Raw genomic sequence first — 144,179 nt, 5'->3', positions numbered from 1 at the left:
CATGAGGGGGCCTGTGTCATATGGCAATGTTGGGCTGCCATGGGCACCCTGTTAGCCTTGGGCCCCCGGGCGGCCGCCCGAACCGCCCTTAGGATCCGCCACTGTTCAGCGCTCGTTACCAGGCAGAAAATCTGCCTGTGTAAAAGCTCCCTAAGACAGGGCCTAATAAGTTGCCTGTCAGTAAAGAACTGACTGTCTATAATACACTTCTATACATGAGTATTGCAGTGTACTACTAAAGCGATTAAATGATCGGACAGTAAATTCCCATAGTGGGGCAAATAAAAACAGTAAAGTGTATTAAGAATTTTTTTTATGATATGTAGAATAAAATTGAAATGCTATTTATACCGTACGATAACCGGTGTAAAAAAATAAAGCAAAAAAACAATTGAGGAATTTCTGCTCCCTTCCCACCAAAATAAAATGAATAAAAGTTTATCAATGAGGTATAGCTATCCAAAAATTGTACCATTGAAAAATATAACACCTCCCACAAAAAAAATCCAATAAGTGGCTACATCAATGGAAAAATTTATAATTTTTGGCTCTTGGAATGCTACAATGGAAAAACAAAAAAATTGCTATGTCCTGAAGGACAAAATAGGCCACGTCCCGGAAGATTAAAGGCGTTGTCCAGTCCTTAAACATCTAAGGCCTATCCTCAGGATAGGCCATCAATAGCTGATCGGTCAGGGTATAGGCTGTATGGTAAATAATTGTTTTATTATCCTTACTATTACTGGTTAAATAGCATTAATCATCCCTTCGGTCAGGGGTTGTTTTAGATAAAATAAAATTTTGGCCAGAAGTCATTGCTATTCTTTTTCTCAATGTGTAAATTATGCTGATGAAGTCACTGCAGTCTATGATGTCACTATTACAAATTGTCCTTCATAACCCAATGGTTATAGAAGCTGTAAGGGCCTGTTCATATCAGCGTTGGCTTTCCATTCCGGGGTTCCGTCTGAGGTTTCTGTCGGGTAAACTCCGCAACGGAAAGTCGACTGCGCTATTGATTCCGTCGGAAAAACGGAAACCTGCCGTAATGGTGATGAACGGAAACCATTAGCAATGTTTCTGTCACCATTGATATCAATGGTGACGGAAACGGAAGCTGTGGTTTCTGTTTGACTTTCCATTGCAGGGTTCACCCCATGGAAACCTCCGGTGGAACCCCGGAACGGAAAGCCAACGCTGATGTGAACAGGCCCTAACTGTTTTAAGACACATGACCTTAGTATAGATTCCCCTTCATCTTCCCTGTATATTCTGGTGGGAACTTCATTTGTATAAAGTTACTTAAAGGCCATGTGCACTTTTGCAACCTTCTTTTGACTGTGAGGCACCTAGAAAAAAAATTAAAAATCGAACTCTTATACATCACTCCATGGCTACAAATGACATACAAACTTGTGCGTAGTCTGATCCTACAGTCATCTGTCATTCCCTTCCATCTTCCCCTGTTCTACTATCTATAGGTTAGCAGGAAAAGGGAGCAGATGGTAGAAGAACAAGGTATACACAAGGTTTCTTGACTGTAACCATGAAGACACATAGGTTTACATAGAAGCTGTATACACAAAACGGAAGAATTTATCTAATCAAGACTATTTCCGAAGTTGGGTTCATTTTTATTTTAGATGCTTTGGAGCAAGTTGCAAAGTGTACATAGCCTTTAATATGTATCTATGATTTGAATAGCTTTCATTTGCTGTAATCAATGGGCAGAATATTCTAAATGAAGCCGTCTAATTTATGTTTCCACAAAAGGTTAACTTCCCATAGTGCTTAGAGACATAGATGTAACCCTTTGTTCTAATCATTCCCTATGTATTAAACTATGGTGTAACAATTAACCAAATGAGAGGAATTACTCACTAATGAGCAGGATCGACAACCAATTACAGTCGAAATAATCAGTTTGGACGTTCATCTCATTAGTTAATGCTTTTTAGCGAAAAGTGCTAATCCAGATTTAGTCCTTTAGAGTTCCAATTACCAATACTGCCTCTCCGTTTAATTGTCCACAAACTACTGTAGCGTGTCTCTGAGTGCTCGGCATTAATTAAATGTATGGAAGAAGCTTTTCCTGTGTCATTGGATGAACTTAGTTTTAACACGCAGAAAAGTACAGACATGCCAAATCACTTTACTTTATAAAATCTTATATATCACAGGGGTTTGCCATAATTATTTCCTTTTTTTGTGTGTGCAAATAGATAATTACTTTTAAATAAGGTTAAACTATGATTAACTGTCACTGCCAGGGGTTTCTGGACATTTTGTACACCTAGTCGGGGAAATACCCTGTCTATATCTACATGCCAAAGTCTTAGGGTATGTTCACATGTAGAGCGGTGCGGTGCATTTTTTTAATCATGTCAATTTGCTTTGCTGCAGAATCGCTGCTCTTCTCTTGCGGGTTTTCCCAATTTAATTCAATAAGGAGGTAAAACCAGCAACAAATAGGCAAATGTTGCGATTTTTTTTTAGGAAATGCTGCGGTTCTGCAGCAAAAATCACAAATCAGAAAGAAAAAAAATAAATTGTTAAGGTTCATACTTACCCCTGACCATTGTCATATCTCTGCTCTGTGTGCAGCCCGGCTTCCTTGGATGACGTTTCATCCCATGTGACTGCTGCAGCCAATCAAAGGATGCAGTGGTCACATGGACTACTGCGTCATCCCAAGAGGCCAGACTGTGTGCCTAAGGGTATATTCACACGATTAACAAAATACGTCTGAAAATACAGAGCTGTTTTCAAGGGAAAACAGCTCCTGATTTTCAGAAGTTTTTTGAGCAACTCGCGTTTTTTGGGGCGTTTTCCACAGCGTTTTTTGCAGCGTTTTTTTACGGACGTTTTTGGAGCTATTTTCAATAGAGTCTATGAGAAAACGGCTCCAAAAACGTCCCAAGAAGTGTCCTGCACTTCTTTTGACGAGCCGTAATTTTACGCGCCGTATTTTGACAGCGACGCGTAAAATGACAGCTCGTCTGCACAGAACAGCGTAAGACCCATTGCAAGCAATGGGCAGATGTTTGCCAACTTATTGAAGCCGTCTTTTCAGGCGTAATTCGAGGCGTAAAACCTCCATTACGCCTGAAAAGAGGTCGTGTGCACATACCCTAAGGCTGGGTTCACACAACCTATTTTCAGACGTAATGGAGGGGTTTTACGCCTCGAATTACGTCTGAAAAAACGTCTCCAATCCGTCGGCAAACATCTGCCCATTACTTTCAATGGGCTTTACGATGTACTGTGCCCACGACCTGTCATTTTACACTTCGCTGTCAAAATACGGCGCGCAGAATTACAACGTCGTCAAAAGAAGTGCAGGACACTTTTTGGGACGTAATTGGAGCCGTTTTTCATTGACTTCAATGAAGAACAGCTCCAAATTACGTCCGTAAAAGACGCCCCGCAAAACACGAGTACATGCAATTATGTCTGAAATTTAGGAGCAGTTTTCTCCTGAAAACAGCTCTGTAATTTCAGACGTAATTGCAGTTATCGTGTGCACATACCCTTACCCTAAACATAAAAATTTGGAAAAAGTAATTTTAAAATAGATTATATACCCCAAAAAGTTAATATAACCCCAAACTCTATGTATTTTCTTAAGCAGACAGCCTTAAGCAGACAATATTCTTTCCCAGCTATACTTAAAGAGGCTCTGTCACCAGATTATAAGTGCCCTATCTCCTACATAATATGAACGGCGCTGGAATGTAGATAACAGCAGTGGTTTTTATTTTGAAAAACGATCATTTTTGAGCAAGTTATGAGCAATTTTAGATTTAGTTTCTTAAAGACCAACTGGGCGTGTTTTTACTTTTGACCAAGTGGGTGTTGTAAAGAAGTGTATGACGCTGACCAATCAGTGACCAATCAGTTACATACACTTCTCATTGTTCCAGCCCAGCTTCTTTCACTGCACAATCACACTGTGCTGCGGATCATGCTGGGCTGGAACAATGAGAAGTCTATGACGCTGATTGGTCACGATTTGTCAGCGTCAGACACTTCTCTGTACAACGCCCAGTTGGTAAAAAGTAACAACACCCAGTTGGTCTTTAAGAAACTCATTAGCATAAATCTAAAATTGCTCATAACTTGCTCAAAAATGATTGTTTTTCAAAATAAAAACCACTGCTGTTATCTACATTCCAGCGCTGATCAGATTATGTAGGAGATAGGAAACTTATAAGGCCTCGTGCACACTTACGTCACCGTTTTCACTGCCGCTTTTGACGGGTCCGTGAACCCGTTTTAGCGGCCGTGTGGTGTCCGTGTGCACTCCCGTGTGCACTCCGTGTTTCAGTTTCCGTGTGCCGAGCATGGTACTGTCCAGGGTGACAGTACCATGCTCGGCGCGCGGAAAATACAATTTTAATGTAATAAAAAAAATAAGTTCATACTTACATTCCTCCTGTCCAGCCTCCAGCGATGACGTTCAATCCATGTCGCCGCTGCAGCCAATCACAGGCTGCCGCGTCACAAAAGAAGGTCGGACTGGAGGAAGAAGAGGGACTCGTCACCAAGACAACGACCGGGTACATATGAAATGCTTTTTATTTTATTTTTAATCAGCAGCCTCTTTTCTCTATCAGTTATTGATAGAGACAAGTGGCTGCCGATTAGTGTAATATTTTTCTAATGTTTTTCTGCCCGCCCGGCGGTTGCTAGGCAATGGCTCTGTCACACACGGACGGCACACGGATGCCTTCCGTGTGCCTTCAGTTTTTTTGACGGCCCCATTGACTTGCATGGGCCTCACGGTCACGGATTCTCGGACCAAAGTAGAAGATGCTCTACTTTGGAACGGAACGGAGCAACGGACCGTCAAAAAAACTGAAGTGTGCATGGCCCCATTGAAATTAATGGGTTCAGGGTGCTATCAGTGACAAAAACGGAAAGCACCCTGAAGGAAAAAACTGAAGTGTGCATGAGGCCTAATCTGGTGACAGAGCCTCTTTAAAAAGTTCATATATACCACCCTTGGCTACATCAACAAGAGTTTGTGCTCACAAAAATACTTAAACAGTGGGCATGCATAATCTGGCCTTCATCTGCAAAATTCGATCAAAATATATATATTGTACATCCCACACATCTACTGTACTACCAAAATCTATATTTTTTTAAAAATCACACAACACACCATCTAAAAAGAATACAACTACATATATATATATATTTATATATGTGAATTGAATGCAAATTTTACACTATAAGAAACCCTTAAAATGTACCTATACTTTCACAAAACTTCTGACATGTCATAGTGAAAAACACCTTGATATGTCAGAAGTTTTTTGAAAGTATAGGTACACTTTAACACATAAAACAGATCCTTAAAAAATAAGCACAACCTATACGGAATTTATAAATACCACACATACCTATGTCTGCATGTTTTGTCCTTGCAAATATGATGAAAATGTGATTTACAACTCAAAGCTATTATACAACTTGTAAAGGGAAGTGTCCATATATATATATATATATATATATATATATATATATATATATATATGGTATGTATGTATATGGTGTATGTGTATATATATATATACACATATATATAATATATATGTTTATGTATAGTACATATAATGTATCATGAGCCAGGGCTGTAACAGCCCTGGTCATGAATACGGTTGGAAGCAGAGCAGGACAATTAGCATGTCCCTGCTTTGTTAGGAAACCATGGAGACAAGGGATAGTTATCCCCTGTCTCCATTTCAAGTCTCCCGCGCGCACGGACTGTCTCGTGCAGGCTCTCATGAGTCGGCTGGTGATACATTATCACCATGCCGACCCATGCTAGCCTGGGGCAAGCGCCACACTCCCCGCTGCGAGCGTACCGACAGGGTTAAATAGCCCTGCTTCGGTACGCTCAGGAGCCGAGCTCAGGAGCCGAAGCTGAAGAAGATCAGCTGTGAGCTGCCTTCACAAACCACCGGACGGCTCACCTCTCTCTCTCTCCTCCAAAGACCTGGGTTCCTGCTGCTGCCTCTGCTGCTCCACAAAGTCAACACTAAGTATCAAGTGTAGCAGCAGCTACACTTAACCCTGTCTCTCCCTGTCTCCTCCTGCTGTAACCCTTGCTTCCCTGAGTTAACCCCTTGATCTCCCTGAGTACTGTCCCTGAGTTAATCCTTGCTTCCCTGAGTTAACCCCTTGCTCTTCCTGAATCTCTACTGTCCCAGAGTTAACCCCTTGCGCTCCCTGAGTCCCTACTGTCCCAGAGTTAACCCTTGCTTCCCTGAGTTAACCCTTGATCTCCCTGATTACTAGTCCCAGAGTTAACCCTTGCTGTCCCAGAGTCCCAGAGTTAACCCTTGCTGTCCCAGAGTCCCTGAGTTAACCCTTGCTGTCCCAGAGTCCCTGAGTTAACCCTTGCTGTCCCAGAGTCCCTGAGTTAACCCTTGCTGTCCCAGAGTCCCTGAGTTAACCCTTGCTGTCTGTTTTACACAGTAACCCATTCCCCTTGTTCCTCCTTATCCCGTATTAACCCTTAGTGTATAGGGAAAGTTATATTAGGAGGGAGTTGGATAGAGATAGAGAGCGTGTGAGAATCACAAGTAACTTATGTGTATTGTGTTGTAACGTAACTGTATTCTGTGTATGTTTATGTAAGTGGGTGGCGGTATAATATTGTGATACCGTGTTTATACTGTACGGTGATTAGTTACTGTATTATACATATGAGAGTGATTACTGTATGTTAATAAATATTACCTTTATTCACTATACGGTCTTATTCCCTTGAGTAGCCACTAAAGCAATTAGATTGACGTTAGTATAAGGAAAAGGTAGGGGAACTAGGCATAACCCTAGTGACCCTAATTATAAAGGCGGTAGTAATAGTGGGTGCCACTAACCAGTGAATCCCGTTATTACCCCACCCCCTTTAACATTGGCGAGCCAGCCAGGAGGCTATATGTGTATATATATGTATATGTATATATATATGTAACCGCCTTTAACATTGGCGAGCCAGCCCATACTGCTTTCAATTTATTTCTGTCTTTTGTACAATAAAATTGTGTTAAAACGTGAACTGCAGATAGGCGGCGAGGCGTGGACAGGTAACGTACATACACGGTGTAGTGTTGGGTTATACTGTGCGCCTAGACCTTTTTGAAGTTCAGATGAGTAACACAATTTTATTTAAGGCTTGATACAGGATATAATTGATCAGCGAACCTATTTTTTTTTTTTGTTTATTTTCTGAGGTATTAACGTCTTTTATTTTGCTTTGCGGCATGCTGCTCTACGGCGACGAATCGTCGGGCGAGCGAGCAACTTATACAAAGGTGTTTGCAGAAGTTTTAACGTCGGTGTTCTTCCGGTGAAGTCCAGCTGATCGGGAAAAGGCGTTCCGGAAGAAAAGGACCTTTTTCAAAACAGCGGGTGACAAGGAGGACAACGCAGACGGAGATGACTTCTGGAACAGTGAGTATGGACTTCTCCACACTTAAACACCTCGCCAAAAACAGTAAATTTAAACCAGTAACACCCACGACATACAAGTCAGCAGGAATGCTGTGGTCCACTCTGCTGGACGAGGCTTATGCACATGATAAGTTGTGTATTAGCAAGAGGAGTGTTCTTAACAAAACCTCCAAACGTCTCCACATGCTCGCTAAATTAATCTGTGTGTATGAGGAGACGTGGAAGCCTGATCACTCAGAAATGAAGAGTGATTCCCCAAATCTTCACTGCCATTGTTGTGCCAACAATGTGAAGCAGGTTTGTGATTTGCAGACACAACTGGCAGAGAATGTCCAATGTAGAGATCAGCAAATTTGCATGCTGGAATCGCAGGTGATAGATTTGAGAAATCATGGTGATGATATTGATGCACAGCTGACTGGGTCTTATGCTGTGATCAATGCGTTTAAGGATAAGGCGGCCTCTACGGATGCCATCATTGCCAAGTTGAATGATGAGCTTGCTGCTAGGTCACAATTGGTTGCCAGTATGCAAAACATCATAAAAGATTTCTCAAAAATGTTACCGGCCTTGTCTTTTTCAAGGCCTGATTCTGCTGTAAGTTTGCCCTCTACAGGGCAAAAAGGGGGGAGTAATAAGAGTGATGGATCAGATGTCACAAATCGTGATCCCATCCGGAATCCTGAAGGTAACATTGTTACGAAAGTGTTACGCAGATGTAAGCGTACGATATTTAGAAGTGCATCCCTGGCCATGCAGAACTTTAAGAGATCATGCACTGCTGACTGCCCTAAGTCCAGCAGAGCATGTACTGTTAAATGTTTTGCATGTGCCGGATCAGGCCACATTGCGAAGTACTGCGAGTCTTTGAGTACTAAGAAATGTGGACCTGTTAAATGCTTTAAATGTGGTCAGATGGGACATATTGCGAGGAACTGCCACGGCATAAGCAACCATGGAAAGCCCAGTGAAATTGCAATAGAAAATGGCCACGTCAGAACAAAACGTGGATTTAGACAAAATGGCTGCACAAGAGTCTCCTTACAGCCTTATGTGCTCCGCCACGTGCTCAAGGGTCTAAATGACCAACCACAACCAGGGAGGTGTTTAGGAAGTTGGCCATAAATTGCATGTTCAGTCTGGTGTTATGTCTGTAATGTGTGTTTATGGTCTGTTGTGTTTGTCCCCAGTTGTCCGTTTGTTTTCATTTGTGTTTTTATTTTGTGGTTCTTTCACATATTCCATTGTGGTATATTCCTGGTTATCAGTAATATGTATTTATACTATATTGGTGTTGCCTGTATTTATAATGCATAATTAGAAAACCACTCCAGGAAAACAACTGGAGAATCAACCATTGGATAGGGGTGTATTTGCGCCCAATGTTTTAATTGCTCTCTATTAGGATAACGTTGAATTTGTTATTATAATGTGAACTCAGGTTGGGCGGTGCGGACAGGTAACATAAGTTCACGGTGTAGTGTTTTATGTTATTCTGTGCACCTAGACCTGGGGGGGTTCAGACAGGTAACACAACTTCATCTGAGGCCTAATGCGAGTGCAATTAAATACAGCGAATAACAGTATGGCTGATTCTTTTGTGTTTAACTGGAGTTAGGAAACTTTGTACAGGGGGAGGTAACCCTGGCATTACACCCATATCTTGATTTTAAGATAATGGGTTTGGTAAGACAGGGATATAGTTCTACAAACCTGAGAATTGTGAGGAACCACAAAAACAGTGCTTCATCCACAGCTCCCCTCGGATATTCTGACCTACACCAGTGTTGGGATACCGAGGGGTCCTGTGATATGAAGGCTAATCCAATGCCCTCCTCAAGACATGGGTCAAGGATATTGGTGCTGGTATCTAATGCAGAATGCCACGCGACTAACTGCACCGAAAGAGGCATACTTCTCCCAGGAGCATACTGTACCCTTAATCCCGTATTAGGCGTTGATGTGGCGGATCAGAAGGGAAGAACTCCAGTGACACCTGAAAAAAGGCTCGACATCCGTCCAGACACCCCTGTGAGACTCCAGACGATTCCTCTTGGGTTTGGCATCGAACTCTCCTGCTAGACTTCAATGAGGAAAAGGATGTCGTGGAGAAACTGAAAGATTCCCAACACCAAGCCACTATTCAGTTGGATGGACGCGGAAGTGTCTTGGTGGGAGAGCTTGTTCGGATATAGTCCCAAGGCCACTTCCTTCTTCAAACTTGCTCATCCACCCAGTGATAACCCTTCTCACTCTTGTGGCGATTATGTACGATGGACTGTTCTGCGTGTACCGACGAATGAAAGGACTGGTTGATCAAATACAACGAGGTCAAGCAGAAAGCCACGAATACATTCGTAGACGGGGTCTAAGGACATAGTGATACAGTCCTGCGACCCAGAATTGTTTATTATTGTATGTGTATATATATATTTGTAAAGTGTAAATCTTAATCAATGGGTCGTACAAACTTTTCAAGGTGTACATATAGACATTCTAGGTGTTGATATATGTCCGCAACATAGGCATACTCAGTGAGGACGTGCCCGTCCCACAGCGAGTGAGTATGTACAAGGAGGCGGGCATATATTTACAGCCTGCTGTCACCCCATTTGCATGTGTACCTTGCACGTGTTTATGGAGGAGTAGTGTGAGATGCTGTTTGAGCATTAATCTCTATATGTACATATACCTATGGTTGGTGGGGGAATATTTTTGTATGTTTGGTTATTTTTCACTTTGTTTGTATGATTGGGTAGTGTGTAGGAACCCTTAGGGACAGGTAAGGTATTCACACACCCTTGTAGGTATTTGCCACCTCAACCTGAGAACTGGTATGGTCAATATGATGATGGATTGAATGTCAGAGGGGATCTAGGTCTAATAGTATACTTCCTTCCATCTCAGACCATTACAAGTAACCGGGGAGGTTGAGGGGGTAAATAGAACCCCACAAACACTTCCCCAAATTGCATTGTCGAGTCCCCGACAACAGGGGGATTGTAAAGGGAAGTGTCCATATATATATATATATATATATATATATATATATATATATATATATATATATATATATATATATGTATGTATATGTTATATATATGTGTATATATATATATATATATGGTATGTATGTATATGGTGTATGTGTGTATATATATATATATATATATATACACATATATATAATATATATGTTTATGTATAGTACATATAATGTATCATGAGCCAGGGCTGTAACTACCCTGGTCATGAATACGGTTGGAAGCAGAGCAGGACAATTAGCATGTCCCTGCTTTGTTAGGAAACCATGGAGACAAGGGATAGTTATCCCCTGTCTCCATTTCAAGTCTCCCGCGCGCACGGACTGTCTCGTGCGGGCTCTCATGAGTCGGCTGGTGATACATTATCACCATGCCGACCCATGCTAGCCTGGGGCAAGCGCCACACTCCCCGCTGCGAGCGTACCGACAGGGTTAAATAGCCCTGCTTCGGTACGCTCAGGAGCCGAAGCTGAAGAAGATCAGCTGTGAGCTGCCTTCACAAACCACTGATGGCTCACCTCTCTCTCTCTCCTCCAAAGACCTGGGTTCCTGCTGCTGCCTCTGCTGCTCCACAAAGCAGCAGCTACACTTAACCCTGTCTCTCCCTGTCTCCTCCTGCTGTAACCCTTGCTTCCCTGAGTTAACCCCTTGATCTCCCTGAGTACTGTCCCTGAGTTAATCCTTGCTTCCCTGAGTTAACCCCTTGCTCTTCCTGAATCTCTACTGTTCCAGAGTTAACCCCTTGCGCTCCCTGAGTCCCTACTGTCCCAGAGTTAACCCTTGCTTCCCTGAGTTAACCCTTGATCTCCCTGATTACTAGTCCCAGAGTTAACCCTTGCTGTCCCAGAGTCCCAGAGTTAACCCTTGCTGTCCCAGAGTTAACCCTTGCTGTCCCAGAGTCCCTGAGTTAACCCTTGCTGTCCCAGAGTCCCTGAGTTAACCCTTGCTGTCCCAGAGTCCCTGAGTTAACCCTTGCTGTCTGTTTTACACAGTAACCCATTCCCCTTGTTCCTCCTTATCCCGTATTAACCCTTAGTGTATAGGGAAAGTTATATTAGGAGGGAGTTGGATAGAGATAGAGAGCGTGTGAGAATCACAAGTAACTTATGTGTATTGTGTTGTAACGTAACTGTATTCTGTGTATGTTTATGTAAGTGGGTGGCGGTATAATATTGTGATACCGTGTTTATACTGTACGGTGATTAGTTACTGTATTATACATATGAGAGTGATTACTGTATGTTAATAAATATTACCTTTATTCACTATACGGTCTTATTCCCTTGAGTAGCCGCTAAAGCAATTAGATCGACGTTAGTATAAGGAAAAGGTAGGGGAACTAGGCATAACCCTAGTGACCCTAATTATAAAGGCGGTAGTAATAGTGGGTGCCACTAACCAGTGAATCCCGTTATTACCCCACCCCCTTTAACACAACTAAAACAAACATATTTTTAAAAACACACCTTATGAATACTGTAAAATTGTACCCAATAGTTAACACTTTGTGCAACTTTGCTCGTATAATGATTTCAGCAAATATTGCACCAAGAAATGCACTTCGTGACTAAATCGCTTACTTATGCAAACCCATTAGGCACAAATTTACATTTCTAGATACAAGCAGGTGCTATGATGTCATTTTGCTGGCCTTTATCTCCATGCAGATTGTGCAGTTCAGAAGCAGCCTGTGCCCTCAGAACACAAAGACAGAGCAAGTATAGGTAAGCTTCGTTTACATCTGTGTCAGGGCTCCGTTCCGACGTTCCATCGGAGCTTTCCATCGGAACGGAGCCCTGAGTAACACAAACTGAAACCGTAGGTTTCCGTTTCCATCACCATTGATTTCAATGGTGACGGATCCGGTGCCAATGGTTTCAGTTTGTCTACGTTGTGCAAGGGTTCTGTCGTTTTGACAGGATGAATACCGTAGTCGACGGAACCCTTGCACAACAGAGACAAACTGAAACCATTTGCACCGGATCAATGGTGATGGAAACCGAAACCTACTGTTTCAGTTTGTGTCAGTCAGGGCTCCATTCCGACGGAAAGCTCCGACAGGACATCAAAACGGAGCCCTGACGCAGATATGAAAATAGCCTAAGTTAAAAGTGGAGGGGGGGGGGCTTTATTGCACTTCTGGACCCTATCAGACACTAAGATGGTGCAATATACCACATATGGGAAGTGTAAGGCACTAAGATGCATTTCTGCGTGCTGTATCCACTAATGAGTGTGGCAGTAAAGTGGCATATATGGCACTGTTTATATGGGTACTGTATGGCACTGTTTATATGCACAATGTAATATACTATTTATTTGCTTACTGTAAGACACTACTTATTTGTAAGCTGTATAATCTATTTATCTAGACACTGTAGGGCACTATTTATGTGGGCACTTTGAGGCAGTAGCTAGGCACTACATAAACTATTATAGCACTGCTTATCAGGACATTAGGTAGTGCTACCTAGGCACTGTATGACATTATTTATCAGGGCACTACTCTTAATGTATGATTTTTTTTACATTGTTCGAAAAGGAACGATTTGAGAAGGCCATGTGTTTAATATTGATATCGACATTAAGGAGATACTCGCTGCCAACCCTTTGGTTGTCTTCCCATAGGCATGGTATGCTTGACTACAGCACATTTCTCAATTAATCCTAGAATAATAAGCACAAACACATATTTATCTTTATTAGTTTCATATCATTATAAACACACATATATATATATATATATATATATATATATATATATATAAAATTTGAAATGTGGACCAAATTATGAAAAACACACAAACCACTGAAGACCTAAACATGTAAGCGGGTATTCAAAATACGAATATCAGTGAAATACATTGCAATCTAAATAAAACTCCAATCCAAAAATGAGGCACCACTCCGATGGTATAAAAAAAATACAAAATGTATTCACCCAACATACTGGCAACGTTTTATCTTCCCATTGAAGGCATTTTCTTTTGGATTGGGGTTTAATTTCGTTTTGAGGTTTTTTGGATAGCACCCACCACATGCAACAGTGCAGCTCCTATATTTCGTTTGTTCCTTTCAATCTAAATATAAATGTGAAAAGCTGTCAAACATACAGTACAAACAACTACCACAAGTATACCCACACGAATGGCTCAGTTTGTTTAGAGCCTGCTCTTAGCCAGACATGTGTTTTGATTCCCTTTGTCAGGGTAAGAGAATCCAGGAATTACATCCCCCTCCAAATCCCTCTCGGCTAATCACCGTGCCGCTCTAATTACCCATTAGATTTACATCAGGTACCTGTTAATTGTATAGTGATGATCAATTCATACAAATACAGAAAAATACAGTGTCTCAGCAGGAGGATGTCAGACCCATACATAAAGTACAGTGGACTGTATACATCACTGAAAGGTTATTTGACGCAATATCAGCAGCAAAATATTGAGTGTGGTGAAATTATTATTGGCCAGGTCTAATGCTGGGGGAGAAATAGTTTGTCAGTATATTGGAAGGTGCCTTCTCTATTATTATGGGCGCGAATAACAGGCTGTAAGCCAGAATGGTGCACTATGTTACTGACACACTCATAAAAGCTACATCATTTGTGCAATGCTAATACTAATCAGCCACCCCCCTCTTGGATAATGGGCATGTGAATGGGTGTTCATCAGTATATTGCACCTGTGTGATCTCCCTCGATGCGGCATTGTGTTTTGTCTGCATCCTGCCAGGAGGTGTTATGCCTGCCCTCATGAGTAAGTATGGCCTATTCAGTGATTTGAAATTATTATTGGATGTATCTTGGACATTTCTGAGTTTTTCATGGGCACCTATCAGCAATAAATAGAGTTCCGGATATTGGAGAGTGTATACTTTCATGCATGTGCAGTACATATGGGGGGACATTGGAATCCCTTTCAAGTATGGTAAACTGCTCTTCACACGGAACCAACCATATCTCTCTACACGGAATCCGTATCAAGACTGTGATAACAATAAAATATTGAGACTTAAGGCCCTATTACATGGACCAATGGTCGGGTAAACGAGTGTCCATATGAACGTTCGTTCCCGATCATTGCCCTGTGTAATCAGGGCAATAATCAGCCAATGAACGAGCAAATGTTCATTCATCGGCTGATCTGCTCTTTTATGCAGAATTAAAAATCATCATTGTCGGCAGCATATCTCTCCGTGGAATTAGGGAGATGCGCTGCCGACATGATTAAAATGTATAGGGATGAGCGATTGTAGTTCTGACTGCTTGTCCTTATACATATCCAATCATTGCTCCGTGTGATAGGAGCAAAGGAGCGCCGATCAACGAGCTGACTCGTTGATCGACGCTCATTTACACGGCCCGTATCGGGCCGTGTAATAGTACTCTTACTCAATATATTCTTCTTTGCTGTGAAATCTCTCCTATCTAGTTATCCATAGTTCTATAGATACTGCCTCAGGTCTCTTCTGAACTCTTCAGGTATGTACTGGCCAATGAAGGAGAGTAGTTGATAGGAACCAGGCGAAAATAAAAAGGAAACAAAGATCTTTATTTCATAATATAATATACACAAGTTTAAAACTATCTAAAAATCTGTATATCAAAGAGGATCAGAAAAAGGGAACAGGGGGGGCGGAGCCTGACCGCTGAACGTGATGGAAGCATAAGACAGTGCTCCTCACAAGCCGGCTCAGATCCAGAACGAATAAGAGGCACATTTATACTAAAAATGGTGAAGACGGGAAAGGACAAACTCAGGGACACATTGAGCACCCCGGGAGCGCAAAAACAGCAAGCTGACCTGGATAAATTCCTGCAGAAACGGGATTTGCAAACGGCGGCTGGAGTTTCCAAAATGGCGCCGTATCCTGCATCTGAGGACTCAGATGCCGACAGCATGTGTGGAGCTGCTGCAGCGATCTCAGACACAGGAGGGATAACTAAATCGTTCCTGAAGAAAACCCTACAACAAGCCATAATGCCGGTTATGAAGGAGATCACAGAATTCAGGTCAGATTTTAAGCGTATGGGGCACAGATTAGAAGTGCTAGAATCGGCAATGTCAGACACAGTTAACCATGCGGACTCAGTGGGACACAAGCTGCAAGTTCAGGAGTCACAAATGAACAGGGCACTGACTATGATTGAGGACATGGAGAACAGAAGCCGTAGGAAAAATATCAGGCTGAAAGGCCTGGCTGAATCGTACGCAGCTGAGGCACTACCTGCAATTGCGCGGCAAATATTTGCAGTCTTGCTGGGAGAAGAGAGGGCGGAAAAGGTGGTGATAGAACGGATCCATAGGGCCCTTAGACCTAAGCCTAAGCCGACAGAAACACCACGAGATGTCATCTGTGGTCTGCTAAGTTACGTGGATACGGCAGCTATATTAACGGCTAACAGAGAACAGCAAAGGGTGACATTTGAAGGCTCTACATTACAGCTATATCAAGATATAGCGGCATCTACACTGGCAAAGAGACGCATCATGAGACCATTGCTGGCGAAACTCCGGGAAATTAATTTACCTTACACATGGCTTTTTCCCTTCGGGTTGGCGATCATCAAGGAGGGGAAGAGGATCCTGATCCATACTCCGAATGACCTGGAAGAAGCATGGGAAAGATTGGGTATACGCCCGATTCCGATACAGAACTGGTTACCAGCTCAGACCGACATCACGCTACCAGACCTGCCAAAGATGGAACCTTGGTCTGTGTACTCCAAACACAGAACGCCACGCGGAAAGAAGCAAAGGGCAGAAGTCATGGAGGAGGATGTACCTTGAACTGTCCGGTCTTGTTCGTGAGCTATGCTGTTTTTGTTTCAATTATTGATGTCTCTAACTGCTAATTTTAAAATTCTACTGTTTGGAATGTTTTATAGGGTACATTATTGTGACTAATAGCTAATATGACAGTTTGAGGTTTCTGGTTATGTGGATAGGGGCCTACGTGTTTTACGGTACTAGAGGATATAAATCACATGGGTGATGAGGATATGTAGACCCCTATATATATAATATGACAAGGAGCTACCCAGAATAACACCTTGAAGCGGCTAAGCCATCTGATACATATGATATGCAACTCCAGCTAGTGGAATATAGTTAGGTAGGTGGTTTAGTACTTATGTTCTGAGATAATACTACTTGGACAAAAGAGCCAAGTATGTTAATGGTTAATATATCATCTCAGAAGTAATGTGGGTAGTGACCGGCAGTTATTCACATAAGACAGACATTCTATGATCAGTGCCTGCAAGGGAAGGTTATTTCCTTCCAATGTTCTTGTTATAGATATTATGTTATTTTTTACTACTTGATTTCTCTTAACTTGAGAATAAACTATGGATCTGAGCCAGGCCTCGGCTCTGGAGTTTTTCCCTCCCCCTCCCCGTATGCAGCGATGCTATGGTGATAGAAGTAGGTGGGTAGTGGGATTTCTACTACACCTATTAGGTGGTGTTTTGTACACCATGCGGCCCAGTTGGCCATATATGAGCGGAAGTTACATAGTGCCTGGACACTTATTGCTTGTTCGTATGTTTGTTTTGTGGTATGTCTTCCTCCCCCTCTTTCCTTTTGTCCTGCTCCTACTCTGTCGATTGTTCTTAACTACCCAAATATATGCCAAACAATACCTTAGCAAATTGAATAGCTTAATATATACTATACAAAAATGGCGACAATAAAGCTAGCGACTTATAACACTAATGGGCTGAACTCGCCTCAGAAAAGGAACCAGATAATAACGCTGTTAAAAAAGGAGCAAGTATCTGTAGCCTTTATACAGGAAACACATTTTAAGGCTGAAAAAATACCTAAATTGCCTACTAACTATTTTTCTTCGTGGTTCCATAGCTGCAGTTCGGGCTCTGCAGTACGAGGAGTCTCTATAGCGCTACATAGAGATCTACCATTTGTATTCTTGGCGAGGCACGATGCGAAGGATGGCAGAGCTTTATTTATCAAAGGTAAATTGGGGGCACTCACATGCACCTTAGCGAATGTGTATGTTCCCAACAAATCTCAGGTTCCATGGTTACTTCACACTTTGGAAGAATTGAGAGCTTTTGCAGAAGGCCCTATTATTATTGGGGGAGATCTAAATTTAACTATTAATCCAGAGCTAGACTCTTCAACACAAAAGTCAACCATCCCACAGATTGGTAGACGGAAGCTTTTAAATAAGTTCCAAGAATTTAACTTACATGACTCATGGAGAATACTGCATACTACACAAAAAGATTATACTTTTTTTTCTCATCCTCACCATTCCCATCAGAGACTGGATTACCTGCTTATACATGCACATTTTATATCATCACTGGAGTCGGCCAGTATTGGACAGATTACGGTCTCAGATCATGCACCAATGTTTATTACGTTGAAGGTAGCTGAGCTATCTCCTAGAGAGTGGACATGGAGGCTAAATGAAGCCCTCTTGGATTTACCGGATTTGTCCAAGACATTGACCGAGTCATTACAAACCTATTTTGAAATTAATGCCACGGACGATGTGTCGGGAACTATAGTATGGGAAGCGCATAAGACATACATCAGGGGCATATTAATCTCACTAGGAACTAAGGTAAAGAGAGAGAGGGAGAAAGGAATATTAGTGTTGTTATCGCAAATTGCAGAGACGGAAAAGATACACAAAAATACCCCAACCAAAAAGTTACAATCGGAATTGCAGATTCTTCGGAATAATTTAAAAGATTCCTTGAACAAAAAGCTGGCAGCTAATATGGTGCACTATCACCAGAAGCTATACGCGCACGGAGATAAGGGGGGAAAGTTAATGACGGCACTGATCAAAAAGAAAAAAGAGAAGGCCTTTATTCATAAGATTAAAACATCAGCAGGAAATACATACACGAATACTGAGGATATTGCAGGAGTTTTTAGTGAATATTACTCGAGTTTATACAATATTCCGGCCCCTTCCTTGAACTCAGATATCTCCAGGTCCACGCAGATTGAAGATTTTTTGAGGCCATTAACACTACCTACAATCTCGGACGCAGATGCGGAGGAACTTATGACTCCGGTTACTTTGGCGGAGGTGTCAAAAGTGTTACATTCATTTCCCTCAGGGAAGAGCCCAGGGCCAGACGGACTAACTATCAAATACTATAAAAAATTTAAAGACATATTATTACCTCCTTTGGTCAAAGCTTATAATGAGCTGCTAAGAGGAAATAAATTAACGGCACAGTCACTGGAAGCGTACATCACGATACTGCCTAAGGAAGGAAAAGACCCCCTCTTATGTTCTAGCTATAGGCCTATATCTCTTTTAAACCTGGACCTTAAAATATGGGCTAAATTACTCTCCACGCAAGTGCAAAAGTTTCTAAATACTTTAGTGCATTTGGATCAGAAAGGTTTTGTGCCAGGTAGGGAGGGTAGACATAACTCCATTCGCCTGATGAATTGCATACAGAAAGCGCACGACTCAAAAACACCCCTGGTGCTCATAGGTACAGATGCAGAGAAAGCATTTGATAGAGTGGCATGGGACTTTATGACAGCTACACTAGCTAAATTTGGATTCCCAGAACCATTTATCAAAGCGATCTTTACGCTATATAGCAAGCCATCGGCGAAGATACGGGTGAATGGGGTTCTGTCTCCCTCCTTCTCAATTGGGAATGGTACAAGACAGGGATGCCCCCTCTCACCTTCTTTATTCATTCTGACCCTGGAGACTCTTTTGCAGGCCTTGAGGCAGGATACACGAATTGAGGGCTTAAATATAAACTCAAAAATGCACTTGGTTCACGCATTTGCTGATGATATGCTACTTACCATCACAAATCCAGAGAGCGCTATCCCAGGTATTTTGGAAATTTTTCACAGTTATGGACTGGTGTCTAATTTCAAGGTAAACTATACTAAGTCGGAAATTCTTAATGTAACACTACCGCAGAGACAGGTGAGGGGATTGGCTTCAGCTTCTGAATTCCAATGGCCTTCGGAATCGGTGAAATACTTAGGTATTCAACTACCCGCAGATCTAAATGCACTATACAAATTAAATTATCAACCGCTCCTTCGGAAGATAAAAGAACTTCTTTCTGCCTATAATATACCATACATATCGTGGATGGGCAGAAGGAATCTGCTACAGACCTATATCCTACCTGTGGTGCTTTACATTATGAATATGGTACCAATTCTCTTACCAAGAATTTTCTTCAGGACAGTACAACAAATGTTTTCAAAATATTTGTGGATATCATACCGCAATCTCACAAGGAGCAAACGTCAAGGAGGAATGGGACTTCCAGATATAGAGTGTTACTACAAAGCTATTCATCTACAGAGATGGTTAGATTTGGCAGCAGAGTCGGAGGAGCAGGGAGGGCTATCTAGGGACTCAGTAGGCGGAGTAGACAATCCAGTAGAAGTTCTTTGGGTGCCGAGCCAACAGGACATAGGATCTATGAGGAATCCTTTAATGAAAGGCACTTTAGCGGTCTGGGCTAAGGTGGGCTTGACAGAGAAGGTGTTGCCTCAACCGTCACCAATACTACCAGTAGCGGCATTACCTAAACTTCTTAAATTGGGGAACGGATATAGCTCAGACCTATGGAAATGTTTTGCAGGAATTCAGATTAGAGACTTTATGTTAGACAATAGAGTACCTACAGCAGAGGAGATCCAGTCTATGATGCATGGTGAGGTTATGAAGCTTAATTTTCTTCAGATCCATCATATACAAATGGTATGTACTAAATTTTTAAAAGATCACAAGATAACTAGAGAGCTCACATGGTTTGAGAAGCTTCTAGCTACTCATAGAGGGAATAAACATAAAATGTCTAAGATCTATTACCAACTTTCAGCAATTGAGGGGAGGGATTTGCCATCCTTCATAGCATCGTGGGAAACGGAGCTTGGATTGCGACTGTCGGATCAGGAGAGGAATATGGTAATGTGCAATTCACATGGATTCTCTAGGTGTGTAAAACTACAGGAGAATCACTATAAATTGCTCACCAGATGGTACAAAACTCTGCAAAATCTTTATCGTATGGGTTTTGCCCCAAATGCTCTATGTTGGAGATGTAAGTCACAGGAGGGATCTTTGTCACATATCTGGTGGACTTGCCTTCAAGTTAGGTCCTTTTGGTCACAAATAGAGAGAAACATTAACTTGATATGTAATACAGATGTGGCTTTGTCGTTAGAGAACATAGCGCTGGGGCTCCCTTCAAATTCTATGACTATGTCCAAAAAGTACTTACATACGCATTTGTTAGCGGCAGCAAAAATGTTAATTCCTTTGTACTGGCTACAATCTACTGCTCCTTCTGTAAGTCAATGGATAGACAAAGTTAACCAAATATGTCGTATGGAAGAACTTTCTAACAGAGTGGAAGATACTTACGAGAAGTTTGTGAAAATGTGGTCTCCTTGGTTGCAACATAGAGATTATCTAATTAGAACAATTTTCTAATTCTTTGAATTTTTATTTTTTATTGTAAGGTATTGCTGTAATCCTATCCCCACCCTCACCCTTATCTACCCTCTTGTACTACCCTTCCCTACCTTTCCATTTTGTCTTTCCTCATGTTACCCAAAAACCATAGGTTATGTGGTCCTAACCGAAATTACTGCAGTCGTTTGGATTTATCACTAAAGATATGTGAAATGTGTTAATATACTGAGTAGTTCGAAACACATTGATGAAGTTTTTTTAGAAATTCATGTTAGCCTTGTGTTAGATATAAGTAGATACTGTTGCTTACACCAGAAAAGTATCTTTTCTTTCTCTTTTTTTTTTTTTCTTTTCTTTTCTTCTCGCACATGTTGAATAAGTCCAACTGAATGACAATAGTCAAAGGTTTATGTATGACACAGGTAACTGTAGTGTCAGTTTTGTATTGTCATTTGTACTTTAATACTAATAAAAACAGATTTGATAAAAAAAAAAGAAAAAGGGAACAAAATTGAATAAATATTTAAATTCAATAAGGGTCATGGTTTTGAGTAGGAATATCCATTTAAGGCCCTTTTACATGGGCAAATTATCGGACAAACGAGCTTTCACAGAACACTAATTTCCGATCATTGCCCTGTGTAAACACTCGATCATAGGCTGATTGTATTGTTTAAGCAGCCTAAAATTCAGGATTCTGAATACACATCACGTCCTGGCTGGAGGTAATGTATATTCATTATCAGGACACTGCAGTAATATTATAGTGTGTTTATATTGCTGCACATAGCAATATAGCTATATCGCTATCTGCAGAGTAAATGAATGGAGAGAATTGTGTGACGCTGATTGGTCACTGATTGGTCAGCGTCATACACTTCTCTCCACAACGCCCACTTGGTCATATAGTAAAACACGCCCAGTTGTCCATTGAGAAACTCATTAGCATAAAGCTAATATAGGTCATAACTCAAAAATGATAGTTTTTCTAAATAAAAATCACTGCTGTAATCTACATTACAGCGCTGATCACATCATGTACAAGATAGAGCACTTATAATGTGGTGACAGAGCCTTTTTAAATGACATTTCTTACTAGAATGTCCCTTATATGTCAATGCCGGACATTTAGAGATATTCTGAGACAGAATATTATCTGTCAACATATATTGGCCAGTATTTTTGAAGAGGCTGTTTTACCTCCTGAGACCTTGTGTTAAATGTGCATATGAATCTTATCCTGACATATCAGGAGTCCCCCGTGATTTGGGATTATTCAAAAGCATTGTGTTCTGTACTGCTTCGTTAGCTCTATTGTATCCTGTTTTGATTTTCCTTTTACTGTAACCTCTATCAGAGAATCATCTGGATAGTTCATGAACCTGTCTTTCAAAGGCTTCTGTAGTGGAGCATACAGTGAAGGAAATAAGTATTTGATCCCTTGCTGATTTTGTAAGTTTGCCCACTGTCAAAGACATGAACAGTCTAGAATTTTTAGGCTAGGTTAATTTTACCAGTGAGAGATAGATTATATTTAAAAAAAAAACTGAAAATCACATTGTCAAAATTATATATATTTATTTGCATTGTGCACAGAGAAATAAGTATTTGATCCCTTTGGCAAACAAGACTTAATACTTGGTGGCAAAACCCTTGTTGGCAAGCAAAGCAGTCAGACGTTTTTAGTAGTTGATGATGAGGTTTGCACACATGTTAGATGGAATTTTGGCCCACCCTCTTTGCAGATCATCTGTAAATCATTAAGATTTCGAGGCTGTAGCTTGGCAACTCGGATCTTCAGCTCCCTCCATAAGTTTTCGATGGGATTAAGATCTGGAGACTGGCTAGGCCACTCCATGACCTTAATGTGCTTCTTTTTGAGCCACTCCTTTGTTGCCTTGGCTGTATGTTTCGGGTCATTGTCGTGCTGGAAGACCCAGCCACGAGCCATTTTTAATGTCCTGGTGGAGGGAAGGAGGTTGTCACTCAGGATTTGACGGTACATGGCTCCATCCATTCTCCCATTGATGCGGTGAAGTAGTCCTGTGCCCTTAGCAGAGAAACACCCACAAAACATAATGTTTCCACCTCCATGCTTGACAGTGGGGACAGTGTTCTTTGGGTCATAGGCAGCATTTCTCTTCCTCCAAACACGGCGAGTAGAGTTAATGCCAAAGAACTCAATTTTAGTCTCATCTGACCACAGCACCTTCTCCCAATCACTCTCAGAATCATCCAGATGTTCATTTGCAAACTTCAGACGGGCCTGTACATGTGCCTTCTTGAGCAGGGGGACCTTGCAGGCACTGCAGGATTTTAATCCATTACGGCGTAATGTGGTACCAATGGTTTTCTTGGTGACTGTGGTCCCAGCTGCCTTGAGATCATTAACAAGTTCCCCCCGTGTAGTTTTCGGCTGAGCTCTCACCTTCCTCAGGATCAAGGATACCCCACGAGGTGAGATTTTGCATGGAGCCCCAGATCGATGTCGATTGACAGTCATTTTGTATGTCTTCCATTTTCTTACTATTGCACCAACAGTTGTCTCCTTCTCACCCAGCGTCTTACTTATGGTTTTGTAGCCCATTCCAGCCTTGTGCAGGTCTATGATCTTGTCTCTGACATCCTTAGAAAGCTCTTTGGTCTTGCCCATGTTGTAGAGGTTAGAGTCAGACTGATTATTTGAGTCTGTGGACAGGAGTTTTGTATACAGGTGACCATGTAAGACAGCTGTCTTTAATGCAGGCACCAAGTTGATTTGGAGCATGTAACTGGTCTGGAGGAGGCTGAACTCTTAATGGTTGGTAGGGGATCAAATACTTATTTCTCTGTGCACAATGCAAATAAATATATATCATTTTGACTATGTGATTTTCTTTTTTTTTAATATATATATAATCTATCTCTCACTGGTAAAATTAACCTAGCCTAAAAATTCTAGACTGTTCATGTCTTTGACAGTGGGCAAACTTACAAAATCAGCAAGGGATCAAATACTTATTTCCTCCACTGTATATTCACTTTATCCTGTCCAATGGGTAAATTGTTAACCATTTTTAATGGTATAATGTGGCAATAAATTTGATAAAGTTATTTCTCTACATACATCAGTCTGAGCAGTTTACAATTTTCTAACCTGGATAAAAATATCCAAAAAGTAATTTTTAGATTTGTTCTATTTGATAGCTTGATTATATGTCTATTTTTATTCAAGTCACCTACAGAGGTTTACAGGACCTGAATAGACCTTTGCAATTCAAAAATAATGTCGTCTATAGACCAACACCACATATGTTCCACTTCGATTTGTTTATCGGGATGATAACAAAATAACTCTCACAGCCCCGAGAAAAGATTTGCATATGAGGCTGCACATGCCGCCACCATTGCAGCTCCTGGGAGCTGTAGGTACATACGAAGGATTCTTAGGTTACAAAAAAGGTGTGGGATAATGCAAAATCTAAAAATTCAATCCTACTGCATCTATTTCATCGTTATGTATTATTGAGTTATACAATGCAAAGTTAACATCACAGGTGACTAATAACATGTTAGTCTTCAAATGAAGTCCTTCTAATTTAAACAATAGATATGTTGTATCCTTCAAATATGGAGGTACCAATTCTACTATCAGGCACATATAAAAATGTATGAATTTGTAGGATGGCTCAGTAAGATTTACTCCAGACATAGTAGTCCTCCCTGGGGGAATGTTTGCATGTTTCTAAATCTTTGGCAGTGGATGCAGAGTGGTTATCGTTGGATCTTGTATTATTAATCCCTCCTTAACTTTTTTGGGGGATAATCCCCTCCTTCCATGTTCTTTGTACAATTTTCCATAATTGGTCCTGGAAAGAAACAAGAGGATTAAATGCCAGCTTCCTATAGCACTCCACATTTCTAAGTTGTTTAAATAGCTCCTTTTTATAAAGTTTAACCAGCCAAAGCACCACAACCCCTCCCCACCTTTGTCTGAGGACCTAATAACATTATCCCTTTTGCATTTCAATTGCTTCATTACTTCTCTTTGTTCTGTGATAATTTTTTCTGCTTTTCGATATTCAGGAATGTTCTTGAATTCCTCTGTGACAAGAAACGGCTACGGATACACATCTGTAGGTGTCAGCAATTGCAGAAGCACCCATAGACTTCTATGGGCGTGTCCGTGCCGCAATTGCGGACAAGAATAGGACAGTTTCAATATTTTGCGGATCATTTCTACGGCCCGAACACACATCCGTAAATATACCTAAAGGCGTCCGTGGCCAATAGAAATTAATGGGTCAGCAATTTCATCCGTGATTACGGATTCCGTAATTACGGATGAAAATTACAGGTGTGTACATGGAGCCTTTCTGCTGGGCATACGGACAGAGGTGTTTTTTTGTTTTTTTAAAACAGGGTAAAATGCCAGATGGAAGCTCAGCACATGGTTTGTCCTCCTGTTTATCCAATAGTTCTTGCACTGGCGTAGATATAGGGGTCGCAGCGGTCGCAATTGCGACCGGGCCCCGAAGCCAGGGGGGCCCACGGCCCCCCGCACCACATCAATAAAAAGTTACTATAGTAACTCGGGCCGCGGGCCCCTGTTACTATAGTAACATACTTTACTTACCTTCCTGGTTCCGGATCGCAGCGGAGGTCCTGACGTCACAGCGCTATGCCGCCGCGCACAGCATCGAGACTACAGAACTCCCGCCGCGGCCGAAGAGGAAGGTGAGGTTAGCCCTGACTGGCGGGGTCTGACTCCTGGGACCCGCCAATCAGCTGTTTTGAAGGGGCCGCAGCACTCGTACGAGAGCTGCTCCCCTTCATTCCGGTCACACTGTGAATCGGTGTCGGCGATTCACAGTGTGGGCGAGTAGTGAAATGAAGGGGAAGCAGCTCTCGTACGAGTGCTGCGGCCCCTTCAAAACAGCTGATTTGCGGGTCCCGGGCGACACATCAGCTATTGATGGCCTATCCTGTGGATAGGCCATCAATGTTTAGGGACTGCACAACCCCTAAGCCTACGATGTAGAAGGCTTAGGGGGCCCATGAGACAGGATCACAGATTGTGTGATCCTGTCTGCTGGGCCCTGTATCTAAGCCAATCACATGGTAGGCTTAGATACATGGCCCATGCGTGATCCTGTCTGCTGGGCCCTGTATCTAAGCCTACCACACTGTAGGTTTAGATACAGGGCCCCAGCACACAGTAATCTTATACTGTATAAGATTACTGTCTGCTGGACCCTGTATCTAAGCCTACCTTGTGGTAGGCTTAGATACAGGGTCCCACAGACAGTATCACACATGGGCCCTGTATCTAAGCCTTAGGGTATGTGCACAGACACTAATTACGTCCGTAATTGACGGACGTATTTCGGCCGCAAGTACCGGACCGAACACAGTGCAGGGAGCCGGGCTCCTAGCATTATAGTTATGTACGATGCTAGGAGTCCCTGCCTCGCTGCAGGACAACTGTCACGTACTGTAATCATGTTTTCAGTACGAGACAGTTGTCCGGCAGCGAGGCAGGGACTCCTAGCGTCGTACATAAGTATGATGCTAGGAGCCCGGCTCCCTGCACTGTGTTTGGTCCAGTACTTGCGGCCGAAATACGTCCGTCAATTAGGGACGTAATTAGTGTGTGTGCACATACCCTAACACATGTGTTACTAATCGTTTTTTGTGTGTTTTCTTACAGGTTCGGTCGTTGGACTACGGCGGATTCCAGGACTACTTCGATGACAGCTTTTTTTTTATTGTCAATAAAATGGTTAATGAGGGTTGTGTGGGTTTTTTTTTATTTCAATAAAATATTTTTTCTATGTCTTTGTGTTTTGTTTTTTTTAACTATATTACTACCGCCTTAGTAATGGCCGCCGGCTGATTGACAGTATCCATTGCTAAGGCGGGGCTTAGTGTTAGCCGGTGCAGAGGCTAACACTAACCCCCTTTATTACCCCGGTACCCACCGCCACCAGGGGTGCTGGTAAGAGCCGGGTACGATCCAGTACCTGACAATCTGTAGTGATGGTCGGCCACTGGGGTGGCCGCAGGCTGGTATTATCAGGAGGGGAAAGACCAAAAACAGTGGCCCTTCCCATCCTGGTAATGCTGCCTGCTGCTGCTTTATTGTATCTGGCTGGTTATGAAAATGGGGGGGACCCCACGTCATTTAAAAAAAAAAAAAATAATAATTGGAAAGAACGATGTCAGGTCCCCCCCAATTTTCATAACCAGCCAGATACAACACAGCAGCAGCAGGCAGCATTACAAGGGTGGGAAGGGCCACTGTTTTTGGCCTTCCCCAGCCTAATACTACCAGCCTGCGGCCTGCCCGTCACTACAGATGGTCGGGTACTGGTTTGTACCCAGCTCTTCCCAGTACTCCTGGTGGCGGTGGGTACCGGGGTAATAATGGGGGTTAGTGTTGGCCTTTGCAACGGCTAACATTAAGCCTCGCCTTAGTAATGGAGGTTGTCAATCAGCCAGCGGCCATTACTAAGGCGGTGATAATAAAGTTTAAAAAGATACAAGCACATAGAAAAAATATTTTATTGAAATAAAAAAACACAACCCTCATTAACCATTTTATTGAGAATAAAAAAAACGCCGTCATTGAAGTCCTCGTATCCGAAGTCCAACAACCGAACCTGTAAAAAAAAACACAAACACAAAAATAATCAGTAACACATAAAGAAGCAAAATTATTATTCTTACCTATCCTGGGTCCAGCGCTGGAGACGCAATGTCAGCGAGCTGGGCCCTGTATCTAATCCTATCATGTGTGATACAGTCTGCTGAGCTGTGTATCTAATCCAATCATGTATGATACTGTCTGCTGAGCTGTGTATCTAATCCGATCATGTGTGATACTGTCTGCTGAGCCACTGTATCTAATCCTATCATGTGTGGTACTGTCTGCTGAGCCACTGTATCTAATCCTATCATGTGTGGTACTGTCTGCTGAGCCACTGTATCTAATCCTATCATGTGTGATACTGTCTGCTGGGCCACTGTATCTAATCCTATCATGTGTGATACTGTCTGCTGAGCCACTGTATCTAATCCTATCATGTGTGGTACTGTCTGCTGAGCCACTGTATCTAATCCTATCATGTGTGATACTGTCTGCTGGGCCACTGTATCTAATCCTATCATGTGTGATACTGTCTGCTGAGCTGTGTATCTAATCCTATCATGTGTGATACTGCCTTCTGAGCCACTGTATCTAATCCTATCATGTGTGATACTGTCTGCTGAGCCACTGTATCTAATCCTATCCATAGTTTATAGGGTCGTAGTGCTATAGATATGCTATGCTGTCTCATATACACACTTTTTTTTGGGGCGGACACATATGTATTGGGGCTATTTCCCGGACATTTTAAGCCCTGAGGGTATGTTCACACGGCAGCGTCTGTTACGGCTGAAATTACTGTGCTGTTTTCAGGAGAAAACAGCACCGTAATTTCAGCCGTAATGGCATGTGCAGGCGTCTTTCGCTGCGTCCATTACGGAAGTAATTGAAGCTGGTTTTCCATGGAGTCCATGGAAAACGGCTCCATTTACGTCTGAAGAAGTGACAGGCACTTTTTTACGCGCCGCCTTTTGACAGCGGTGCGTAAAAAAAAATGACCGTCGGCACAGAACATCGTAAGACCCATTCAAATGAATGGGCAGATGTTTGCCGACGCTTTTGAGCCGCATTTTCGGACGTAATTCAATGCTAAAACGCCCGAATTACATCCATAAATAGGGTGTGTGAACCCAGCCTTAGTGACGCCCCCGGCTGCTAGTGCTGCATTGTTGGGTCACTTAGGAGACCCAGCGATGCAGCTGAAAGCGGACCGTCGGCCATGAGAAGTTTGCGGGGGGGGGGGGGGGGGGCCCAGTAAGAATTTTTGCATCGGGGCCCATGAGCCTCTAGCTACGCCCCTGAGTTCTTGTAATGTAGCAAGAACCTCCTGTTCTTCTATTGGGGTAAAATATTCATAAATTGGTCCTCAGAATGTATTTTTTTCTAAATCAATTTCCATGCAAATAAGTGTACGTACCTGAAAAAATATTAAAAATAGCGGAGGGGAAAAGTTAACCTTAAACTTAATAACTCCATTTGATCATCTGTTAGTGGCATATGAGATAAACTTATTGCCATCAATCCTGATTTATTTGAGTTTCCATAGCCTTTATACACTTTTCTCTTTGATGAATGTTGATTTTCTCTTTCAACCTTGCATTTACTCCTTTCTGAGTGGCCTTCAGACATTGATATATTCAATGAGACAGCACCATGGCCTCCGGTAGAGGATAAGCAGGTTACTGATGGAGATCTCTTATTGAGTTCACGTTTATCACGTTGTTGATTCCACTTGTGTACTCTCCAAACCTTAAAATCATGTAGACCCTATTCACACGACAGGGTCCGAGTGTCGGCCGATAAAAACGTCAGTTTTGGTCCGTTTTTCTCGGCCATTTTGCATCCGTTCTGGGCCGTGTTTCCGTTTTTAACGGGCAATTTTGACCCGTTTTGCATCTGTTTTTTTCCCTGTCTATTTTAAAAATGAATGAACTTAATTTGTCAATTTTTTGCCACACACTTCCCTCTGTAGATAATGCCACACACTGCCCTCTGTAGATACTGTCACAGCCCCCCCTGTAGGTAGTGCCACACAGCTCACTTGTAGGTAGTGCCGCACAGCACCCCTGTAAGTAGTGCCACACAGCCCCCTGTAGGTAATGCCACACAGCCCCCGATAGGTAGTGCCACCCAGCCCCCCATAGGTAATGCCACACAGCTCCCTGTAGGTAATGCCACACAGCCCCCTGTAGGTAGTGCCGCACAGCCCCCCCATAGGTAATGCCACACAGCCCCCCCATAGGTAATGCCACACAGCCCCCCTTAGGTAATGCCAAACAGCCCCCTGTAGGTAATGCCACACAGCCCCCCATAGGTAATGCCACACAGCCCCCCGTGGGTAATGCCACACAGCCCCCGGTAGGTAGTTCTACACAGCACCCCCCCCATAGATGGCACCCCCAATAGCTTTCTGTAGATAGCACCACCATTCCAGGAGAAGTCCCTGACTTGACTGTCCATATATGGACAGTCAAGTCAGGGACTTCTCCTGGAGCGGAAACACTGGCCAAAGCGCCGGGGATTCTGCTTCAGAATCTTTCACGTCACTGTGTCCATATATGGACACAGTGAGGTTAGGGACTTCTCCTGGAGCAGAATGCCCAATCCCCGGCCACAGCGTTGCCGAAGCTGTGGTCGGGGATTGTGGATTCCGCTCCTACAGGGAGCAAAAAAATACCCTCCTCGTCCTCCTCACATGCACTGCGCACTGTGGGGAGGAGGAGGAAAGAGCGAGCGACAGAAGACATGGCCATCACTCTGAACAAATTCGAGTGATGGCTGTGTATTACCCGGCCACATAGACTTCTATGGGAGCTGGACGGCCGAGAGAATGGACGAAAATAGGGCATGTCCCATTTTTTGACCGCCCGGGAAACACAATTTGGGCTCTATTGTTCCTATTGCATGGCCGGAAACCCTGTCGTGTGAATAGGGCTTTAGTGTCTCTCAGATACTTCTTGATCTTAATTGCTTGTATCTCTTCTTCCCATTCATTGAAGTTGTTATCTAATTCCTTATTTAGTGCATCTATGTACTCTTTTGTTCATCTATTCATACTTATTAATTACTCCCTAATAGAACTGGAGCAGAAATTACTATCTCAAACAAAAATCCTAATTTTCAGTCGAAAAGGGAGGAAATGCCTGTATTTGGAGTCCTCTTAGAGTTTTCTTGAAGACCTTATTCCTCCAAATCCTTGTCCTTTTGTGTAACAGTTTTTTTTCAAACTTATTCTCATTTCTTTCTAGATTTCTCTGATCCATTTTCGATGCGTGAGGGGACCCACATCCTAAAACATTACCCTTTCAAATCCATGTTGGTAGCAAAATTTTCTGGAATACAAATGAAACTGAACACTTGCTGCCAACCATTTAGCTGTCTTCACATAGACATGGTATGCTTGACCACATTTCTCAATCAATCCTTCAATAATAAGCAAAACCATATGTAACAATATCAGATTCATCTTTATTAGTTTTTACATCATTATAGACACTGTAGCAGTGCAGCTACTAAGGGGCAGGATTTGGGCCCAGAATTATATAATTAAAAGGTCTGGGTTGCTGGAGTGGAACAGAATAGTAAAAGTTCCACTCCGTCTTCAGGACAGTCCAGGGTTTGGGCTGCCTTATGAGTCTCATTAGATGCCAGCTGTTAAGGCTTCTTTAAAGGGAAGGTGTCACAAAAATTTTTTTCTTTTATATATTATTGCTTTTAGTATGTTATTAAAATACATTTTATTTATTTGTGTTTTTGTGTTATACATTTTTCTTTTTTCTTTCTTTTACTTCTCTATAGGGGCTGCCATTTTTTTTTCATCTCTGTATGTGTCGATTAACGACACATACAGAGATGGAATACGGCACATACATCCCCATAGAGAATGCGAACGGGAGCCGTTCCATTCACTATAGCGTACGCCGTCTGTTTGGGAAAGGCGCATGCGCCACTCCCACACAGACCAAAAGGAAGGTCTTCGGCAGAGTGACATCTGGCGCCATTTTCATGTGGACTGGAAGCCGCGGCCAGACAGTAAGACGACTACTTCCGGTCGCGGCTTACGGCCATATGTTCAGACACTAGGACTAGGAGCGGAGGCAGCGGAGGAAGTGGCGACAGCGACAGCGGCGGCGGCAGGAGCAGGTAAGTTATGTTTGTGTATGTGATGTGTGTGTATACTGTGTGATTACCACTGTATCTAATCCTCCTACACTGTGCACTAGCCAGGATAAAGGAGGAGGATTAATTGAGCACACTAGAGCGAGTGTGTCTTCTCCAATTTTGCAGCATAAAGCAATGAGGTCGCTTTACCACATGCAATGCTGCAATTTTGGAAATTGCTCCCTCTAGTGACCAGCACATGGAAATGTTATAAATTAGAATCTAATTTATAATATTTCCTGACTTGTGAAAAAATGATTTATTTATATACTATTATTATTATTTATTTATATACTAACTGTTTAACTAAAGAAAAATAAAAAAAAATTGTAGCGACACATTCCCTTTAAGAAAAGTGTGACCTGTTCACACAATGCTCCCAGTCTGAGGTAGACAGGCAATGCTAGGCCTGTGGGAGTCAGAAGTTCTGGTAAGAACATATGTTTGTTGTGAGGTGCTGGGCAGAAGGCCTTTCACCCTGATAACTGGGGAAGCTGTATGTTTAGTTAGAGACTGCTTTTCCTGTATGAAGACAATAAAGCTGGTTGCGGCCAGTTTCATACCGAATCCACTGTGTTGGAGTGAAAATTCTGAAGTGTGCCAACCATCTTACCCTGGAGATGGCGATCCTGTGAGCTAACTTTCCCCAAGTTGTCACACATATAAAAACCTTTAAAATGTGGACCAATTCATGAAAAAGACACAGACCACTGAAGAAATTATGTGCTCGAGACGATCATCACTGGACAATTAACAGGTACCTAATGTAAATCTAAAGAATGATTAGAGCGGCACAAGGATTAGACAAGGAGGTTTAAAGGGGGATGTAGTTCCCGGATATTCTTAGGCTGGGTTCACACACCCTATTTACGGACGTAATTCGGGCATTTTAACCTCGAATTATGTCTGAAAATACGGCACTAAAGCGTTGACAAACATCTGCCCATTCGTTTGAATGGGCTTTACGATGTTCTGTGGCGACGGTCATTTTTTTAAAAAAAGACGCCCGCGTCAAAGTACCACCTGTCACTTCTTGAGACGTAATTGGAGCCATTTTCCATTGACTCCATGGAAAAACAGCTCCAATTACGTCCGTAAAGGACGCAGCGAAAAGCGCTGCACTTGCCATTACGTCTGAAATGCCGGAGCTGTTTTCTCCTGAAAACAGCTCCGTAATTTCAGCCGTAACGGAGGGTGCCGTGTGAACATACCCTTATCCTGATGAAGGGAATCAAAACATACAAGCAAGCATTGATGTACACTACCGTTCAAAAGTTTGGGGTCACCCAGACAATTTTGTGTTTTCCATGAAAACTCACACTTATATTTATCAAATGAGTTGCAAAATGACTAGAAAATATAGTCAAGACATTGACAAGGTTAGAAATAATGATTTTTATTTGAAATAATAATTTTCTCCTTCAAACTTTGCTTTTGTCAAAGAATGCTCCATTTGCAGCAATTACAGCATTGCAGACCTTTGGCATTCTAGCTGTTAATTTGCTGAGGTAATCGGGAGAAATTTCACCCCATTCTTCCAGACGGCCCTCCCACAAGTTGGATTGGCTTGATGGGCACTTCTTGCGTACCATACGGTCAAGCTGCTCCCACAACAGCTCTATTGGATTGAGATCTGGTGACTGCGCTGGCCACTCCATTACAGATAGAATACCATCTGCCTGCTTCTTCCCTAAATAGTTCTTGCATAATTTGGAGGTGTGCTTTGGGTCATTGTCCTGTTGTAGGATGAAATTGGCTCCAATCAAGCGCTGTCCACAGGGTATGGCGTTGCAAAATGGAGTGATAGCCTTCCTTATTCAAAATCCCTTTTACCTTGTACAAATCTCCCACTTTACCAGCACCAAAGCAACCCCAGACCATCACATTACCTCCACCATGCTTGACAGATGGCGTCAGGCACTCTTCCAGCATCTTTTCAGTTGTTCTGCGTCTCACAAATATTCTTCTGTGAGATCCAAACACCTCAAACTTCGATTCGTCTGTCCATAACACTTTTTTCCAATCTTCCTCTGTCCAATGACTGTGTGCTTTTCCCATATTAATCTTTTCCTTTTATTAGCCAGTCTCAGATATGGCTTTTTCTTTGCCACTCTGCTCTGAAGGCCAACATCTCGGAGTCGCCTCTTCACTGTAGATGTTGACACTGGCGTTTTGCGGGTACTATTTAATGAAGCTGCGAGTTGAGGACCTGTGAGGCGTCTATTTCTCAAACTAGAGACTCTAATGTACTTGTCTTGTTGCTCAGTTGTGCAGTGGGGCCTCCCACTTCTCTTTCTACTCTGGTTAGAGCTTGTGTGTGCTGTCCTCTGAAGGGAGTAGTACACACAGTTGTAGGAAATCTTCATTTTTTTGGCAATTTCTCGCATGGAATAGCCTTCATTTCCATAAACAAGAATAGACTGTCGAGTTTCACATGAAAGCTCTCTTTTTCTAGCCATTTTGAGAGTTTAATCGAACCCACAAATCTAATGCTCCAGATTCTCAACTAGCTCAAAGGAAGGTCAGTTTTATAGCTCCTCTAAACAGCAAAACTGTTTACAGCGGTGCTAACATAATTGCACAAGGGTTTTCAAGTGTTTTCTAATCATCTATTAGCCTTCTAATACAGTTAGCAAACACAATGTACCATTAGAACACTGGAGTGATGGTTACTGGAAATGGGCCTCTATACACCTATGTAGATATTGCATTAAGAACCAGATGTTTGCAGCTAGAATAGTCATTTAGCACATTAACAGTGTATAGAGTGTATTTCTGATTAATTTAATGTTATCTTCATTGAAAAAAACTGTGTTTTTCTTTAAAAAATAAGGAAATTTCTAAGTGACCCTAAACTTTGAACAGTAGTGTATGTAAATTTTGCCAACAACTATTGCCAACGACTTAAGGGCCTTTTACACTTGCAGATATTCGGCCCGTGCAGCGAGCGCCTATCAACGAGGCATGGTTGATCGGTGCTTGTTGGCTCCTGTTGGCTCATTGTCTCCTGTCACACGTTGTCTCCGATTGCTCGACCCCATACATTATTATTATGTCGGCAGTGCGTCTCCCTGTTTACACAGGGAGATGTCCTGCCGACAACGATAATATTTTACTTTTTTAAAACTATACAACTAGTAGATCAGTAGATGATTGAGCGTTTGCTCGTTGATCTGCTGATCGTTCCCCTTTTTACACAGGGCAATTATTGGCAACGAGCGTTATATATGAACGCTCGTCTACCCGATAATCGTCCTGTGTAAAACCCCCTTTATTTCTTTGATTGGCTTCAGCGGTCACATGGTGAAACCACTTTAGCCAATCAGTGGCAGTGTGAAGCAGACATACATAGTGCTAGCTGTAACTGCCACTCATCTCCCTGCATGAACTATTTTAAAGGGAACCTATCAGCAGCATTTTCACCACTAAACCCACAAATCTCTTGCTCTATACAACCTTGGTTCTGTGTTGTTTAAAAGATGAGAATCTCAGCTGTGGAGAATCGCAGTTCCAGGTGCTTTAGAACCAGAGAGACAGGCAGTTAGGCCTCATTCATATGAGCGTGAATCACGTCCGCGTGCTGTGCGTTGAAACATCGCACAGCAGATGGGCCCATTGATTTCAATATGGCCATTCAGACATGCAGGATTTTTCACGCAGCGAGAGTCCGTTGCGTGAAACTCACTGCAATTCCTATATTGGCGCATTATCACGCATCTATGGCCCCATTGAAGTCAATGGGTGCGTGAAAACCACGCACCTCACACGTATGCACATGTATTGGTTTGCGCATCAATTCAATTGAAAATATTATTATTTTTAAAATGTGGGCATTTGAAGTGATTCCCCCCTCCAGCTTCTCAGCCTGACCGCTCCTCAGATAACAGGCAGTGTGTGTGACTCATTTCAGCTCATTTGCATATGATTTTTGAAGCATTTTTTTTTATTGGTAAATGTGCAATTTTTAACATTAGTATACAGGGGACAGTGGTGGCACACCCAGGAGACAGAGTGGTAGCATACAGGGGACAGTGATGGCATACCCAGGAGACAGAGTGATGGCATACATGGGACAATTATGGCACACCCTGGAGACATGGTGATGGCATACATGGGACAATTATGCCACACCCTGGAGACAGAGTGATGGCATACAGGGGACAATGATGGCATACCCAGGAGACGGAGTGATAGCATACATGGGACAATTATGGCATACCCAGGAGACAGAGTGGAAGCATACAGGGGACAGTGATGGCATACCCAGGAGACAAAGTGGTAGCATACATGGGACAATTATGGCATACTTTCATGTCCGTGGCTGCGGTCTGTCAGCTCCGTTCTCCCCCTGACAGCCGCAGCAACGAGTCGGCAAGCGCTGGCCCCAGCCTCCTCCTCAGGAGAAGCCAGTGCTCGCGTTTATTCACCACTGCTGGATCCCATAGGGTGTGCGCGCACGCTCGTGCCCGCTCTTAAACGGGCAGCGCGCGCACCAGACCTCGTTCCTGAACTTTGACCCGTGAGTACTCTGGACTATAAAAGGGGTACAGCCCCCTAGTTCTATGCCTGAGCTTTGTAGTGTTTCCTGCTCCCAGTGTTTCCTGTTCCTGTAACCCGTATCCTGATCTAGTGGCGTGCTGAGCTGTAGCCGTGCTGTATTCCACGCCTGTCCTGCTTCTCCACGCCTGACGTCCACCTGCTGCCAAGTTCCTGCCTTGCTACTGTCCGAGCTGCCACAGGTACCTTATACGAACTCTAGACTTTGACCTGCGTCCTGTTGGCCAGCTGCCTTACCGCCAAGACAGTACGGCTCAGTGGGTCCACGTACCCAACATGACGGTAAGCTCAGGCCATGGACCCCGCTGGTCGATCCAAGACCATGACGATGTCACAGGAGATGCGGGCGGATTTGCTGGACCTCCAGTCTCGACAGGACCAACTCCTCCAAGCTTTGAACATTCTCGTATGTCAGCAAGAAGCAAGAGCTGCCGTTCCTCCTATTACACCTACTGGCAGTGTCGACCCGCGTTTTTCTTTGCCACTTCTGGACCGCTATGATGGAGACGCAGGTTCCTGTCGTGGGTTTTCGAACCAGTGCCAGATCCATTTCAGCCTGTATTCTAGGACATTTTCATCTGATGGCACAAGGGTTGCTTTCATCATCTCTCTCCTCACTGGCAAGGCTCTTGCATGAGCGAACCCTATCTGGGAGAGACAAGGACCAGATACCCGTGACTTACAAGCTTTTCTCCGGACTTTTTGAATGGTGTTCGAGGAGCCTGGACGGGTCTCATCTGCAGCGGCTGCCTTGATTAAACTATGCCAAGGAGATACCTCCGTGAGTGAGTACGCCATCCACTTCCGTACCCTGGCGGGAGAACTGTTATGGAACAATGAGGCCCTGGTAGCTGCATTCTGGCATGGACTGTCTCCTAAGATTAAGGACGATCTTGCTGCTCGAGACCTGCCATCTACCCTGGATGACCTCATCCTTCTCTCCGCCCGGATTGATATGCGGATCAAGAACGGCCTCCAAGTGGTTCGTCGGGAGAGAGACCCTCCTAGTCTGGTACCTACTTTGCAGCAACTCCTGCTGTCCTCAGATGTAGATCCTTCTAAGGAGTCCGTGATGATGGACCGGGGTAAGCCATCCACCCAGGAGAGACAACGCAGACGCACTTCGGGACTTTGTCTTTATTGCGGCCTCGGTGGCCATCTTGTGCGCCTGTGCCCCAAAAAGCTCCAAAGCCTAGGGTTGCTAGGAGCGACAACCCTGGGTAAAAAAGGACTTTTGTCTAAATTGGTCATAACAGTGACCATAGTGTCCGGCGGGAAAATGCATCAGGTCTCTGCGTACCTGGACTCTGGATCCGCTGCTAATTTCATCTGTAGAGACCTGGTGGACCTTCTTCAGTTGCCTACCACCCCTATGGAGAGCCCATTGACAATTGCTTCAGTGGATGGTCTACCCCTGCCAGACCCAGTTATTGCTGTGACCAAACCACTGAGGTTCCAAGTAGGGGCTCTTCACTTCGAACTGCTGTCATTCTAAGTCCTACCCAGAGCCGTTGATCCTGTGTTGCTGGGCCTGCCTTGGCTCCGACTGCATGCCCCAGTCCTGGACTGGAACTCTGGAGAGGTTCTCCAGTGGGGCCGCGAGTGTCACAATCATTGCCTGGGACAGATTCGTTGGCTCAGTCTCCTCTGCCTCAGTCACTGGCAGGATTGGCTAGTCATTTTGCGTCATTTGCGGACGTCTTCAGCAAGAAAGAGGCGGAGACACTGTCCCCACATCGGGCGTATGACTGTCTTATCGAGGTGGTTCCTGGTGCTTCCCTTCCCCGTGGTAGGGTATATCCTCTTTCTCTGCCAGAGACTTTGTCTATGTCCGCCTTTGTTAGGGAGATCTTGGCGTAGGGCTTCATATACAAGTCTTCCTCCCCGGCAGGAGTCGGGTTCTTCTACGTCAAAAAGAAGGATGGTTCTCTTCGTCGCTGTATAGACTACCGGGGTCTCAACCAGATCACGGTAAAAAATAAGTATCCATTGCCATTGATCTCAGAATTATTTGACCGTAAACGGGGTGGCAAGATTTTTTCCAAGTTAGACCTGCAGGGGGCTTACAACCTAATCCGGATTCGTCAGGCTGACGAATGGAAGACGGCATTTAACACCCGGGACAGACACTATGAATATGTAGTAATGCCCTTCGGCCTGTGTAATGCTCCTGCGGTCTTCCAGGAGTTTGTGAATGACATTTTCCGTGACCTCCTCTATGTTTGTGTAGTAGTCTATCTTGATGACATCTTAATTTTTTCTCCAGATCCTATGACTCATCAGAAACATGTCAGTCAAGTCTTGCTGCGGTTAAGGGAGAATCATCTGTACGCTAAATTGGAGAAGTGCATATTTGAGAGAGATGCTTTACCCTTCCTGGGCTACATCATCTCGAATAGAGGTCTCAAGATGGATCCTGAATAGGTAAAGTCCATCCTGGAATGGCCACATCCTCAAGGCTTGAGGGGCCATACAGCGCTTTCTGGGATTCGCCAATTTTTACAGACAGTTCATCCCAAACTTCTCTTCACTGACATCTCCTATCTCTAACCTCACCAAGAAGGGCATGAACGCCAAGGTGTGGATTGAGGCAGAGAGGCAGAGACCGCATTCAATACCCTGCCTTCACGTCAGCCTCTATCCTCCATCATGCAGACGTTTCCCTGCAGTTCTCATTGGAGGTGAACGCGTCCTCTGTCGGTACTGGTGCTCTCCGGTTCCAGGGAGGTTCCAGGGGCAAGTCTAGGGTATGTGGATATTTCTCCAGGGAGGACTTTTGTGCGCATGGCTGACTGAAGGAAAGTCCTCCGCTGGGAACACGCCTCTAGACTGGCAGGTCACGCGGGGATCTGTAAGACCCGGGATTTGATTGCCCGTCATTTCTGGTGGCCCACGCTGCCCAAATATGTTATGGACTTTGTTTCCTCCTTCTCTGTGTGTGCAGCTAACAAGGTTGCACACTCCAGACCCGCTGATCTGCTCCAGCCATTGCCTGTGCCCTATACTCCCTGGCAGCATATAGCTATGGACTTTGTTACTGACCTGCCTCTCTCTGCCGGATGCAGTACTGTCTGGGTGGCGGTGGATGGATTTTCGAAAATGGCCCACTTCGTTCCTCTGACAGGTCTTCCGTCTGCTCCTCAACTGGCCAAGCTGTTTATCCAACCACATCTTCCGCCTGCACGGCTTGCCGCAGCATATTGTGTCTGATCGGGTGGTTCAGTTCACCTCGAGGTTCTGGAGAGCCTTCTGCGGACTTCTAGGTGTGAAGTTGGACTTTTCCTCGGCCTACCATCCTCAGTCCAATGGACAGGTCGAGAGGATCAATCAAATCTTGGAGAACTACCTGCGTCACTTCGTCTCTAGGCAACATGATGACTGGGTATAGTTGCTTCCGTGGGCTGAATTCTCCTACAACAATCATACCAGCGAGTCCACAAGGAATACTCCGTTCTTCATAGTCCTTGGCCAACACCCACGAATACCTCTCCTGGTTCCTGATTCATCCAAGGTACCAGCTGCTGACGCGGCCTTTAGGGACTTTCTACAGATTTGGCGGCAGACTCGATCCCCTATCCTGCTGGCAGTTGACCGTATGAAACGGAGGGCGGACACAAGGAGAAGAAAACCACCTCAGTTTCTTCCTGGCACAAAGGTCTGGCTGTCCTCCAGGAACATTCGACTAAGAGTGCCGTCATGCAAGTTTGCTCCCATGTTCCTCGGACCATTCGAGATCCTATAACAGATCATCCCTGTCGCCTATAAGCTTCGGCTGCCTCCTACTCTCAAGATCCCCAACTCCTTCCATGTATCCCTCCTGAAGCCAATGGTCCTGAACCGCTACACCAAGACTCCTAGCCCTGTGGTTGTCCCCAGCGGCCCTTCAGACACCTTTGAGGTTCAAGAGATCAAAAGAGTGAGAGGAAAGACATTTTATTTGGTGGATTGGAGGGGATTTGGTCCTGAAGAGAGGTCTTGGGAGCCAGAGGAGAACCTCAATGCTCCTGCTCTTCTGAAAAAGTTTCTCTCTCGCTCGGGTCCCAAGAAGAGGGGGCGTAAGAGGGGAGATACTGTCATATCCGTGGCTGCGGTCTGTCAGCTCCGTTCTCCCCCTGACAGCCGCGTCTACTCACCACTGCCGGATCCCGTAGAGTGCGCGTGCACGCTCGTGCCCACTCTTAAAGGGGCAGCGTGCGCACCGGACCTCGTTCCTGAACTTTGACCCGTGAGTACTCTGGACTATAAGAGGGGTCCAGCCCCCTAGTTCTATGCCTGAGCTTTGTTGTGTATTCCTAGTCTGTCTTGCAAATGATCCCCTAGTGTTTCCTGCTCCCAGTGTTTCCTGTTCCTGTAACCTGTATCCTGATCTAGTGGCGTGCTGTGCTGTAGCCGTGCTGTGCTGTATTCCACGCCTGTCCTGCTTCTCTACGCCTGACGTCCACCTGCTGCCATGTTCCTGCCTTGCTACTGTCCGAGCTGCCACAGGTACCTTATACGAACTAGAGACTTTGACCTGCGTCCTGTTAGCCAGCTGCCTTACTGCCAAGACGGTACAGCCCAGTGGGTCCACAAACCCAATGTGACACATACCCAGGAGACAGAGTGATGGCATACATGGGACAATTATGGCACACCCTAGAGACAGAGTGATGGCATACATGGGTCAATTATGGCACACCCAGGAGACAGAGTGGTGGCATTAAGGGAACAGTAAGGACATATAGGGGACAGAGTAGTGACATATTAGGTTGCAGACTTTTTTAAAGCCCGTTGTATTTTTTCACACACCAGGCTTTATTGCTTGTGTAGGATATATTTGCAACAGTGGCACTTGCACTTTATTGATAACCCGATAAGCACAATAACAGGATATGCTGAATGTATATATATGGATTGCATAGTTACATAGTTAGTATGGTTGAAAAAACACACATGTCCATCAAGTTCAATCAAGGGATGGGAAAAGGGAAGGGAAAAATTTCTACACATAGGAGCTAATATTTTTTTATTCTAGGAAATTATCTAAGCCTTTTTAAAAGAAATCTACTGTCCCTGCTGTGACCGGCTCCTGCAGTCGGCTATTCCATAGATTCCCAGTTCTCACAGTAAAGAAGGCTTGTCGTCTCTGCAGATTGAACTTAAACGTACCAGACGTGACCATGTGATGTATTGTGACATTTATGCAGCATAGTGTTGTGTCAACCTTGAAATAAGGACAGATATGAGTGACTACCTGGAGTTGAATGATATATAATCAGGGGCGTAGCTAAAGACTCATGGGCCCTGCTGCAAGAACTGAACTTGGGCCCCGTACCCCTTCCCAACACCACCAGACCCCTGCGCACGCCTATGCCCAACCGCCTTGCCCGGCAGCCCCTATGGATGCCCAACAGTATAATGCCCCCCCCCCATAGCTGCCTCCACAGTATGATGCTCCCCATAGCTGCCCTACACAGCATAATGCTCCCCATAGCTGCCCCCGCACAGAATAATGCTCTCCATAGCTGCCCCACCAAAGTATTATGCCCCCATAGCTGTCTACACACAGTATAATGCCCCCACACAGTATAATGCCCCCCATTGCTGCCCCCACACAGTATAATGCCCCCATAGCTGCCCCAACAGGATAATGCCCCCATAGTATAATGCTCCCCATAGCTGCCCCATACAGTATAATGCTCTCCATAGCTGCCCCTACAAAGTATAATGCCCAAATAGCTGCCCAATACAGTATACCCCCATACAATATAATGCCCTCCATAGCTGTCCCATACAGTATAATGTCTCCATACAGCATAATGCTCACTCAGCAGCCACCATAACAGCCCCCCATCCCATACCCAGTATAATGTCCCCATATGTGCCTAATAGAAAAATAATAACAATCACTTACCTATCCCCGTTCCCATGACGGATGGAGGAGATCCTTCTTCTCCTCTGCAGTCTGTACTGTGCTGTGAGTGACTCGGCGCGGAGAGGCGTGATGATGTCACTACATCGCGCCTGCCTGCGCCGAGCCGTTTACAGCACAGTAAATGCTGGAGCAAGGCGTCGTCAGCTCCTTGCTCCAGCATTGAATTCAACTGTATCTGTATCCTGAGGATGCAGATACAGTTGGAAGTGGGACCAGCGCCCCCCAGGAAGCATGACCAGCGCCCACCAGGCTTAGGGGCCCAGTCTCAACTGCGACCGTTGCGACCCCTATAGCTACGCCACTGTATATAATTGTATTTCTTATTGAAGAATAGAAGAAAACTCTAATTATGCCAGGCAGTAAACATTTATGCATAGTTCTTAGAACTCCAACTTTTAGGGTATGTGCACACGACCTCTTTTCAGACGTAATGGAGGCGTTTTACGCCTCGAATTACGCCTGAAAAGACGGCTCCAATACTTCTGCAACATCTGCCCATTGCTAGCAATGGGTCTTACGATGTTCTGTGCAGACGAGCTGTCAATTTACGCGTCGCTGTCAAAAGACGGCGTATAAAATTACGGCCACGGCAAAGAAGTGCAGGACACTTCTTGGGACGTAATTCTCCTGAAAACAGCTCTGTAATTTCAGATGTATTTGGCGTTCTCGTGTGCACATACCCTTAGGGTATGTTCACACGGCTTAGCAAAATATGTCTGAAAATACGAAGCTGTTTTCAGGCAAAAATAGCTCCTGATTTTCAGAAGGTTTTGTAGCAACTCACGTTTTTCACGGCGTATTTTACGGACATTATTGGAGCTGTTTTTCAACGAAAAACGAGTCAATGAAAAACGGCTCCAAAAATGTCTCAAGAAGTGACATGCACTTCTTTTTCACGGGCGTCTTTTTACGCTCCGTATTTTGACAGCAACGCGTAAAATAACACCTCGTGTGAACAGAACACCGTAAAACCCTTTGAAAGCAATGGGCAGATGTTTGTAGGCGTAATGGAGCCGTTTTTCAGGCGTAATTCAAGGTGTAAAACGCTCGAATTACGCCTGAAAACATTGTGTGAACATACCCTTAAAGTTAACTTGAGTTGTAACTCTTAACAGCACTTGTTAGTTTTATAACCGCTCCCAATTATTTCTAACTACAAATGATATGCAATGAATGCAGCAAACATTACACATTTTTATACTTTTCACATTGTGAACATTGTTCTAAACATTGTGTTTTGAAGGAATTTGCCTGTTGTATAAAGTAATTGTCAATAAATCAGTCAATCAATATCTGCTCACCGTTTGAATAAAAAATGATTGACAGCGATGAACTTCTCACGTGTAAGCCGCAACAGTATAAATACTCAGCATTATCTTTATATAGATACCCTGTACATTAAACAGAGCAGCATATTCACTATATACATTGTACAGAAGCTCAGCATCAATTGACATTATACATATTATTTAAGAAAGAAAAACTCCAACACCAATAAAGGAGTCCAAGTTTTTTTTTTCACAAATCAGGGATCTTCAACCATATTACTCACTGGGTTTTTGCAAAACTTTTTGCAATCAAACAACTGCTGGGGATCCATTTTTATATAGTGGATGTGCAAATTAATACTTATTGATAAAAATATCCTACATGTAAAATGTCCCATAAGCAGAACTGTGATTTTTGTTCTGTTAGAAATGACCTTAAGGCCCAAATACATAAGACAATCATAGGGTGATGCACCCAACTATGAGAACTCATAAGTATCAAGCAGAGGGCGTCCGCGCCAGAGTGAAATATGTAGGTAGTCAGTGGCGGATTAAGTAGACCATGGGCCCTGGGCTGTTACCCAAACTTGGGCCCCCCTTCCACACCGCCGCCCTGCCGCGCCGTAACTATTTTTAACACTACCTTTTTGGGCAAGCATTAACAGTGTTACGATTTCCCTTGTCACAGGGCTGTGTCCCTACATACTGAGAGTATCACACTGTGCAGGGACACAACCTCCTGACAAGGGGAATTGTCTATCAGTCCTGGACTGCAGAAAGACTTTTTGTGAAATACAAGGATTTCCTATAATAAACATGTCAGCAAAGGTGGCAGATTCTCTATAAATCTAGTGACTCACAGGTGACGACGTCTCAGATTCTAGTAGTTTTTTTCCTCTTTTCTTGTCCATCCGGTCCAGCGCTCATGACGACTTCTCCCGGCCATGACTCATTTCTGCAGAATTTGCCACTCAGACGTCTCCTCACTTTTCCAACATTTCCACACCTATAAACGAAAATAAAATTATCATGGTGCCACATAGTGTTCCCCTAAATATAATAGCACCAAACACTGTGCGCCTGAATATAATAATACCACACACTGTAAAACACCACATACACACAGCCCCCTGTACATAGTGCCACACACAGCCCCTGTAGATATTACACACCCCCATAGATATCGCCATACACAGCCCCCTCTATATATCACACATCCCCCTCGTAGAGAGCGTTACACACAGCCCCCTATAGATAGTGCCATACAGCCCCCCTGTAGAGAGCGCCACACAGCCCTCCCCCTCTTGTAAATAGCACCAAAAAGCCCCCCCTATAAAGAGCGCCACACACATACCACTGTGGATAGCACTACACAGCCCCCCTTGTATATAGTGCCTCACAGCGCTCCCCCTTGTATATAGTGCCTCACAGCGCTCCCCCTTGTATATAGTGCCACACAGCGCTCCCCCTTGTATATAGTGCCACACAGCGCTCAGTCTTGTATATAGTGCCTCACAGCGCTCCCCCTTGTATATAGTGCCTCACAGCGCTCCCCCTTGTATATAGTGCCTCACAGAGCTCCCCCTTGTATATAGTGCCTCACAGCGCTCCCCCTTGTATATAGTGCCTTTTTCCGTAGACAATGCAGGTTTCGGTTTTTTATCGTTTTTATACACACCTTTTGTGCAATTTTAGAATTTTTATTCATAAAGTTTGAAAATAATAGTAAAAAAATAAGCTTTTTTACGTTTCAGCTATTTTTTTTTGGGTAATAACATAGTTTTACCCTAAAATAGACCTTTTATTTGTTATCGGCATTGTCTACCGTAAATTTTAATATATGACATGTCTATATTAGGGTAATTGGGTCAGCGCTAGCGTAACAACAATGATTGGCGGGGGGGGGGGGGACAACGTGTTTTTTTGGGGTGGGTATTTTATGTGTATTTATTATTTCATTTTTTTTGTACTTTACTATTTTTTTATTACTATGGTCTGTTCCTAAAAGGTCAAAAAAGACCTTTGGGGAACTTTATATATATTTTTTCTTTCTTTTACACCATCTTTTCCACTGTAACTGGAGCTGCACAGCAGCCCCATTTACAGGGGAAATCAGCCCTCTCATAGTGACGATGGTCACTAATAGGGCTGTGCTGGTTCTAGTAAGACCCAGCAACAGTCTGTCACTAACGGCACCCGGTGATCATGTGACCAGTCACATGATCACCGGGAGGAATAGAGACAGCGCCGCTGCTGCTGTCTCTATTCCTTTACACAGCGTTCATTGAGCGCTGTGTAAAAGAGATCAGAGAAGACAGAAGCAGCGAAAGCTGCTCCTATCTTCTCCTCAGGGTCCCCGGCAGTCACTGACAGCCGGAGACCCGACATTCAGCTGCCCGATCGCGTGGGCAGCAAGTTAAAACCCGAGCCGTAGAAAGTCTATGGCTCGGGTTTTAAGGACCCGTCCCTGACCGCTGGCCGTAAAAATACAGCCAGCGGTCAGGAACCAGTTGGGCAGGAGGATAAGCCTGTACTGACCTCAGCGCCGGTGACCGCCCGCCCGGCTCTTCTCCCTCCTGCTGCTTTGGAGTAACAGAACAGCCGTCCGTCGCTGTTCTGTTACTCAATGGTGGGGCCCGCACTTGTCAGGGAGGCGTGTCCTACCCCTTTCCCGGCCAATTCCCTGCTCCTCCTCATCTTCGGCACTTAGCAGCGCTAGCGCGCTGAATAGATTTAGGAGATGATGTGCGGTTCGGGCTGCCATGGGCCCCCTGGGAGCCTCGGGCCCCGGGCGGCCGCCCGAAACGCCCATATGATAATCCGCCACTGCAGGTAGTAAGGGTGCAGTATTGAAATAATGTACTTACATTGGGCAGAGAAATGTTCTCAGATGGGGCACTGAGGTTGGATCTTCAGCTCTCTGCGCCCAATGCTCATGGATTAGCGTGGGAGCAAAGGCTAAACCGTCTGGTCCGATATCACAGAAAAGCTACTGCTGCCCAAATTGCTTAAAAAGTGAATGCTGGTTATAATAGAAAAGTGACACACAGTGCATCTCAGCTTGCTGCATATAGGGCTTCGTAGCAGCGTAGTGCATAATATTAGGAAGATGGTTTTAACGTCATGGCTGATCGGTGTATAGTTATATGCGAAAATTAATTTGTAAGGGTATGTTCACACGTACACGTCCGTTACGGCTGAAATCACGGAACTGTTTTCAGGAGAAAACAGCTCTGGCATTTCAGACGTAAAGGCAAGTGCAGGCGCTTTTCCCTGCGTCCTTTACTGACGTAATTGGAGCTGTTTTTCCATGGTGTCAATGGAAAACGGCTCCAATTACGTCTCAAGAAGCGACAGGCACTTCTTTGACGCGGGCGTCTTTTTTTACGCGCCGTCATTTGACAGCGGCGTGTAAAAAATATGACCGTCGGCACAGAACATCGTAAAGCCCGTTCAAATGAATGGGCAGATGTTTGCTGCCGCTTTGGAGCCGTATTTTCGGACGTAATTCGGGGCTAAGGTGAAATTAAGTTTCAGTCCCATAAAGTGAACAAGGACATAAGTTACAATATATACTCTGTCAATGTACTGTTGTGGGATTTGGTTGTCTTATAATAATAGAAATATAAGGCAGCAGCCTGAGCAGGTAGACAAGTCAGGACAATCCAACTGTAATGTGGGCCTTTAATAAATTGAGAAAGGTTACCACCTTTAGGCTTTATTCACTCAGGGCAGATTTGATGCAGACTTTGCATTTATTTTTTAAGCCGAAAACAGGAACGGAAAATAAACAGAAGAATTATATAAAGGAAGGCCTTAAAGTGTCTCCTCTCATGGATCCAATTCTTCATCAAATCTGCGCTGTGTGAACAAGGCCTTACAGACGTACATAACATTTCTTGTAATGATGTCCAACAGGAGACTAGAAGTTAAAAAGTAGTAAAGGCTCTGTTCACACCAGGTTTGAGGCATTCATATATTTTTCGGACTATAAGACGCACCTGACCATTAGACGCATCCAGGTTTTAGACAACAGAAAATAGGAAAAAAAATGTTTGTTAAAAAATAATTTATTCTGTTTCACCACATTCTGCGAGCCAAAACTTTTTAATATTTTTTTTCATCGAATGAGCGGTGTGAGGGCTTATTTTTTGCTGGACGAGCTGTAGTTTTATTGCCACCATTTTTTGGTACATACAATTTCTTTGATCACTTTTTTTTTATTTAGTTTTTTAAGCGCTAAGGTGACCAAAAAAATATTTTGATGTTTTACATTTTTAAACTCACCGTGCGAGTTAAATAATGGTATATTGTAATAGATCTGACTTTTACGGACGCAGCGATACCAAATTATTTTATTTTTTACATTGTGTTTTTTTTGAACTTTTAATATATATATTTTTTTACACTCCTGAAATTGTATCTAAATTTTTTTTTTATTACACATTTTATTAGTTCCCCTAGGGAACTTGAACCAGCAGCCACTTGGTTGCATGTGGAGTTACTGAAACAGCGTAACTCGCTGAGCTACGCTGTTTCCCTAACTCACATAGCATTGAATGTCAGTTATGGAAGCAGCGTACCATGCGAGCTACGCTGTTTCCGTAACTACTGTTCAGTTCTATGGGAGTTATGGAAACGGCGTAGCTCCGCGAGTTACGTTGTTTCAGTAACTCCACATGCAATCAGTTGGCCGGGGGAGCACGGAAAGCTAAAATGGGATTTGGAGGCCCCGTTCTAGAGATAGGTGCAGGTCCCAGAGGTGGGACCTGCATCTATCTGACATCCTGTGGATATGTCATAAATGTCCTTCATAGAAAAACCCCTATAAATGCCGCAGTCGCTACTGCCCGCACTATTTAACTAGTTAAAGGGGTTTGCCATAAAACACATGTATCCCCTATCCACAGGATAGGGGCTACATGTGAGATCACTGGGGGTCTGAACGCTGGGACCCCCAGCGATAAGGAGAACAGGGGACCTAAAGTCACCCAAAGCGCTACATGAGAAGCCTGGACTTCCGGGTTCTGTGTCCGGCTTATCTGTTCCGCACTCCATAGAGATCAATGGAGAGCCTCTCGCGCATGCGCAAAAGAATCCCATTGATCTCTATGAAGCTACCGGACACAACGCGGAAGTGAAAGCTTCTCATGCAGCGCTCTTGGTAACTTTCGGTCCCCGTTCTCTTTATCGATCACACATGTATCCCGTATCCTGTGGATAGGGGATACATATGTTTTATGGCACAACCCCTTTAAATTGCCAGGAACAGAGATATTCCTGTTCCTGGCCATTAGAGCAGCATGTTCGCTGTAAAAGACAGCTAACACCTGCAGTATATGGAGCTGGCTCAGCGCATGAGCCCGCTCCATACATCATCCCCTGCCCCGCTCCATGATGTGCCGGCACGTCATGGGTTGGGAAGGGGTTAATTATTGACTGCGGACTATAAGACGCAGGGATTTTTTAGCAAGATTTATTCTTGCTAAAAACTGCGTCTTATAGTCCGAAAAATAAGTTATACATTTTTTCCTTTTTTTCCCCTAACAAAATGCTAGACATCATCCAAATAATGTATGTATCTGTATGCCAATACTGTTATATATGTACATCTGCTAGTGACTTTATTAATAAAGAATGTAATGTATATGATTTTTTTAATGGCATAGCAGACTACAATTTCAATACTGTCAAGATGTTTGGCCCACAAAAACAAATAATACATTTGTATAGCACTGGCTACATAGAAAAAGTTTTGGGACTCTATATATAACATTTGTCACTTAAGAACTGTCCAATATCATTAAAGAGGTTTTCCAGGACTTTGATATTGATGACCTTTCCCTGAAAATAGGTCATCAATACTAGATCGGAGGGGGTCCGACTCCCGGCACCACTACCAATCAGCTGTTTAAAGGGGCTGTGGCACTTCCGCAAGCACTGTGGCCTATTCATTGTGTACCAAGAGCTGCAGCCCCTTCAATCAGCTGATTGATGGGTGTGTCAGGAGCCAAACCCCCACCAATCTGATATTGAAAACCTATCCTAGGGAAAGGTCACCAATGTCAAAGTCCCAGGAAACTCCTTTAAACTGGCTTCTAGAGAACTGAGCACTATAATATTAGGGGTACTACTATGCAGGGGCGTAGCTAAGGTGGCCAGGTGAGGCATGTGCCTCGTCGCAGAGCAGCTGATCACTGCTGATGGGCACCCTGTATATCAGACACCTGCAGCAGCGATCAGCGTTAGGAAGAGCCAGGAGTTCATGCGGCGAGGTTCTGACTAGGGTCTGTGACGGCCCGGGAGTGGACCAGTCCAGCCACCTGATCTCATGTCAGTGACATGAGGTCAGTTGACTGGACTGGTCCACTCCCGGGCTGTCACGACCGTAGTCAGAAGGAACTTCGCCACTGCCTGCGCCGCATGACCTCTTTGACTTCTCTGGTGAGTCACGTCAAGCAGAGCTGAGAGTGGTAGCGGTAGGCTAAAGCTCTCAGCTCTGTTTACAGTGTGGAGCTAAGTACAAGGGGGGAGTGTGGCGCTATTTACAAGGGGGGTGTGACACTATTTACAAGGTAGGCAGCGGGCTGTGTGTGGCACTGTTTACAAGGGGGGCAGTGTGGCACTATTTACAAGGGGGGCTATGTGTGGCACTATTTACAAGGGGGGGCTATGTGTGGCACTATCTACAAGGGGGGCTGTGTGGTGCTGTTTACAAGGGGGGCTGTGTGGCGCTGTTTACAAGGGGGGGGTAGCGTGGCGCTATTTACAAAGGGGGCAGTGTGGCTCTATTTACAAGGGGGGCTGTGTGGTGCTATTTACAAGGGGGGCTGTATGGAGCTATCTACAAGGAGGGCTGTGTGGCGCTATCTACAAAGGGGGGCTATGTGGTGTTAACTACAAGGGGGACTAGTCCACTCCCAGACTGTCACGACCGTAGTCAGAAGGAACTCCGCCACTGCCTGCGCCGCCTGACCTCTTCGGCTTCTCTGGTGAGTCACGTAAAGCAGAGCGGAAAGTGGTAGCGGTAGGCTACCGCTCTCTGCTCTGTTTACAGTGCGGCGCTAAGTACAAGGGGAGAGTGTGGTGCTATTTACAAGGGAGGGGTGTGGCGCTATTTACAAGGTAGGCAGCGGGCTGTATGTGGCACTATCTACAAGGGGGGGAGTGTGGTGCTATTTACAAGGGGAGGAGTGTGCCGCTATCTACAAGGGGGAAGCAGGCTGTGTGTGGCACTATTTACAAGGGGGGGCTGTGTGGCACTATTTACAAGGGGGGCTATGTGTGGCACTATCTACAAGGGGGGCTGTGTGGTGCTGTTTACAAGGGGGGCTGTGTGGTGCTGTTTACAATGGGGGTTGTGTGGTACTGTTTACAAGGGGGGCAGTGTGGCGCTGTTTACAAGGGGGTGGGGCAGTGTGGCGCTATTTACAAGGGGGGCAGGTTGGCTCTATTTACAAGGGGGGCTGTGTGGTGCTATTTACAAGGGGAGCTGTGTGGCGCTATCAACAAGGGGGGATGTGTGGCGCTATTTACAAGGAGGGCTATGTGGCGCTATCTACAAAGGGAGCTGTGTGGCGCTATCTACAACAGGGAGGCTATGTGGTTTTAACTACAAGGGGGCTGTGTGTGTGGAGCTATCTACTGGAGGCTGTGTGGCGTTATATACAGGAGTGGGGCTGTGTGTGGCGCTATCTACAGGGGGCTGTGTGTGGAGTTATCTACAGGGGGGCTGTGTGTGGAGCTATCTACAGGGGGGCTGTGTGTGGAGCTTTCTACAGGGGGCTGTGTGTGGAGCTATCTACAGGGGGGATGTGTGTGACGCTATATTTTCTTTTCATTTATTGTTATGTTAACTACCATATATAACTATATCGCTTGTAAAATGTAGAAATAGTTTTATGCTCCAGTTATATTAAAAATAAAATTGAAAAAAAAAATTACACCTCATTGATTGGTAGAGAAAGCAAACATGTCAAGGGAGAAGGAGATGTCGGGAAAGAAGTGGGCGAGGGGGTGCCAATCTGAATCTTTGCCCCGGGTGCAGGAGAACCTAACTACGCCTCTGTACTATGTGGAACTAATTTATGGGCAATAATGTAGGGCACACCTGTATGAGCACTATAATGTGGAATATCTGTGTGGGTGGTCATTTTAAATACAACAACATGGACACTTCAAAAAAATGTGAGGCAATATTATATGACTAGAGACATGTGGAACTACTGTAATGTTGGCCTAATACTATAGGCTATAATGTGAATACTCCGTTACATGTGTATTACTTCGTAAATTGCTACCAGCTATTTATTTTTCTGGTCAATAAGTGTTTGGATGGAAAGTGTTTAGGAGTTTCCATCACAGCACAGATAAGCAAATGGATTTAGGCATCAAAGTAATCTTACAGTCAGTTGTCAGCTGTTTACAAGAATTTCCAAAGGACTTCTTTGTCGTTTCAGCAATATGTCTATGGAGCTTTTTTTTAAGCCTTGTGTTTTTTTCTGGACATTTGGTTCTAGGTGGCATTTCTGATAGATATAAATAAATAATCCAAAGACGAAAGAGAAAGAAACAGCGGAAACTCACCATCCTGCGTTAAAATCTTCTTTTTATTTTAGCTCATAAAACAATGGGGGAGGATGCACCCGGCGGGCAACAGCCTGTTTCGTGTAACAAAGGTGATCAAAGGTGACCCCTCCAGCTTTGTTTCCATCGCAGTCAGTATTGATCATGCTGTATATAAAGTTTGAAGGGGTTGTGTGCTTTGTTTGGAAAATCCCCTTTAGTAAGAAGGATCCCCTAACAATAAGATGATTATGTGTGGTGTTGTTCAGATAGCACTAGTTTTTCTCAGGTGCTCGGAATAGGGTCCCAACCCAGATGAAGATAGAAATAATAGTATTCGGCACACTCTTGGAATGTAAACGTAAATTTATGGTTTAGCGACATGGCTGACGCTGAATCTGTAATGGCGGCTTACCGCTCTTAGTCCCCAGTACGGCTCAGTGCCTGATGAAGGTCTCACGACCGAAACGTTGCACATGTAGCCACTGGCATTACAAAGAAATAAAAAAAATAAAAATCTAAATAAATTTACGTTTACATTCCAAGAATGTGCCGAATACAATTCTTTCTATCTAATAAACTGATTATGGGCTGTACTACTGCTGGGACCCCCAGTGATCAGCTGTTAACTGTGTAAAAACCAGCAGTGATCAAATTCCCTGCAGCTGCACCACAGGGACAATGAAGCATTACACAACAGATGTGCTAGGTCCACCAGGGCCTGAGACGCTTTTTGTAACCGCTTTTCATCTCCACTAGATAAACAACCTAAATGAAGATCTCTCTAGATTAACCCATAATTCCCTAATAGGGTATTTGAAAATAAGTTTCTTAAAGCAGGCAATCACTTTAAATAGGGAAGATCCAGTGGCGTAACTACCGCCGTAGCGGCTGCTAGGGGGCCTGCGACATGAGGGGGCCCGTGTCGCCCGCCGACACGGGCCCCCACCATGACAGGAGGCTCTGCTAGCAGCCGCTATGGCTGCTACAGCGCGACGCCACTGAACACGACTACGGCAGAGCAGGGAGGTATCTCCCCGCTCTGCCATTAAAGGGGTTGTTCCTACATAAGACATGTATCCCCTATCCACAGGATAGGGGATACATGTGTGATAGCTGGCATTGATAGGGAGAACGGGGGACCGAAAGTCCCCTGAAGTTCTCCATCACAAACCTCGAACTTCCGGGTTCTGTGTCGGCAGCTCCGTAGAAATGAATGGAGCGCCGGTCGCGTTTGTGCGCATGCGTGACCAGTGCTCCTTTCATTTTTATTGAGCTGCCCAGACGCCGGAAGTCAGAGGTTAGTCATGGAGAACTTCGGGGGACTTTCGGTCCCCCGTTCTCCCTATCGCTGCCAGCGATGACACATATATCCCCTATCCTGGGGATACATGTCTTTTGTAGGACACACTGTAGGTCGCATATTTTTGGGAGGGGGGACGCTGTATGGTGTTCCCTACAGGAGGGGAGGCTGTATGGCGATCCCTACAGGGGGGGGCTTTATGGCGTTCCCTACAGGAGGGGCTGTATGGCGCTCCCTACAGTTGGACTGTATGGCGTTCCCTACAGGGGGGCTGTATGGCGCTCCCTACAGGGGGGGGGCTGTATGGCGTTCCCTACATGGTGGGGCTGTATGGCGTTCCCTACAGGGGGGGGGCTGTACGGCGTTCTCTACAGTGGGTTCTGTATGGCGTTATCTACAGGGGGGGTCTGTATGGTGTTCCCTACAGGGGGGGCTGTATGGTGTTCCCTACGGGGGGGGGGGCTGTATGGCGTTCTCTACAGGGGGGGGGCTGTATGGCGTTATCTACAGGGGTTCTGTATGGCGTTATCTACATGGGGGCTGTATGGCGTTATCTACAGGGGGGCTGTAAAAAAGGCACTATCTACAAGGGGGGGCATCCAGGGGAGGGGGGCCCCAGTCAAAAGTTTGTTATGGGGCACAGTCTTTCCTAGTTACGCCCCTGATAAGATCTAAGCCATTTCTCCATAAGGGTGAGTCTACATGGAGCATTTCCTTGTGTAGACTTTTACTTTGCAAAATAGTTATTTTTTCTGAAAATCGCAGAAAAACATTACAACGAAACCTCATGTGGCTTTACTCTCACAGAAGAAGTACAGGTGTATTTGTCAAGTAAAAACAGGTGTATATATATATATATATATATATATATATATATATATATATATATAAACGGACACTGCTAGTGAATCAACCACTGATAGGAGAAAAGCCCCGCACATCAAAATTAACAACAAATACAAAAAGGGAAGACTTAGTAAAAATATGTACAGGGGCTTGATAATAAAAAAGGTATATGTTTCATTTATTTTTAAACAAACTACACACACATGAAATAGCAGGATTAAGAAACATCTAAAAACGCATACAAAACCCTACACCCATGATAAGGTGTAACCCATATAGACACCAGTAAAATTCAATATATCTTATGGGATATCAGACAATTAAATAAAAAAATAAAATAAATTGGGGTGGCAAGGTAGGAGGCCCAGCACTAGTTTTCTTATGTAAATTATAATAAATTTGTTGGGCCTCTGTGGCCCTTCCGCATTTGGAAAGCCATGCCCTTTTTACAAAAATAGGCGAGGGTGAAGTAAAAAGGCCAAAAGTTGCAATTTGCAACATTTGGGCCCTTTTACAACTTTTCTACGCCAGAAAACGGTCATAGAATGGTTGATAAATACCCTCTAATTATGTGCATTAGTAATAATTCATATTTGTAATTACCCTAATCTAATTTGGACAAGGTAGACAACCAGCAGTTGATGTTGAGATTTGTCTGTTGTCTGAACTCATTAAAGCATTCAATTCAACTCTAATCTGAGGACTGTTATTTTCTGAGGCTAGTGACTCCAATATACCTGTCCTGTGAAGTAGAGGTAACTCCTGGTCTGCCTTTCCTGTGGCGATCCTCATTAGAACCTGTTTCGCCATAGTGCTAAATCGTTTACTGCCACTACTTTCGAATAAACTTTCAAAGTTCTTGCAATTTTATTGACATTTTATATATGTTGTGCTGTTCATTGTCGAGGCTGGTAATTTCTTCAGATTGCTTAGGTCCACTATATATTGTGCGTTTTAGAGGAAGATAGCTGCAATTAGTCCAGACAATTGATGTTTTCTTTTTATAGGATTACAATATAGTAATTGCTTTCTCTAGTCACGCTAATTCTGGATAATTTTATTGCACACTGTGATTCTTTTCTAAGGCACCTTATTATTTTCATTCGGTTATATGCAGAAAGTGAGAAAAATAATTCACTGTTCGGTAATTTTATCAACAATTATGCATACACAAATAGTACACCAGAAGTTTACTTGTAACATGACTGGCCTAAGTAGAGTCATGTGCTATTTAAACCTTTTAATCCTATTCACCCCTTTTCTGGCCCACCTCCCAATAACAACACGTGACAACCGAGGTTGGATATGAAATGGCCACAGCAGCCGTTTATTTATTTACATTATTTAAATGCAATTTAATCCGAAACATTCGGATAACTCCTTTTGGAATTCGACCGGAGAATTCCTCCTCTAATTCACATGACCCAACATGGGTCAGAATCAGAATTAACAATCAACATTTTTAATACTTTAACAGAGCATGGGGGAGGTCCTTGAAGCCATTTTTAAAACCGGATTTTCTTTAAATTAGCCATTTGCAAACCACCACCAACTCTTTACCTCCAGCCGTAAACCAGCTCGGAGGCACCGCTCACCTCTGCAGATGGCTCCAACCACCAGAAGACCTCTTCAAAGGGATAACACCCTATGAAGTCTTCAAATGATATACCTTTTTGGGGGACGCATACCCCCGATGCGACCCCCCCACCATTTTGTACTGACCAACCTCAAGGACTCCCCCCGCCAGCTGCCATGACATCCGAACCTGCTCCAGAGAAAATGAGAAACACAAGTTATGTAATCATACATCATAAAATAAAATAAACAAAGTTCACAGCAACCCCGATCCCAAAGCTAACCCCTAACTTAGGGCGGGAGGGTGGGAGCTGACTATCTACCTGTTGTTCCTCCCGCTGCTTCCGGCTCAATGCCGAAAACAGCGGGAGGAACAGATAACTCCCCCCTGTCCCCTCCCCTATACGTCTCCTCCTTTCCTACCAACTATCTCCTCTCCTATTGGCTCCCTCTCCCTCCTATGGCAGTCATGGAGGCTTCCCCTTAAGCCCTCCGCGCTGCCGTCCAGCCTCGTCTTTAAAGGGATTGTCCACTTCCAGCAAATTAATGTTATGTTTTGTATAATTAAAAGTTATACAATTTTCCAATATACTTTCTGTTCCTTAACGATTTTCAATATCTCTGCTTGTTGTACATTCATTGTTTACTTCCAGCGGATAAAATTCTGTCCATTGTCATGTGATGGATACACAGGTGCAAGGCTCGTTACAGGCTCATGTCATGGACACACAGGTGCTGGGATCGTTACAAGACACAGCTCTGATATCTATATAATGCCCATATACATATCATCAAAATATGAGTCCTTATTTGATAGCAGAACTGGAGGTGTTGAACTAGAGGTTTGCATGAGGTCCATCGAATGTAACTCTTTATTGACCGTGCACAGTTTTTTTTTATACAGCTGCCATTAGGGGACTTTATTCTGCACGACATTAGAGAAGGCAAAGAAAGCCTTCATGATCTTTGTACATACAGTGATTAAAGAGCATTGATTATACAATACAGGTAGTTAACCAGACCTGTCAGTTAATAGGACTTCTACGTCTCACGAGACCGAGTACATCCCTGATTGTGAAAACTATCACAATATCAGCTATACATGTTCAGAGGGTTTCCCAATGTACACTTCCGATGTAACCTTCCAATATATCCCACTATATAGGCATACATTGGCATACGTCGCCCATAGGCTTCATTGTTAAAATATGGATATGTTTTTTTGCAACTATACTATTTTATACAGTCGGAAAAAAAAAGTACACATGCATAGAACTTCCCAACAAAAGCCATAAGGACGCTCCCTTAACATTTGTAGGATGATTGGGGAACTATGGATATGTTTGGTGTATACGCTGGGAGCTTTTCAGTTGCATACGCCAAATGTACCCTGTGAACAGTTATTGTAAAAAATATAAAAAATTTACCCTAAAGTGTTTTCTGATCTTCTGCTGGACAATCCTAATATTCCCTCCCCAACCGTGTCTGAAGCACTCGCTCCATGTAATATATTTTTAAAAGACCAATAGACTATAATGGACACAAATACTGATGACACACAAATACTGATTTCACATGAATCTACTACGGAAGGTTTTTTGTGAATAAATGGTCCACAAATATGGACAACGGATCTGTGGTTTTGTTGGAGGCCCTTACAGGCTCTAATACTGGACAGATCTGGGGGCCTTTGTTAGACCACAGGCTGCCATTGTACAACGTCAGCCATGACTATCACAATGCCTGGGCTGACAGGGAGTTGATCCTCTTTTTGTCAGCACCTTGATCAGTACTGATTGTGGCACTTCAATGGATAAATGGCTGAGGTTTTCTCTGATTCTGACCGTTAGTGCTGGAGTGTGGCTGTCAATCACATCCATACTTCCACTCAGGGGCGTAGCTATAGGGGGTGAAGAGGTATGTGACGTCCATGTACGGTATACCGTAGTGTGGGAATTACCTCCAGCTGGTGATGTACATATACGTCACACTGCGTTAAGGGGTTAAATCCCATGATGCAGATAAAACTCAAGAGCGGAAAGAAACTTTTTTTAAGTATGAAGTATCTACAGTTTATGTTTGTCTTGTCTTTGTAGTGGTAGAAGATATAAACAGGGAAATCTTGTGTGAATACATTTCACAAATTCAACATTTTCATGCTGCCAAGATTATCCCCTTCTCCTTCTTCAATTTGGCACCAACTGGGCTATTTCCATGCAGTGTACATATTCATATAATCTGCAATTAAATAGGCCCAGTTGGTGCCAACAAAAACAACCAAAACATGTTATTTCCTAAAATAAGTTTTCTAGGAGATCAGTTCTGGTAAAATATTATGAAAAATAATTAGAAAATTACTTAAAATCTGTTTGTTGCCAAATATTACATGGATTTTTAACCTTATTGATCACATTAAACATATTGTTGTTGCACAATTCAAGTCTGCTGACATTAATGTTGGAGACATGACACATTCAACTATTTCTCCATCAATCGATTAAGTCACTGCGTGAGTTATGCCGCCATCATGACTAATGCTGAATCTGTTCTGTTACCCTCAGATAACTCTTCACTAGTGCTGAAATGTGACTCACAGTTATTGGTAATGCCTCGAGGTGTCTAGTTTCACCTGCTTAAAATCTAACAATGGTATTACTGTGCATAATGTGTTTACTTTAGCTCTTCTTTAATGGCTGAGATTACACGCCATGATTCTCTTAAGATCTGACTTCATCTTAGTAATTGTGCTGACTGCAAACGAATGTACGATAAGTTTTTTGATGGTATTTATATAGGATGTGAATTATTCTTTTATAACACTTATCACAGTCTGATAATTGCTTTTTCATCTAAAGCCGATCGGTCTTCGAACTATGCTGCCCTATTTTACAGCAGGATAGTATGGGGACCGGTCCACTCTCCTATTAGCCAAAATGGTACAACAAAATATTGTGCGTCTGGCTAATAGGAGTATACAGAAGTACTGTATACCCACCCCTCTTGACCGATTTTGACAACTGGCTCTCCCCTTATGAATACACTGAACTTCTAACTATCTGTCCTGTGTATTCCTTGAACGTCCCTATAAGCCAAACGTGATAAGAAGAAATGGTGGGCACCGCTAGTAAAAATAAGGTTCTGGGTGCTAAGTGCTACACACTATGGGGAAAATTTATCAAGATTGGCGCTTCATACGCCAGTCTTAATAGAAAGAAAGTTAGCGTAAGATGCGACACATTTATTAGGAGTTGAACGCCTCGTAATAACTGTGTTGCATCTTTCAGCTGGCCATTCACTACAATTGACCACTGCCGTGTGGCATCCGTTCGACCTCATCAACCATAAAAAAAAACACATACTCACCTCACTTCTTCTCGCCCCGCCATTTGGACCCTCTCAGCATGTTGCACGGCTTCTACAGGGTCCTGACGTTGAGCAGTGTCAAGGCCTTAAATAGGACGCAGCACTTTGCAGTGCTGCGTTGCATGCAATGTCTTGCCACTGCCCAATGTCAGTACTTTTATTACTTGGGTCATGCTGAGGAAGCCGGAGGGGATTAATGTAACAATCCGATGGGAAGGGGGGCAACATACGAGAAATGTTTGTTTCATTAGAATCAAAGAGGGTCATGTTGCCATAATATGGACCCTAATATGCAACCTTAATAAATTAGCCTTAGGTCCTTTCACATAGCATTATTGCCTTCTGTCAGAGGTATACGCCGGTGTGTACAAATGACAGAAGGCTTCAACGTATCCAACGGTATAGGCATACAGTAAGATACATTGCCCAAATAGCCCTGACCCGCTGAGGCAAAGCACCAGCTAGCCGGTGTTTCTGGGCAGAGCGTTTCCTGACGCTTGTGTCCCCGGCTGCTTTTTATCTCCCCAGGAACATACGTCGCTGAAGCTTCCCTGGGGTAGCCTCAGTGAATTGACTAGAAAGTGGCAGAAAAAGACAACAAAGCGCACAATAGTGCATGAAACTGTGATTTATAGGTGTGAACGGTGTGCAAGTGATGCTAACCTGGTGCGGTTATGCTGGGAGCATAACATTCAGTAGAGCAGAATCCAAAAGTAGCCTCAACGGTAGGGTGGTAGTAGAGTCAGGTTGCAGCCCAGGACCCGGTTTGAGAACTTAGCAAAAGGTCTCAATGTAGATATGGAGGAATAAAAGAAAAAGAACGGGTGCTTTCCAGGCGCTAACGATCGGAGTGATCATCCATGGAATGTGTAATCCATAAGTCTCAAGGATAGAGATGAGATCAGTAATTGAAAGGATTTATTGGTGCAGGTATATAAAATATAGCACTCTATATAGCAGTGCTATATTTTATATACCTGCACCAATAAATCCTTTCAATTACTGATCTCATCTCTATCCTTGAGACTTATGGATTACACCTTCCATGGATGATCACTCCGATCGGTAGCGCCTGGAAAGCACCCGTTCTTTTTCTTTTATTCCTCCACATCAGTGAATTGACTGTCCACTAGGGATAAACCAAGGGAGTTAAAAAGCAGCCGAGTATTCCAGCTTCTTTGTAGTGGGGATAGTCAGGCCAGCGTGAGGGTGCGTGTTGAGTACAAAGAAGGGCAGGGGAATAAAGAGAGGGGAGTCATCTGACTCTCTCTGGTGCGGAGAGGCCAGAAAGCAGGCAGCATAGACGAGGATAGTGGTGTTGCCTGTGGCGCTGTGCAGGACGTTCCAGTGATATAACTGTCCATATATATTTATACTGTTATGTCACTGGAGCTTCCCAGCATATACGTTTAACATTTATACCTGTGATGTGTCATCCGTCACCTATAGGCTCCCATCTTAAAAAAACAAAAAACGTGCAGTTTACTACGCTATTACATTGATAAAAGAAAGTCTATACCAGCCCGACCATAAAAAGAAGTATACTCCTTTGGCCTCTGTCCATCTAATAGCGTCCCATGGATACGTTTATCATGTTTTCTCAATGTATAGAACAAATGTAGGGCAGAAATGTGATATAAAGGACGCTTTAGCCAGAGAACATTTCTCAGGGGATTCAAGGCTTCTTATGTGAATGCCGTCATAATTGATTCTCATCAAATCAATGCTATTGGAGATACAATATTTGAAGGGGAATAAAATATACTAAGTATGACAGAAGTACCATAGAAGGAATGACTGCTATTTTTATTTTGTGTCTGTGCTTTTAATATCTTATTTATGACCAAACAAACAACCTTTTATACTAATATCGGAGTCATGGCACTGAAGAGGAGACAACTAATGTGAACAAATGTAGCCTATAAGTTTGTTAAGATCAGTCTCTCTCTCAGCTGAGCAAATACATATAAATGCTTTTTGCAGGTGATTTATCCAGATAGTTTTCCTGATAGCTTGAAGGATTATGGCCGGTGTTAAAAATAGCCATAGATCTCTAGAAAACATACAGTAAAAATGGCACAAGTTAGAACATTGCCATGCGAGACAAACTGAAGACTGATAAGTCCATATACAGCATGAACAGCTTTACTTCCTTATATACGGTATTAATCCTCTGTTAAAGAGGTAAGGAATGGAGTTACAAGCATGAAAGTATTTAAACGATGGAATTCAATACCTGTAATTGTTACCATACTGACATGTCAGTTGCCGGTTGTCACCACTTTAGTGGGTTACCAGGTTAGCTGCTTCTATAGGACCAAGGCTGAATAATATGCATACATTCCTATATGTCTAGTAATTATAACTTTTTGACAAAAAGATCAATGGTCAGAGGAACCATTTCCTCAATTTGCAATTTATCAAAGTTTTCTCTCCTAAGCAAGTGATAGCATATCGCTACATCCACAGGGCAGAGGCGTAACTTGAAGCTCCTGGGCTCTAATGCAAAAAGGTGCCCTCCCCTCACAATATGTCATTTATAATACTGGTGTCTTTTGATGCGGCAGAGGGGTTTTGAGCTTCCTCAGGCTGCAGGGCCTGGATGCGACTGCCATCTCTGCACTACTCCTGCCACATGGACAAGCAGATTGTTCCAATTTAGTGTCCGCAGCATTTTGTGTGTCACTGTGTCTTTTTCTTAACTTTTTCCCTGCATAGTGCCACTTCCATCCATAGTGCCACTTCCGTCCATAGTGCCACTTCCGTCCAGGTGCTATGTAGGTACTGCAACTCCAACCCATCCTCTTGAATAAGTCTGAGATGTAGTTCTCGGCACTGCGACTGGACATGAGCAGCATGGTGCAGAAAAAAATTCTAATGGGGCTGATAGGGGTTTGGCGGGTGTTAAGATGAGAAAACCTGAGAAACATAAGAAAATGTAAAGCCTCTTCATTTGTAAAATATACTACTGTACATCTCACATTAGATTGGCCATGGGTAAATTGAGCACATTCATGTTCTGATTAACTTCAGGCTAGGAGGTCTTTCTTTATTGTGGATTTATTTAATGTCCATTGCCTTTACTGCCACCCGGAGCTCCTGTAGTTAGGAAAAATTACGGAAATGGATTAATTTGTAGTAATTTGAAATGACCATGCAGGTCGGTTGGCAATATCTGGTCAGCTATATCTGTGTTACATACACTAAGATATTATGCCATCCATATATATTTACAGTTTAAGTACAATATATACCGATACCATAAGCTGCAAAAAACTATTTCTACAATAACAGAATAATTATAACATTTGTGTGGGTGGATAATACCGATCTGCTAACAATAGTGCATATGGTATATATATGTTGATGTCCGACTGACCACTAATGTCTCCAGTCAGGGGAAAAAGGGATTCAATAGATTGGCTTATTTATACCTGTCTGAGTCTTTGTTTTTTCCACGATAAGCAGCACAGGAAGGAGGTGTATGCCACGTGCTTATCTTTACCTTCCTATTGAAATCACATGCATCTTAAAACAATTTAGCCCTGTAAATAATGGGAGGCAGTCCTTACAATAAATTTTACAGTGTTTTTTAGTGATTTAACATATTAGAGGGGTTTTCCAGTGAGAAGAAATTGATGGCCTGTCCTCAGGATAGACCATCAATATCTGATCGGTGGGGGTCCCCCTCTTGGCACCCTGGGCTGATCTGCTGTTTTGTAGGGGCCATTGCACTTGTACGAGGCTTTCCCTTCATTGCAGTCACTGCTCCGTACTGTGAAACACCAACACTTGTAGTGGCAGTTAACAGTATTACAGCCTTCTCCCATTCAAGTGAATAGGAGGAGGCTGTAGTATTGTGAAATGCCGCAACAAGTGTTGGTGTTTTTCAGCATGAAGCAGTCTAGGGTATGAAGCGGAAGCAGTGCTTGTACGAGCAACATGACCCCTTCAAAACAGGTGATCGGCGGGGGTGTGGGGAGTCAGACCCTTACCGATCAGATATTAATTGATCACTTTCTTCCCACTGGAAATTCCCTTTAAGACTTCACAATTAATACTGACATCCAAGTGTGCTGCACTAAAAAACACCACCTATCCTTCAACATTATTTTCTAGTCTGAGGAAATTCAGAGAGAGCTGCCATAAATTTATACAACACATACCATATTTTCCACACTATAAGATGCACCTGATAATAAGAAACACCCGGAAGAAGAAGAAAAAAATCTGTTGTGAAATTCCCCACTTTTACTCTTAACCCCTCCTCGTCTGCAGACTAAGTGTCTCATATATACCCTGTCACTTCCCGTCACATTAGTTACAATATTTGTCACCTATTATATTCAGTCATGCCCATTAACCCGACATTATCACTTGAATAATTGCATACTTTCAAGGCACAATACCAATTTACCAATCACTGATGGGATCCATTGTTAATCTGTGTAAAATAAAACTGAGCTTAAACACATAAGTGTGAACAATCCTTCACAGTCCCATGAGAAACTTTATAAAATATTTTTACCATTTCCTTATGTTGCACTAGGCTACAAAAGTTACAGGAGAATAAAATATTGATGCATAGACTGAATTTGAGCCAGAGACAATGGTTTTGAGGTGGTATTCAAGGATTAGAAAACAATTATATATGGTAAAAGTCTGTGTGGTCTAAGACTGTTCATGCAGAGAGACTTTTAGGGGATGGCAAACTGGGCAATTGCCCATGGCCCCTGTTTTCTTTGTGGTCCAAAGAATGGGAACCATATTTAGCGGTGTATGGTGGCATTGTGTGGGAGTCGCCTTGCAGTATTATACAGCAAGTACTGTATATGATAGCATTATGTGAGCTTTTAAAGGGGTTATCTCTAGAACGGGGCCCCCTAAAACCCGTTCTACCTTTTTCTGTATTGCGGCAGAAGCAGGTGAGCTACGCTGTTTCAGTAAGTCCCATAGAACTGAGTGGTATGCTACGCTGATTCTTTAATTGCCATTCACTACTATGGGGCTTCCGGAAACAACGCAGCTCAGCGAGCTACGCTGTTTTCGTAACTCCCAACTATATAGTCAGAAAGTGGCCGGGGAGGCAGAGGGAGTAGAAAAAGGTAGAATGGGGTTTAGGAGAAATGGAACCTGCATATATCTAATATTCAAGACATATCCTGTGGATGCCATTGTATTATTTTGGGATTATACAATGGTATTGCCTTGGCACAATATGGTGGTATAGCTGTATTATGTTGGCTACAATTATGAGAAAACCTGTCTAAAAATGACAAAGGGGGGGGGGGGGGGGACTACATTGCTTGTTGCCCAGTGCCCATTTTCTCAAAAAACAGCCTTGTATTCATGGTTCCAGGATGCTTCTGATCCAGTCAAATCACTCATGTTATTACAACTAGTGGTTAAATTGAATAGGAACGGGTCATTCCACGTATGACTGCATTGAAGCTTGTTTCTGCTTGTAGAAGATAAAGGCACAGACAAGACCGGTAGGAGTTGGCCATGAATTTAATATCTCTAAAAAGTCAGTAATTTTTTTATTTCAGTATTTTTTTGTTTATGCTTTCATAAGAAGTATCTATTGTTATTTTCTTTGTAGAGTATCTGTGATATCTTTACTGAAATGACAAAATCATCGGTCATGATTAGAGATGAGCGAACCGGGACAACCGAACCCGGTTTCGGTCCGAACTTCCGGAAAAGTTCAGTTCGCAGCGAATCCGAACTTCACCGGGTTCGGCCGAACCCGTTTTGACCGAACCCGGTCAAAAATATTATACAAATCGGCAGCCACTTATCTCTATCAATCACTGATAGAGAAAAGGGGCTGCTGATTAAAAATAAAATAAAAAGCATTTCATACGTACCTGGTCGTTGTCTTGGTGACGAGTCCCTCTTCTTCCTCCAGTCCGACCTTCTTTTCTGACACGGCAGCCTGTGATTGGCTGCAGAGGCCTCTGCAGCCTGTGATTGGCTGCAGACGCCTCTGCAGCCCGTGATTGGCTGCAGCGCTCACATGGGCTGCATCGTCATCAAGGAATGTCGGGCCGGATGTCGCGAGGGACGCGTCACCAAGGCAACGGCCAGGAGACCGGACTGGAGGAAGCAGGGAGTTCCCGATAAGTATGAACGTCTTTTTTTTTTTTACAGGTACTCTATATTGTGATCGGTAGTCACTGTCCAGGGTGCTGAAACAGTTACTGCAGATCAGTTAACTCTTTCAGCACCCTGGAGAGTGACTATTTACTGACGTCGCCTAGCAATGCTGCCGTAATGACGGGTGCACACGTGTAGCCACCCGTCATTACGGGGCCTCATGCACACGACCGTAAAAACACCCGTTATTACGGGTCGTAATTACGACCCGAAATAGCGGGCCCATAGACTTCTGTTAGCCACGGGTACCTTCCCGTTTTCTCACGGGAAGGTGCCCATGCCGTTAAAAAGATAGAACATGTTCTATTTTTTTATTTTACGGGCCGTGCTCGTAATTACGACTCGTAATTACGAGCACGGCCGGCCACGGGCAGCCGGCCGCTTTTGCGAGCCGTGCTGTCATTATAAGGGTATGTTCACACGACAACGTCCGTTACGGCTGAAATTGCGGGGATGCTTCCGCCTGAAAACATCCCCGTAATTTCAGCCGTTACGGCATGTGCAGGCGCTTGAACGCCGCGTCCATTACGGACGTAATTGGCGCTGCTATTCATTGGAGTCAATGAATAACGGCTCCAATTACGGCCAAAGAAGTGACAGGTCACTTCTTTGACGCGGGCGTCTATTTACCTGCCGTCATGAGAGCTACGTAATGGTAAGAGCAGAGTTCACAGCAGCACAGAATATTTCAGGAGAGGAGCGTGCAGATTCTGTGCTGCTGTGAACTCTGCTCTTACCATTACGTAGCTCAGTCTGTTACCTCTCCTCCACTCCTGTCCTCAATAACACCTTCATATGATTGGCAAGTCACCACCCCGCACAAGATCCGCACGCTCATCTCCTGAAATACTCTGTGCTGCTGTGAACTCTGCTCTTACCATTACGTGGTGACTTGCCAATCATGTGAAGGTGTTCTTGAGGACAGGAGTGGAGGAGAGGTAACAGACTGAGAGCTACGTAATGGTAAGAGCAGAGTTCACAGCAGCACTGAATCTGCAGGCTCATCTCCTGAAATACTCTGTGCTGCCTTAAACTCTATGGACAGGTCAGGATCCTGTTTCTTTTAAATGCTGCACTATAGCGCAGCCTTATATAGTGGATTGAGCGGGTTCCCCAGCAGCATTTAAACGAAACAGTGTGTGTGTTTGGGTATGTGTCTTTGTCTGTTTTTGTTTTTATATGTGTGTTTGTGTATATGTGTGTTTATGTGTGTTTGTGTATATATGGGTGTGTTTGTGTATATGTGTTTGTGTATATGTTTGTGTATATGTGTGTGTATATATGGGTGTATGTGTATATGTGTAGATGTTTGTGTGTGTGTTTTTGTATATGTGTGTGTTTGTGTATATGTGTGTATATGGGTGTGTGTTTATGTGTGTGCTTGTGTATATATGGGTGTGTTTGTGTATATGTGTTTATGTATATGTGTGTGTGTATATATGGGTGTATTTGTGTATATGTTTGTGTGTAGATGTTTGTGTGTGTGTTTTTGTATATGTGTGTATATGTGTGTATATGGGTGTGTGTATATGGGTGTGTGTTTGTGTATATATGGGTGTGTTTGTTTATATGTGTGTATTTGTGTATATGTGTGTATATGTGTTTGTGTATATATATGTGTGTGTTTGTGTATGGTTGTTTGTGTGTGCGTGTATATATGTGTGTAGGTGAGTAGAAGTATTGGTATTGTTCACATTGATAACTGTTTTTTTATGTTGTTGCAGATTTTGATGTACCGATTGGACTACATCTTCGATTCGTTGGACTACTGCGTAGATCTACGTTTTTTCAAATTTTAATAAAAGGGTTAACGAGGGTTTTGTTGCGGATTTATTATTTCAATAAACAAGAATTGTCTTTGTGTTTTTTTTTAAACTTTATTAGTGCCTAGATAATAGCAGTTGGCTGATTGACAGCGTCCATTATTAAGGCGGTACTTAGTGTTAGCCGGTGCAGAGGCTAGCACTAACCACCCATTATTACCCCGGTACCCACCACCACCAGGCGTGCCGGGAAGAGCTTGGTACGATCCAGTACCCGACCATCTGTTGTGATGGTCGGGTACTGGGGCGGCCGTAGGCTGGTATTATGAGGCTGGGAAGGGCCAAAAACAGTGGACCTTCCCACCCTTGTAATGCTAGGCTGCTGCTGCTGTGTTGTATCGGTCTGGTTATAAAAATGGGGGGGACCCCACGTCATTTTTTTTTTTGAATTTAACAAATTTAACAATAGACGTTGGGTCCCCCACATTTTTAATAACCAGCCATATACAAGGCCGCAGCAGTCTGGCATTACATGGGTGGGAAGGGCCACTGGTTTTGTCCATTCCCAGGCTAATAACACTGTGTTGTATGTGGCTGGTTATGATAAATTGGGTGGAACCCCATGTCTTTTTAAAAAAAAAAAAAAATAATAATTTAAAAAAATGACGTGGGGTCCCCCCCACTTTTATAACCAGCCAGATACAACACAGCAGCAGCAGCCTAGCATTACAAGGGTGGGAAGGTCCACTGTTTTTGGCCCTTCCCAGCCTCATAATACCAGCCTGCGGCCGCCCCAGGGCCCGACCATCACAACAGATGGTCGGGTACTGGATCGTACCTGGCTCTTCCCGGCACCCCCTGGTGGTGGTGGGTACCGGGGTAATAATGGTGGTTAGTGTTAGCCTCTGCACCGGCTAACACTAAGCCTCGCCTTAGTAATGGATGTTGTCACTCAGACAGCGGCCATTACTAAAGTAGTAGTAATAAAATTTGAAAAGAAAAAGACAAAAATATAGATAAAATATTTTATTGAAATAAAGCACCCCCAACACAACCCTCATTAACCATTTTATTGTAGAAAAAAAAACGTCATCGAAGTAGTCCTCGAAACCGACGTAGTCCAAACACCAAACCTGTAAAAAAAATAAAAAAAATGAAATTAAACTGAATCTAAGCCTACGACATGTTTTATGTGTGATACTGACTGTTATACCATGTATAGAAGCCTGCCGCGAAGTTGGCTTAGATACAGGGCGCCAGCAGACAGTATCATACATGGCCATACAGACATATATACAAACATACAAGCATGCACATATATACATGCAAACATACACACATATATACATACATACATGCAAACTATCATACATACATGCATACACACACACATGAAAACATACATACATACAAACAAACAAACATACAAATATACATACATACATATATACAAGCATGCACAAATATACATGCAAACATAAATACATGCAAACATAATTACATACATGCACATATATATAAACATACATGCAAACATACATGCAAAAATAAAAACATACATACATACATACAAACATACATGCAAATATATACATGCAAATATACATACAAACATGCACATATATACATACATGCCAACATACATGCAAACATACATGCACATATATACATACATACATGAATGACAACATACATACATACATGCAAACATACATTCATGCAAACATACATAAATGCAAACATACATACATACATAGATGCAAATATATACATGAAAATATACATACAAACATGCACATATATACATACATGCCAACATACATGCAAACATACATGCACATATATACATACATACATACATACATGACAACATACATACATACATGCCAACATACATACATACATGGCAACATACATACATGCAAACATACATACATGCAAACATACACACATGCAAACATACATACATACATACATGCAAATATATACATGCAAATATACATACAAACATGCACATATATACATACATGCCAACATACATGCAAACATACATGCACATATATACATACATACATACATACATACATACATACATACATACATACATGACAACATACATACATACATACTTACATACATGCAAACATACATTCATGCAAACATACATACATGCAAACATACATACATACAAACAAACATACATTCATGCAAACATACATACATGCAAACATACATACATGCAAATATATACATGCAAATATACATACACACATGCACATATATACATACATGCCAACATACATGCAAACATACATGCACATATATACATACATACATGACAACATACATACATGCCAAAAAAATAAAATAATACGTTCATACTTACTTTCCTCCTGTCCGGCCTCCAGCGATGACGTTGACATGCAAACATAAATACATGCAAACATAATTACATACATGCACATATATATAAACATACATGCAAACATACATGCAAAAATAAAAACATGCAAACATACATACATACATACAATCATACATACATACATACATACATGCAAACATGCATACATGCAAATATATACATGCATACATACATGACAACATACATACATGCCATAATACGTTCATACTTACTTTCCTCCTTCCTGTCCGGCCTCCAGCGATGACGTTTCATCCATGTCGCCGCTGCAGCCTGTGATTGGCTGCAGAGGCGGTCACGTGGGATGAAGCGTCATCCTGACGTGCGTGACCGCCACTACAGCCTGTGATTGGCTGCAGCGGCGAAAAGGGATGAAACGTCATCGCTGGAGGCCGGACAGGAGGAAAGTAAGTACGAACATATTATTTTTATTTTTTTATTACATTAAAATTGTATTTTCCGCGCGCCGAGCATGTACTGTCAAGGTTGCTGAAAGAGTTAGTGCAGCCCATTAACCCTATCAGCACCCTGGACAGTACCATGCTCGGCGAACGGAAATTACAGGTTCGGTCCGAATCGAACTTTTTTGTGAAATTTGGCGAACTAGCCGAACCGAACTTTTGAAAAGTTCGCTCATCTCTAGTCATGATGATATAAAAACACCTAAAAATCCTTTTAGACATAGTTACATAGTTATTATTATATACACGAGAAAAAGGAGTCAAATACTATTGAACCATAAAAAGCCAATTTTATAGAAAATTAAAATTTTTATTGGACAATACAAAAATACATGGTTAAAATACAGACTACAAACCAAATCACTGCATATCTCCACAGTAGGAGACAATATGGAGCCACAATAATATTTTATATGTGCATAGAAATGGGAAAATTCCCAAAGAAGGTTGTCATCATTTTGCTCTAGAGTAAATACATTATAATAGTACGACAAAGGCTAACAGAGTATATATCTATTCATGTCCAAAACATTTTGTTAGTATCCCCAATATAATGTGTCGTTGTAAAGGATAGTGGAGGATAACATAGGTAGTGACTACAATTTAGGCCTGATTTACACGAGCGTGTGCGTTTTGCGCACGCAAAAAACGCAGCGTTTTGCGTGCGCAAAAGGCACTTGACAGCTCCGTGTGTCATCAGTGTATGATGCGCGGCTGCGTGATTTTCGCGCACCAGCCATCATAGAGATGAGGCTAGTCGACGTCAGTCACTGTCCATGGTGCTGACAGAGTTAACTGATCGGCAGTAACTCTTTCAGCACCCTCGACAGTGAATTCCGATCACCATATCGAGTAACCTGTTTAAAAAAAAAGAGGTTCGTACTTACCGAGAACTTCCCGGCCGTTGCCTTGGTGACGTGTCCTTGGTGACGCGTCCTTGGTGACGCGCCTCTCTTGACATCTGGCCCCACCTCCCTGGATGACGCGGCAGTCCATGTGACCGCTGCAGCCTGTGCTTGGCTTGTGATTGGCTGCAGCTGTCACTTGGACTGAATTGTCATCCCGGGAGGTCAGACTGGAGGAAGAAGCCGGGAGTTATCGGTAAGTCAGAACTTTTTTTTTTTACACGTTCACGTATATTGGGATCGGAAGTCACTGTGTCCAGGGTGCTGAACCAGTTTAACTCTTTCAGCACCCTGGACAGTGACTGTCTCCTGCCGGGTTCGGTCAAAACGAGTTCGGCCGAACCCGGTGAAGTTCGGTTCGCTCATCTCTAAGACACTCCGTTCGGATGTTTGTAAACAGAAAAGCACGTGGTGCTTTTCTGTTTACATTCAGTTTGACAGCTCTTTCGCGAATCACGCAGTTCGCACAGAAGTGCTTCCGTGCGACCTTCGTGGTTTTCACGCACCCATTGACTTCAATAGGTGCGTGATTTGCGAAAAACGCAAAATTTTAGAACATGTCGTGAGTTTTTTTCAGCGCACTCACGCTGAGCAAAACTCACGGACTGTCTGCAAGCCCCCATAGACTTGTATAGGTCCGTGCAACCCGCGTGAAAAGCACGCGAGTCGCACGGACGTATATCACGTTCGTGTAAATGAGGCCTTAGTCTAATCTATACCCATTTAGTAATTGTTCAGAGGACAGAATAGTAGACATAGCCTGTCCAAAACATCATTTAAGTGTACAAATAACCAGGCAACTAGCATAACAAAACATACCTGGGAGCTGTTACATCCGAGGAGCCACATGGGTTAGTAACCTATTTAGCTTTACTATTAAACTGATGTTTTGTTATGCTAGTTGCCTGGTTATTTGTACACTTAAATTATGTTTTGGACAGGCTATGTCTACTATTCTGTCCTCTGAACAATTACTAAATGGGTATAGATTAGACTAAATTGTAGTCACTACCTATGTTATCCTCCACTATCCTTTACAACGACACATTATATTGGGGATACTAACAAAATGTTTTGGACATGAATAGATATATACTCTGTTAGCCTTTGTCGTACTATTATAATGTATTTACTCTAGAGCAAAATGATGACAACCTTCTTTGGGAATTTTCCCATTTCTATGCACATATAAAATATTATTGTGGCTCCATATTGTCTCCTACTGCGGAGATATGCAGTGATTTGGTTTGTAGTCTGTATTTTAACCATGTATTTTTGTATTGTCCAATAAAATGTGTAATTTTCTATACAATTGGCTTTTTATGGTTCAATAGTATTTGACTCCTTTTTCTCGTGTATATATTAAATGGTATTTGGAGTTTCTATTCTCACATTGGGGAGCTTAGAAATCCGCACTTGCTGGTAGCTTAACCCATATTACGTTATAGTCCCATGAGACATTTGTTTATAATAGTTACATAGTTAGTACGGTTGAAAAAAAGACATATATCCATCAAGTGCAACCAAGAGGATGAGAGAAAGGGATGGGAAAATGATAGAACTTTGTTTTGCCCCTACTGACGAAGAGGAAGAAAATAAATAAATAAATAACTGAATAAATAAATTTAAAAATTAGCCATAAGGCATTAACTAATTTTCCCTAAAAAGGAAACATTTCCTCCTTATCCCAAATGGCAATCCAACTGGATCAACATTCAAACAAAAATTCTACACATTGACATAGGAGCTGATATTTTTTCATTCTAGGAAATTATCTAAGTCTTTTTAAAGCCATCTACTGTCCCTGCTGTGGCGGCTCCTGCGGTGACTATTTCATAGATTATCAGTTCTCACAGTAAAGAAGGCTTGTCGCCTCCGCAGGTTGAACCTTTTTTTCTCCAGACAGAGGTCGTGCCCCCTTGTTTTTTGAGGGGGTTTTACATGGAACAGGATTTCACCATATTTTTTGTATGTGCCATTAATATATTTATACAAGTTAATCATGTCCCCCCTTAGTCGTCTTTTTTCAAGGCTAAATAGGTTTAGTTATTTTAATCTTTCCTCATAACTTAGATTCTCCATGCCCCTTATTAGCTTTGTTGCTCTTTGTATTTTTTTCTAACTCCAGGGCATCCTTTCTATGAACTGGAGCCCAGAACTGAACTGCATATTCTACATGAGGCCTCACTAATGCTTTGTAAAGCGGTAAAATTATGTCCCTGTCCCACGAGTCCATGTCTCTTTTAATACACAACATTATCCTGTTGGCCTAAGGCCCCATTCACACGAGCGTATCCGATTCACGCGCGTGAAAAACGTGCACGAATCGGGTCTGTGTGTGTTGCATTATGCATCAGTGTGCTTTGCGAAGGGCATGCGTTATTCACACACTCGCAAAGCACATCTATTATTTTTATTCTTATTTTCAACTGAATTGATGGGCAAGTGCATCCGTGTGCGGTGCGTGGTTTTCATGCACCCATTAACTTCAATGGGCGCGTAAGTGTGTGATAACACACCAATATAGGACATGCAGTTAGCTTCATGCAGCGGACTCTCGCTGCGTGAAAAATCATGCATGTGTGAATGGCCCCATTGAAATCAATGGGTCCGTGTGCTGTGCGTTATTTCAACGCACAGCACACGGACGTGATTCACGCTCATGTGAATGGGGCCTTAGAAGCAGCTGATTGACATTGCATGCTGTTATTTATTCTATGATCTACAAGTACACCCAGATCTTTCTCAACAAGTGACTCTCCCAGTGTAGCTCCCCTAGGACATATGATGCATGCAGATTATTAGTACCCTAATGCATAACTTTACATTTATTCACAATAAACCTCATTTGCCAAGTGGATGTCAAAACACTCAGTGAGTCCATATTGGCTTGTAATTTGTTACCTTTTTCCATAGACTGAACTTTACTAAATAATGCAATTCCTCTTCCATTATACAACATTTATGACATATTTCCTAAGCAGTACAACGTGTGTCTCTCCAACTGTTGCAAAACTGCAACTCCCAGCATGCTTGGAGATCGTGGCCTAAAGCATATACACTTCAGCAATGTGATAGGATCTGCAGTGTAGACATAGAAATGAGGCGTCATAATACTATAAACATGATCTAGTAAGTTTACTTTGCTTCGAAACAAGCACAATAACATGTCATACCTTGGGAAAATCCAGTTTTCTTGATCATGTTGTCTTGACTATATTTTATTGTTTTATAACGCACACGGATGGCCTCAAGCTCAGCAGAACTGTTTGTTTCATGTGCAAAGTGTGTTGTGACCTACAGTGACCAATAAAATATCTCCTTATGTTCATCTTTGATGGACTTTTTTCATCTTTTTCCCATAGTATTGAATATTAAGTTTCTTATTTCAATATTTATTACAAAAGGAAATCAGCTTACAGTTGTTTTTTTGTGCTTTGCTTATGGATAATTGAGTACGTCAAAGTTGTATGTAGGACACTAACTGCTCATAATCTACCTAATCAGCAGGTTGGAGAGCCAGAAAATAATTGTCCACACTAACAACTAGGACAGGTTGCAGCCAGCTTGAAAAATAATTAAAAAAGAAGTCTCATTCTGTAAAAGAGGGCAGGGCAGGAATGTTCTCAGAGCTTCCTGGGTGTGGATCAGATTGTGTAACCTTAGCTTTCTCATCTCTTCATCATATCTCCTCTGCTGTCGTTTATCATCATCCTCGACAGGAATCAGATTTCTTTTTTCAGGCTAGGTGTGAGTCACATATATTTATCAGAGGACTTTATTTGCTCTACCTGTGATCCTAAAGTATCTTAACAGATTTAGCAGGACAGGGAAACTACAGTATTAACAAGGGTCCTCGAAAATCCAGGTACAAGACAATGGAAAATCCAGAGGTAAAGACAGCCAATGGCTCTCATTCTGAAGATGGTAATGAGAGTTTCCAACAAGTTTCTGCAAACTCAAGTATTAGTGACAATCAAGAGGTCCTAAGTAGCCCCGGATCAGACCAAGGAGGTGTGAAATCAACGGTGCTGAAAGCTAGTCCTGGGATTGGAAGTATGAAATTTAATCGTCTGAATCTTTATAGTGGATCTGATGCGAAGGCTCCTGGAAGTCCTGGTCATGATAGTTTAGAAAGTCGGAGGTCTGTTCATGTAAGTGTAGGGTCTAGTATAGATTCTGATGATGTCCTCTGCGATTCATGCATTGACGACAAAAAGAAAGCGATTAAGTCCTGTCTGGTCTGCCAAACTTCCTTCTGCGAAACTCACCTTAAACCCCATCTGGAAGGAGCTGCCTTTCGGGACCATAAGCTGCTGGAGCCCATTAGAGACTTTGAAGCCAGAAAATGTCAACTTCACAGCAAGACAATGGAGCTGTTTTGTCAATCAGACCAAACATGCATCTGCTACCTGTGTATGTTCCAAGAACATAAGAATCACAATACTGTGACGGTGGAGGCTGAGAAATATGTAAAAGAGGTAAGTGTAGCTTTTACGTTTTTCTTTTTCTCAGATAGTACTGCACAATAGTTTAATTTAGAATGGGCTAAATAGTGTACAGTAGGTCTACTAATTCTAATGATCATAACTACACGTGGGGGAATTGATTCCCCAAGTTTGGGACTGGCAGAGAATTTAGATAAGTTCCATCTTGGTGGATCAATACACATGAGAATTTTTGAATATTTACTCATTTATAAGATTAAAAAATGTATTTTGCCAATCTCTATATTGGCAAAAAATTGGTTTGATTTGATTCCTGTAGAGTCAATGAGAATTATTATTTTTCTTAAAATCGTCCCTAAAGTAAAACAAATGACCAGAAAATTGGTTTCTTAGTTATATCTTTCTTAGTAAAACCAATATGTGTCCCATCAGGGGTGTTCCCCAGCTTACCTAGACTCCTGAATAGCAAAATTATGGAAAAATACATCTCATTAACCCTAATAACCCTAGTTGGAGTTGCACAAATATATTGCTTAACTAGAGTAAATACAATATAATAAGGCAATATTTCTGAATTCACCTTTATTATTATCATTTTATTGTAGTGATCATTTCAATGCTCCAAAGTGCAGGTTAAGTCTAGTCTAACTAAATGGCCTTTGAAAATTTGAAATTATATTATTTATAAAAACTCAGATATGATTTATGTGTTGTCTTTACGGATTTCATCTTTATAATTGTGTTACTCATTATGTTTAATTTATTTGGAAACTTATATTCGATCATGCTAAAATTTGTTTAATTTAAATGGAATAAATTATTAAAAGAAACATCGTAAAAATGTAAATAATATTAAGAAATAATTACAACTGTCAGTCACATCAGTTTCACCTTCCCATTAACACCTGGTATTAATGAACTGCACAGTAATTTGAATGTCTAATGATTATTATACGTAAAAGAATGAATATCATTCATTACAAGCCATTGTACACATGTTTGCTTTCATTTAGTAAATATCAAAAAGAAAAGTAACACTTTTTTTTTTTCTCAAAATTTGTACATTGGAAAGTCAACGATATAGACCTGGGATGTTCCATTGTGGAATGCACAGTTTAGAAGTGGTTAAATACAAAAGGGCTTAAATTCTGATGTGGTCCTGTCTGAACAAAACACAGACCAAGGGCGTCTCCTTTATTACGACATTTCATGAATGCCTCTGTATAATAGCTAAAAATCTACGGCTGTTCTGCAGCCACACCCTGGGAGTGCCTGCGCATTATACAGACAAGCCACTTGCCTGCAGCATAATGCAGCATGTTGGCAGTTAGTTACGCAGACTGACATCACTCTGAACCCCACCTGGGTAGTCGATAAGTGACAACTTGCAATTGCGTCTTGCGTGCTCAATAATTTTGTCAATGCTTCTTTCCATAAAGGGCTTCTCGCATAATGACCACCGATCGACGATATAATAAGTCAATTGGCGCTTGTTAACAGGCCCTTTTACATGTGCCGATACTTACTGTGTGGGGATGAATGATCGTTATTAAAGAGGCTCTGTCACCACATTATAAGTGCCCTATCTCCTACATAAGGAGATGGGCGCTATAATATAGGTGACAGCAGTGCTTTTTATTTTAAAAAACAATCTATTTTCACCATGTTATTAGCGATTTTAGATTTATGCTAATGAGTTTCTCAATGGACAACTGGGCGTGTTTTACTATTGACCAAGTGGGCGCTGTACAGAGGAGTGTATGACGCTGACCAATCAGTGACCAATCAGTGTCATACACTTCTCCCCATTCATTTAGTCAGCGCATAGGGATCCTGTTAGATCCTTATGTGCTGTCTTATACTAACACATTAACGATACTGAAGTGTTTAGACAGTGAATAGACATTCCACGGGATGTCTATTCACAATCCCTGCACTTCGTTACTGTTTCTGTGGTAGTTACAGCAGAGCAAGCGTAATCTCGTTGTAACCTGTCATTTACAGCGTGATCTCGCGAGATTACGCTTGCTCTGCTGTAACTACCACAGAAACATTAACGAAGTGCCGGGATTGTGAATAGACATCCCGTGGAATGTCTATTCACTGTCTAAACACTTCAGTATCGTCAATGTGTTCATATAAGACAGCACATACTGATCTAAAAGGATCCCTATGCGCTGACTAAATGAATGGAGAGGAGTGCATGATGCTGATTGGTCACTGATTGGTCAGCATCATACACTCCCCTGTACAACGCCCACTTGGTCAATTGTAAAACACGCCCAGTTGTCCATTGAGAAACTCATTAGCATAAAGCTAAAATCGCTAATAAAGTATATTTTTTTTAGTTAAACAATTAGTGTATAGGTGATTAAACATTGTTCTAATTTTTTTAATTTTTTTCACGAGTCAGGAAATATTATAAATTAGATTCTAATTTATAATATTTCCCAGTGCTGGTCACTAGATGGAGCAATTCCCAAAATTGCAGCTTTGCATGTGGTAAAGCAACCACATTGCTTTATGCTGCAAAATTTGAGAAAACTCACTCGCTCTAGTGAGCTCTCAGAATCCCCCCTCCTTTATCCTGGCTAGTGCCGGGAGAAACGAGGGGATTGAACGGTCAAACCTCCTACACTGTGTGTCGCCATTTTTTGAGTTAACACACGGTGTAGTAGGTTTACATACACTAGTAAACACACAGTAAAACACTTACATACACAGAAATAACTTACCTGCTCCAGCCGCCGCCGCTCCCTCCGGTCCGTCCGCTCCGTCTGCTACCTCCCGCTCCAAGTGCACAAGTCCGGAAGCCGCGACCGGAAGTAGTAATCTTACTGTCCGGCCGCGACTTCCGGTCCACAGGAAAATGGCGCCGGACGTCGCACAGTTCAACAGACGGCGTACAGCATAGTGGATGGAACGGGCCCCGTTCGCATTCACTATGGGGCTGTATGTGCCGTATTCCATGTCTGTATGTGTCGTTAATCGACACATACAGAAATGGAAAAAAAATGTCAGGCCCCATAGGGAAGAAAAAGTTCAAAAATAAAAAAATGTAAAACACAAACACAAATAAATATAAAAGTTTTTAATAAAACACTAAAATCAAACTGATGTAAAAATTTTTTTTTCCGTGACACTGTTCCTTTAAGATCGTTCAGTCCTTATCAGTTTGCATCATTGTCAGCAGCATATCTCCTGTTTACAAGGGGAGATCTGCTGCCCACAATGACCAATGCTTTGGCTGCATAAACTATGTGATCAGTCGACAAATGAACATTTGCTCAGACTATGTTTACGTATGTGACACATTTACTTGAGTAAAATCTACATGATATTAAAATGTAGTTAAAATGGGAGGAGCACTTTAAGGGCTTTACGTCACAAACTAGAAACAAATCATTAGATTCGTCACATATAACCCAGTTTTATTGCCTATTATGATGTGTAATTCAGGGACACAAAGCATTGCTTGGCATTATGTTATCACCCGCATACATGTCTTGTTGGGTGTTCACATGGTACTAAAGGTCAACAATTAACATTGTTGTCATAGCAAAACTGGTTCCGGGACATTTATGTTAACACTTTATAATATATAGTAAAGTGGATCCTTCTTACTAATCCCAATATAAAACCTCAACTGAAAAGACATTGTTGTGATGCATGCACAGTGAAACTCCACTTAAAAAACTTATTATGGAATTGTACAACTAGTAATGACGGAATTATGACCTTCAGGGCTACAAGAATTTCAGATTACCAGCTTTATGTCATCAGACTACAGGCTGTCATACATCATGGCAGCCTGTCTGTGTATTGAATGTACACTGCCATAAATAGTGGCATTGCCTGCCTATGGATCTTGTAGGGCAATGACATGGTATTCCATCATTCCTGGTATTATCAGATGCAGAGATTCAGATAACATTGCATTAGAAAACTGTTACTTATACTTAAGTAATATTTGAGCATTACATTCCTGGAATAATCTTTGTAGCACACTTGTATATAATTGACACATGACGGGTTTCAATGTAGTATAATGTACGCAGATACATATTTCTATTGGGAGGTTTCCTATTCTCTTTGCATTGGTTTTCCTACATTAGCACTGTTAGCAGAATTACACAAAGTGCTCTAATGGTGTTTTGCATATTGAAAGGGTTTTCCGGGGTTTTAACATTGGATATTAAAAAGTGATACCACATCTTTCAATTTCTCTGCTTGCAGTCATTGAATGGGACCTTTCATTGTTTACTTCCAGAGGGTGGAAGTCTGCCCGGGTCTTGGGATAATCTCACAGCTACTCGGCTCCTTACAGTACAGTTTTTAGAGCTCTCTTTTGTAACTCCTGTGCGATCATCACATGACTAGGACACATTCTTCAGCCCCTAGAAGTAAACAATGAAGTTACATATTCAATGACGACAAGCAGAGATCTTGAAAACTGCACGGAATTCATACACAAAATATATTGGAAAATTGTAGAACTTTTCAAAACAAAATGATTAAGAATTATTTACTCAAACTGTACTACCCCTTTAAGTCTGCCTTCAAATTATATTCAGGAACTGAACTCTGTTCTTCTGTACCTTTTATTTTTTAAATAAAAAATATGAATGGTTCCATGGAGCATTCCTCTTATCCCTTGTACTAGGATTCATTCCAGGAAAGTCAGCTTTAGTCTGTACCAGTGATATAAGCCTACCAAATAATGGGGATTTTAGAGATGGCCCTTCACTCCATCAGAGGGCCTTACAATACGTATGTTCAGCCAGACATGGTAAAGTGGCTTGGCAGGAAAGTAACTGTTGGGGTGCCAATTACACCTGGGCTCTGGTGCATAAAGAGACACAATGGCCCCTTTGCTACATAACAATACATCAGTACTATATTATTAACATCTTATGCCTGGGCAGGCATTACAGAGTTTTCATTGTAGCCCAGAAGCCTCAGGTTACGTCTCTGGGGGTTGGCATACACACATAAGACTTGTTGACCAAGAAGAACACCCAGTATACAGTAGCACTCCGGCCCAATTGTTAACCTGAGAAAGGCACTGCGCTCTGTCTAGTTGCCTTCGGCTGGTGTCTGGACCATACATTCATGAGGCCAGTTGGGCACCACCAGTCTAAACTGTGCAGAAGGAGCAGCCTGCATTAAAATGCCCTTCAATGTTTGCGCTTGAGTTAGGAGCAGTTTGGACAAGTCCCATTCCTTCAGGCCAAACTAACACGACAATCATTTTCATACAAATTGGAAGAACCTGGAAGAAAAAAGGTTTTGGGCGGAGAATCTGGGAAGATCAAATACGGATTTCGTTCATACTCCCTCATCTCAACTGTATACATATAAACCAATAAACAAGCAATAAACCACTGGTTCACACTGCGCTATAAAATTGCCTCTCTAGGTTCTACATTCATAATTTGTCACAGGTTTTACAAGCTGAAAGAGAAGTAAGTGCTGTCATCTTAATGATCTGACAGTTTTTATCTTTTCTTATCTGGGCTATAATTGCAGATAAAATGCTGAGGAACAGTTTTGTGAGCTAGCAATATCATAAGTACAGTACAAAAGGTCATTAGTAACAAAAGCAAATGAGCATACTAGCCATAAAATCTACACGTAGCGTCACTCATACGTGAAGCCCTGAGATTTACATTAGAAAATGAGTTAAAAAAAATAATGTTAATAGTTTATTCACGGAGAAGGAAATTTAGATGTGGCTTGTTTAAACGAGACAATATTATCCTGTGTGATATATTAAATAGAAAAACAGAAAAAAAACAGTTATTTAAAAATAAAAAGGAATATACAATGTTAATGATATTTGTAAATTCTTTGCTTTGCTTTTATTAATTTGAGCCACATGATGTTAGAATGTTTCCTCCTATCCAAGGCTAAATTCAGAATTCTGCTGTTACCAGAGTGCATTGTGGGAGCTCAGGAGTTAAAGGGTTTTATGAATAGCCTATCAATGTGGGATCGGAGGAGCCCCCAATGATAAGTAGAATAAGGGGGCTCCACTGAGCGCCACATCTCTTTCACTGCAGTACCAGACGGCACAGCTACGTCAATGTGCATACAGTTGTGTCCGGTACTGCAGCTCAGCAGTGAGCAGGGCTGAACTGGATAGACAGACACAGCGAGATGGACATGTGTGTTGCTGTGTCCGTACTTCAGTGAAGGGGTTGTATTTGGTATCACCATACAATAAAGTTAACCTGTTATTTCTAGTGCATGGAAAAAAAAAAAATTTTTAATTTGTACTTCAAAATCATTTCATATAAATTGCATACCAATTTATCTCAACCCTTAAATAGTGCAAAAAAAACAAAACAACAAACTTGTAAAACTAAACCTCATTTCAATACAATAAAATAATTGAAACGTTACGGCAGACAGAATGTGAAAAAAATAATTTGTTTCTTCCAGATACCCCTCGTTGAGAGCCCTAAAATCACAAACTTTACATATTACTTACAGGGGGTAGACACATGACCTAACATTTACAATACACAGAATTCCACGTTACTTACTGTAGCAACAAAGAAAGACCAACGCAATCTTCCCTAATCTGTTGTTAATGGGCATGTCCTCTAAGTAAGTTCTTTTATAGGAGAAAAAACGATTTTCTTTTATTTTAAGAAATGTATGAAATAGATTATAAATATTAATGCTACAGTAAATAATTTGATTTGCGTTATTAGATTTTTTTTTTTTTTGTAAAACTGGGGATATTTTGTCAACAGCAATGAGGGGCCTGGATTTTAGATCAACCACATGAATTGGCTGCAATATATTTAATCTAAAAAAAATGGATTTCGCCTTAGTAAGGAGAACTATAGCAGGTGAATGAAATCGGTGACAATGTGAGCTTGTCTATATAGTGGCATGAAGCCAGGCATGAGTAACACAATTTAGCTGGATGTGCATCCAATAGTAGAAACACTTATTCTTGCCAAGTATTCGGGTCCTTCAGAACAATCCAGAATGCAAATGAGGATGCTAAAAACTAATTAAGATAGCAATTAATGGTGGTGGAAGACTTTGGATGGGATTGTGAACAGGAAATTCATACCACTTGCATAATGATATGAACAATTTCATAACTATATGGCATAATGTTAAAGGGTTAAACAATTTAGTAGATATAGTCAATGTTAATGTTTTATTGCAGTTATAGCTTATTACATACTGAAGGTGTTGACTCCTTGTAGCTTCACACATCGGACGAGTAGAGCACAGCATCTTTGTGTACTGTACCTGCTAACATACAAAGTATTCTGCATAATATATTATCCTAGCACCTTTAGACATAGAGTAGACTTGGTCCACACAGGGACGGATACGCTGAGTAAAAGTACACAGAATATTCGCCCTGGATCCCGCATTGAATTCTGGCCGAAAAACCGCAACAAATTGTGGTGCCGTTTTTCGGGCGGAATGTCAGCTGCCGAAAGTGGAAAACCCCGTTCTCCGTAGTCATGGTGACGTGGCCCTTTGTTGTCCATGCAGCCCGGCCTCCTGGGATGACGTTTTATCCCATGTGATCACTGCAGGAGGCTGGTCTGGACGGAGAAATATTGAGATATATAAGTCTAGAGAACAGGGTAAGTATAAGCTTTTTTTTTTTTTCTTAATTTGCTATTTGTTGCGGGTTTTACCTTCCCATTGAATTCAATGGGGAAAACCCGCAAAAGAAAATCAGCAATTCCAAAGCATAAATTGATACGCTGCAAATTAAAAAACGCACCACAGGTCAATTTATGAAAGTTTATTCGGCTGTTTTTTTTTTCAGCGTGTGAATGAGATTTGTTCAAATCTCATCCACTCTGCTGCTACTCTAATATGCTGCGGACTTTTCGCAATGAAATCCGTTGAGGAAAATACGCAGTGTTCACGCTACGTGTGGACATACCCTTAGGGCTTGTCCACACGATGTGGAATCGCCGCGTTTTTTCCGGACAGAATTTTGGATGGAAAAAACACAGCAGAATACAGTAGCAGTATAGTGGATGAGATTTAACAAATCTCATTTACACGCTGCGTAAAAATTCAGAGCAGAAATTGACCTGTGGTGCGTATTTTTCGGACCGCAGCATGTCAATTCCTGCTACGGAAAGTGGCCAGAATTGCTGCGTTTTTCAGAGATGTCTCCATCTCCTAAGATTGTGAAAAACACATAAAAATACGAACCATTTTCTTCCGTAAAAACTGCAAGAGTGCATTTTTGCCGCAGTGGAATGTCTGCGTTTTTCAACGGAATTGCTGCAGAAATTTTCTCTGCAGCAATTCTGTTGAGTGTACACAAGTCATTAGTATGGCATCAGCCACTTGGATATTTAAAAATACAGAGAAAAAGAGCGACAATGGTTGTCCTAATATACACATATATTACATCTCCCCTCTGGAGGACCTGACATGTCTGTGCATTAGAGGGACAGCTCATTGTTTTCAATGGGCACTGTGTAATATTTAATTTCCCCTGTGGAGGCACTGCAGGGAAATTGAACACACTGCTGGAGTTATCTAAAAATTACAGATCATCGCTGCGGGTCCCAGTAGTAGGACACAGTGTTATTAGCTTATTTTTTGGGGGCTCTTCTAACATGAAGTGGACAACCCCTTTAATAAAGAAATTGCATTTAGCATACGTCTTGTGGTCGTCCTCAATTCAACATTTCTGGTCATGAAACATGGACCTAATAAACTATTATTTTAATGAATAATACATTGTTTTGGCTCTGGCTACAGGACAACTTCAGACGTGCAAAAACAAAAATTCTCATGGCACTTGGCTACGGATCTCATGGCACAAGTGAAGTAACCATGTGACTTGGGTCTATAGACATGAAATGATATCAATATATTCACTGTTTATATACCAGCTTATAGTTGTAAACTACGTATTAGTGTCCGGTCTAACAAATAATTCCACTTATAAGCTTAAGATGATTTTGTGGATTTTCTTTGCATAAAGTCATATCTACAGGATAATGACCTGATGATTATACATCGAGTCTAATGCTTCTTCTTCTTTCCATTAAAGACAGAACTGTCTGAAATCCAGGAGCAGCTTCACCTCCAGTTACTTGATGTAGATGATGAGGTGGAGAGATGGCACAAGGAGAAAGATCGTGTTAGGGTAAGAAAACTGTCATCATTATTTTAAAGCTTTGATTTTGCATTTTATTCAGCCATGGTCTTGAAAGCTTTGTCACCCACACCAGGACCAGCCCCACTACAAAGGGAACAGCATATATTGTATTTTATCAGCATGATCAGCCAGTGACAGCGCTTGAGAAGTCTTACTAGAACATTTTAACATTCCTAAAGACGTTATTTGGATTATTAAAGACATTGCTTTCTGCTTTTAGCTGGTGAACCTGACTGTTCCTAATATGATAAAATGTTACGCAGCTTCTTGGGTTGCATTAGGCTGAATCTATTGTATCCTGGTTAAAGCAATAGAACCAAGAATTCTTGTCACCACCTGAATAACATAGTAGGGAATAGAATATTGAACAGCAGAGAGGACGGGTGTATTTTTCTATTTTTTTGGGGGTCAAATATTTAATACATAGTCTGACAGCAAGCAGTGAAGAATATCGATCGATCGATCTATCGATCGATCGATCGATCGATCTATCTACAAATGAAAAATTAATTGTGCAATACAAAGGTTCACAGCTTTCTGTTGTTTTTACCATTGTAGTAAAGCTGACAAATGGATTGAAATGGAAGTCATCCATTATCATGTGTTCTGCTTTATATTTCCTCTATTAAAAATGGATTCTTTAAAAACAGAACTAAAATAGCAACTGTAACAATAATCGTGTTTTTACTATTTGGTCCCTTAGCCCTTGTACATACATCCCCATCCATTCACAATTTTTAACGAAATAATATACCCTCCCCCAATGCTGCAGACGTGATCCCTGAGATCATTAGTCCAATCATAAGAGACATAATAAAAGTACATCCAGTGTGACGTTTACCTATGTGCTCCACCTGTGTAAGTGGAGTCCCTTCACTTCTGAAGAAGATCACCTTTGACAGCTATTCTAACTTTTCACCCTGCATTTCTGGCATTATCCAAACTTTCTGCATATAATTTAGAGTGTTCCAGCGTAAGACTTTGTAGGTGACATTTATGCAGGTACATTTTTCACCCAGGTGTCACACTTCCCATACATGAATAACACTTAAACTATTTTATACTGTTGAGCTTCAGGCGCACACCTGCCTTAGTACAATGCAGAGAAGGATTTTCAGCATAAGTTGTAAAGAACATTGTTGTAGGTCTTATGAGTGAAACTAAGCCAAGAAGAAAGGTGTTTATCTTGCCAACTTTCTTCATAAGTATTAAATGATCAGTAATAACAGACCACAGTACAGTCAGTTGCATAAAAAAACTTTTACAGCCCATCTTATAGCAGGTGGATAATATGGAGCAGCTGTTCTTCGTGATAATGACATAGGTCCTCCGATGTTTTCCAGCTGGAAATTAAAATACATTTTTTTACATCTTTCAATTGCGTGTTAAATAATGGAATATTGTAATAGTTTGGACTTTTACGGACGCAGTAATACCAATTTTGTTTATTTTTAAACATTTTTACATTACTTTAGAGGAAAAAAGGCAAAAGTTTTTTTTTTTAAAGTTTTAATATTTTTTTTTCACTACTAATAACTTTATTTACCTTTTTTTTTTTAAACGCATTCTATTAGTCCGTCGTGGGGATTTGAACCAGGGATCTTTAGATCGCTGATACAATACACTGCAATGCTAATGTATTGCAGTATATTGTCATTTTTACAGGCTTCTGCTTAAAGAAGCTCTGTCACCACATTATAAGTGCCCTATCTTCTACATAATGTGATCGGCGCTGTAATGTAGATTACAGCAGTGTTTTTTATTTAGAAAAACGATCAATTTTGACGGAGTTATGAACTATTTTAGATTTATGCTAATGACTTTCTTAATAGATAACTGGGTGTGTTTTTGACCAAGTGGGCGTTGTGGAGAGAAGTGTATGACGCTGACCAATCAGTGACCAATCAGCGTCATACACTTCTCCCCATTCATTTATTCAGCACATCGTGATCTTGCTAGATCATGATGTGCAGTCACTTAGTCACACATTAACGTTACTGAAGTGTCTTGAGAGTTAATAGACATCACTTCCAGCCAGGATGCGATGTCTATTCACAATCCCGACACTTCGGTAACGTTTGTGTGGGATTTACAGCACAGCAAGCGTAATCTGGCGAGGTCACGCTGCAAATGACAGCTTACATGCCCAGTTGTCTATTAAGAAAGTCATTAGGATAAATCTAAAATAGGTCAAAACACTGCTGTTATCTACATTACAGTGCTGATCACATTATGTAGAAGATAGGGCCCTTATAATGTGGTGGCAGAGCCTCTTTAAGGGTTTGTCCACACGTAACGGAATTGCTGCTGAAAATTTATGTAGCATTTCTGTTACTACTAGCAGACATTCTGCTGCGGAAAAACCACACCATGTCCTTAGTTTTTTACTGCAGAAAATGGTGCGTATTTTGCGGCGTTTTTCTCAATGCTGGGAGATGGTGACAACTCCTCTGAAAAACGCAGCAATTCAATCCACTTTCCGCAGCAGGAATTGACATGCTGCGATCCGAAAAGTACGCACTGCAGGTTAATTTCTGCTCGGAAATTTTACGCAGAGTGTGGATGAGATCAGTTAAATCTCACCCACTTTGCTGCTACTGTATTCTGCTGCGTATTTTCTGTCCGCAATGTCAGAGTGAAGGCAGACCTGGGGCCTTCATTAGGCCCCTCGGCTGCCCTGACAACCATCAGCACCCCACAATCACATTGTGGGGGCATCGATGAGCTGCCAGAGGGGGCCGCCCCCTCTTTTTAATGCCTCAGATGCTTGAGGCGAGATTGACTGCAGCATTTGAGGTATTAAACGGCCAGGAACAGCGCGATCGTTGTTCTTGGCCGTTAGTCCCGGGTGTCAGCTGTAAAACACAGCTGACACCTGCAGAGTATGGAGCGGTCTCAGCGCGTGTGCCCCTCTATATCACCCCGTGCACCACGATGTTGTGGTGCGCGAAGATGTTAAAAAGTGTCTAGTGAGGCACAAACATCTGTATTAACAAGAAATGCGTCAAACTGCGCCACGATGCTCCAGATTTTACCACAATTTATAACATATTTAAGCTGCAGACACATTAGTGCATCTGTCCCAATATTTTTGATACCCTTGCGCCACTTCTCTGACACATACGAATGCGTGATTAAAAGTGGACGCAGCTTCATAGTGGGCGACTAATTTTTCAGAGTTTTCGTACACTTTTTACGTATTATAAATATAAATCTAGAGATCTAGTTTAAACTATGCAGCGATGTACTTATGTGTGTAGTAAATGGAAAATTCTAGTGGTTACATTGAAGACAATCTGTAAAAATGTTTCTAATGCTTGTCTTCTCTCCCATCCCACTCGTACTTCTACACTCGCCACAATTCAACTTCAGTTACAATAACCAAATACTTTAATGCCTATTGCTATCGGTTACTGTAACCTATTGCTACCTATTGTTAATCCTCTTCTTTACTGCTGGTCGTATTATTCTGAATTCTCATTATTACAATTTTGATCACAAAGGCTGACATTAATCTTTACTTTTCCACTGATGTCCAGTTCCCCCAGTTCTTTTACCTTTAAGTCTTTTCTACTACATTGTCCCTCTGCGCTGTATTTCTTTTAACTAAAGCTTTCCCATTTATATGAATGATTCTTTCCTAAAGGGTGTCACGCTGAGCCGCTTATCTGGATTATCTGCTGTTCGGATGCTGCTAACAATAGTTTGGTCTGTCTAAAAAAAACAGTTCAGGCAGAAAATGTATAAAAAAAATTCAATTTATTTTATCTGTATAGAGCAGTCACATGTAAAAAGAGCAAAAAACTAAATGAACCCTCAGCATTCAGATTTTACCTGTGAGTAAATGGGAAAGTTTGATTTCCATATACACCCTGTGCTTCTACTACTGGGCCATTCACATGACCACATTACGTCTCCATGCAGAAACCTTATCTTTAGTGCCAAAGACAGGATCGGATTATGGGAAAGGCTTTGCTGATCCGTCCCTGTGCCATTTGAGGGCAGCCTGTGTATTTTATGGGCATGCGCTTTTGTTAAAAATTGCAGCCTGATCTAGGTATAACATTTTTGCGCTCTTTATCCCCTGTTGACATCAGTAGAAATTCCTGAATGTTCCCATATAAATAGTTCTAGAAGCATTTCCTAGGACTATATAGACTTTTGGCTTAAAAGAGTCACAAACAGCACAAAAGTTGCAAATTTGTGGGAAAAATTTAGACTTTTGTGTCGTTTCAGCCAATCACAGGACTTTAAAAAGTGGGAGCTGCTTAGAGGAAGGGGTGGGGCCACCCAAAGACCGACACATTTACTATAATTGCATATATTTAGCTAACTCCTAACTGGCATTGATTTTGCTCTGTGGCGCACAGACAACTGAAGATGCGACAAATTTATTAAGAGGCATGAGCCTCTTAATAAACTTGTCACATTTTACTCGTGCAGGCCTCATGTGACGCATAAAATGCCAGTCTCATTAACTCTACCCCAATGTTTACTTGTGATTTTATATTTTAGATGGTTGAACCAATAGAATAGATTTCCACTAATTGCTTTTAACATCACACTGACCTCTCATTATTCGCCAGATTTGTCGGCTTAGGGGCCACTTCTGTTGTCATAATTGGAAAATACCTAACTTAAAGTGTTTTTCCCACAAAAGGATAGGTGATAAATGTATGATCACTAAGGGCCCGTGTTACTCCTCAATGCACAATCGTAGTGAGCAGGATTTTAATTGGAGCGGTGGTTGCGCATGTGCGCTGCCGCTCTACTAAATGCATATGGGGCTGACGGAGAGAGCCGAGACAGCTGAGCTAGTGTGACATTGAAAGTTCATAAATGTTCCCCTATAACATCTATGAATCTATATGCAGTAGGCAGCAGATGAGATAACAGCGAGCAGTGTTATTACATTTAATTAAAGGTTATACCTTGAAAACATACTATTAGAGCATCCCACTCCTTTTACAAGCCTCCACGGGAAAATCCTTGGTGCTGTGCAAGTCTTGGCCTGGATTTTCAGGTCAGGCTGTGCTCACATCATCATTCCTTTCCGCTGAGGGGTTCCATCGGTGGTTTCCATCGGGTTAGCCCGTCAACGGAAAGGCAAAGGGAAACCTTAGCTTCCGTTTCCCCCACCATTGAACTCAATGGTGACGGAAACCTAGCTAATGGTTTCCGTTTGTCACCATTGTGACAGTGTTCCATAGTTTTTGACAGAATCAATAGCGCAGTCGACTGTGCTATTGATTCAGCCAAAACAACGGAAACCTGTCACAACGGTGACAATCGGAAACCTTTAGCAATGGTTCTGTCACCATTGATGTCAATGGTGAGGGAAACGGAAGCTTAAGTTTTAGTTTGCCTTTCCATTGAGGGGTTAACCCGACGGAAACCTCAGACGGAACCCCTCAATGGAAGGGCAACGGTGATGTGAACAGGCCCTTACATAATCAAATAATATAGATACTGAGCTAAATGGACTTACACCAATCTCAAGAAGTTGGGTTTCCTAGTGCACAAAGGTAAAGATGATAAAATATACTTATTACAGGAATATATGCACACAAGCCCTAAATAACATTCTGTTGTGCATTTACCGGAAATCTCGAGATTCATGCTGTAGAACAACTTAGCCAGATCTAGTGTTAGGATTTATCCAAATAGGTATGGTGTGAACCAGGTTAGATCGAGGCGGGCTAACTCGGGACTGGTTTCCACCTAGATCCTATAGAAAACAAGCACTAATTCAGACAAAAGCGTAAAAATGTAGAAAGCTGTATTAAATATTTTTTCATGTCAATTGACAGAAAACAAAGGCATAACAATTGCCAAATGTGTACAAAAGATGTTTTCACCCATTTAGAAGGTTAGAGTCCTGCAAGTGTCCTGGTTAGAATTCAGTTTTAGTCTTCCCAGTTAGATCCAGGGCTTTCGCTGATAGCAGAGACAACACGTGTGGAGGGTCGGCGTCTGACAACACCTGTGCGACGTTTCGGGGGACCGCCACCTTTCTCAAGCATACCTGTCAGACGACTAAGACGGAATTCTAACCAAGGCACTTCCAGGACTCTAACCTTCTAAATGGGTGACATTTTTTTTCAATGCTTTATTGTGCAGCACAAAAGCACATAACAGCAACGTTTCTGGAGGCAGGTCTTCCTCAGGCTTTATATGTTTAGCTTGAGGAAGACCTGCATGCTGATAGGTCGCTGTTATGTGCTTTTGTGCTGCACAATAAAGCATTGAAAAATGTAGCTGCCGGTGCCTTGGACCATTTTGCATATCCAGATCTAGTGTTTGGAGACATCATGAGAGCACAAAACTTGTGGGAAACTTCTGACTTCTCTCTCCATGGGAAACGTAAAAAAAACAAAAAAAAAAAAAAAACTATAGATTTATTTTTATTTTTGTGTTTTTTTTACTGCAGAACCTTTTCCAAGCATTTGTGCTCATTAGCTTCATATTTATTTAGTTTACAAAACAAAAAGGTCCATGAAGTTCATACTTTCATATAGTCTAGCTGTATCAGAGAAAAACAGAACATTCCCCAGTTTATCATCCGTGTTGATGAGACTAGATATATAGTCATTTGCAAACGTAGAAGCCTCACAAAAGTACTTATGATCTTCCCTATAATAAATAATATTTGCTAAACATCACTAAATCATCCTAAAATGTAACTGTGCTATCAAATTAGTTGTTGTAATATAGGAAAAATATAAGTTGAAACCAGCGCTTCAGAGTAAAACGTCCAATCTTTATTTCTTATCAATTAAAAAATTGCACAGCGACGTCAGTGTAGAGAGCCTGCACGTTTCTGACGGATCTTCAGTCCTTACTCATGGCTTGTGTGTGCCGTAGAACAACAAGTCTCATATAGTTCAGGTACCCTATCAGATGTGTGACATAATGTGAACGTGAGTAAAATGTGTTTATGTCACTCCATTCTGAAAGTATGGTTATGTGGCTCCAGCTTGCATCTTGTATGAAAGAGTCCATTTTCTTTCAAGAATCATCTATTTCTTTAAAATGTCTCTAGAATTATATATTTTTATTTTTTAGCTAATGTTATGATTCCTTGTTATGGAGAATATAGCTAAATATTTACCAGTCCTTTTGAGTATGCCGCCCCATATCAGCTCGGAATACAGTTTGTTTACCATTTTTGTTACGGGGAATAGGCTGGTGATATGGCAGCCGTAGGGACATTATGACCTATCAGTCCGTGACGTTGCATGTCATGGGAAATTGTAGTCTTACGTGTATAAAGCTTTTCACACTTGTGATTGGCTCAGCACGAACAACTCCCCTTTGTATGTCATTGGCTGAGATAGAGCCAACGTCACATTGTAAACAATTGGCTGACCTCAAGTCTACTCCCCTTTTGAAAGATTGTAATTGCATTTTTATCAATAAATCAGAGAAGCATATTTTTGGGGTATACAAGCATTGTCTCTTTGTGTCCTGCTTCTCTCCGATATAATCGATATAACTAATGGATTTGGATCTGGATAAGTGTACTGGACGGGTGTCAGTTGACACATCCATCAAAACTTTCAGTCTAATATATTTTGGCCAGGATTGCGTCAACACATAACATAAAAAAATTGGTCTGTCTTCAACATATGACACCACACCTTCCATTACTGGGCATGCACCACTATGACTAGTAGAGCGCATCAAACTACATTTAAAGGGGGCGGGTGTAGAGAGTCTGCGCGTTTCTGACAGTTCCTCCGTCCTTATTCATGGCTTGTGTGTGTTGTAGAACATATATACATCTCATATAGTACGGGTACCCTATCAGATTCAACCAGGGGGTGGGAAATATTTTGTCACATAACATAATATAATTGGTCTGTCTTCAACATGTGACATCACAACTCCCATTACTTGGCATGCACCACTATGACTAGTAGAGTGCATCACACTACATTTAGAGGGGAGTGTCCAGTGATGTATCGCCGTCCTATTGGTCCCAATGTTAACACGTTGCCCTACCTCCTGATCGAAAATGCAGGTGTGCGCTGTCATTAAGCAGAGCTATGTCTATCTGACCTGATTATACAACCCCTGTGTAAGGATAGTATGTGACCGGTCAGCTGCTCTTTTTGCCGGACATGTGACAGATGCATTTACCCTAATCCTACTGTTATATATTAGGTTATTTGGGGGCTACTATACTCTATGCATTTAACAGACCTATATGAGACTTGTTGTTTAACAAATAAAACAGCTTAAAAATGTGAAACATACAAAATTTACAAAGACATACTGTTCGAATCTGATAGGGTACCTGTACTATATGGGACTTGTTCTACAGCACACACAAGCCATAAGTAAGGACGGAGGAACCGTCAGAAACTCTCTACACTCGCCCCTGATGTCGCTGTACAATTTTTTAATTAATAAGAAATAAAGATTGGACTTTTTACTCTGAAGCGCTGGATTCAACATCTATTTTTCCTACGAATACACGTCAGCCAGAGCGTAAATCCAAGTGCTACACAAGAGACCCATAGCAGTAGGGGTGAGCTAAAAAAGCGTTCTTATTTTTCATTCTTGTAATATACTTTGTTACTTCAACATCTGGATATTTTATTGCCATACATAATTTAGTCTTATTTAGCTGCTTACCCTCTTCCGTACTAAAATCTGTCTAGCTGAATATGTAGCTGTAGTGCAATGTAGTGGAACTGAACCAGTTATTACAGGGTTGTGCTGGCTATTCTTGTGAAATCGAATCACCTGTAAATGTGAACTTACATCTCCTCCATTTCACAGCGCCAAGTACAACCAAGCCTAGCTCATCCATAAGTCTCTTGCAAAAGGAAGATCACATGATCACGATCCAATACTATAAAAGCGAATACAGACATTCGCTTTTATAGTAAAGATGTTTTTATCTGGCAGTAGAAGGTAGCAGGGGCGTAACTAGGAAAGACTGGGCCCCATAGCAAACTTTTGACTGGGGCCCCCCCTCCCCTGGGTGTCACACAACCCCCCTCCTTGTAGATAGTGCATTTTTTACAGCCCCCCCTGTAGATAACGCCATACAGCCCCCCTGTAGATAACGCCATACAGCCCCCCTGTAGATAACGCCATACAGCCCCCTCTGTAGATAACGCCATACAGCCCCCCTGTAGATAACGCAATACAGAGTCCACCCTGTAGGTAACGGCATGCAGAGTCCCCCCCTGTAGGTAACACCATGCAGAGTCCCCCCCTGTAGGTAACGGCATGCAGAGTCACCCCCCCCTGTAGGTAACGGCATGCAGAGCCCCCCCTGTAGGTAACGCCATGCAGAGTCCCCCCCTGTAGGTAACGCCAGGCAGAGTCCCCCCCTGTAGGTAACGCCATGCAGAGTCCCCCCCTGTAGGTAACGCCATGCAGAGTCCCCCCTGTAGGTAACGCCATGCAGAGTCCCCCCCTGTAGGTAACGCCATGCAGAGTCCCCCCTGTAGGTAACGCCATGCAGAGTCCCCCCCTGTAGGTAACGCCATGAAGAACCCCACCCTGTAGGTAACGCCATGCAGAGTCCCCCCTGTAGGTAACGCCATACAGAGTCCCCCCCTGTAGGTAACGCCATGCAGAGTCCCCCTCTGTAGGTAACGCCATGCAGAGTCCCCCCTGTAGGTAACGGCATGCAGAGTCCCCCCCTGTAGGTAACGGCATGCAGAGTCCCCCCCCTGTAGGTAACGGCATGCAGAGCCCCCCTGTAGGTAACGCCATGTAGAGTCCCCCCCTGTAGGTAACGCCAGGCAGAGTCCCCCCCCCTGTAGGTAGCGCCATGCAGAGTCCCCCCTGTAGGTAACGCCATGCAGAGTCCCCCCCTGTAGGTAACGCCATGCAGAGCCCCCCCCTGTAGGTAACGCCATGCAGAGTCCCCCCTGTAGGTAACGCCATGCAGAGTCCCCCCCTGTAGGTAACGCCATGCAGAGTCCCCCCCTGTAGGTAACACCATGAAGAACCCCCCCTGTAGGTAACGCCATGCAGAGTGCCCCCCTGTAGGTAACGCCATGCAGAGTCCCCCCTGTAGGTAAGGCCATGCAGAGTCCCCCCCTGTAGGTAACGCCATGCAGAGTCCCCCCCCCCTCTGTAGGTAATGCCATGCAGAGTCCCCCCTCTGTAGGTAACGCCATGCAGAGCCCCCCCTGTAAGTAACGGCATGCAGAGTCCCCCCTGTAGGTAATGGCATACAGAGCCCCCCTGTAGGTAACGGCATGCAGAGTCCCCCCCTCTGTAGGTAACGGCATGCAGAGTCCCCCCCCTGTAGGTAACGGCATGAAGAGTCCCCCCCTGTAGGTAACGCCATGCAGAGTCCCCCCCCTGTAGGTAACACCATGCAGAGTCCCCCCCCCTGTAGGTAACGCCATGCATCCCCTATCCACAGGATAGGGGATACATGCGTGATCGCTGGCAGCGATAGGGAGAACGGGGGCGGAAAGTCCCCTGAAGTTCTACATGACTAACCTCTGACTTCCGGCGTCTGCGCAGCTCAATAAAAATGAAAGGAGCGCTGGTCACGCATGCGCACAAGCGCGACCGGCGCTCCATTCATTTCTACGGAGCTGCCGACACAGACCCCAGAAGTCCGAGGTTTGTGATGGAGAACTTTAGGGGACTTTCAGTCCGCCGTTCTCCTTATCGCTGCAAGCGATCACACATGTATCCCCTATCTTGTGGATAGGGGATACATGTCTTTTGTTTAATGGCAGAGCGGGGAGATACCTCCCTGCTATGCGGTAGTGTTCCGCGGCGTCGCGCTGTAGCAGCTGCTATCGTAGCCTCCGGCCATGGTGGGGGCCCGTGCCGGCGGGCAACACGGGCCCCCTCATGCCGCGGGCCCCGTAGCGGCTGCTACGGCGGTAGTTATGCCACTGGCAGGTAGTGCACTTTACAAGATAATCCTAGATGGGAAGGTAAAGTGGAGTGGTTACCCATAGCAACCAATCAGATTACTGATGGCCAGGAGAAAAGCTACAATACTAGCAGCAGAGACTCCTCTTGCCCAACTGCAAGCTGATCAAATGTGTCATACTGCTGCTCGAGCTGCTGAAACTCCTCAGCAAACTTGGGCTCTCTCAGCAACAGATCACACAGGTGGTTCCCAGAAGCGCAGAGACTCCTACTCGAACCCAGGCTAGTCAGCAAGCTGATAGAGCACATCATGTTCAGCATGCTAATGAGTGGGCTTTCATGCATGATGCTGTTTTCAATTATGATCCAACCATAGTCTATGGCCAACTAGTAATAAAACTATCAATGTTGTTAATCAACAGGCTCTGTCACAGTTTTATTACTCCATTTCCTACCAGTTTAGTTGTTAGGTATTTAGGAAGTTAAAATTCAAATAAACAGTGTGTAACTGCCGGGGTATTAAGGGCTACTAGCGATTTCCCCAGAAACCAGGAAAATACGAAGGCATGGATTAGACTCCTGGGCACCCTTGGAACAAATTCAATGAACACACAAACAGACAGACTGACACGTTATACTTGGGCAGGGCCGGGTACTTTTACTAGTATATATATATATATATATATATATATATATATATATAAAATATGGTCCCTCTGTCGGATCCACTGCTTGATTATGACCTTTTGTTATTATTATTCACCATATTAATAAATGTAGGCAGGCAGGCAAGGCAAGGCAACACGCACGCGCGCGCACACACACACACACACACACACACACAAACACCTTATTTGCCTACATCTGTTTGTCTTTATTATTGTTGCTAGCAACATTGTTTACTGTGTCCTTCCTATCTTCTCCCAATGATTTATTAAATTTAACCAGAGTATTCCAAAAATCAAACACGTGGTAAGGCCAGGGCTGCACCTACCCTTTTTGCAGTGCTACTGATTGATTTTAACTTTTGAGTGACAGCTGCAGTCCACAAGATTGCATGCAACTCAATGTATTCATGTGGACTGCAGCTGTAGCTCAAATTTTAAAATCAAATCAGTAGCGTGACAAAACATCCTAAAGAGAAAACTATTTTGGAAAAGGTATAACGTCAACTTGATCCAACTGGGAAAACTGAAAGATCTAATGGTAATGACACACATAGGGGTCCCTGTCCAGCCGAGATGCGTCTGCAATGCAACCAGATGACCTAGTTGACACTATAGCTTGTACTCTTCTCACCAGGTACAGTTTTTAAGTGTATAAATGTTTTCTATGACCCGTTGATGGCAGTGATAGATGTCTAGATAGATACCAAGCACAGTGAGGAAAAAAATATGTTCTGTGAGGAGCTGGATTAGTCTGAACATGAGATTTAAGATTTTAAGTACATTGCAGATATGCTATATAATGGTGCAGTTAGAAAATAAATGCATAGAAACATGGCAGGTTGTGATATATTGAGTGTGTGCTGTAATAACTAAGTCGTTCTCCAAGTTTAAAAGATTTTATTACTCAATGGATTTCATACCATAGATACCTGGCATAACAGACCGGTTTACAATGGACTAGACTCAACAATCAATGACCTGAACTGCAAATACTAATGCTATGCCTATGACTGTCTCTATATATAATAGAATACATTGGTTCCTTATGACATAGCGATGAACATACCATTTCATAGTTTGATATCAGATATTTATATATTAGATGGACATGTCAGTGATTGGTAATTGTTATTAATTTGGGGTTAAGTCAACTCCAGTCCAGACTTGGCAGACAACCATATTTGTTGAAACGAGCTGTGCCAGTCAATTAATTATTGTGCATCTCAACTTTGTGACTGTGATTAACTGATATGATATCTAAGGATTGCAATGTTTCAGCATTACCTTTCAGATTCTTCTGTAAAGAAGGTGGATGTGTCTAATGCACAACTATACAGAGGCATACGTCTGCCCTTAATTCTCATTGTAAAAAAACTAAATACTTTTTTTGTCATAAAGTTGTAGTCGAATACACTGAATCAACCTAATATTTACCGGCCAAATGTATGTCAAGAGGACAGTCTTTTGGGATACGTCTGGCTAATAGAAGTCTATGAGCACATTAGACATATACATCGGGAGTATTTTCCCGATGTATGTGTCTTTATTGATTATTGATCTGTTGATGGTCTACTGAGATGGTGGATTTTATGTAGGGTTTCTAAAACTTGTAATATTTATCACAATAATTAATTTGTAAAATGTATTGTACTTTGTGCAAATGTACAAATATACAATAATGGTAACTATTGTAACTATTGCGCCTGACAGACATCAAACCTATAGTAGAAATAATTGATGTTTTTTTAGCATTGTAATTACTTGTATTAGATTGTATTAAAGGATATTATAAAAGTACACTACCAATGGTCCATATCATGGGCCTGGAGTCTAAGGCCAAATGCACACTATGACTATTACGTGCGGATTTGCCACTCGTATTTTCTTGCAGCAAATCCGCAGCGTAATACAGTACCAGCAATGCAAAAGAGATTCACAGAAATCTCATGTACACATTGCAGATTTTCTGCATGTAAATTGACCTGCGATGCGTATTTTAAAATCCGCAGCATGTCAATTTATCTTGCGTTTCCGCATGCAAATTGTATCTGACTAGTTTTTTTTTGTTTTTTTTTTAAAAACGCACCAAAATTCGCAGCATAAAATCGCACCTACTATAAATTGTAAAAACGGTATAAAAAAAAGGCACTATTAGGTGAGGATTTTACCTGTGGAACTACCTGCGTTTACCTGCAGTTTTGATGCAGATTTTCTGCACCAAACTCTGCAACGTGTGCATGTAGCCTAAGTGTATGTTCACGTATGTTCACATATGGCAGGTTCATTGCAGACATTTCTGCGAATGAAAAATCTATTCTAAATTGGGTTGTTTCTGCAGCATCTGCATTGATTTTTGCAAGCCCCATTCTGCCCCGTGTGAATAATTCATAGTAAGGACACATGCAAATACACTTATTGACTTTGGTCTGCAAGTATCCAAACATTTCATCTGCATTTTCATATAAGTTTGCATATTTGAAATAAAAGAAATAGGAAATTGGTGTGGAGTTCATAATCGTTGTGTGTACAACATCTTACTTTTACCAATAGACCGTTCCATAAAGGAAACTAAAGCGCTAAGTGTAAGAAGAGAACGAGACAGCATGAGACACAGAGAGAGACAAAAGGGTGGACGAGACAGAGGATGACAGAGGAGAGGGAGACTCTTAATGCCCATATTATAGCCAGAAGACCAGGACCCTCACCGTTCTACTGACCTAAACTTAGATCACCAAATGGTTCTTTGGTGATCTCAGTTTACTGGAAATAATGGTGGAGCAGAACTTGCAGCTGGGATATGGACATTAAAATACAGTTTCTTTTTAGTCATCTAAGCAAGCCTTAAGGGCGTTTTACACTGGATAATTATCGGACAAACGATCGTTCATAGAACGCTCATTGCCCATTATTGCCAAAATGATAATAATGTATGGGGATGTATGGGGACGAGCAATCGGAGTAACGACCACTCATCCCCATGCATAACTCCTTGTAAAAGGAGCAAAAGAGTGCCGATCAACAAGCTGGCTTGTTGATCGGCGCTCGCTGCACTGGCCAAAATCGTCCGGTGTCATAGGGCCTTTACTCTAGAGATCTTATTTTATTTCCTTTTAAACCTTAATAAAAACTGTATTCTCATGGAGGTGACAAAGGTTCATGACTCATGGCAGAATACCCTTGTATTGTGATGGAAGAGGAATATGCTAATATTGTTGGGGACATAACCTAATGATTGAATGTAATTTTAATTTTTTTTATATTTTCTATTTTTAGAACTTTACAGCCAACCAAAAGTCTGCTGTTGACCATAGCTTCAAGGATCTTATACGGGAGCTTCAGAAACAACAGGAGGAGGTGAAGGCACATCTAGAGCACAAGGAGAGAGCTTCTGTGGACCTCATCGAACTAATTATAAATGACTTACAAGTAAAAAGAGATCAACTGCAAGACAAGCAGCACGATGGAGATAAGCTGTTACATACCACAGATGCTGTACTTTTCCTACAAGTGAGTTCATACATTATTTACAGAAAATAGGGATATAAATGCCAACATCATACCCTCTGCGCTAGTATAACATTGTAAAATGTAATGTAAAGAAATTATACATCAGCTCTATCAATATTACATGTTAAGTTTCCTTAGGTACCTACAGCAGTTCAGAATATGATTAGTAATGTCATGTGAAATGTGAACATCTAAGAATCGAACAGTCATTTCATTTGGCATGTAACAGAGTTAACCCTAAGACAATAGTTTGCAAGTTTCCCTAGCTTTATAGTTACATAGTTGATAAAGTTGGAAAAAGACACCGGTCCATCAAGTCCAACCTATAATCCTCCCGTGTTAATCCAGGGGAAGGCAAAACCTGCATGAGGTGGAAGCCAATTTGCCTCATTATGGGAGAAATTCCCCCATGACTCAAAATATGGAATTTATAATAAATCCCTGGATCAACGTCCAATATTTCAGGCTGAGAAGGTATCAGAAAGTTACTTTCCCCAGAAGAAATGGGGTTTTATGGGGGAGGAAAAAGGGGCTTGTTACCACTGCGTAATAATATAGTTGTATTCTTTAGGGCTTGTTCACACATAACAGTTGCACCGAAAATGTCATGCATGCAACTTTTCTCTGTCCGGCTCAGGGATGTCCAGCGGCACAACTGACAGAAAACTGACCACATACGACCACACTATCAGTTTTATCATCGGTTTCCCTCTTGGTTTTTGTACTATGCCGGACGAAAAATATTTTTATAGGCTTTATATAACATCAGATCACATTTATTTTCAAAATTACAACCTGTTCGGACCAGAACAAATTTACATATGAGCACAGTGGGTGAGGGACACCTGCTGAAGGGAAAATGTATATATAAGCACACAAACAATGGGTATTCATATGTTAATTATGTGTAGTATATGTTAATTAGGCACTCACAGTGTAAATGAGAATAGGGCATTCAGGGAGGGACAAAAGGCATGGGTGCAGAGGGTGATAACCTGATCGTCAGATCTAGCAAAAAAATGGTGCTACTTATCAAGTAAATTACCACCTAAAACCTAAAACTGCCCATATATCAGTAAATCTGAATTGCAGACACTGTGTCTGACACTGTTATAGGGACACTGTTAAGTTTAAGGGACCCTTGACTTTGTTGGCCAACAACTCATCAAGTCCCTAGGGCTACCTGAGTCATTAGACCCACCCCTTATAACGATTTCAGAGTCTGGGATGGTTTGAACCTTGACTTCCAATATAGAATAGATACAATATTACTCCAGTATTGAAGACCTCTCTCTTGTTAATGGGATTTCTAACATGTTGGTTTATTATTGATTGTTTGCAACAAAGAGAATTCTCAATTCTGATCCTAAAAATGATGAGTTAAAGATTGTAGTTTCAGATGCCTCAGCGGTTCTGTGCTATGATTTAGAAATCTTGCAAAAAACTAGTTGCTTGTATCTGTAACACAGGTGACACAATTGCAGGCATCTTTACATAATTGAGCACAAGATTTCCTGCATATGAGTACCTGTCTGTCTAAAAATGCAGACATTAGGGATGAGTGAATTTTCTGAAATTTGCTTCGGGTTCGATTCGGTAGAATCGACCGTCCAATACGATTTGGTCCAAATAAATTAGCCGCAAATCCAAAGTGCCTTGATTGCTCTGAAAACTCATGTCTGACTTTCTAAAGTCTTCTAGGACTGTATCTAACCCCTTTCAAGCTCTTTACACCAAGCCAGCATTAGTAATGTCAAAGTAACAGTAACATATTTGAGTAGCGGGAACGATAACTGCAGGGCAATTTGGGAAGGTTTTCTTCAAGCCATTATGAGGCAGTCCATCCGAAGTCATGTGAACCTTGTTCTAATCTATAAAATAGCGGCCGTTGGTCATAGACGGCTGCCATTTTGCTGTGATTCGAGCGCCACGAACCCCGAAAGATTTGGAATTCAACATGTAGAATCGATTAGTTCATCTCTAGCAGATATTCTGAACACTTCTGATGCTTTGGTGTGCTTCACTGTTGTAAAGGAGCTCATCTGCAGGAGCTAGCGGATTTATTTTTGTGCCTATTTTACTTTTTAACCTTATTTACTGACTGTCGTGATGTATGAAGCGTGAGGCTGTTTTTTTTTGCACCACTGTAGAGTCTTATACGCACAGCAGTTCTCTGTGCACAGGCCGCACTATGGGTCTGCAGTATGGACCAGTGCTGCCATGTGGTGCCTCGGTAAGACTACGTAATCTCCACTAGAATCAAGCTTCTAGGGGAGTATAACTTGATGCCCTGATTTTGATTCCGTGAGAAAAAAACCTCTGTGTAAAATCAGAGGTACAGTATAAGCCCATAGAATTCTATGGAGGCCATATTCGGGATCTGTGTGCACTAGGCTTTAACATGTTCTACAAAATAAACCTCTGTTGAATTTATTTATTGATGTTCCCATTGAGATGTATGGTGACACCTGTCAGACTGGAGGTTTTAATAGCTTTCGCTAGTGTTTTTGCTTTTAACTGAAAAAAAAACAGATAAAACACGCTCCAAATTTTTTAGGGCTACAGTTCACAGGCCTTGCAAGCATTAAACATGCTGACTATTTCACACAGTTGTAAATTTAGTCTATGTTTTATCCATAAATTTCTTGACATAAATGGGATTCACTCTCAGTAGAAAGAAAGTAGAAATATGGATGAAACATAGACCAACAATACGGACTGGTGAACGCATCCTAAAGGAAATAAATTCTGGGAATTCTACTATGAAGATATTTTCCACATTTACTGTTACTACACCGTTTGAATGGCCTTAAATATGGCATTAAGTAAACGGCAGTTAAGATAAAGATGCTAGCATATATAGATGCTAGTTAAGATACATATATATACTACTATAGATCAATGAATATGTTATTTTGTATATAACTTAATTTATACGTTATTTAACTTTAAATCTAACAGTAAAATCTTCATATGTTTTTTTCCCAGGAGTTCCAAATTGTTATTAGAAATGCCCCTCCAATACCCCCACTGCCTACTTATACTGTGACAATGGAGGCAGAAAGGCTCACCCAAGCGATGGGCGCCTTAAGAGAAGAACTGCTTACAATCGGAAAGAAAAATGTGGACAAATATTGTAAAATGGAAGCTAACCGGAATTTGGTTGAAAAGAATGGTAAGTCAGATTTGTCTATGATGATTAAGTATTAGAACCACTGTAGAGGAAAACCAGTGGTGCTGTTCTACGGAACAGCTCACGTGCTCGTATTCATTTCGTAATATTCATGATAATGGTAATTGTAATGGTTGCCATGAGCAGTACTTCTGTTTTTATTTTCACTGTTTGTATTATCTCTGTGACACGTCTCATTCTGCTTTTAGATATTGTGACAGCGCTGTAAAATTAATTACTTATTAGTAAGTGACATTGTATTCACTAGCGTATTGTCTTTTCTTGCAATCAGTAAGTGTTGCAACAATGTAGACATGTGTAATAAAAGTTTCCTGTACAAGGTGCAGACTGTTACTATCATGACTAGATCACAAGTATGTGAGGGATTGTCTTTTCACATTTCAAAAACAAAAATAACAGCAATTTTTCCATTATTTTTGCAATAGCTTGGGTGCCATTCTGCCAGGTTTACATTGCTTGTATTGCCAGAATAGCATAGCTTGCAATGCTGTTCTACCCAGCAGAAAGAAACGGACACCTATGGACCCCATTAAAATTAATGGCATCTGTTAGGCTTTTGTTAAAAAAGGATCCCTCATGGATCTGTCAGAAACTAAAGTCTTGACGTCAGTGTAAACCGAGGCTTATACACCCATGCTTGCAGTGTAGCAGCGTCTTTTAGATCCAGTCTTTGAACATGTAGTTTTCCACAGAAATATTGATCTATTTGAGAGTAAAGGTTAAAGCCTGGTGTGTGGTTCAACATAAATCCCACAGATGCTCGGATCGATCACTAGTGTTTGCTGCTTCCGCTCTAGTTAGTGGAATATGTAGCCACTTTCCTGGACCATTCAACAGTTTCCCATTTTGGTGCCCATATTAAAACTTGCCATTTTTTACATTATTTCTATGAATGGTTGTACTTGATCATTATCTATAGGGAGAACATTGTCAACCTTAAATTTGACCTACAGTATATTAGGTCATGATTTTATATAGTTAGATGGCCCACTGACTCCAGTACTAAAGTCCGTATCTAGAAATGAACCAATTGATTTTACACTAATTGAATCCGTTATGAATTTCCCAATAGTCTGGGGTTTTCACAAATCCAAAACTTTAGGAATTCGTCCCACATGAATCGCTCAAAATGGCGGCAGATATTTTACAGTTCAAACGAAGACAAGAAGACAGAGAAGTAGCATCACATGAGCTCGGGCAACAGCCAGGCGGGCTTTCTCATAATACACTTCAGGCAGACGTCCCTCTAGCACTGCCAATCAGGATGGGTATCGATGTAAGTCACTGATGACTCAGTAGATGACCATCATATGAATCATAGCCACTATTAACAGCCCGACCAGGAAATGCTGCCCACTTGTGGGGATACAGATAGGAGAGAGAGGACGTCAGACAGAGTGAGAGATAGTAAAAGACAGATAGATTGTGGATTAGTGTCAGTTAGGCCTTATACACACAAACGAGTAATACGTCCGTGTGACGGCCGGTAAAACAACGGCCGTCACATGGACCTATGTATTTCAATGGGGCTGTTCATACGGCCGTTGTTTCAACGGACCGTGTAAAGAGTCCGTGAGAAAATAGGACATGTCCTATTTTTTAGTGCTTCACGCATCCGTCCATAGACTATAGTCTATGGGGGTTGCGTGATAACGCATCCCACAGGGAAAAGCACGGATGCACCTCGGACGTGAAAAACTGCAGTTTTTCACATCCAAGATGCGCAAACGATCGTGTGCCTTAGTGTGTTTCTTAGTGTGCAAAAGAGGTTAGAGAATAGATAGTTAAGTTTAGAATAATTTCATAGAGAGATAGATTTTAGAGAGAGATAGGAGTCAGTGTCCGTGTGTTAGTTAGCAAGGCAGAGGCAGCCATTGCTGTGAGTGCGTGCTGAGACAGCTATACAATTCATTTCTTAAATTAATTTGTGAATTTCCAATATTCATCACATTGCTCACAAATCGTCCTCAAGAAGAAGACCCCAGGGTCTTACACAACTTTTTATGGCAATCGGGGCACAAATTTGTTCGGCCCATTTTATATCTGATGGCTGGTTTATTAGAATCTGACCCCAAAACAATTCTATCCATATCCTTTGAAATTTTATGTAATAATTTTACAGAGCTTGGACCCTAAATACTACATAATAAATTAAGATACCAAAATACTTTAATAACAATTCAATTACCCATGCCAATTCATCTATAAATCTACCCGGTGAATTCTAACTGATTTCATTATTCTATGTGGTAGGTATATTTCCTTTCTATGAGGTCTTGTCATAATAATCTGCTATGCTTTATTTCCCAGGATGTTGTGCAGAAAATAGGTGTCTTGCAGAGTAGCTTAATTGCTTTTCTAAGTTCATTTTGATGAGTTCAGAAACTTTTTGTGTAATATAATTTTATTCACTTTCCTTCTTCGTACAGACTGGAAATGAAATAGGTTTTGTGGTAGTAATAATATTTTTGAAAAATAAGGATCATTAACTCAGAAAAGCAAAGTGATTCAGAATAAATTAAATTATGCAAGTTTTAAAATGTTCAAAAGCTTTTGAACTGGGTTTTAGTTTTCTTTTGGGTGGTTTTGTTAGACTATTTTTGTTTTATTCATTAGTAGGATACATTTTACTTAAGAAGATGTTTAGCCCATCTCTTCACACAGGGCAGTTCTTGATGTCTGTTATATTTTATTTTTTTTGCCAAAATGTGTTTCCTTTTTATTTTGTCCTCTCTTTGGGATCCACTTCTGGATTGCCCCCCCCCCTAAACCCTACCCCGCCTCAAAAAAAAACCTTAAAAAACTATTATATCTTGTGTGAACTTGGCCTTTTACTTTCTTTGGCTTTCTGTAATTTTGCAATAACTGTGGAATAGTGGATATGTGCTGGTGAATGATTTTAGTGCAAAACAGCTGTAACATCTACAGTAAATAGGTCCAAAATTCTGTGGAGATTAATTATCTATATTTTGTAATGGTTGGAGCTCTGTTTTTCTGATACAGTGTTTCAAACCATCTGCAAAAGCTTTGGAGGCAATTATTAACTTTTCTACGCCAGTTTCCTGGCTTATAAAGTCGTAAATTATACAAAATTTGCAATCTAGAGTAGAAATTGTGACGTTTGTGCTGCTCACGAGACTTAAAAAAAATGGGCGGTGCCCACTCGCGGCTTGACAAATTTGTCATAATTGACACCAGATACGGGCGTAAATTATTCCTGCAAATGTACACCAGCTCATGGCAGGCATAGATTTCATTTTCTGGAGCATGGACAGCCAGAGATGCACCTGATTTATTAAAAGGCGTGCGCCTCTTAATAAATTAGGTTCATTTTATACCAACTTACTTTTTTAATATTAAGACTGGCGTATAAAGCGCCAGTCTTAATAATTTCCCCCATAGAGTTAAAAGATAACATGCTGACTGCCTGAAGGCGCCACTAGAGGGAGCTTAGATGCTTACTGCATACTGTGTTATTATTGAGTTCAATGTATACATAATATGCAGTAAGCACCATCTAGTGGCATCTGCTGGAAGACATAATTTTATCTTTTAACTCTATGTCAAGGATTTGGGGCTCTGTAACTCAAACTGCTATAAATATATATTAAAAAATTAATCAGCAGAAATGTTTGACCAAAATATTATTGTGTTAAAAGGTACTTTACAGAACACCCTTCCCCGATCATTGCCATTTGTAAACAGGGCAACGATCAGCCGATGAACGGGCAAATGCTTATTCATTGGCTGATTGTATCATTTTAAATGCCGAAAATATTATCGTTGTCGGCAGCATATCTCCCTGTATATGGGGAAGAGAGATTGTAGTAACGAGCTCTCGTCCCCATACATAGCTCCTTGTGAAAGGAGCAAACGAGCGCAGATCAACGAGCTGTCTTGTTGATCGGCACTCGTTTACACTGCCCACATCATGCCGTGTAAGAGAACCATAAGTCTGGGCTTACCCACATAAATTTTGGCCTTAATCAGATAGACATCATCATGAATAGTCATTAGGATCTGTCTGAATTATCATTTACACACATATTTTGCAAAAAAAAAATAAATCAAAGCTATTCCATGCAATTCAAGGAATAAAATTTATGATAATTACCGATTCCGAAGAATCTTATCATTTTGATGACCATTTGCGTTCTTGTTTAGATCGTAGTAAATCAATGCTACTTGTTATCCACACATTTACATGTTTATTTTATGTTCTTTATAATGGAAGAAAGTTGAGTTCTTTGTTGACCTTATAGAACAATGGTCTGATTAACAATGTGAAGAACTAAAGTTCAATCCTCATCTCCAGTGTTTTGTTTGCATCATACTAGAACATTAAACATGAAGGTTAAGAGGATTTTTGGATAATGCTCCGTATGAAATGCATGCAAGTAAAGCCTTCATTAAAGAATAGGAATTTCTTTTGTCTCTTATGTCAAAGGCCAGAATTGTTGTCAACAATGAGAGATACAAAGTGTTAGCTATTACATGTATGCTATTACTTTAACTTGGTACTCTTTTATTAAGCGGTCAGTGCAGCAAGCGCCGATCAACGAGACATTGTTGATCGGCGCTCGTTTACTCCAGTCACACGGAGCTATGGATGGGGACGAGTGGTCGTTACTCCGATTGCTCGTCCCCATCCATTATTATCATGTCGGCAGCGTGTCTCCCTGTTTACAGGGAAATGTGCCGCCGACAACGATAATCTTTTACTTTTTTTAAAACGATACGACCAGCAGATTAATGAGCGTTTGCTCGTTCATCTGCTGATCGTTCCCCTGTTTACACAGGGCAATTATCGTCAACGAGCGTTATATGAACGCTCGACTGCCCGATAATCATCCTGTGTAAAACCCCCTTAAGTCTCAGATGGGATACTTTCATCTCTATGTGTCTAGACGGCACAAAGCCCTCATCCAGGCACTAGTATCATTGATCTCAATGCCAGAACGCCTATTCAGATGTGCAATGCTGGCATAATAAGTGCCGCTCTATTGACAGAACCCCATTTGATCTCAGTTTATCAGGCATTTTTCACATATTTGAACATTAATTGGTTAATAACATTCCGTGCATGAAGGTCATGATTAGCTTCATGAAGGGTATTCATGCTGCTTCTGCCGGCAGCTTACCATTTGTCAGAACAGAGCATTACTGATATAGTTCCATATTTCCGTACCATTCAATGATCAGGCCAATATTTAGACCATGCATAGGGATATTGAGTGTTTCTAATAAACATACATTATTGGAATATCTGCCGGCAGTTACAAAGTCCTTCCTTTCTTTCATAGAAAAGGGGATCAAAGTACTCTGCAGAGCTCGAGGATGTAGGTGTCAGTAAGACATGCCACTGTGTATGGCAGCTCTCACCTCACCCTTAGTGAATATTGCATGTAAGCTCAGCAATCGTAAAAGAAAGAGTTAAATATTTTATGAGCTCTCCACCCTTCAATGGCTGTATTCATGGGTACATGGAAATAAACAGTTACAGCTTCCACTTATAAAATGCTGGGGTAAAAGTAGATACTATACATAGAATATACATATAGTTCTACTGAGCAAAGAAAGTTATAAAGTGGACGGCCTTACATTGAATATATAGGCTGCGCAAAGAAATTTATAAAGTGGACGGCGTTACATTGAATATATCTGCTGATGAATATTTAGACGCTACAGTTTGTCACATACTGTTTATGCTTTCACCCATTTGAGTTATCTTCTTTGTATACATATGAAAGATTATAAACAAGAACAATGTTATAATGAATAAATAAATCGTTCAAAATTGATATAGAATGAAAATTTAAAAAAAACATTGTCGAGAGGGAATTTGTGGCTTCATCCATTTTTACCAAGTTACATCTATTTTTGACAGCTACATTGTACTTCTTAAAAAATAGGGACAGAACAATGACAATGTTATATGAATCCATAGTTATAGAGTGCAGGATATTAGAAAGTAGTTGGATTAAAATAAAGAAGATTGAACAAACATATAGGACCAAAATGATATTTCAGAAGCAAACAGTATTTATATATTTGAATAGTTGGAAAATGTATAAGGATCATGTAAGAAGGGTGTAGACAGGGAAACAAGCGCTTGGCTTTTGTAACCCAGTAAGTGGCTTAAACCAGTATCTGGAGTAGGTCCCATTTTAATAATTGCTATAGGTTTCCTCTTCTTCATGTATGCTCATTGTGTAAAAAATGAATCTGAGATGGAAGCGTTTATGTTCTTTCAATTTTTATATTTTACTTGTTCTCTAACATTCTACACTGTATGATTTCTTATTATTTTACAGTAACTCTGTAAAAATCGTCAACATTTTTTACCAGATTGAATTTAAAGAAGTTTTACAAAAAATACTAAGTGATTAAATATTGCTAGGATATGCAATCACTTATTGATCGGAGGGAGTCCGTCTGCCGGTACCCCCCCCACTGAACCCCAGAATGAGGGAGCAGCGGCGCTGGTTAAGTGCTGATGCTCCTATACAGTATTCCCCAGCACAGCAGCGCTCCCGACCAGGGAACTACAATCCAGACCCATTCACTGTGTTGCAGCTGGGCAGTCGGCAGTTCTGCTCTGCAGGAAATAAGTTGGAGGGACCCGGTCCCTTTTTTCTCATGATTAGTTGAGTTCTGATCACTGGCATAACCTAGAAATAGGCATAACATTATTAAATCGGAATACTCTTTAAGATCACTTTTCGAGTCTACTTCGCAATGAGTGTGACATAATCTGCTGTACTTTTGTTTTAGTAGAGAACAGATACATGATGAAAGATCTCGCGAGTGAGTGGACTCCACCAAGCGACTCATTTGGAAGGTTCAGCTCCCTATTTAATGTCAAAGGTAACATTTTACTTTTCATTTTATAGTTTCTATAGTAATTTTAAGTAAACTACTTGAACATTTCAGTTTAAATATTCATGTCATCTACACATAGAAGTATGGGCATAAGAAATATTAATAAGAATGCAGCCTGTGAATTAGGACGAGTATTAAAGGCTATGTAAACCTATGATCACGGTCCATAATTAAGGGCTCGGCCAGCCGCGGACAGTCGTCCACATGTACTGTCCGTGCTCCCATTACAAAGTATGGGAGCATGGTACGTAAAAAGCAAAAGATAGGACATGTCTTATCTTTTGCTGAAAGCTTCTACGGCATGGACACCTTCCCGTAAGTATACGGGAAGGTGTCTGTGGACAATAGAAGTGAATGGGTCCGTAATTGCGGACCATAATTATGGTCCGCAATTACGGGCGATATTTATGGTTGTGTGCATGGGGCTTTAGTCAGTGTGTTTGGTGTAACTTTATAAATAGTTTTTATTAAAAATTTGTTTTACTTTTTGAGCTACAGCTGCTCTGTATTCTCTATACAAACCAGCTATATCGTTCGCTATGACATGAATCCGTCAGTCATGTAGACCTGACGGGTTCAGTGTCGGCGGGTCCTGCATGTTTCTGACATGCAGGATCCACCTGCAATTTATTACATCTAAGTTTCTGCGGACCTGACGGGAACAGGAATTAACGCTAGATACAGCTGCTCTGCATAGAGAATACAGAGCAGCTATATCTAAAAAAGTATGACAAATTTTGAATAAAAACTATTTATAAAGTTGCACCAAACCCACTAATTGACCTGTTTATTAAAAAGAAAAAAAAATTCCCTGCAAAGGTTTACGTAGCCTTTAAGCAATTCCTATTGTTCTCAGTACTTTGAGAATAAATATGAATCAAACATTACTTAAGATTGCTACTTTAGCTGTTAAAAGGGGTTTTCCTGCATAAAAATATCTTTATGACAATATGGAAACATGTCGAGAGATTGTAATGTTGGATGTCCTTGGGCTGGAACCAGCACAACCAAATCCCTTTGGTGCTTACTGGAAATGTCTGTTATTTAGATCTTTGAAACAGCTCTGGATGTGTAATCGGATACCAATGGCTTTTCCAATACAGTATCGGAAGATTGAAAGGGTCTTCCAGGACTTAAACATTGATGACCTATTATTAAAAATGCCTTCAATGTATGATTGTTGGGGCCGACCCTCGGGATCCTTGCCGATTAGCACAAGAGAGGGTTCCGCAGCCCCTTCATTGTTTACAGAGGCATAGCGTTGTACATACGAGTGGGGCTGAGCCTGTTCTTTCAGCACCAGGCACAGTTGACCGCAAGGATGATCCTCTGTGCCTGTGTAAATAATGAAGGACTGCGACAATCGCTGGAGCGCTATGGCGCTTCCTTGAGCTGATTGCCTACGGCCAGACTCTACAGATCAAACATTGATGGCCTATCCTAATGATAGGGTATTGATAGTTATGTTATGGAAAACTCCTTTAAATGTGGTATTTACATGCACTTGTAAGGGGTCTGTTCAACTGCTCTAAATAAAAAATATCAGACAATGAAAATTTACTAGGATTACTAGGTGCAATAATGTTTGATTCACTTATACACATATGTAAAAGGCCTATTGGGTAATTATTAACTATTTACACTTCCCCTTTTAAAGGCCTTAAATAAAAAATGCTACCTTTTTACATGAATGTATACTTGATCCCATTACTATGTTTAAAGTACATAGTTGTAATCCTCTGATAGCTACTGGCAAAATAATTAGATCGGGGCAGTGGGGAGCAAGTATTTTGTAGCAAGGAGCGTTTAGTCGTAGCAGCTCATTAGCTGGAAAGCTCGAAATAAACAAGGCCATGCTATATTTTATAACAAACTTATGGCAAGTCTTTACATATTAAAATAAATGACGAGAGAGGATGAACAGCCTGAGTGGGCAGAAAAGTAAAACTGTGCTTTTACCAAGTAATTCGTTATATTGATCTATAAAATTATCCAAAAGTTCAGACTTCATATTTTGCGTAACTTGAAAAGTTATGGGCACTGTGTAAAACCATTGTGCAGTAATGAACGAATAGCTTGTAAATGATGCTACTGCGTCCATATGTAGCCACGTAAATAGTTGTTAATAAAATCAGACTTTTTCACTTGTCTATTAGAGATAATAAAAATATCAGTGCCCCCCCTAATGTTGAGAATAAATACTGTATGTTATGGCAAATTATTTAATGGAGAAATCATTAGGAAAGTGGAAGCACTGCTGTTCTGAAACCAGGGATAGTTGTGGAAATTTATGAGGACATTATCTACACCAAGGGGGAGATTTATTAAGACATTTCATACGCCAGTCATAATAAACTATTCGTTGGCGTAAGATGCAACACATTAATTAAGAGGCGAACATCTCGAAATAAATGTGTTGTATACTCACCTCACTGCTCCTCTTCTTTTCTCCCCTCCGGGTCCCCTCACGCTCCCTTAGCCTGCCACAGCTTATACAGGTCCTGACCTCGAGCAACGTTAGTGCCATATTTTCAACGCAGCAACGTTCTCAGTTCTGCGTCACATACATCATGACATTGCCCTACGTCAGTATAAACTGTAGTATGCTGAGGGAGCCTGAGGGGACCCCGTAAGGAAAAGAGGAACAATGAGGTGAGCAGAACGTTTTTGTGTGTCTGATAAGGGGGGGGCGGGGGTCTGATTGGAAGGTTAGTCTGATCGGGGGGGAGGGGGGGGGGAAGGTATAGGGCCTGGTATGGGCCTCTATCTTGCTACGCCCCATAAAGTAAAGTCTAGGAGTGGCCAGGGCAACGTAAACTTTAGGGCCTTTTTGCGGCACTTCTACGCACAGGCATACGAAGGTACAGTAAGAACCCATAGACTGCTATGGGTGCCGTTACATGGCTTAATATAAATCAGAGACTGTATAATACGGCCGTGTGAATGAGCCCTAACTATTTATATAGCATAAATAAAAGGGAATAGTAGGGTGCGTGCAGATGTTACCCTTGAGAGACGTCTAATTGAATTATTATATTATTATTATTTTTATTAATAATAATATAATATTAATAATATTAATGTAATATAATTGATACAATATTTTCATGTCATATATTTATGATTTCATTTATTTATGGGAGCCTCAATTTTTATCTTACTTAAAAAACCTTGATTTTCATTACAAGATTAGGGTAAAGCTTAGTTCAACGTGTAAATCGATATAAATAAAACCTAACAGTATACTAGTAGCTGTAAATGTAAACAGTACAAAGACATTTTATGTGATAATCAATATAATAATTCCTTGTTTTTATTGTTTTTTTTTCTTTTTAATGATTATTATATTTATAATAACATTACAGTATGCTAACATGTGTCTGATTAAAAATATATTTCACATGATAACAGTGAGGTAAGAAAAATATAAAAATAAATATTAAGAAATAAATATGTTACCTATAATATCAGAATTACACAGCAAGAACCAATGCTTTCTTTTCTCTATTAGGTGGTCGGCAATCCTACCAATCCTCACCTGTGCGGCCTCTAACCGATAATACTGCTGCAGGCATGAACAGTATCTATGGAAACAAAGGTACAATGTCTGAGTCGGATATTAGAAGACATTGTGTATGTTTGCGTCTTCCATTTGCATATATATATATATATATACATAGCAGACATAAAATGGCGACAGCACCCTGCGACACTAATGCCACCTAAACCACTAAATATAAATAAATATGCACTAAAGCTCAATCTACCTACAAATAGGGAGGTTCTTAGTGCACATTTTGATCAAAAAGTGTTAGCCCACCTGCCACGACAATGTATATATTATCTCCTATTATTATTTTTGCCACATTTTAAAAATTCTACGTTGTAAAAGTCCACTGATTACAATGACCGTCTTGTATATGCTCTACTCCATGAAAAGCAAGGATAAACATTGTGGCTGCCTGGAGACACATGATCAGTGGTTCCCAGAAGTGAGATCTATCACAATCAATTTACCAAAGTAGGATCCAAAATATGAGATGGGGTGGTCAAAAGCAGACATATTTAGTCTATACAAAAATTAAAGCTAAAAGCCGGGATACAAATGTAAGATAGGTACGTAAACTTGCAAAACCCAGTATCTTCTTTTAATATATCTGAACGTGTTAATATATGCCCCCTTATCCAGGCAAATACCATATCCAGCATATGACATGTTTGTCAACTTTTCCTATGATAAAATCACTAGACTTCTATGAAAAATAATCTAAAAAATTATTCAATTTTAAAATCCACATTGTGAACCCAGCGCTTGAAGAGATTCTCCCTTAGGCTGGATTCACACGAGCATGTTACGTCCGTAATTGACGGATGTATTTCGGCCGCAAGTCCCAGACCGAACACACTGCAGGGAGCCGGGCTCCTAGCATCATAGTTATGTACGACGCTAGGAGTCCCTGCCTCGCTGCAGGACAACTGTCCCGTACTGTAATCATGTTTTCAGTACGGGACAGTTGTCCGGCAGCGAGGCAGGGACTCCTAGCATCGTACATAACTATGATGCTAGGAGCACGGCTCCCTGCACTGTGTTCGGTCCGGGACTTGCGGCCGAAATACGTCCGTCAATTACGGATGGAACATGCTCGTGTGAATCCAGCCTTACAGAACAAGTTATGGCATATCACTAGGATATGTCATCACTTACCGATTAATAGGGCTCAAACCGCAATAATCCCTTTGATCACTCTAAGCAATGGACCTCAGCTGCTTTGGCATTTTCGCTGTCACCCATAGGCTATAATGGCATCCGTTTAATGGATACATCATGAAAAGCTATTAAAAAGCGCATGACGTATCCTTTTAACGAATACCTGTGACTGATGCCTACAGTGGCTTCCGTCACCTATAGGCTACCATGTTGAAAAAACATATACATTTCTTGTATACATTTATTATACTGGACTCTGCAGGATGGAAAGGTGTAGTTTACTACACTATTCCATAACTTTTTCTTCTAATATACTTATATATACCAGCCAGGCGGAGGGAGGCCAAAAGGACACTCTTTTGGCTTCCGTCTGACAATGGTGCCCTATGAATCTTTCCCGACGTACACACTAAACGTAAACAAAAAACATTATGTGAACAGGGCCTAATACCTTTACCCTTCAGACTCAGAAATAACAACTAAAGTTTGCATATTGGTTGCTGGACAACTTTGAATGAAGGATTGCAGTTACTATTAACTTGTTTCTTTGTGGGAAGCTTAGAGATAACACTAGCTAAATGTTTTCAAAAGATTTTAAAAGAAGCCTTTAATCCCAGACAAGAACAAAAACTTCTCGTAAGTTGACAATTAACCAGCTTTTGAAGGAGGCTTATAATGTCTATTTAACTCTTACCTTTCTGGTAAGCATAGAAGAAACACTAGTTAAAGGCTATGTAAACCTTTGAAGCCTTTTTTTTTTTTTAACTAAAACAGTGTACTAGAGTGTTTTGTGCAACTTTGTAATTTGTTTTTATTAAAAATGATTTAAACTTTTTCAGATACAGCTTCTCTGTATCCTGGATACATAGAACCTGTATCCTGCGCTGAAACCTGAATCCATTAGGTCAGCCGGCTTAACTTAGATGTGATCGATAACAGGTGGGTCCTGCCAACTGTCACCGAAGCCGTCAGTCCCACTGACCTGACGGATTCAGGTTTAAGCGCTGGATACAATTTATATGTATCCAGTGTCACGGAGCGGGTTAGTGGACCCACTAGGCCGTACCGCCGCAGCGGGGAGGCAGCTGGCCAAACCACAGGAAACCCCAGAAATACAATGTCCCGCACAAGGGTACCTGGATAGTCCAGATGGTGACCGAAGCTCTGGCACAGATGGAGATGGTTGCAGCAGACAGCGCCAAACGTGGCGGATGACACAGGAGCCGCAAGTTGCGCCAGACGTGGCGGATTCCTCCGGACGTGGCAGATGACACAGGACGTGGCAGATTCCTCTGGACGTGGCAGATGACACAGGACGTGGCAGATTCCTCTGGACGTGGCAGATGACACAGGACGTGGCACGACTTGATACTAAGGCAAAGCACGGGAAACAGGAAAGGGGAACAAGGCACGGGTAACAACAGGAACGGGAAACACTAAGGGACCATTTGCAAGACAGACTGGGAAAACTAACAATGCTCAGGCAAGGATTAGAAGGCCAGGAGCCTTCTTATAGACCAGGAAATCGTGGCGGTTGATGATGATGACAATTTCCTATTTGTGCGCGCTGGCCCTTTAAGGCCGGGCACGAGCGTGCGCGCGCACCCTACGGGACACAGCCGAACGGAGCGGAAGTGAGTGCTGGCGTCTCCTAGGAGGGAGACGGGGACCAGCGCTCACAGATCCATGGCTGCGGGCGTCGGGAGGTGAGTGAACCCGACGGCCCGCAGCCATGGAGGCTACATCCAGGACAAATAGTCCGTCTCTCCCTCCCTTCCTTCTCTGATTGACCGTGCCAGGCAGTGCAGAAGCCGTCATCACGCATGGCCCTGTACTCTCCTGAGCGAACCTTGGCTTCTGAATCGGCGCTTTTCAGTACAACACTGAAGTTTCACATGTCGAATCGGCTTTTTTGCACATTACATCACACTATACCCGGATTTAATTTTTTGTTGATTTTATTCTACGGGTTGTAGAATACCAAACTGATACAGTTTTTGTTAAATTTTACTTTTTTGCACAATAAATACTCTATTTTTTACCCAAATTTTTTTGGGGGTTGCTGAATTCCAAGACCCATAACATTTTTAATTTTTCATCCACTAAGCTGTATGAGGGCTTCTTTTTTTACAGGACGACTTCTAGTTTTCATTGGTACTATTTTGGTGGTATATATAACTTTCGCATTTACTTTTTTCTCTTGTTTGTAGGAGGCGAAATTAACAAAAAACAGCTACTCTGGCATTGTTTTATTAGTTAAATTAAATTTGGTGCAGATTTTTTATTCTTTTTCCAATAAATAAACATTGTGTAAGGGAGTTTTTCACTTTTTTTCCTGTAAAATTACTGAGATGTCATTGTCAGCATTGATTGCAGCATTTTAGGGATTAAATGGCTGGGTTTGTGGAGTAAAATAAAAAGAGCAAGTATGCTCTATGATTAATAAGAGGTAGTGACATCATGACCACAAGTCCATGTTACCCCTTGCCCCTGGGGTCATCTGAAGCCATAAAGGGACAGGAGGAGAATCACAGATTCCCCTCCTCTCCCTACATGATGCCAGCATGTCCCCCGCTGCTCCCCCTTTGCTATTCACTTAGACTAAAGTTAAGATGTTAACAGCAGCATATATAACAGTGACTTTTGTACTTCAAAGGACCTTTAAGAAAGTCAAAATCTTGCTGCAATCATTTCTATATTTGTTGCTATTATTGGAGAAAAATACCATTATCATACAGTACGAAGTCTTATACCTTTTTCTGGATATCCAACTGCTGATTGAAGATGCAGTTAATATCCATGCTAACCACTAGCAATACCATGTGATACAGACAATGGGCCTCATTTATCAAAATAGAATATCCAGATCTCTCGGGGTCTTAGCAGTGGGACAACCTGTGATCTGATTACTATCCGGAGAACTCTTTTAATAAAAAAAGATTGTCTACATTTCTGTATGCCTGTCTTGACAGATGAGGCCCAATGTCTATATGATACTAAAGAGGCTTTTTTTCTGGACACATCAATAACATTCAAGAAAATACCCGTTGTAATTTCAATGTCAGTCAATTTTACCAGTAAGTACTGGTGTAATAACAGTTCATAATGCAATGAGAAAACTTGATTAGAAAATTACGCTAGATATGAACACAGGTAGAAAAAAAATATGAAAAGTCGTGCACATTTTTTTTGAGTACTATTGTAATGTTTAGTTTTATTTTTTAGATCTGAATGTAGTGTTTTATCTTTTTTTGTGTCTAGTTAACAGATATTAACCTTAAAAACGTAACATTGTGTGTTTCACTATGTCAATGGTCTGTGGTTTACAAGTTTATTGCATGATGCAGTGCAATGTGTATTTGCTTTATTCTAAACTGCTTAAAATATACACAATTAATTTACCTTATTGCATACTAGTATATATTAACCTTACAGGATCACGTTAATGTGTCTATATCATAGTCATATAGGTAGAATCCTCATCAAGTTTTGTATCTTGAAATTGACATTCCTACAACAGAGATACTGTATACTGAGTTATGATTACTCAAAATACTAGAGTTTATAAACAAGAAGTATAGTAAAGCTTCTCTATATCCACAGTGTATATAAACGTGACATGTAACTTTGCATGCAGTTATCAGTTATGAAAACAAAGTGCAACAAAATCTTAAAGGAAACCGGTCACTAAGTTTGGAGCATCTAAACTACCAGCATGTCGTTCTGCTGCGGGTTTCGTGTAGCAAACCTGCCCAGGTCAAAAGCCGCCACGTAGGCAATAGTTAGTAAAATAACTTACACGTTACTGAGATCAATATGGGATCGACATCGGGTGCACGGGCATAGCGTACATGAAGCCAGGAAAATGACACTGAGCATGCTCAGTGAATCAAGGTGTACTGTCTTCGAATTCATGTGTGCATTGTGCATACACCCGATGCCGCCAGACTCCACTCCCGGACTCGTATCAGTAATTTTTAAGTTGTTCTACTAACTATTGCCTAAATAGCCGGTTTTGACCTGGGCATGTTTGGAAGGCTAAACCCCAGCTGCATACGACATGTTGGTTGTTTAGTAGTTCACACCTAGTGACAGGTTTCCTTTAGGAATTCCAGGGTATATAGGCCTTAGTATTATTCTATAGACTATTTCTAGTATTCTATAGACTATTTCTCAAAGGATAGCACCTCTTCTTATAGGAGCCTACAGGATGTGGGACCATTCTCCCATTCCGAACCAAGAGGACGCTCCCAGCTTCTCAGCCTCCACCTTTTCTCAGAAAGGTATTCCTACTGGTTTTGGCAAATTTAATCCATGTTACTGACATCTGGAATAATCTGTTGGGTCTCTTCATCTTCTGATGTCTGGGCATGCTTTGCTGATTACTTTACTCTTAAGACTCTCCTCTCTGGTGGTGATTGCTTTATTTTATTTTTTTGGTTTCTATTCTTAATAACAAATCTTGTCACTTGTGTTTCTACAAAAATCGGTAATAAACTCAACCTATGAAAAAAGCATTAATATTCTTCAAGAGAATTATTCTAACTTGCTTTTATTTAATGTGTAGATAACAGGTGAATTATTTCTGCCATCACATCACAATCACAATATATAGTACAGACCTGCCAACTGATTTGAATTTTATGATAGCAAACAACTACATTTGGATACTAGAACAGACGGCTAGGGCTATATTTAGGTTACTGGTCAACACTCTATGCGGAAACAAATGTAGATTCTGGTCAACTAAACTATTCCTTCTGAATTTCCCTAAAATAAGTGCGCAGTGAATCCACTAAAAGATTTGATAAAGAGCCTCCCGTCCACCTCCATTTATCTACGTAACTATATATATATATAGTCTCTTGAAGTGACCACCAGAAGTACCAAAATTATGAGGAAAATCCCTCTATAGTGATTGAAACAACTGGCCACATTTACTTTAGGAAAACTACACTAAACATATCATGGCATCTGGTTAATATCAAAAGTCGTGTTTATGAATGCCCTACGATCCTTTAACTGGTACAAAAACATTTGTCCTTTGTCTAATCCATATTATACAATATATTTTTTACGGTTTTGTGAAGCTTTTTATGATGTTATGAAATTATTAGGGTATGTTCACACGGCTTAGCAAAATACGTCTGAAATTACAGAGCTGTTTTCAGGCGTAAACAGCTCCTGATTTTCAGACGCTTTTTAACAACTCGCGTTATTCGCTGCGTATTTTACGGACGTTATTGGAGGGGTTTTTCAATGGAGTCAATGAAAAACGGCTCCAAAAAACGTCCCAAGAAGTGACATGCACTTCTTTGACACGGGCGTCTTTTTACGCGCCGTCTTTTGACAGCAACGCGTAAAATTACACCTCGTGGGAACAGAACATTGTAAAACCCATTGAAAGCAATGGGCAGATGTTTATAGGCGTAATGGAGTCGTTTTTCAGGCGTAATTCGAGGCGTAAAATGATAAGTATTATGAGATTACTGTACATTATTTTTTCGATTAAATTCCAGGTAAATCTTGGAGCAATTTTAGCATTATATAAGGAAAAATAAAAATGAAGTGGCTCTCTGTTTTTTTTTTATTTTTTATATTTTTAAAAACCTTTTTAGGGAGTCGTTCAGAATCACTATTAACTTATCCAAAGCAGACAAAAAAACAAAAAAAGTGTCTTGCTCTAGAGGACCCAGCATGTCCATACATTGATTTCAATAACTACCATGTAATGCTTCATTTCCTTAAGGCTGAGTTCACATGGAGTTTTTTGCAGGCAGAAAATTCTGCCTCAAAATTCTGGAATTTTGAGGCAGATTTTGATCTGCCTGTACGCCGTTTGCCGCGTTTTTCACTCGCGCCCATTGAGCGCCACAGGCAAAAAAACAGCGAAATACGCTTTCTCTGCCTCCCATTGATGTCAATGGGAGGTCAGAGGTGTAAACGCCCGAAGATAGGGCATGTCGCTTCTTTTTCCCGTGAGCATTTTTTAACGCACACCGTAAAAAAAACGCGTCCGCCTCCCATTGGAATCAATTAAAGGCATATTCGGCTGTTTTTTGGCGCGTTTGTAAAAAAACTCTGTGTGAACTGGGCCTAATGGTGGCACACCAGAGTAATTGATTCTGAGAGCCCACTTTCAATGCACGTTCAGTATTAGTTTTGAGTAATCATTGACATAAATTGAGCACTACTTGATGCTCCCTGAGGCGCATTTTTCCTTCAACGTTGCTCTGATATTTTATAAATCAGTAAACTCCACAGAATTGCTAAATAAGAGCAAAATGTGATAGACAGAATATATACAGATTATTATTCTCGTCAAATTTGACAGGACTACTGACGGAGACTCACAACAGCCAAGAAGCTCAGCTGTTGTAACTTAAGGCAACACAGTACAGGCAGGAGAGGGAGGGGGGGATAATGAACTTTATGAGGTTGGCCAAAGTGTAAAGTGACAGTCAAAGGGAGCATTACGAAGAAAGAGCTGAGGCTGCATTAAAAAGCAGTCAGATGGTTTTTCAGAAGGCCCAGGGTCGGTGGGCAGGGCCTCTATCTCTGCTTCCTTCTCTGCTTAGAGTAATTTCATTAAGGGCCACCGGTGGGCCAGTCATTGCAAAAACAGCCTTTAAAAGGAGAACTACCAGAATGTATATCTTATATTTGTCACAGTATGATATGGTGAAGTTACAGGTCTTCCCCATTAAATGCTCCTTACTACTGGCATATTAGTGCCATAAAGACACTGGACATCATTGCAGCCATTCAGAATGCAGAATTTGTAACAGTTTATTGGTGTTGAATTGTTTCGGTTCTGAATAAGTTGAATCAGCCGTCTGATTTAGTCCGAATAAATGTGTTGGGAATTAAAAGTGCCCTGAAAACTCGTGTCTGACTCTCTGATGTCTTCTAGGACTGTATCCAAGTTAAATCCAATCCCTTTCAAGCTCTTTAACCTAGTTAATTTCACGTTAAATGGCCTACGTTTGACAAACACGCCAGGAAAGCTTCCGATGTATACGTTAAACGTAAGCTTTGGCAGATACCCTAACAGTAGCATTTTTCACCATAGACTGTAATAGTATTCATATACGTCATAAACTGGGATCTTGAGAGGTCATGACGTATCCATTAAATGAATACCATTATAGTTAATGGGTGATTGAGACCACTAGTATACATCCGTTTTAATGTATCTGTCACCTAAAGACTATAATAGTATCCATTTAACGTATACATCAAGAAATGCTATTAAAGAGCCCATGATGTATACGTTAAACGTGTGTGATAAAGTGGCATACATAACCCATAGACTTTCATGTGGTATATGTTTTTATTCGATTACGTTGTATGGAATTGTGAAAGTGACAGCAACATATATGGTTAGAGGGAGGCATAACCGCAGTGCATTTTGGGAATGCTGCATAAAAGGCATTATGGGGAATCACACCCTAGGTCATATGATCCTTTTTTTAATCCCTTTTTTTTTCTGGCGCTTGCCATCAGCCGCCATTTTGCAGGGATTCGTGTGCCCCGAACCCTAGCAGTTTCGGAATTTGCCGAATCCAATACTTTTGGTAAATTAGGACTGAATTTAATTGGATTAGAATTAATCCGCTCATCTCTAGTGTTGATAAATGTTCGCTGTAGTGCGCCCTAATGACAGTGGTGCTTTAAAGTCACAGGATGATCTCAGACTCAAGGCTCTTATACTTGGCTAGCAAATATCGTATATATTTTTTTATATCAGTAACCAACAAATGTCAGGAACTGTCTGACGTCATCATTAATATTTTATATGTGACAAATACTAATACTTTCCAGCCTGACAGTGATAAATATAACATCATTTTACAGCAGGTTTAAACACATTCATCAAAGAATTTACTTTTATATCTTTTTTGATCCGGTGACATGAATTAGATTTTTTTTTTACTAGTGTTGCTAAGGAATACTGCTGTGAAGACAAGTGAAGGCTTGGCAAAGAAAAGAACGAGGAACTTTTTCTAAAAGCTTATTTTCCCTTTAATCCTCACCGTGGTTCTGAGTATTTAAGCCTTGTTCATTGTAGATTAGGAAGACAAATATATATGAATTGTGATGGTGACTATGGGGATCAGTTTATCAGTTGGTGACATCCAAACTAACGAATATCTAAATCACATGGTGGCACATCAGTATTAATCATATTTATTAGATCTGTCTGTGTTATTGCTTGAGTTATACTTCCTATATATGTGAATTACATTATTATACCTTGGGGTATCTTTCTTGTGAGTTAGGTGATATAAATGTTTGCAGTCAGGGAAAGGAGGCGGGTGGCAGAGGGTCAACATGGAAGGTACAGCTGACAAAGTAGAGGTTTACCCATACACATTTTGTTATGGGATAGTCCCTCCATGCTTTTCACCTTTTGACAAGACTTGCATATATCTCTTACAATTTGCCACGTCCTCAACTTTTAAATCGACACTTACTTTTCAAACAACTTATGCTAATCTAATAGTATACCTGACATAGATCAACTTTGTAATTTACTTAATGTTAATATGTAGTTTTATCCATGCAAATTTTGTGTGAAGTTACTGCATTTCCTGTAATCTGTTGTCCACCTCCTGTTGTCATGCAAAGTCCATCCCTGGTTATAGAGCAGAATTGACATGCTGCAGAAGGTGGGGGTGTGTCTCTTTACTGCTTGACAATAGAAGTCTATGGAGAGAGGATGGGGAAGCAGGAGGAGGGAGCACAGAGAGTGAGTCAGCAACATGATGGATGTAAGTCTATGGAGGGGAAGGGGTGAGCAGGGGCAGGAAGCAGGAGCAGAGTGAGAAAGACACAGGCTGCCGGAAGGATTTCTATGATATCCCAGTGCTGGATTCTCAGCTACACTGCTTATTACTGTATAATCTCCTCTGTGCTGCTACTTCCATAGATATGTGATAGATACTGATAGGAGAGCAGGATTTTCCTCTGTGTGCAGTGTATAGAAGACATGATAGCAGTTAGACTCCACCCACTAGATCAGAGACAACTGATAATTAGAAAAAGTTCCTGCAGAGGAGAAAACTGCTCAATAATGAAGAATACAAGTCATATAATGGCCAGAAATAGCGTTATTCCTCATGTACGTATATGACAGCTTATTCTGAAAAGTCACCTGAAAAGTTAGGTACGCTTTAAAGGTGTCGGATTAACAAATAATATATAATCTATATAGCCATAGGAACTCCACAAATACATCCAGGATATATTGCTTAACCTCTCAACGCCGAAGGACGGATATATCCGTCCTCTGCAGCTGCTAGTTCGCGCAGGAGGACGGATATATCCGTCCTGTGATGGCGCGGGTACTGCCAGTGTACCCACGCGATCAGCGGCAGGAGCACAGCTGTTATACACAGCCTAGCTCCTGCTGCAACTGCCGGAATCGAAGCGTGCTCCGATTCCGGCAGTTTAACCCATTAAATGCCGCTGTCAATAGTGACAGCGGCATCTAATGTGTTTGACAGAGGGAGGGAGCTCCCTCTGTCACCCCATCGGCACCCCTGCAAAAATAGCGGGTCGCCGTCGGGTTTCCATTGCAGCGGGGGTCTAACAAAGACCCCCAGGTCTGCCTTCAGCATCTGCCTGTTAGGCGATGTCGGAGGCATGACCTAACAGGTTGCCTGTCAGTTTTACACTGACAGGCAATAATGCATTGGTATACTAAGTATACCAAAGCATTATATATGCGATCAACAGATCGCATAGTGAAGTCCCCTGGTGGGACTAAAAAAAAAAATGTCAATCAGTTAAATAAAGTTGGTGAAAAAAAATAAAAATTATTACAGTGAAAATCAAATAAAACTACTTTTTTTGCCCAAAAAGTGGTTTTATTTAGTAAAAGTGTCAAAACAAATCACACATACACATATATGCTATCTCCGCGATCGTAACAACTTTAACAATAAAATGAACACATTAATTAAACTGCCGGATGAACGGCGTCCAAAAAAACCGCAAAAAACAACGGCAAAATTCGCTCTTTTCTCCCATTCCCCCCATAAAAAATGAAATAAAAATTAATCTATAAGTCCTATGTACCTCAAAATAGTACTAATGAAAACTAAACATTGGCCCGCAAAAATCAAGCCCCCATACGGCCACATTGACGGAAAAATAAAAACGTTACGGCTCTTGGAATGCGGCGATGCAAAAACAAGTAATTTTTTTCTAAAAGGCTTTTTATTGTGCAAACGTAGGAAAACATATAAAACCTTTACATATTTGGTATCCCCGTAATCGTGCCGACCCATAGAATAAAGTGAACATGTTATTTACGCTGCATAGTAAATGGCGTAAATTTATAACGTGAAAATCAATGCTGGAATAGCTGCTTATTTTCAATACTCTCCGAAAATAAAGTTAATAAAAGTTAATTAATATATTATAAGCATCTAAAAATGGTACAATTACAAAATACAACTCGTCCCGCAAAAAACAAGCCCTTATACGGCTATGTCGACGAAATAAAAAAAAAAGTTACGACTCTTGGAATGCGACTGTGAAAAAACAAAAATTAATCCTTGGTCATTAACGTGCAAAATGGCCCGGTCATTAAGGGGTTAAATATACTTTGTATAAATATATTTTTATTGTTCCATGTGACAATTCAATACCCTTCATTACTAGAACATTAAAGTATAATTCCATATTTTGTCTTTCTAGAAAAATATGATAGAGCATATTTACCTTTAATCCCCCTCTCCAAACTGCTCCCCCCATTTTCCTGGGTGATTGCACATCTAAAATCTGGTTGTTGTATAGCCTGAGGGCCTCCACATGCGTCATTCTTGCCTTAAGGTTATTCCTGGTGAAAACCTTACATTTGCACCTGCTTCACATATGTTTTCATGGTATATCTGACTTTACATAATGTGGATATAAAAAAGAACTTGTTTAACTGCCCCGGCTGGGGCATCATTTCAATTATTTATATCTAATTTTCTTTACTTGTAGGCACAAGCCAAGTACCTTCCTTCCAGTATTCCTCCACCGTGACATCCACAGAGACTAACAATCAGCAGGACAACAACCTCTATAACATGAATGGTAATGGGCTTAATGCGGCAAATTTACAATTTTCTGTCTGCCTGATTTAGTTTTAAACTGTTTAAATTTAAAGGGGTTGTCCGGGTTAAGCAAATGAATGTTATTTTTTGTATAAGTAAAAGTTATACAATTTTCCAATAAAGTGTCTATATTAATTCTTCACAGCTTTCAAGATCTCTGCTTGTTGTTATTCAGTAGGAACATTCATTGTTTACTTCCAGTGTATACAATTCTGTCCATGGTCATGTGATGGACACACAGGTGCTGGGATCTTTAGAAGACACAATTCTGATACACATACTGTGACTGTAATGAGCCGTGCATCTGTGTGTCCATCACATGACCATGGACAGAATTGTATCTACTGCAAGTAAACAATGAATGTTCCTACGGAATATCAACAAGCAGAGTTCTTGAAAAATGTAAGAAATTCATGCAGAAAGTTTATTAGAAAATTGGATAACTTTTAACCCCTACCCGCACCAGGACGTAACTGTCCGTCGTTTCGGGAGGTTACTTCCCGCACAAGGACGTACAGTTACTGAGTTTTTTCCGGTGCACACTGTCGGCGACAGTGTGCACCGGGAACCGTGAGGTCAGCTGTCGCCGACAGCTGACACTCCCCTCTTGACGGCCAGCGGTCCTTTGCCGCTGATTTTGGCGAATTAACCCCTTAAATTCGGCGATCGGGTGCAATCGCCGAATTTTGGGGGTTTCTAACATATCGGCAGACCCCGGTCCGAAATCGCGGGGTTTGCCGATAGTTACTATGGCAAACGGAAGCCAAACAATGGCTTCCGGGTCTGCCATGGACGAAAGCCCATCAGGACCAACCTTGATGTGTCGTTCCCGATGGCACACGGTCCCCGACAGCTGACACTCCAGTGTTGCCGATCAGCGGCCCATCGCCGCTGATTTCGGCAATTAACCCGTTACATGCGGGGCTCGATTGCGATCTCCGCATGTAGCGGGTTTGTAGCGCATCAGCAGCCCCCATGCAATCGTGGGGGCTTCTGATGCTTGTGATGGCACCCGGGGGCCAGACAACGGCCCCCAAGTCTGCCATGTATGTCAGCCTATGAGGATCAGCCTCTGTTGATCCTCGTAGACCAACTGTCAGAGTGACTGTGACGTCACACTGACAGTTGGAATACGTTACACTACCTAGGTAAGGCTGGATTCACACGAGCGTTGCGTTTTTGCGCGCGCAAACAACGCAGCGTTTTGCGCGCGCAAAAACCATTTGACAGCTGCGTGTGTCATCCGTGTCTGATGCGCGGCTGCGTGATTTTCGCGCAGCCGGCATCATAGAGATGAGGCTTGTCGACGCCCGTCACTGTCCAAGGTGCTGAAAGAGCTAAATCTTTCAGCACCCTCGACAGTGAATGCCGAACACAACAGCGAAAAACCTGTAAAAAAAAAGATAAAGTTCCTACTTACCGAGAACTTCCCGGCCGTTGCCTTGGTGACGCGTCCTTGGTGACGCGCCTCTCTTGACATCGGGCCCCACCTCCCTGGATGACGCGGCAGTCCAAGTGACCGCTGCAGCCTGTGATTGGCTGCAGCCTGTGCTTGGCCTGTGATTGGCTGGAGCTGTCACTTGAACTGAAGTGTCATCCCGGGAGGTCGGACTGCAGGAAGGAGACAGGAGTAATCGGTAAGTCAGAACTTCGTTTTTTTTTACAGGTTCATGTATTTTGGGATCGCAAGTCACTGTCCATGGTGCTGAAACAGTTTAACTCTTTCAGCACCATGCACAGTGAATGTCTCCCGACGTCGCGGACCGGAAATTTTTTTGCCGGGTTCGGCCAAAACGAGTTTGGCCGAACCCGGTGAAGTTAGCTTCGGTTGTCGGGGTTCGCTAATCGCAAAGACACTCCGTTTGGATGTTCGGAAACAGAAAAGCACGTGGTGCTTTTCTGTTTACATTCATCCTTTTGACAGCTGTTGCGCAAACACGCAGTTCGCACGGAAGTGCTTCCGTGCGACATGCGTGGTTTTCACGCACCCATTGACTTCAATGAGTGCGTGATGCGTTTTGACAAATATAGATACGGGCAACGCACGTGAAAATCACGCGCGTTGCACGCGCGTATTTTACGTTCGTCTGAATAAAGCCTAAGTGTAAAAAGTAAAAAAAAGTTAATAAACAAAAATATAAAGTGTAAAAAGTAAAAAAAAGTTAATAAAAATGTTTTATAAAAGTGTAAAAATAAAAGGTTTTGTTTTCCTATAATAAGTCATTTATTATAGGGAAAAAATGAAAACGTTAAAAAAAAGTACACATATTTGGTATCACCGTGTTCGTAACGACCCAAACTATGAAACTATAATGTTCATTTTTCCACACGGTGAACGCCGCAAACAAAATAAACGGAAAACTGTCAGCATCGCTAATTTTTGTTCACCACCCCTCCCAAGATATAGAATAAAAAGTGATCAAAAAGTCGCATTTACCCCAAAATGGTACCAATTAAAACTACAACCCGTCCCGCAAAAAACAAGACCTCCCACAGCTTTTTTGATGAAAAAATAAAAAAGTTACGGCTCAGAATAGCGTGTCCCAGAAAATAAATTATTTTATAGAAACGTAATTTTATTGTGCAAACGCTGCAAAACTTAAAAAAAACTATACACATATGGTATCGGCGTAATCGTACCGACCGGTAGAATAAATGAAAACATAATTTATTGCGCACGGTGAACGCTGTAATAAATAAAGAATTTAAAGCGCCAAAATCGCTGTTTCTTGGCCAACTTAGCTCTAAAAAAGATCCAGAGGGGCCAAAATGCTCACTATACCCCTAGAAAAATTCCTTGAGGGGTGTAGATTCCAAAATAGGGTAACTTTTGGGGGGTTTCCACTGTTTTGGTCCCTCCGGGGCGTTGCAAACCCGACATGGCACTGAAAACAAATCCAGCAAAATCTGCGCTCCAAAATCCAAAAGGCCCTCGTTCCCTCCTGAGCCCTGCTGTGGGTCCAAACATCAGTTTATGACCACATATGGGGTATTGCCGTAATCGGGAGAAATTGCTTTACAAATGTTGGGCGGCTTTTTCTCCTTTATTCCTTGTAAAAATGAAAAAATTCTATGTTTCCACAGAAAAATAGGTGATTTTCATCTTCGCAGACTAATTCCACTAAATTCTGCAAAAAAACTGTGGGGTCAAATTGCTAAATATACCCCTAGAAAAATGCCTTGAGGGGTGTAGTTTTCAAAATGGGGTCACTTTTTGGGGGTTTCGACTGTTTAGGTACCACAAGACCTCCTCAAACCTGACATGGTGCCAAAAATATATTCCTAAAAAAAGGAGGCCCCAAAATCCTCTAGGTGCTCCTTTGCTTCTACGGCCGGTGCTTCAGTCCATTAGGACACTAGGGCCACATGTTGGATATTTCTAAAATCTGCAGAATCGGGGCAATAAATATTGAGTTGCGTTTCCCTGGTAAAACCTTCTGAGTTACAGATTTTTTTTTATTACAAATGAATTTTGGCAAAAAAACTGAAATTTGTAAATTTCACCTCTACATTGCCTTAATTCCTGTGAAACGCCTAATGTGTTAAAATACTTTCTGAATGTGGTTTTGAATACCTTGAGGGGTGCAGTTTTCAAAATGGGGTGATTTATGGGGACTTTCTAATATATAAGGCCCTCAAAGCCACTTCACAACTGAACTGGTCCGTGAAAAAATGGCCTATTGAAATTTTATTGAAAATATGAGAAATTGCTGCAAAAGTTCTAAGCCTCGTAACGTCCTAGAAAAATAAAAGTACGTGAAAAAAAATGATGCAAACATAAAGTAGACATATGGGGGATGTTAACTAGTAACTATTTTGTGTGGTATTACTATCTGTTTTACAAGCAAATACATTTAAATGTAGAAAAATGCTAATTTTTGCAAATTTTTGCTAAAATTTGACGTTTTTCACAAATAAATATTGAATTTATCGACCAAATTTTTTCACTAACCTAAAGTACCATATGTCACGAGAAAACAATCTCAGAATCGCTTGGATAGGTAAAAGCGTTCCGGAGTTATTACCACATAAAGTGACACGTCAGATTTGAAAAAATCATCTGTGTCCACAAGGCCAAAACAGGCTGTGTCCTAAAGGGGTTAATTGTCAAAAAAAAAATTACATTCATTTGCTGAAACCGGACAACCCCTTTAAGACACTCTTTATCATACGGTTTGTCTTCCCGGATTCATTGGGCAAGGTAAACTTTGATAAGAAACATGTTCTAGAAAACCTTTCTTTCCTTTACACTCTTCTCCCCATTCTCCTAGAGTATGCAAACACATAGACAAAGCCCAAAATATAACGGATCTATTACATCGGCTCGACTATTTTTACCAAAGAGTTAACGCTGCTTATTAATTATATCTTTCTATAGTGTATCCAATGATGACGAGACACCAGCCAGCAAAAGCTGTACCACAGACATGGAAATCATCAAAGCAAAGTCTTCTGGTACGTTCTGATTTTTAGTGTTTTGTTATTTATATTGTCTTTGATATATAATCAGTTGTAAGCAAGCTTGTAAACTTTAGAACAAACTGTAAATTTAAAGTGCAGAATCGAATAACTTACAAACGAAATCATGCTCTCCTGCATTCCTGTGGAAATGTATATAAGGGAATCTACAGCTAAACCCTGTTACAGATCCGGCCAAAAATATCCAAGACAATATTGAGGCATCCTGTGCTATTGTTTTCGGTAAAAACACCCCTACGGAAGACCGACAAAACGTATTAAGGTCAACGGGTTCTGTCGTACAATGTATCAGCACTTCCGGTATTTTTGTTGTTTTGCTACAAGTTTTACAGATGTTTTCGACTGAACCGTCAAAAAATGAAAACTTTTGTCTCAGTTTTATCAGTTTGAAATCTGTTATGCTCCGTTTTTGACTGATCTGCTTTTAGACTGATCCGTTATGCAAATGTCTTTTGGCCCTTTGGTCAATAGATCGTGCTCTGTACAGATGTTTGTTTCTGCACATCCACAGAAGATTTTAATGGATCCGTCAAATTAAATGAATGATGGATACAAACTGAAGACATTGCATTTGTATCCGTCATCAATTGTCTCTCATGTTAAAAAAACCTAAAAGGTCCATTCTGTAAAGCTTCCATTTTTCTGAACAGAAAAAATAGCACTTCAATCTGCACTAAAAAAACTAAAACCTCATGGATCGGAATTCAACTGAAGCAAACTGAGCTTGAACTCAATGGGTGTTTTAACTGAATTTTTTCTGTTTTTCGGTTCTTTTGAAAAGCATAAATCCCAACGCAGATGTAAACCCAGCTAAGGGTATGTGCACACACACTAATTACGTCCGTAATTTACGGACGTATTTCGGCCGCAAATACCGGACCAAACACAGTGCAGGGAGCCGGGCTCCTAGCATCATAGTTATATACGATGCTAGGAGTCACTGCCTCTCTGCAGGACAACTGTCCCGTACTGTAATCGTGTTTTCAGTACGGGACAGTAGTTCCACGGAGAGGCAGGGACTCCTAGCGTCGTACATAAGTATGATGCTAGGAGCCCGGCTCCCTGGACTGAGTTCGGTCCACTACTTGCGGCCGAAATACGTCCGTCAATTACGGACGTAATTAGTGTGTGTGCACATACCCTAATAGCTAGATGTTTTTGATGAACTTTCTGCCATTAACCCCATAACAACCGCCCATCGTCTTTTGACGGCAGGTGGTGCAGGTGCTTCATCCATAGCGACGTCTTTTGGCGTTGCTGTAGAAGAGGGTGATGAGTGCTCATCCTCTAAGCAGGAGCCATAACGTACAGCTCCTGAGCTTAGAGTACCCTACTAAATACAGCTGGGGTCGGAAAACATTCGGACCCCAGCTGTTTAACCCTTTGGTCGTCGCGGTCCGTGATCGCGGCAAGATCAAAGGGAACTCCCCATCTTGATCGTGTCACCGGAACCCTGGTGGTGTGATCAAAGAGCGGGGAATCCCTCTGCAGTCAGCCCTGGGGACCTAGAAAGGACCCCAGGGCTGTCTGTTCAGTTTGCCTGCTGTTAGGGAACACTATGTGGTGCCCTAACAGCAGCCTGTGTCATAGTGACACAGTATAATGTAGTAGCATACAAGATTATGCTAATACATTATAAGAAAAAATAGAATTGTAGATAAAGTTATAAAAACTGACACACATTAGGAATCTAAACGACCGTAATAATCTGAAGAATTAATCTAACGGGTTATTTAGCGTGAAACGTGAACGGGATAAAAAATAAACAAGAAAAACTATGCCGAGAATCGCTTTTTCCTATATTCACGCCGTAAAAATAATTTTGTCCTACCCCCAAACTGCGAAAAAAAGAATACAATTCCCCCCGCATAAAACAATGCCTCACATGGCCACGTCAGTAAAAAAATTAAACCGTTATGGCTGCTGAAAGCAGAGAGGTAAAAACTGAAGAATTTAGCTGGTCATTAAGGCCTTTTCAAGCACGTCATTAAGGGGTTAAATTGCAGATGTGCATCTGTTTTTCTGTATATTTATTATATTTTTTTTACTTCATAGTACATTGTGCACATAGTTCAAGTTCAAAACAGCAACTTGTTATATGTTGTAAATTGTAATAAAAATAAGTGCACTGATATGGCGGTTGACAGCCCTACTATGGGAGCGGACCATTCGCTTCTGGATGATAGAATCATGGATTCAGAATTTCTCCAGAATCTTCCTCACTATTGGACCACTATTGATCCAGTATGTGGATGTCTTGTAGTCCAGAAAGTCCAATTGTCCATCCAGTGGGTTCCAGGATATTGGAGTTGTGATGTGGTTACAGATTCTCAATACATATAACATAGCTGTAGAATTTATACATATGGATTATGGTCTATTTTAGTCTTCACAAAATAATTAATGTCATTAACATTTATGACTTATTTGCTTCCAACAGACCCAGCAACGCCCGTTCTATGTGAATAAAGGAAATGCTTCAAACACTGAATCTCCATAAATCCCTGGGACCATGGAAGCCTAATACGCTGTTCTTTAGCTATTTGTCGGTAGAGTGAGGGTGGGGCGCTCTTCTTAATTCTTGCGCTGCGGTTGCAGTGAATGTGTTGTGACTAGATTTGGCTGGGAGGAAAAAAAAAACTGGTTTTATTCTTGCCATCGGCAATCATCGTGGACTGAAATTCCTGGGCGGGTCAAGGCTGGGATGAATCTCTAATTCTGCATCTCAACTTAACCCTTTACTGCTGATGTAGAAAACATTACATCAATAGTTACTGAACATTACCGCTATAGTGACTGAAGTCTATGCTGTCATGGGGGCTGAGATATTTAACATTATGATATGTTTTCTATACATTGTTGTGGTTTTAGTTACATTACGGTTATATTCTTTTTTACATTGTACAAGAGGCATTTTTATTTGAGAAATATTTCCTTGCTTGACCTCAAGCATCTAAATTAATGTAGAGATTATCCATCACTTTTTATCCCCTTTATTCCACTTGTTTCCTTTCTAAAGACACCTCTTACAATCCGCGCAGCACCCGCTTCTTCTTTTATCTGCTCTACCCATTCAACAGCAATGTAAACTCTGCAGACAGCGCAGGCACCATTTTTCACAGTTTCCTTCCAGTGTAATCTTCACAGCTAAGAAGATATTCCCTTCTGCTTCTTTTCCTCCAGATGCTTTGTGAAATTCTAAAATCAATTTTAGCTAATGCAAGATTTATCTCCTGCATCCTTGAATGAAATAAGCTTTGGTATTTTGCCTCACTGCGTGCTTTCTGTTGCCTTTGGCTATTATACAGCATGGTGTCAATATCATCTTATCCAGTCTGTTCTAGGAATATTGATGACAAATGAGAATTGGTCAGTACAATTGATGAGATTTTTGTAATGTCGCAGACAGTTAAAAGTTTCCCTAGTGAAATTCCTGCCGGTAAATCATGAAACGGGCAACCTGTCTGGGCAGAAATTTTCACAAAGGACTGTAATGTGCTCCAGGCCATGCAAGATGACAACAGATAAAAGGGTTTTGTTGTTATACCACGTCTACTCGTTAAAGTGTCCCATTGTGGTCCTTCAGGAATATCTTGTTAGACACCTGGAAATCTTCACTTTAGGCAGATTGTCTAGAATTTCACATGAGAAAGTAATGACATGGTAGATCATTTAAAGAATCATAGACGTCCTGCTCCAACTTGTTTTTGTTAAAGATACTTTCAATGAAAAACCTTTAATATATGTAGACCATACAACTGCTAAAGAACATGCAGACGTTCTTTTAAATTTCCCCACGAGTATGTGTTTGAATGATATCTGATGGCAGATGAAGCCCACTCTAGGTTTTCCTGTTTTATTGAACCATCTTTTCCTTCCAGCCCATCTACAGAGCTCTAGCCCACTATACATCCATCAATACTGGTAGAATTTCTTTCAAAAAATGGTGTGTGGACTCTTCTGTAGTACAAAACACTTTTAAAGGGGTTCTCTCATAAACAAAATGTATCACATTTCCATAAATGTCTGATCGCTGGGGTCCGACTGGTGGGACCCCCAGCGATCACAAGGGTTTGCGTGTGCCCCCTTTGTGAATGGAGCGGTAGTGCGCATACGTGACCAATGCTCCATTAGCTATATGGGACTGATGGAGAAAGCCGAGTACAGTTCACACAGGGGACTCGAGGACCTGCGTTCTCATGATCGCATGATATCATGTGAATAAGTGATAAATGTTTTTATGGGAAAAGCCTTTTAAGCAAGGCATTATACTGTACATTATTTCATCCAATAGGGTTTGGTATTATCTCATTCTGGTAATAGTTATGCCTTCTTTCTATGTACTATATAAACATGATAATTATAAAAATAAAAGAATTGTAATATTTTCTTGTATTTTATACTAGTGTTTGATGTAGTCTTAAAGGTTAAAAAAAAGTTTTGTTGTTCAAAATTCTGATCTATTTTAATATAATAGTTTGAGCAAAAATAAAATAATATAGATTAATATGTCATATTTTTAGGGGAACTTAAAGGCCCTGTTCACACTGAGTTTTTTTGCAGGCGGAAAAAAATCTGCCTCAGAATTCCTTCAGGAATTTTGAGGCAGATTTTGACCTGCTGCGCTTTTTTTGCTGCACTTTTTGCTGTATTTTTTTACACCTCTTTTTGCCCGTGGTCATTAAAGGTAATGCAAGGACCACGGGCAAAAAAAAAAACGCTGCGAAAAACGCTCTGAAACGAGCGCCACAGGTGTTTTCTGCCTCCCATTGATTTTAATATAAGGTCAGAGGCGGAACCGTGGCAAGAAAGTCCATGCCGCTTTTTTTTCCCGTGAGTGGCTAAAAGCAATAAAAAACGCCTCTGCCTCCCATTGAAATAAATGGGGGGCGATTTCAGCTGTTTTTTGGCGCTGATTCCGTAGCGATTTCTGTGTCAAAATCAACGCCAAAAAACTCCTTGTGAACATGGCCAAATGCTGATTTCACCCCTGACATTCTATAGGTTTTTTTTTCTTTGTTTTCTTTTTGCCATGATTCCTATATGACCTTAAGGTAAAATGAACAAACTTTGGATGGAATGTGAATTATGTTTTAATGGGTGCTAAAGTTCAGAGAAAATGAAGAATGTTGTAATAAACATTATTTCCATTTCTTTTTGTCTAACAGCAAAATAGGCCACGCACTTGAATATTTCTAATACCTACATCCAAAGTATACATACATATATAGAACGTAAATCTACTCTTAGAATATAAATTTCAATACCAATTGCTAGAGTGCAATGCAATATGTACTGTTCAGGTGTGCCACGATTCTCATATGGGAAATCTTAAATTTAAAGCATATAGCATTGTGGTGCTCCAACTATAACGATACGTACAAGTACAAGGACCCAACCTAAACACTAAGGACCATAAAAAACAAAACTACGAATGTTTTTGTATTTGCACAACAAAATTCTATTTAATGTGAAATTCCAATTTTTTTTAATTGACTTAGTTGGGTCACATAACATACCTTTGCCCTCTATTTAGCATTAGGGTATGTTCACACACACTAATTACGTACGTAATTCGGGCGTTTTTGCCCCGAATTACGTCCGAAAAATGCGGCTTGAAAGCGTTGACAAACATCTGCCCATTGAAAGCAATGGGCTGACGTTTGTCTGTTCACACGAGGCGTATATTTACGCGCCGCTGTCAAATGACGGCGCGTAAATAGACGCCCGCGTCAAAGAAGTGACCTGTCACTTCTTGGGGCGTAATTGGAGCCGTTATTCATTGACTCCATAATGGACGCGGCGTTCAATCGCCTGCACATGCCGTTACGGCTGAAATTACAGGGATGTTTTCTCCTGAAAACATCCCCGTAATTTCAGCCGTTACGGACGCTGCCGTGTGAACATACCCTAATTGTTATGCTGAAAAGAACCGTGACCTTTTACTGGATCCACAGCTGTACAGTTCAGCGACAGTTGTCAGACCCAGACTCCCCTGAGTCAATAATCTGCAGATATTGGCTACAGCTGTGGGATTGACTGTGGGGTGTGGGATTGACAATTGCTGCTGCCGCCTCATACCCATGCAGTAAGGCCTCATGCACACGTCAGTATTCTGGTCACTATTTTGCTTCAGTATTTGGAAACCAAAACCAGGAGTGGGTCCAAAACACGGACAAGGTTCAAATCTTTACATTATAGTTTTTTTCTGTTTATGTTACATACATAGTTACATAGTTACATAGTTAGTACGGCTGAAAAAAGACACATGTCCATCAAGTCCAACCAAGGGAAGGGAAAAGGGAAGGAAAAATTTCTACACATATGAGCTAATATTTTTTTGTTCTAGGAAATTATCTAACCCTTTTTTAAAGCCATCTACTGTCCCTGCTGTGACCAGCTCCTGCGGTAGGCTATTCCATAAATTCACCGTTCTTACTGTAAAGAAGCCTTGTCGCCTCTGCAGCTTGAACCTTTTTTTCTCCAGACGGAGGGAGTGCCCCCTTGTTTTTTGAGGGGGTTTTACAAGGAACAGGATATCACCATATTTTTTGTATGTGCCATTAATATATTTATATAAGTTAATCATGTCCCCCCTTAGTCGTCTTTTTTCAAGGCTAAATAGGTTTAATTCTTTCAATCTTTCCTCATAACTTAAATTCTCCATGCCCCTTATTAGCTTCGTTGCTCTTCTTTGTATTTTTTCCAACTCCAGGGCATCCTTTCTATGAACTGGAGCCCAGAACTGAACTGCATATTCTAGATGGGGCCTCACTAATGCTTTGTAAAGTGGCAATATTACATCTCTGTCCCGCGAGTCCATGCCTCTTTTAATACACGACAATATCTTGCTGGCCTTTGAAGCAGCTGATTGACACTGCATGCTGTTATTGAGTTTATGATTTACAAGAACACCCAGATCCTTCTCAACAAGTGAATCCGCCAGTGTAGCTCCCCCTAGGACATATGATGCATGCAGGTTGTTGGTACCCAGATGCATAACTTTACATTTATCTACATTAAACTTCATTTGCCAAGTGGACGCCAAAACACTTAGTTTGTTTAAATCTGCCTGCAATTCACAAACATCTTCCATAGTCTGAACTATATTACATAGCTTGGTGTCATCTGCAAAAATAGAAATAGTGCTATTAATCCCATCCTCTATATCATTAATAAATAAGTTGAATAATAGTGGTCCCAGCACTGAACCCTGGGGTACACCACTTATAACCGGTGACCATTCAGAGAAGGAATCATTGACCACAACTCTCTGGATACGGTCCTTGAGCCAATTCTCAATCCAATTACAAACTATATTTTCTAAACCTATAGTCCGTAATTTACCCATTAGGCGTCTATGGGGGACAGTGTCAAATGCCTTTGCAAAGTCCAAAAACACTAAATCCACAGCGGCCCCTCTGTCTAGACTTCTGCTTACCTCTTCATAAAAACAGATTAGGTTAGTTTGACAACTTCTGTCCTTAGTAAAACCGTGCTGGCTGTCACTTATAATGCTATTTATTGTCACATAATCCTGTAAATAGTCCCTCAATAGCCCCTCAAACATTTTCCCCACGATGGATGTTAAGCTTACTGGTCTATAATTACCCGGGGAAGACCTAGAGCCCTTTTTGAAAATAGGCACCACATTTGCCCTGCGCCAGTCCCTTGGCACTATACCAGTCACTAGAGATTCTCTGAATATTATGAAAAGGGGGACAGAAATAACTGAACTAAGCTCTTTAAGAATTCTAGGGTGTAACCCATCTGGTCCCGGAGCCTTGTGCACATTTATTTTATTTAATTTAGCTTGGACCATCTCTACATTCATCCAATTCAGTATATCAGCCGATATATTAACAGCACTGGCACCGGCTACATCAGCTGCTCTTTCTTCAGTTGTATATAAAGAGCTAAAGAACCCATTTAGTAACTCTGCCTTCTCTTGATCCCCTGTGATCAACTCCCCATTACCATTATCTAGGGGTCCTACATGTTCAGACCTTGGCTTTTTTGCATTTATATGCTTGAAGAATTTTTTAGGATTTGTTTTACTATCCTTGGCCACCTGCCTTTCATTATGTATTTTTGCTAATTTTATTACATTTTTACAGATTTTATTAAGCTCTTTATATTTTACAAAGGCTACAGCTGTACCCTCAGATTAGTATTTTTTAAATGCCCTTTTTTTGTCATGTATTGCCCCTTTCACAGAAGGTGTAAGCCATGTGGGGTTTAATTTGAGTCGTTTATACTTATTACCTGTAGGAATAAATTTTGCACTATAATAACTCAAAGTAGATTTGAAAATCTCCCATTTATCATTTGTTCCATTATTTGACATTAGTTCTTCCCAGTCCATATCCTGAATTGCAGCCCTCATCCTGGGGAAATTGGCTTTCTTAAAATTAAATGTTTTTGCCCTCCCAGCCTGCGTTTGTTTTTTACAGTATAGGTAAAATGTAACTATATTGTGATCACTGTTACCGAGGTTTTCACGAACATTGACATTCCCAACAAGATCTGCATTATTAGAAATGACCAGATCCAACAGAGCTTCACCTCTAGTCGGGTCTTCCACAAACTGGCCCATAAAATTTTCCTGCAACAGGTTGAGGAAATGTCTCCCCTTTGCAGTTGAAGCCGAACCATGACACCAATTAATATCCCGGAAATTAAAATCTCCCATTATCACTACAGTACCCGCCTGTGCAGCCCGCTCCATCTGTTTATATAGCTGAACTTCCATCTCCTCAGTTATATTGGGGGGTCTATAGATTACACCAAAAGTAATTTTTTCAGTGTTTACCTCCCTTTCTAGTTCCACCCACAAGGTTTCAACCTCCTCACAGTCTTCACCCACTATTGTCTCTTTCACACTCGCCTTCATATCACTTCTCACATACAGACATACACCACCACCTTTCCTATTTGTCCTGTCTTTACGAAAAAGTGTAAAACCCTGTAGATTTACAGCCCAGTCATGTGAAGAGTCCAGCCATGTTTCAGCAACACCAACTATATCTATATTTTCTTCCAGTATCAAGGCCTCCAGCTCCCCCATTTTACTTGCTAGACTTCTGGCATTTGTGAACATACACTTTAACTTGCCTGTCAGTTTTTCACTTTTATTATCAGAAATGTGATTTGACATTAATCGGTCCTTTTTATTTACACTGATGTTTTGTAACGAAAGGATCTCCTTATCCTGTTGTCCAGTCCTCTCCCCACATTCTGTTTCTCCCCCCACCAATATAGTCTGACCCCTCTCTAACCTGGCTACCCCTTTTTTTTCTACATTGACCTCCCTCCTCAGCCCTAGTTTAAATACTCCGCCACCCCAGCTAGAATTCTCTCCCCCAGCACAGCGGACCCCCTTCCATTTAGGTGCAAATCATCTGCAGAATACAGTTTGTACCCCAATGAAAAGTCAGCCCAGTGCTCTAGGAACCCAAATCCTTCTCCTCTACACCAAGACTTCAGCCATGCATTTAACTCCCTAAGCTCCCGCTGTCTTTCCTGTGATGCGCATGGCACAAGCAGTATTCCTGAGAATACAACCTTGGAGGTCCTTCCCTTCAGCTTGTAGCCTAGTTCTTTAAAATTATTCTTAAGGCTCCTCCACCTACCATTTATTCTGTCGTTGGTACCGACATGGACCACGACAGCTGGATCATCACCAGCCCCTCCCAGCAATTTGTCCACCCGTTCCACCACATGCCGAACCCTGGCACCAGGGAGACAGCAAACCATTCGGTTGAGGTGGTCTTGGCGACAAATAATTCTATCCGTCTTCCTGATTATAGAATCCCCTACGACTATCAATTGTCTTGGCTTACCTGCATTACCATCCCGCCGACTACTAGCTGGGCTGTTCTCCCGGCTGTTAGGGAGATCAGTATCCACTAGGGCTGCCATTTCTGAGACTGACACCCTCGCATCATCACCCAACTTGGCAATTTTGCCTGGAATGTCAGAAACCGGATCGGCCTTCCTTGTCTTTGACCCCTTTCTACTGCCCCTAACTACATTAACCCAGCTACTTACCTGATCCTGCTCACCCATGTCTTCACCCTCCAGTTGTAACCCACTAACTGCATGCTCTGTGAGCAGCAAGCTCCGTTCAAAATTGTCTATCCTCCTCAGTGTTGCATTCTGCTCCTCCAGATCTCTAATACGAGCTTCCAGGTGAACAATATGCTCACATCTGCCACTACTGGATTTGGTTTCCAAATACTGAAACAAAATACTGACCAGAAAACTAACGTGCGCATGAGGCCTAAGGGTATGTTCACCCGGCTAACAAAATACGACTGAAAATACAGTGCTGTTTTCAAAAAGCTCCTGATTTTCAGCCGTTTTTCAAGCAAACTTGCGTTTTTAGCAGCGTTTTTTTACGGCCATTTTTGGAGCTGTTTTTCTATAGAGTCAATGAAAAATGGCTCCAAAAATGGCTCAAGAAGTGACATGCCCTTCTTTTTCGCGGGCATTTTTTAAAAAAAACGCCCCGTCGGAACAGAACAGCGTTTTTCCCATTGAAATCAATGGGCAGATGTTTGGAGGCGATCTGCTTCCGATTTTTCTGACATTTTTCGGCTGTTTACGGCCCGAAAAACACTTGAAAATAAGCCGTGTGAACATGCCCTAACTGTTGGTTTTACTAAGAGGTCATGGACATTTTCAGCATAATACCCATACAAAACAAGCATTTTCGATGCTTGGGATCTGCCTGGAAAACAGAAGACAAAGTAATGTTATGTGGACCATGCGGGTCCATTTTACACACACAAAAAAATATATTTTATTAATGGAATTTTTTATATTAACATTAAGCAGCATTGTATGCTGATAGTAATATTCATCTTCAGAAAATGTTGCTTAACTGTTTTCTGCTCATGTTTTGTAATATATACAATTTTACAGTGCTGGTTAACATTAAAGTTCTACAGATAGAAAAAAAAATTGAATATTTTGTGTGATTTAATTAATTTAGTCCTTTGTATCACGTGACCAAAATAAATGCCATTGATGCTCTTACATGTAAAATGATTAGGTCATTAATACCAATTACAGGTAGATGTTTAGGAACAGAGTTTCCTTAAGATATGAATATATTAATAGACCTACAGATGTGTCCTTCCTTAGCTTTTCTCATATCTCAACATATCCTGAGAGGTGTGGCGCGAGATGACTAGATTTGAAAAAAAAACATGATTTTGCGAAACTCTGTCTCGAGATGTCTATGCTATAGGCGTCTAAGTGTTACCACCTAGTGGTTGTGATGGGAGTTACATCCTGTTAATGGTTATTCTAGCAGTATCGATACTGTATTGAATTTATTAAATGAGAAATTGGAGTTCTTCACCAAATTAAAGAAAATGTAAGTGTTGACCCATCTGTCCTGAATAAATGATTCTGTGCCTCCTATGATTATGTGACAATGCATCAATGTGGCTCAGTCGAGCGTCCTGCGACTTGCAGCATTAGGATACTGGGTTGGAAACCAAAGTAAGGCTCTTTTCACTCTATGCTATAGAGTGCTCTAAGCCCTATTTCAGAGGTATATGTGGGGATGGTTCAGTTGAGATACATCGTATAAAGGGATATTAACCAGCTTTAGTGACTGCAATGAGCTAATTTTTTAAGCTTTTTTTGGCGACTATTACAAGGTTTGGTTTCATCAAATACATGATAAAGTGTCACAAACTGCAGTTGATATTGACTAACTGGCCAGATGAGATAAAAAGAATTCTAATTCCTAAGTAAAAAACATGAGTACTTTTTATTAATCTAATGATCCAATACTGTATAATAGTAAGTTGTTTTTTATAGGTTTGTTACTCTTTATAGGTTTGTTAGGGTATGTTCACACGACCTCTTTTCAGACGTAATGGAGGCGTTTTACACCTAGAATTACACCTGAAAAAACGCCTCTAATACGCCTACAAACATCTGCCCATTGCTTTCAATGGGAATTACGATGTTCTGTTCCCACGAGCTGTCAAAAAACGGAGCGTGAAAATACGCTCCGTAAAAAGATGTAGGCTGGGTTCACACGACCTATTTTCAGACGTAAACGAGGCGTATTATGCCTCGTTTTACGTCTGAAAATACGGCTCCAATACGTCGGCAAATATCTGCCCATTCATTTGAATGGGTTTGCCGACGTACTGTGCAGACGACCTGTCATTTACGTGTCGTCGTTTGACAGCTGTCAAACGACGACGCGTAAAATGACTGCCTCGGCAAAGAAGTGCAGGACACTTCTTTGCAACGTAATTTGAGCCGTTCTTCATTGAAGTCAATGAAGAGCAGCTCAAGATTACGGGCGTCAAAGACGCCTCGCATATTACGAGGAGGAGCATTTACGTCTGAAACGAGGCAGCTGTTTTCTCCTGAAAACAGTCTGTCATTTCAGACGTAAAAGACAGCTCTCGTGTGCACATACCCGTAGGCTGGGTTCACACGACCTATTTTCAGACGTAATGGACGCGTTTTACGCCTCGAATTACGTCTGAAAAAACGGCTCCAATACGTCGGCAAACATCTGCCCATTACTTTCAATGGGCTTTACGATGTACTGTGCCGACGACCTGTCATTTTACGTGTCGCTGTCAAAAGACGGCACGTAAAAATACAGCCTCAGACGTAAAAAGCCAGTTCTCGTATGCACATACCCTAAGGCTGGGTTCACACGACCTATTTTCAGACGTAAACGAGGCGTATTATGCCTCGTTTTACGTCTGAAAATACGGCTCCAATACGTCGGCAAATATCTGCCCATTCATTTGAATGTGTTTGCCGACGTACTGTGCAGACGACCTGTCATTTACGCGTCGTCGTTTGACAGCTGTCAAACGACGACGCGTAAAATGACTGCCTCGGCAAAGAAGTGCAGGACACTTCTTTGCAACGTAATTTGAGCCGTTCTTCATTGAAGTCAATGAAGAGCAGCTCAAGATTACGGGCGTCAAAGACGCCTCGCATATTACGAGGAGGAGCATTTACGTCTGAAATGAGGCAGCTGTTTTCTCCTGAAAACAGTCTGTCATTTCAGACGTAAAAGACAGTTCTCGTGTGCACATACCCGTAGGCTGGGTTCACACGACCTATTTTCAGACGTAATGGAGGTGTTTTACGCCTCGAATTACGTCTGAAAAAACGGCTCCAATACGTCGGCAAACATCTGCCCATTACTTTCAATGGGCTTTACGATGTACTGTGCCGACGACCTGTCATTTTACGTGTCGCTGTCAAAAGACGGCACGTAAAAATACAGCCTCAGACGTAAAAGCCAGTTCTCGTCTGCACATACCCTAAGGCTGGGTTCACACGACCTATTTTCAGACGTAAACGAGGCGTATTATGCCTCGTTTTACGTCTGAAAATACGGCTCCAATACGTCGGCAAACATCTGCCCATTCATTTGAATGGGTTTGCCGACGTACTGTGCCGACGACCTGTCATTTACACGTCGTCGTTTGACAGCTGTCAAACGACGATGCGTAAAATGACTGCCTCGGCAAAGAAGTGCAGGCCACTTCTTTGAAACGTAATTTGAGCCGTTTTTCATTGAATTAAATGAAGAACAGCTCAAGATTACGGGCGTCAATGACACCTCACATAATGCGAGGAGGAGCATTTACGTCTGAAACGACGGAGCTGTTTTCTCCTGAAAACAGTCTGTAATTTCAGATGTAAAAGCCACTTATCGTGTGCACATACCCTTAGAGTAACCTGAACTTCTCTTCATATTTTTGGCAGGTAAAGGTAACACCCAACATTCCTGTCTAATCTAAAAATCATCTCATATATTGTCATCTGAGCTGCATTGTTGTGGGTATATAGCCACTTAAATTAGTTTTCTATTATAGTTTATTGCTGAGCCCCACTGCTCACACATGGTGGAAGCCCCAGACAATTGTCCCCTTTTTCCAGGCTGTTTTCTGGCTCTGCACACAGATACACATGTCCTCATATAACAGTGATAACAGTTGCTGTGCATCAGGGTCGGCCTTAGGATAGTTGCCACCCCGTTCGAAATTATATTTCGGCGCCCCACCCTATCATAAAAAAAAATGCCCCATAAAAAAGTATAATCCCCCCCCAGTATAATGCCCTAGATAGTGCCCCCACACAGTATAATGCCCCCTTAGTGCCCCACACACAGTATAATGCCCCTTTAGTGCCCCGATACAGTATAATAATAATATTTAATAATATATTATAACCCCTTCAAGGACACAGTTTTTGTCCTCTAATTGCGCCCACACAGTATTATGCCCACTAAGT

General features: G+C 41.7%; 1 protein-coding gene across 1 annotated transcript; it reads left to right on the top strand.

Annotated features, from left to right (window-relative positions):
• The first annotated feature begins 74,691 nt into the window (after window positions 1-74,691).
• Window positions 74,692-134,209, top strand: TRIM29 (tripartite motif containing 29). The gene is made up of 9 exons (XM_075838917.1): window positions 74,692-75,337; window positions 84,366-84,461; window positions 99,278-99,511; window positions 102,500-102,686; window positions 109,479-109,571; window positions 113,098-113,184; window positions 125,293-125,385; window positions 129,784-129,860; window positions 132,325-134,209. Exons 1-9 carry the CDS (start codon window positions 74,735-74,737, stop codon window positions 132,382-132,384), a joined length of 1,530 nt encoding a protein of 509 aa, XP_075695032.1. The 5' UTR covers window positions 74,692-74,734; the 3' UTR covers window positions 132,385-134,209.
• The last annotated feature ends 9,970 nt before the right edge of the window (window positions 134,210-144,179 follow it).

The sequence above is a fragment of the Rhinoderma darwinii genome, chromosome 10 (assembly GCF_050947455.1).
Source record: "Rhinoderma darwinii isolate aRhiDar2 chromosome 10, aRhiDar2.hap1, whole genome shotgun sequence".
In the NCBI taxonomy this organism is placed as follows: Eukaryota; Metazoa; Chordata; class Amphibia; order Anura; family Rhinodermatidae; genus Rhinoderma; species Rhinoderma darwinii.
Note: the sequence above shows the minus strand (reverse complement) of the source record. Positions and strands in the feature narration are given on the sequence as shown.

Coding starts and splice junctions, on each gene's coding strand:
- TRIM29 (XM_075838917.1), top strand. CDS start 74,735: ATGGAAAATCCAGAGGTAAAGACAGCCAATGGCTCTCATTCTGAAGAT. Junction 99,512..102,499: donor ATGCTGTACTTTTCCTACAA/GTGAGTTCATAC, acceptor TTTTTTTCCCAG/GAGTTCCAAATTGTTATTAG. Junction 129,861..132,324: donor CATCAAAGCAAAGTCTTCTG/GTACGTTCTGAT, acceptor TGCTTCCAACAG/ACCCAGCAACGCCCGTTCTA.